This window comes from Castor canadensis, chromosome 9 (genome assembly GCF_047511655.1).
Source record: "Castor canadensis chromosome 9, mCasCan1.hap1v2, whole genome shotgun sequence".
Classification (NCBI taxonomy): Eukaryota; Metazoa; Chordata; class Mammalia; order Rodentia; family Castoridae; genus Castor; species Castor canadensis.
In genome coordinates, this window is record NC_133394.1 from 6413952 (window position 1) to 6558130 (window position 144179).

The following is a 144179-nucleotide window of genomic DNA, read 5'->3' on the forward strand; positions in this document are numbered from 1 at the left end:
GGGGTCAAAGTTATGCCTCTTCTCAGTGATTATGCCTGCAAAGTGTATCTCTGGCGTCTCTCCAAGATTTCACTATAGGAGGCTTGCTTTCTGCTTCCTCCCTCTAGCTGCCATCTTGGAATCCTCCTGTATTTAATTCTTTAGGACACTAAATTTCACCACACCCCCCCATACACAAACACCGCCCCACACATGCATAAACTTACAGCTCCATGTCAATGAACAAATTCATCTAATGCTTATTAACTGCTGTATTCATAACTATAAAGCAACATGACTAAAGGAATGTAATCACAGACTCTATTTCCACAAAAACCCCAACTATGTACTAAAGTAAATTCTTGAGGTATTCCTGGTATTCATAAATAGTATTTATAAATTGAAACATACTTCAATAGCAACAAAAAATTATTACATGCTCTGTTCTTTGCTCTCACAGAGGTAAGAGTGGTGAACATAGAGGTGCACAGCCATGATCCCCATTCAGCTTCTAATTAATGAGTGGAGCTGGACACCATGCAAGATAAATAATTGAAACATATGGTATGTTAGATGGAGATCAACGTCATGCAGAAAATAGATGTCGTGAATGGAAATTAATAAATGCTGATGTGGATGTCTTTGGCATTTAGGTAATGAGTAAAGAAGGGCTGAAAACACCTAAAGGAAGGGAAGAGAGAATTTGGAGTTATCAGGAGTAGGAATGACCTGTCAGAAGGAATAGCTGCATGAATTTCCCTGCAAGAGAGAGTAAAGGAAAAGCAGACTTGTAACAGAAGTCGGGGGCAGTGAATAGAGACAAAGAGTGGAAGGAATAAGAGGTGGTTGTGGGAAGAAGTTAAAAATTTTTCCTTGGTTCTCCCTTTGTAAAGGGTAAGACAACAAAATACTGGTAAAGTACAGTGTATTTTGTAGAACATACAATTCTAGGTGGTCATTTTGTAGCCACTCTCTGTTATGATGTGCATCATTTACCCATTTTAGTCTTGTCTTCTACTGTTGCTGTGCAGGTGTGTGTGATCCAGGTGTGTGTGATACATTGGTTTCCTGTTTACTAGTGAGGAAATCAGTCTTTACAGCTTCTGTGAGTGTGCACCACACAAAGTAGTCATATCTACAGGCTGGAAGTGAACCTGCAGCTATTTTGTGATGTATAAAGTTTGTCTTTTACTTGATATCTCATCTTATCAGTGTTAGGCAGTGGCCAGGCCAGCAACTACTCCACCTTTTCCTCAAAGCTCCTTCAGTTTCTCTGACTCTTGGCCAGGTGGTACATGTTTAGCTCTGTGACAAACAGCTCTGGTTCCAGTAGGGCATCCACACCACAAACAAGAGGCAGCAAGAAGTGTAGATTTTTCAGTATAGCAACAGGAAAGTTATGTTTGTGGATTCTAGTTTGCTTAAGCTCTATTCATTCCCACTCATCATGGACTCTTTAATGCTAGTCACGTAAACACCCCTGACCATTGTTTGTACCAGATGCACACAAAGTATTCTTATTAACAAACACTGTGGCTATGTTTAAATCCTGAAAGAAACTCTAAACAAGTAAAAAATTTATAAAATGATGAATATGGATAAATTAAGATATAATAAATTTACCTTGAAATGTAGGTAAATATTTAATATATTTTATCCAACATATGATGGTCAAACATTCAGTGAATAGAATAATTCTGTGCACAAATTTTCCCAATGCAAAAAAAAAGCATGTAAATAAACTCAACTCATTAACAAAAGCCTACTGTATTCTTTTTTTTTTTAATTTTCATTGTTTCATTATTCATATGTACATACAATGCTAGGGTCATTTCTCCCCCCTGCCCCTACCCCTTCACTTACCACCCACTCTGCACCCTCCCTCTCCCCCTAACCCACTCAATACCCGGCAGAAGCTATTTTGCCCTTATCTCTAATTTTGTTGAAGAGAGAGTATAAGCAATAATAGGAAGGAACAAGGGTTTTTGCTAGTTGAGATAAGGATAGCTATACAGGGAATTGACTCACATTAATTTCCTGTGTGTGTGTGTTACCTTCTAGGTTAATTCTTTTTGATATAACCTTTTCTGTAGTTCCTGGTCCAGTTCTTCTATTGGCCTCAATTGCTTTTAAGGTATCTGCTTTAGTTTTTCTGCATTAAGGGCAACAAATGCTAGGTAATTTTTTAGGTCTCTTACCTATCCTCACCCCTCCCTTGTGTGCTCTCATTTTTATCATGTGCTCAAAGTCCAATCCCATTGTTGTGTTTGAACTTGATATAATGTCCACATATGAGGGAGAACATACAAATTTTGGTCTTTTCTCACTCAGAATGATGTTCTCCAATTCCATCCATTTATCAGCGAATGATAACATTTCATTCTTCCTCATGGCTGCATAAAATTCCATTGTGTATAGATACCACATTTTCTTAATCCATTCATCAGTGGTGGGGCATCTTGACTGTTTCCATAACTCGGCTATTGTGAATAGTGCCTCAATAAACATGGGTGTGCAGGTGCCTCTGGAGGAACCTGTGTCACAGTCTTTTGGGTATATCCCCAAGAGTGGGATTGCTGGATCAAATGATAGATCAATGTTTAGATGTTTGAGTAGCCTCCAAATTTTTTTCCAGAGTGATTGTACTAGTTTACATTCCCACCAGCGTGTAAGAGGGTTCCTTTTTCCCCGCATCCTCACCAACACCTGTTGTTGGTGGTGTTGTTAATGATGGCTATTCTAACAACAGTGAGGTGGAATCTTAGTGTGGTTTTAATTTGCATTTCCTTTATAGCTAGAGATGGTGAGCATTTTTTCATGTGTTTTTTGGCCATTTGAATTTCTTCTTTTGAGAAAGCTCTGTTTAGTTCACTTGCCCATTTCTTTATTGGTTCATTAGTTTTGGGAAAATTTAGTTTTTTAAGTTCCCTATATATTCTGGTTATCAGTCCTTTGTCTGATGTGTAGCTGGCAAATATTTTCTCCCACTCTGTGGGTGTTCTCTTCAGTTTAGAGACCATTTCTTTTGATGAACAGAAGCTTTTTAGTTTTATGAGGTCCCATTTATCTATGTTATCTCTTAGTTGCTGTGCTGCTGGCGTTCCATTGAGAAAGTTCTTGCCTATATCTACTAACTTTTTTTTTTACTTACTTAAATGTTTGCTCAGTAAATACTGTATATATTATAGGTATGAATGTATAAATATGTAAATAAAATACCACAGGTAAATTTCCATGCATACTAAATTTACACCATGAATTTACATATTCATGAGTGTTATATATGTCTATATGTGTATGTCTCAAAGTCGTCAATACCCATTGTAAACATTAGAAAGGTATACATGCAAAACCAAAATTTTCATGCATATTTTTGCCCATCAAATAACACAAATACTTGAGAGGTGTGGACATCTAAAATATTTTTGCCTGTTTATGTGCATCCAGCCATCCATTCATCTATGAACCCATCCATCCTTCCAACATACACTTATTTACATGTTTTTGTCTATAATTTCTTAAAATTCTGAACAGCACTCATTGCTATGTCATTATTTTATTTAGAATTTTAACAATCTGTATTCTTTCAATTGCCAAGTATGGAGGAGAAAAATGGAAAAAAATGACACTATGAATAATAAGTAAACAGTTCTTCTTGTTCAATTTTGTGACAAATAACAAACTACCAGTTATTTAATGACTAGAAAGATGACCAATAACATTATATTTCTCAACACTTTTAGCAAAAGTTCTCTACACTATCTGATTAATTTGTAAGAGAATTCTCCTTCATGTCAGCCTTGAACCAAGTCCTAACGAGTAAACTTATCTTTTCATTGAACAAGAACTACAGCAATTATTACAAGCAATAATTCCCATGAACCAAATGTAGCAGAAATAAAAGTTTATATGAGATTTTGTCTTAGTTTATAATCTATAGAAATTGCTTTTAGCTCTTCTATATTATTTCTATGCGTTTGTCTCAAACGAGGCATATTTTACCATGCCATACACATCTTTGCAAAAAAAGGCATTTAATAAATCTTTGTTTTGTAATTATTATGTGTGGTAATATTGATAAACACAGCATTTAATAAAGACATGTAGCTCACCCTATCATAAACTGCAGTCATGGCATAAATATTACCTATTTGTTGGGTCAAGAGTCTTGCTGAATAAAGGATTAATAAGTACAAAAATTTAAAAAGGATATGCCTTTTATGGATAAGAAATAGCTAATCTAAGAGTCTAATTTCACTTGGTGCTTAGTATACATTAAAAATTTATCTCATTTCTCTCCAAACATATTTTAATATATGAATTTGAAAATAAAGTTTACATTCTCATTAATAAAGAAACTTGGAAAAAGGCTAGAAACTTATATATATGGTAAAGTGCATATATATCGAGCCTACAATCACGATGTAAAAATGTTGCTGCCTTTTATAAGAGAACAAAAGAATTCTGGGAAGTTAAAACATTCTAATCTAAACTTTATATTATCAATACAAATTAGCATAAAATGTTTTCTCAAGAATTCTGTAAGGTGGGTTGTGTGTGTTGGCTTATACCCATAGTCCCAGCTACTTGGGAGGTGGAGATCAAGAGGATCGTGATTGCAGAGGAGCCCAGGTGAAAATTAAACTGATCTTATTTCAACCAATAAGTGTTGTGGTGTGTTCCTGTGACCCCAACTATACAGGAGGCCAAGATCAGGAGGATTGTTTTCCCCAGGCAAAATGTATGAAACCAAACCCTATCTAAATAACAACTAATGCAAAAAAAAAAAAAAAAAAGTGGCCTGAGACATGGCATTCAAAAGTCTTGAGTACCTGCCTAGGAAGCTCAAGGCCCTGAGTTCAAACCTAAATAATATAAAAAAAAAACAACAAAAGAAAATTCTGTAAGGCAATGCCAAAGCTTCTTCAGTATAAAAAAATAGGAAAGGATGTGAAAAATCATTGTTTACATCAAAAACTCAATATAAAGAGGTGTGGCTGAGCAGAGGGATCAGCACTCACTGCTCCTTCACAAAGAACAAAAGTACCTGAAAAACTGGGAAATTTAGGAGCCAATCCTCTGAGAAATGGGGCATGCCCCATATTATGTGACTTCACAGGTGCTACAATTGATTTTCCTCCACCACTCAACCCAGGACCCACTCCCATGCCTATCCTAACAAAGAAAGAAGAGCTCTGTGGTTTCACTACTTCCCACCCACAGAGCTGTAGTAGGATGAACTTGAGCAATGTCGGGGATAGCTATCACATTACTTCCCTGATGTACAAACTAGAAGATTCCCAGAGAAACTATGCCCAGTGCTGGTCATGTTCTGAGAGGAATTCTGCCTGGCTCTAGTCATGTCCCACTCCCTGGTTCATACTGTAACTGAGAGAATCAGAAGAATAAAGCCCAAACCATTGCCCAGTACCCAGCTGTGCATGGATTGGGGTCCCTGAGGTCTTGTTCGTGATGGGCATAAGTACAGACACTGCAGAAGGAAATGTTACATAACACCTGCACCACTGCCCTAAGTGGGTCTCCACCATCTGTCATCCCTGCACCTCATCTGATCAATGCTCCACTGACAAAATGGGTGTGAGTGCTACAGAAAAGAGGTTAGTATTCCTCAAACCTTTCCCTGTGAAGCAGCTGAATGCTTTTCAGTGTCTAGTTACAGGACAAGTACCTCAGGCTTTTCATCATTATTGGGATAGCCAGTACCAGAGACCCTTACATGTAACAGAGCCAGTATCATCAGTGCTTTACAAAGTCCCTATCACTTAATAGAGGCCAGCATTCTTATTGCAGCAGTAATTACACAGGGTGTACCCCACTCTCTTCTGTCTATACCACACCAGCCAGAACTGCTAGTGTCCCCAGGCTTCTGTGACCCTCAGAGACAGTGGTTCTCTCCTATTCATGTGAAAAGCACTACGATCAAACTCACTAATCAGACCCAATCAAGCTGAAAGGAAATTATACTCTGGTGCTCTGCTGGAAATAAACTCAACATTGAACCATAGATTGACACATCAGGACACATCTTCAGGAGAAAATTGCTTACTAAGAAGGTCATTCCACTAAAATGTGTCTTTTATAAACACAAATCTGAACACAGGAACACAAGAAATATAAAAAATAATGTAATAATATACTTCCTAATGAGCATAACTCCTTTACTAACAGATTCCAAAGATGAGTTGGATGAAGTGCTTGATAAAGAATTCAGATAAATAGTCCAATGAGATCCAACAGAATACAGAAAAGCAAATAATGAAATTAGAAAGACAATTCAGTAGGAGAAATTTAGCAAAAATAGAGATTTTGAAAAAGAACCAAACAAATCTTGGGATAAACAATTCAATAAGCTGGATGCCAGTGGCTCAAGCCTGTAATCCTAGCTATTCAGGAGGCAGAGATCAGGAGGAATGCAGTTCCAAGCTAGCCCAAGCAAATAGTTGGTGAACCCCTATTGTGAAAAAAACCCATCACCAAAAATGAGCTGGTGGAGTGGCTCAAGGTGTAGGTCCTGAGTTCAAACCCCAGTACCATAAAAACACACAGAAAAAAGAGTTCAATGAGTCAAATTAAACAAACAAACAAATAAATCAGTTGAATGCTTCAAAGGCATACCAGATCAAAAGGAAGAAAGAATATTGGAGCTTGGAGACAGGTCTTTTGTGTATCATATTCAGTCAGGAAACACACATACATGAGAGAGAGAAAAGAAAGACTGAAGAGAGAATTCAAGATCTTTAAGACACCATAGAACAATCAAATATCCACATGATTGACAGACCTGTGGGGAAGAAATACAGGTTAAGAGCACAGAAAATCCATTCAGTGAAATGCTCGTAGTAAATTTCTAATCTTGGGAAAGACATGGGCATCTACATATGTGAATGGGAAAACACCTTCCAAACTACGACATATGATAGTCAAACTCTCAAAGGCAGAAGACAAAAAAAGAATTTTAACAATCACAAAAGAATAGTGTCAAATCACATTAAAAGGTAACCCCAGCAGCTTTCTTAGCAGAAACCTACAGAAGAGGAACACATAGAACAAAGTCTTATATTATAGCAAATCCTGAAAGAAAATAACAGTCAAACAAGAAAGGTCAAATGGACAAAATATTCCCTATAATGGCTGTAAAATATATACATTCTTTTTTCTTGGTTTTCTAATTAATTAACTAATTAATGTTGACACCAAGTGTCACTACTTACCCCAGGCTGGACTGGAACTCATTATGTAGACAAAATGGTCCTCAAATTTGCAATTCTACCTTCTCTGTCTCCAGAAAACTGGAATTACAGGAGGGTGTCACCATGCCCATCTCAAAACACACATTCATTTCAGTAGTACATGGAACTTTCTCTAGAAAAGACTAAATATTATTACACAAAACAAGTCTTAACCAATTGAAGACAACTGAATGAGTGTAAAAAAAGACAATCTAAAAGAAGATTACAAAGAATTGAAACAGACTTTTTTTAAAATTTTTAAACTTTTTTGGATTTTTTTTTATTTCCTTTATTCATATGTGCATACAATGATTGGGTCATTACTCCTCTCTTACCCTCACCCTCTTCCCTTTCCCCCAACCCTCTCCCTCTCCCCTCCACACCCTCACTTCCAGGCAGAAACTGTTTTGCTCTAATCTCAATTTTGTTGAAGAGAGAGTATAAACATTAATAAGGAGGACTGGGATTTTCCCTACTTGACGTAAGGATAGCTATATAGGGAGATTCCTAGTTTTGCTTTCATGTACATATGTGTTACTTTCTAAATTGATTCTTCTCGAACTAACCTTTTCTCTAGTTCCTAGTCCCCTTCTCCTATTGGCCTCTGTTGCTTTAAAGTTTCTGCATTAGTTCCTTTGCATTGAAGACATCAAATGCTATCTCTTTTTTTTTTTTTTTTGGGTTACCTACCTATCCTCATACCTCCCTTGTGTGCACTCGCTAAGTTATCATGTGATCAAAGTCCAGTCCCCTTGTTATGTTTGCCCTTGATCTAAAGTCTGCATGAGGAAGAACATATGATTTTTGGTCTTCTGGGCCTGGCTAACCTCACTCAGGATGATGATGTCCAAAAACTTAAACCTTTAATACAGAGATGGTGAATTGAAAAGGAAAATAAAGTTGGTAAACTTTTCACTCATCTAATGAGAAATAGAGAGATAATATCCAAATAAATAAAAGTAGATAATGAAACTGATACATTATAATTTATACTACAGTAACTCAATGGATCATTAAGGATTATTTTGAAAATCTGTATGCTTTCAAATTGAAAATTAAGAAGAAATGGAAAAATTTGGGGACACATGATCTTCCAAAATTGAAGCAAGACATACAAAATTTCAATAGACCAATAAAGAGTAATGAAATTGAATCAGAATTTTAAAAAATTTGAACAAAGAAAGGCTCAGAACTATATGGCTTGTCCCTGAATTTTACCAAACTTTTAAAGAAGAGTTAACACTAATGCTTCTCAAAATATTCCATATAAATGAAAGGGGTGGAACTCTCCCACTGTCATCCTATGAGGTCAAAGTACCCTGTTATCAAGGACACAACAAAAATGAAAATATATTAGTTTATATGATATGCCTGGTAAATATAGATCCAAAAATAAAAGTCCCATAACAAAAATACTAGCAAATCCAATTCAACAGAACATCAAAAAGTCATACACCATGATTAAGTTGGTTTCATTCCAGGGAGGCAAAGATGTTCAACACACATGAATTGAATAGCATAATACATCAACACAAGTAGAATCAAGGGGGAAATCATGAGGTCATCACAATAGATGCAAAAAGAGCCTTTGACAAAATTTAACATTTCTTTATGAGAAAGCTTGAAGAAAGTAAGAATCAAAGGATCATACCTCATAATAAAAGCTATATAAAATAAACCTATAGCTAACATTATACTGAGTGGGGAAAAATACAGAATTTCCTCTAAGATTAGGAAAACAGGTATCCACTGTGACAAATCTTATTCAATACAGCACTAAGAAGTGTAGCCAGAGTGTTAATTTAGGTAAGACAAAGAAAAATAATACTAATAGGTAGTCAAATCACCCCTCTTCATAGACGATATGTCTCTATACAAAGAAAAATGCACAAACTCTACCAGAAGACTATGAGAAGTCATAAAAGAATTCAGTAGAGCAACATAAACTGCTTAGTAAGAAGCCAGGAAAACAATCCCATCCACAATGGCCACACACACAAACACACACACACACATACCCACGAATAAACATAATTAAGGAAGTGAAAGACCTCTACAATGAAAATTAGAAAACACTGAAGAAAGAAATTGTAGAACACATGAAAGAAAGGAAAGACCTCACATGTTCATGATTTGGAAGAACTAATATTTTAAAATTAGTCAGATACTAGCCACAGTGATCTACCAATTAAATGAAATCTCCATCAAAATAGAAATGACATTCTTCAAAGAATTATAAACAAATGTCTATAAAACAAATGCAGTCAAATGGAACAGAATAGCTAACCAGAAATACACCCACTTAACTACAGTCAACAGAGTCTCAACAAAATGCTAAAAATATGAATTAGAAATGGACAGTCTCCTCAGCACGTGTTGAGAACACGTGATATACTCAGATCGAATATTGAAACTTGATCTCTACCCTTCACCCCCTACAAAAGAATCAACTCAAAATGGGTCAAAGAGGGCTGAAGATGCAGATCAGTGGCAAGGCATTTGCCTAAGATCAGCAAAGCCCTGGGTTTTATCCCTAGCACTGCAAAACAAGCAAACAAACCAAAATAAATCAATAAATAAAAACTGCAAATTTTACCGGGGTGTGGTGGTCCAGGTACATAATCCTAGCTACTCTGGAAGCTGAGGTAAAAAGTTCTCAAGTTCAATGCCAACACAGGCAAAATTAAGAACACTCTATTTCAAAAATAAAATAAAAACAAAAGGGCTAGAGTCAAGGCTGAGGTGCAAAAGTGCTTATGCAAGGCCCTGGTTTCAATCCCCAGGACTACAAAAAAAGAAAAAATTTAAAAAACTTAATGTAACACCTGAAACTGAAAATACTAGAACAAACACAGGGGAAATACTTCAAGTTATTGGTAGAGGCAATGAATTCTGGATAGGACTCCCAAAGCACAAGAAACAAAAACAAAACTTGACAAATAAGTTACAGCAAACCAAAATGGCTGTGCACAGAACAGGAAACAATCAACAGAGAGAAAAGACAGCCTGCAGAAAGGGAAGAAATATTTGATAACAATTCATTTGTTGGAGGGTTAAAAATCTAGACTATAAAAAGAACTCAAAAGCAATCTTCAACAACAAAGGACAAGTAATCCAGTTCAAAAGTGGACAACTGATTTGAATAGACACTTCTGTAAGGAAAAAATACAAATGTCCAACAAATACATAAAAATTGTATTTTATTGCCTAGTGTTATTAGCCTTTGGGAAAATGAAAATCAAAACTGCATTGAAGTACCTTTTCATCACAGTTGGAAAGTCCATTATTAAAAAGAATTAAAAAGTAAATGTTGGTGAGGATGTGGAGAAAAAGAAAACTCATATACTATTGGTAGATTTAAATGTACTACAGTCACTATGGAAGAGAGTGTAAAGGTTCTTTAAAAAACTGAAACTTGAGCTACAACATCATATGGCTAGTCCACTCTGGGGATATATCAAAAGGAAAGAAAGTTAGTGTATAACAGAGAAAATGCCCATATGTACTATGGCACTATTCACAACAGCTAAGATATGGCTTCAGTCCAGGTACTGATCAACAGAAGAATGTATTATTAAATTGTGATATATATATAATTATATAATATATAAATCATTATAAAATATAGACAAAATCTCTATATATGAATATCATTCATTCATGATATTTCATTCTTCATTTCATGAAGAGAATGAAAGCCTGTATTGGCAGCAGCGTTCATAGAACTGGAGGACATCTAGTTGTGTGAAATTAGTCAGACACAAAAAGAGATGTATTGAATGTTCTCTCTTATATGTAAAGACTTTAAAAAAAAGTCAACCTTAATCTAGAACTACAACGAGTGCAGCTGGAGAGGGTGGATGCTAAACAAGGTGGATGGATAGGATCAATGCACACTGTATTCATTTATGCAGATTCCACAATGAATCTCGTTTATTTTTACAATACATTTTAATAAATAAAACTACTAAAATGAAATATTAAGTAACAAAATGACCGTACATCTTGTCAGAATGATGTGGAAATTCATAACTGATTGATAGGCATCAGCCATAAAACAAATTTATTAAGCTCTTATTTATATAGTGGTTATATTGTGGCTTTTATGCTAGAACATTTAAAGATTATCTTATTTGAAGAATAAAACTACTAGCTAGCTAACAACCAATTGCACATTTTATGTGTTGCATTATATTTTCAAACAGAGATGTGATATTTAATGACATATACATGAGGTCCCTGTAGTTTTTCCCCGCATTCTGTTTATCAGTTCAAGGTCATGCATTAAAACAGTTATTTCCTTTTTGCTTAACAGAAAAATAGGCTTTCTTTTTTAGAGAGTAAGTTTACCATGCCATAGAAAAGTATTTAGAAAATATGTTATTTGAAATAGCAATATAGCTATTTAGAGAATAATGTACTTGTCATTGCAACAGTCCAATTTTTAAATTAATTTTTCAGTGCTACAAAAGGTATTATGTAGATATTTTCTTTGTAGCATTTCTTCTGTTTAGAACAGTTATTGGATTATTTTAAAGTGCTATTTGTTAATTCTAAAAAAAAACCGATATTTTGACTTGATATGTTGAAACTGGTTTTTAAAGACAAGTCATATAGTAATAATTTAATTTCATTATTGTTGTTAGTCTTGTGAGATGCTGCAAACTTACAAAAGCATACAAAACTATATAGATGTTTTCATAAAATTGTCATCTTTTCCTAATGATGTCCACTCTTTCCGTGTACATATATCTAGTATATACCAAATTCAACACAATATATTTACAGATTATATCGATCAGTAAATAGATGATACATAGGTAGAGGATAGAAAGCTGGATAGATGAGTCTAGACTCTCCATATATGTACACTAATTCAGAACTCGTGGACCACATCACATGTTCAGCCACTAAAACAAATTATTTTGAACTCCTGTTTTTTAGAAGTATATCATTATACTTTTGATAATGATGTCATTGAGTTGTGTATATATGAACATGTGTGCATTTATAACTAGGGGATTAACTATGTGAAAATGGAAAAAGATATTTTCTGTGATTTGTCATCAAAGAAATTATAGTTCAACAGTCATAGAGTTTACATTATTCCCAGTAAAAATCATATATAGTTAATTTTCATTATTTCAGATAGTTGTTTTTAAAGTCATTTTGAGAAATGAATTAGAAAACAATAGACCATAGCTACTAGGGAAAATACAGAGGTAAAATTCTGTAAGGTTCTGATCACAAATATGTTTATTATGATTAATATGCATTGCTTTAGGAGATATCTCATTTAATACAATGTCGGTTCATTAGCACTAAACAAATGACCAAGAACAGTATACTTTAAGTCAGAATATCCAACGTATATATTTTGTCCCATGTCACATGACAGTCACTTAGTGCTTATGTACTAATGAGTTTACCAATGAAAAAACTCCGATAATGCAAAAAACAAACTGAAATTAAACATAACATGAAAAAGAACACTTGTTTACACTGTGAGAGTTGGAAAAAAAAAGCAGAGTACTGCCTTTTCCTATGTCAGGCAGGAATGTGCATCTCAAGTAAGTCAATTTTATGTTCTGCAGTTCATGTCCCACAAATATTTTGGAAGTGCAAATGAATTTTAGTGAGTTAGTGAATTGGTAGATATGGAAACTACAATAATGAAAATTGACCACAAAGCATTAAAACATCATATGATGTGAAGCCACCATAATACACTAGAAAAAAATTTGTTTTAAACAGCAAAATAGAAGGAAGGAATTCATGAGTTCTATAAAAATGTGTGTTTCTTACTAAAGCAGAAACCTTAAAAGCAACTGAGGCCAATAGGAAAAGGGGACCAGGAACTAGAGAAAATGTTAGATCAAAAAGAATTAACCTAGAAGGCAACACACACGTACAGGAAATTAATGTGAGTCAACTCCCTGTATAGCTATCCTTATCTCAACTAGCAAAAACCCTTGTTCCTTCCTATTATTGTTTATACTCTCTCTTCAACAAAATTAGAGATAAGGGCAAAATAGTTTCTGCCGGGTATTGGGGTAGGGGGGAGAGGGAGGGGGCAGGGTGGGTGGTAAGGGAGGGGGTGGGGGCAGGGGGGAGAAATGACCCAAGCCTTGTATGCACATATGAATAATAAAACAATAAAAAATAAATAAATAAATAATGTGTGTTTCTTATTTTAAACAGATTAATTAAAGCATCCTTGAAAAATTGGAATTTGAGCACTTAAACAGGAAAGGAGGCAAATATTTGGTATCTGGATTGGAACATTCCAAGAAAATGAGCCAAAAATAGACAACATGTGAAGTTTGGATCATGACTGAAATATTATCATAAGAACAAGAAGGTTATACGGATGGAGGTTTTGAGGAAGGGAGAAAGAGACAGGGAGAGAGGGAAGAGAAAGGTAAGAGACAGATAGCTGCAGAGGAGGTAAGGGAAATGATGAAAATCAGTTCCAAAGGTCTTTTGAAGCCTTGTAAGAATTTCTGTGAGGGTCTTAGAGAGAGATGTTGTTTGAGTTGGATTTAAGAAAGAATGGAAAGTGAGAATTTAGAAAAAGTTAACAATAACATTTTGCAAGTTTTTCAATAGTCAAGAAATTTTTTTCTCAATTTTTAAGATATGATATTTTTACATTATTTTCATGTTGATAAAAATTGTCTACAGACAGAAAATTCATGCTGAGGAAGGAGTGAGACAAAAATATTCTAGAATCTATATATGGTAAATCAGCAAAAGGTGAAAGAATAAAAGGTATGTATAAAAACCAGAAATTACTGAATTTAAATTCATGAATAATTCATCTATTGTAACATTAAGAATACAGTCCCTGCAGACATGGAGATGAAGGAGAACATAATAGCAAATTGTATGGATTCTTTTTTTATTCTATTTTGGTAGTGAAGGAAGAGTAGGCTTATTACCTGAGAATACATGTGTACAGAAGTTTGATGATGAAAAAATAGGTATGAAATGGTCAGGTAGGTGATAAGTCACCAAACATGTTATAAATAGTATCTTTGTCACTGGTGGGTGAGGGTTCTGAGGAGGTGTTCTAGAAAGGAGGAAAGGGGAGTCTTCAAACTCATCGCGTTAGGTTGATATTCCTGAAAACAGTAAGAATTTCAGGCAGGGACAGGAGTAAAGAGATAAATTTGTTCAATTTAAGGCAAAAGAACAGACATGCCTCATAGAAGGACTCATGGAAGGGCCTTGCCCACGTGTGACAGGCTTCTGACATTGTTATCCTTGATCAGATTAAGACCAATTGGCACGTGCATGTGTCTCTTTCCAGTCACGTTAACCACATTTTTGAATGTGTGGAATGGGTAAATACGTGTTGATTCTAGGTTTTAATTTTGCCAATCAATAAGACAAAGAATTAAGGAACAAAGGATTGTGTAATGAAACTAAGATTGCAGAGCCAGGCATGGCAGTGAACATTTGTAATCCCAGCTACTTTGGAGGCAGAAGAAGGAAAATTTTGTTCCAAGTCTGGTCTGGGAAAAGATGTGAAAACCTATATGAAAAAAAAAATCTAAAAGCAAAGGACTGAGGCACAGCCTAAGTGTTAGAGCACTTGCCTAGCAAGCTCAAAGCCCCAAATTCAATCTTCAGTACCATCATAAATAACAGAAGATTGTGTAGTGATCTTATCCAAGATAAATTTGCTCTAAATTTGTCAAGCTATAAACCAAAATAAGAAGAAAACAGAAAACTTTTCTTCTCATCTGATTTCTGATTCCATATGGCAAATTTCAATATTACAAGACCCTTCCCCACTATAGTTTACCTTTGCTGCCTCAGGGTGCTGCTAGCTGATGACAATTTTTTCTGCACACTGCCAGCAGATTAGTCTTCAATAATGCACTGTTTTACAACCAATATATTTTCAATCTAAAATTCTAACCCTTAGTGACTTACTATTACTTTTTGTGTTCTATCTCCTTCAGTGGTTTCTACTCTTACTTCCCCTATGACACAGAAAAGCCATTGATTACAAATAGGTTTATGTTTCTAGTTGTAAGTCTTCTCTGAGCTCAAAATTCATAAACTGTACTTGGTTTTATTTCCTGCCTGATTTTTATAGGATATTTAACAGGAAATCCAAATATCTTGTTGCAACTCTATCATGCCTCAGCCTCAGCCTTTTCTCCCCTGAGTTTTGCACTACAGTAAATTGCATTGGGTTCTCATTTCAAATAAGACAATCTTTGATTTTACTCTCTACTTCTCCTGTGCATCATCAGTGTCTCTTCTGTCATCAAGATAAAGCCTGAGTTGCATGATCTCCCATTTCAGGCATGTCTGCTCAACTCCCTATCTGAAGTAGTCATTTTATCATATAAAATTTTCCAATAGTTTCTATTGGAACTTAGCAAGGTTTAAACTTCAATGCCCTGTGTGAACTGACTTCTTAATCTCTCCTCACTCCTCCTATTACACACTTACTTTAGATCCACTTGCTCTGAAGTTTCTCAAGCATGCTAAGCCATTTCTGCCTTACATGGAATGTTACTCTTGAGTTTTTCTTCACCAGAAACTGTTCCTTCCAAGGAAGATTCAAATGATATCTCTTGAGAGATGTCATTCCTGACTTTCCTACCTTCAATATTCAGAAGCCTCATCATCTTCTCATCCCAACCTGCTTTATCCTCTTCCTTTTGGTCTAGTTCATATTTTATGACATTCTCACAATCCCACAGATTTACTATCTTAACTTTAAATATCTATTTCTCTCCCCCTTTCCCTCCCTCCCTCTCTCTCTCTGATATAGTTAGACTTACTTCCTTTATGATTGGAAGAAGTTTGTTTTTCTTCTTCCATTCTTCTATCATTAATGTCTAAATATCATTTATCATATAGTAACTGTTTCCTAAATATTGGTTGAAAGAATGGAGAAGAAATAGCAAGCGGAGGGAAGAGAGCAGGAGAGAAAAAAGATATCCCTTGCAAAATCTTCATCTCATGGTTATGAAATTGTTTGTAAGGGTCAATTTGATTTCGATACCTTTTCTGACGAAGCATGAACAAGAAAAAAGAAAGTCTTTTCTTCTGAGTCATCATGATAGCATTATCCAAAAAGGACTATCACAATGAGGAAGGTACTATGCAACGAGGAGTTTAACACTTCTTGAGCACTCTGGTGTCTTCTGGGAATGTAAAATTAACGTCATTCGAGTACAGCTGTATTAGATATTTTGTACCATGCAAAAATAGTCTTTAGGAAAGCTTATATTTGGAATGATCTGATATATATTTATGTCAGATAACAATTTATTTATATCAACCTAAAACTAAACATTTTATGTAAATGAAAAAATTTTATATTTTGAGATATTTGAGAAGCACATTTTATACACATGCAAATTTCAAATAATGTGACCACTGTATAAATAGAAAAAAGAATCTCTGCTTTGAGAGAGTATGATGAGAAATTGTGCTAGCATTTCCAAAACTGACCTCCCCAACAGAGTTTGGCAGGGAACTCCCTCCACCAGCTGCAGTCGTCCATGTAATCTGATGCACGCGTTGTGTCTCCTGAAGTTCAGCTTATTGGTATCTTACTCAGCTTTGTATTTCCTTTTCTGTAATATCTATGGTCTTCTATTAATGTTTTGTATCTCTTCTTGAAGTTAGTTTGGTTTCTGTTGTTATCATTTGTCCAATGTGACATTCCTTACAACACACATGACAGTAAATCTGATAGGATTGAGGACAAATGGTCTCACATTTACTTATTAGAATAAATAATTGATTTATGTTTTCTCCCCATTAGGTACATCCAGTTCCCCCTACTATTTAGTAAAGTATATGTAACTTTAATAAATATTGTCTTTTTATGAGTGCTTTCTGTCAGCCACCTTGTCTTTCTTACATCACTGATCTCTTAACACCTCTGAGAAGTCCAAGTTGATCGAGGTGATAGATTCCTAAAGATTGTGAAACAGGACCAGATTTCTTGTCTATATCCTCTGCCCAAATATAAACGTTGCGTTTTTACGTTCCACAGCACATTCCAGAGTACATTATGCCTAGTTATTTGTAAAAAATCATTACTCAAGCTTTCTTTTCATGGAAAAATATAGTGACTTGGGTTGTTGGTGCTCACTCAGGGAGCAGCTCACACTGTGACAGGCAGGGCTGATTATGCTCCAGCTCTTGCAGCCATCCACCTGCACTGTGCCACCGTCACGCTCTCTTGGGGAGATCATAAGCACCTCTCCTCCAGGGCCCCCATCTTCTCTCACTGGATGGTGGCCCTGTGTCATGTGCCTCACAAAGGATGTGCCTACAGTGTATTTAGCAATTTTATGCCACAATCTTACCAAAAGTTTTTAAAAGTTAAGAAATACATTGTTTCATTAATGTGAAATAATTCCATTTGAGTACATAATTCAAAAAATTGTAAATGAAATTATTTTTGGAATTAAGTAGTCAGTCTGTTAAAATGGTTAGTCAATTCTATTAGAAGGAATTTTATAATTTCAATTATGTATATGATACACTGTCAAAACTATGGTTATTTTCTTTGAATGTAAAATTATGAACTCATCACAATGATTTTAGAGGTTGATTTTCAAAACTGATTCAAAATAATTGTCATTAGCTAATATATTTTTAAATAATTTCAAATATTACTTTTAAAAATCACTATGCATGTATAATATACATATAGAAATGTCACAAAAAAATTCCCTGTGTAGCTATCTTAAACAAACAAAAAAGTTATTTTTCTTTCTTTTACAAAATCAGAGAACAGGAAGGTGGAACATGTCTTGCCTGGGGAGGCTGGTACTGGTAGAAGGGAGAAGGAGTTGGGGAAAGGGTATGGGAGGGTGAACATGGTGCAAATACTGTGTACACATGAATGTAAATGGAAAAATGAGAACTGTTGAAACTGTTCCAGGAATGGGGGGAAAGGGGATAAAAAAGAATGGCAGAGAGGTTGAATTCACATATGACATATTTGATATATTGTAAGAACTTTTGTAAATGTCACAGCATATCCCCACCCAGCACAATAAAATAATAAAAAATAATAAAAGTCATTATATATGTATAAATGATAAACATAAAACTATTACTTACAAAACAGAAATATAAGGAATCCAATCTGTGCATTAATTAGACAAATGCTAATCTTACAGATACACAGCTACATTTCTTGTACTAAAACAAATAAAATCAATCCTTAATGATTTTTCAGTCTTTCACTTTGAAAATGTGCTAATAATTATAAATGATAATTGTAAATTATTTTTGACATTACTTCTCCATCTCCTGGCAACTATTTAAGCTTGTATTTGAATCACCAACACTTATCTGTGAGTTGAATTTCCTCTTTATTTGGAGAAATATATAAGTTGTTTTTAAAGGTAAGAAGTCCTAAGTACTTCTAGATTACTAGCAACATGAATAGAGTGTTTCTGACATGGTTTAAACCAGGTAAAGTTATCAGTTTCCACACTTTACACCTGTTTAGCTTTGGGAATAACACATAGCCACAATTTGTCTGAGAGATACTAACTAGGTAAGAGATTGTATCCGGCCTAAGATGTAACATTTTCGCATTAAAATTATGTCATTAGTACCTTAGTGTCTCAGATATTTACTGATATACTTTAACCCAGTTACTTATAATTATCCTAAAATGTAGGGAACGATAATTCAGAAAGAGTAATTTTTGAAATGTCTATTTTCTGCTTAAGGGATTCACAAGACCATATTTATTAGATGTATCTAAAGGAGTCGTGAGAGTAGGAGTAAGGTAACAAAACATGAGAGCTGCTGTAGTCATCCTGACCAGGTCTGGTTGCCAAGGACCTGTTGTCTTTCTCTAACTTCTCATTGTTCCCCAAGAGCTTGGGCAGATCAAACAAGAATTCTTCATTCTCTGCCATGCAGCACTAGAAATGAATTTTATCCCTTCTTGCACTGACCTACAAATAAAAGACAGTTACTAATCATGCAGCTCAAGCTGGAAAGGATGTTTTGCTTAATGACAGCCTGAGCATAAGATACATTGTAATTTTAAATCTAGGCAAATTCTAGGAGAGGAAACAGTTTCTGATATGGGATAATAGATATTTCTACAGTCTTCAAGAGTTTTTGTTTTCTGTTTTGTGTGGCGGAAAACAAGTGTGAGGGAACAGAGAGAAAGGAGTGGGTAATGGAGGGTGGGAGTGACTAGGATAGAAGTACATTAAGTGCATTTATGCAAATAGAATAATGGCAGCATTAAAATTGTTTTAAAAGGATGGGAGAGGATAAGAAACAGTAGTAGAGGGGATAATTATGGTCAAAGTATATAATATTATGTGTAGAAATATCATAATGAAACTACTTTGTACAATTAATGTATGCAAATAAAAGCTTTTAAAAAGAAATTTTAATTCAGACTTATTTTAAATGTGCTTTATCTCTTAGAATGTGACTTGTCTTACATTTATTTCACCTGTGATTCCTACAGTTATTTTAGCTTGCTTACATGGAATGTATTTTTAAATGTATTTAGAAATTTATGTTGCAAATATAATTTACAATGCTTGTCTGGAATGTATTGTACATTCTGTTACTTGCAAATCTTTTGTTTCTTTACATTTTATCAAAAGATAAGACTATGTATGGGTAATTATTTTACACTAGAATTTGGGCTGTTAATCTGTACCTCTTAATGTAATTGTTAATTGCATTTAAATCTGATAAGATTACAATGAAGTAGGACTTATATTTATCATGTCTTTATCTATATCTATTTTACTTATTTATTTTTCATTATTATTTATCTCCTTTGTTTTAGATTAATCAAGTATTTTCTTCATTTTCCACTTAAATTCCTTTAGTGACCATTGTACTATTTTTTTCATTTATTCATATGTGCATAGATTGTTAGGGCCATTTCTCCCCTCTATTTTATAGTTGCTGTTCGGATTACTTTAAGAATAACTTACCTCAGTATTGAGCTAAAATGTTAACACATTAACAATGTATAAATCTTTTAGTAACAGTATATAATTTACCACAAATTTCTTGTACTATTGTCACAAAGTTTGTATCTATAAATAACTATCTATATATGTATGGATGTTTCCATCTATCAATGTATATAATAAATGTAAGTAAACAATGCCATATGTTTACATTAAATTATAATCTGTATATTAAGGTAATTAACAGAAAAAAGTATTTTCTATTGATTCATTGTACTTATGTAATCTCCTAGGATCATTTGAGAAGTTCCATCTGCAGTCATATACCCCGTCTGAAAATTTCCCAAGTACTTTCCGTGGTGCTGGTCTATTTTTCACAAATTATTTTAACTTTTATTTTCTGAAGGTATTTTTAATTTGCATTCCTTTTTCAGACTATTTTGACTGGAAATAACAACTGTCTTTGGATTTTCATTTGTTTCCATCTTTTTAGTTATGTGTCAGTATTCATATTTGGGGTTGTTGAAAATTCTATTTTGGTATCCATTCCTCTTTTCTTCCAGTTGCCTTGAAGATTTATTTCTAATTTCAGAAATTTAATTATAATATGTCTAGATATGAGATTCTTTACATTTATCCTGCTTTAAGGTTCCTGAGTTTTAGAAACTGTGTTTGTGGTTTTCTTCCTGTTATGGATATCTTTGCTATATTTCCACAAGTACAATCACATGCACACGCACACACAATTAATTTGTATCCTGGTTAAACTCTTTTAGGTACAGTGTGGGGGGGTACTGGTGGGAGGGGAGGGTAAAGGGAGGAGATGAAGGTGAGGGAATTTGGTTGGTGAGCTTCATATACTTATATGAAATAGAACAATGAAACATCTTGCAATTACTTTGTGTGGGATGGGCAGGGGGTTGAAGGGGAGGATGATGGGCGTAATTTAACCAATGTACAATATAAACCTAATTAGAATTGTAACTATGGATCCCCCTGTATAGTGAGTATATATATATATCCAATTCTCTTTATTTGCTTATTTACTTTGCAATGCTGGGGATCAAGCTCAGGGTCTCACATTTGCTTATTAAGTTATCTACCACTTGAGTTGTGCCCCAACTCTTTTGATGTTAATTCTTTTTTTAGAGCTAAAATGAATAGGGGTTTTTTTGCACATAAGTAGTTATTTTTTTTATCTATTCATATCTGCATACAGTGTTTGGGCTATCTCTCTCCACCCTCCCCCAGCCTCCTCCCTCTTCTCCCCACCCCCCTCACTTGCAGGCAGAACCTGTTCTGCCCTCTGCTCCAATTTTGTTGAAGAGAAGGCATAAGCGATAATAAGAAAGACACTGCTAGTTTGAGATAAGAATAGCTATACAGAGAGATTCCTAGGCATTGCTTCCATGCACATGGGTATTACAATCCATATTGGTTCATCTCTACCAGACCTCTTTACTATTTCCCCATAACCTTCCCATAGTGACCTCTGTAAGTTTAAGATTACTTTATTCACTCCTCTACAGTGGGTACATCAAACACTTTCAAGTTTTGAGTTTCCTACCTTTCCCTATTCCTCCTGTACATGTTTTCCCCTTAGCATGGGACCCACATTCAATAATATTGCTGCATTTGTTTTAGATCCAAAGTTAGCGTATGAGGGAGAACATATGATTTTTGGCCTTTTGAGCCTGGCTAACTTCACTTAAGATGATGTTCTCCATTTCCATCCATTTACTTGCGAATGACAAATTTTCATTCCCCCTTGTAGCTGAATAAAATTCCATTAAGAATAAATACCACATTTGTAATTCATTCATCAGTACTGGGGCATCTTGGCTATTTCCATAGCTTGGCTATTGTGGATAACACTGCAATAAACACAGGTGTGAAGGTGCCTTTGGAATAACCTGAGTTGCATTCCTTCAGATATATCCCTAGGAGTTGGATTGCGGGATCATATGTTCAGTTTTTTAAGAAGACTCCATATGGTTTGCCAAAGTGATTGTACTAGCTTATATTCCTACCAGCAATGTATGAAGATTCCCTTTTCCCTGGCATCCTCACCAACAATTGTTGTTGGAAGTATTCTTGATGATGATTATTCTAACAGGAGTGAGGTGGAATCTTGGTGTGGTTTTGATTTGCATTTCTTTTATGGCCAGGGATGGTAAGCATTTTTTCATGTGTTGTTTGGCCATTTGGATTTCTTCCTTTGAAAAACTTTTGTTTAGTTCAGTTGCCCACTTCTTTATTGGTTCATTGGTCTTGGGAGAGTTTAGTTTTTTGAGCTCCATGCATATTCTGGTTATCAGTCCTTTGATGTATAGCCAGCGAATATTTTCTCCCACTCTGTGGGTGGTCTCTTCAGCTTAGAGACCATTTCTTTTGTTGGGCAGAAGCTTTTTAATTTCATGTAGTCCCATTTGCCCATCTTTTTTCTAAGTTGCTAGGCTGCTGGAGTTCTGAAGAGTAAGTCCTTGCCTAAACCTATTGCTTCCAGAATATTCCCCGCTCTTTCCTCTACTAACTTCAGAGTTTTGGGTCTGGTATTAAGGTCCTTAATCCACCTTGAGTTGATACTAATACAGGGTAGTAGACATGGAAATAGTTTCAGTTTTCTGCAGGCAGATAAGCTCTTTTCCCATTAACATTTGTTGAACAGCCTGTCTTTTTACCACTGTATGTTTTTGGCGCCTTTGTCAAAAATAAGGTGGGATAGCAGTGTGGATTCATATCTAGGTTCTCTATTCTGTTCCACTGGTCTTCCTATCTTTTTTTGTGCCAGTATCATGCTGTTTTTATTGCTATTGCTTTGTAATATAGTTTGAAGTTGGGTATTCTGATACCTACAGCATTGCTCTTTTTGCTGAATATTTGCTTTGGCTATTCGTGGTCTCTTGTGTTTCCAAATGAATTTTAGGGTAGATTTTTCAATCTCTGTGATGAATGACATTGGGATTTTGATGGGAATTGCATTAAACATGTAGACTGCTTTTGGTAGTATGGCCATTTTTACTATGTTGATTCTACTGATCCATGAGCACAGGAGATCTTTCCACCTTCTTTAGTCTTCCTCAATCTCTGTCTTTCAGGGGTTTAGAGTTCTCTTTGTGGAGGTCATTCACATCCTTTAAATTTACTCCTAGATATTTGATTTTTTTTAGGCTATTGTAAATGGTATTGTTTCCATATATTATTTCTCAGTTTGTTATTAGTGTATAGAAAAGCTGATTAATTTTATAAGTTGATTTTATATTCTGTGATCTTGCTGTAGCTGTTTATGGTGTCTAGGAGTTTTTGTGTAGAGCTTTTTGGGTCTTTATGGTATAGGATCATATCATCTGCAAACAGGAATTTTTTGACAGTTTCTTTACCTATTTGTATTCCTTTTATTCCTTCTTCTTGCCTAATTGCTCTGGCTAGGAATTCCAGTACTATGTTGAATAGGAGTGGAGATAGTGGGCACCCTTCATTCCTGATGTTAAGGGAAATGGTTTCAGTTTTTCTCCATTAAGTATGATATTGGCTGTAGGTTTGTCATATATAGCCTTTACAATGTTGAGGTACATTCCTTCTATTCCTAGTTTTCTTAGAGCTTTTATCATGAAGTGGTGTTGGATCTTATCAAAGGCTTTTTCTGAATCTATTAAGACTGTCAAGTGGTTTTCATCTTTGCTTCTATTAATGTGCTATAATACATTTAGAGATTTGCCTATGTTGAACCACCCCTGCGTCCCTGAGATGATGCCAACTTGGTCGTGGTGATTGATCTTTCTGATGTATTGTTGGATTTGGTTTGCCATTATTTTATTGAGGACTTTTGCATCAATGTTCAATAATGAGATTTGCCTATAGTTCTCCTTTTTGGAGGTGTCTTTATCTGGTTTTGGGAGGAGTATAATACTGGCTTCATAGAATGAGTTGGCAGTGCTCCTTCCCTTTGAATTACATGGAAAAGATTTAGGAGAGTGGCATTAGTTCTTCTTTAAAGGTCTTTAAAGGTCTATAGACCTTTAAAGGTCTAGACTTTTCTTTTTTTAGGAGACTTTACTGCTGCTTCATTTTCATTTTGTGTTATTGATCTATTCAGGTGATTAATGTCCACTTGGTTCAATTTTCGATGGTCATAAGTATCTAGAAATTTGTCCATTTCTTCAAGAGTTTCAAATTCATTGAAATATAGATTCTCAAAGTAGTCTCTAACGATTCCCTGAATTTCCATGGTATTTGTTTTTGTCTCCCTTTTACATTTCTGATTGAATTTCTGATTTTACTTACTTGTGTTTTTTCTCTCCTCATTTCAGTCAGGTTTGCCAGGGGTCTATCAATTTGGTTATTTTTTCAAAGAACTAGCTTTTTGTTTCATTGATTTTTTTGTATTTTTTTTCTTTCTATCTCATTAATTTTGGCCTTTATTTTTATTATTTCTCTCCTGCTTGTTTTGGGATTTGCTTGCTTTTCTTTTTCTAGGAGTTTGAGATGTAGCATTAGGTCATTGATTTGAGATCTTTCTGTTCTTTCATTATTTACACTCCTAGCTATAAACTTTCCTCTTAGGACTGCCTTTGCTGTGTACCATAGTTTCTGGTAGGTCATGTTTTCATTTTCATTAATTTACAAAACCTTTTTGATTTCCTCTTTTATTTCATCAATGATCCATTAATCATTGAGCAATGTGTTGTTCAGCTTTCAATTGTGTGAGTATTTTCTGCTATTGTTTTTGTTGTTGAGTTCTAGTTTTAATGCCTTATGATCAGATAGAATGCAGAGGATTATTTCTATTTTCTTATATTTGCTGAGGCTTGCTTTGTGCCCTAAGATATGATCAATTTTGGAAAAAGTTCCATGGCTGCTGAGAAGAATATATATTGTGTGAATGTTGGATGAACTATTCTGTAGATATCAGCTAGGTCCATTTGATCAATTGTGTGACTTAGTTCTAGAATTTCTTTATTGATTTTTTGTATGGATGACCTATACATTGGTGATAGGGTGGTATTAGAGACTCCCACTAACACTGTGTTGGAGTTAATATATGCTTTTAGGTCCTTCAGCGTATGTTTGATGAAATTGGGTTCACTGACTTTGGGTACATGTAGGTTGATAATTGTTATTTCCTTTTGGTATATTTCCCCTTTTATTAATGTGAAATGTCCTTCTTTATGTCATTTGATCAATGTAAGTTTGAAGTTTACTTTGTCAGAGATCAGTATTGCTACTTCTGCCTGTTTTGAGGAGTCACTGGCTTGGTAAATCTTCTTCCACCTTTTCACCCTAAGCCAGGGCTCCTTTTGTCAATGAACTGGGTCTCCTGTAAACAACAGATTGTTGGATCTTCCATTTTCATCCAGTTTGCCAAATGGTGTCTTTTGATGTGGGGAGTTAAATCCATTAAGATTCAGTATTAGTATTGATAAGTATGTGGTGATTCCTGTCATTTAGTTATTTCTGTTCTTTAAAGATTTGATTGTGTACAGCTGTATCTATGTTACTCTCTGATTCCCTGTCTTTTCTTCTCCTGTGTTTTGGTACTACCTGTCTTCTCATGGTTTTGTTTGCTTTCATTTTCTGTGTACAGAATTCCTTGGAGAATTGTTTGTAGTGGTGGCTTGGTGGTCATATATTGTTTTAGTTTCTGCTTATTGTGGAATACCTTTATTATTCCATCTATGTTGAATGATAGTTTTGCTAGGTAGAGTATCCTAGGATTAAAGTTATTTTCTTTCAGTGCCCAGAATACCTTCTTTCTTTTAAGGTTTCCATTGAGAAATCTGTTGTGATTTTGATGGGTTTACCTTTGTATGTTATTTGTTTTTTCTCTCTTAGAGGCTTCAATATTCTTTCTCTCTTCTCCATGCTTATTGTTTTAATGATAATATGTCATGAGGAAGTTATATTTTGGTTAAGTCTGTTTGCTGTTCTGAGGATTCATGTGCCTGAATGGCATAACTGTCTATAGATTTGGGAAATTTTCTGTTATTTTATTGAATATATTACAAATCCCTTTTGCTTGGACCCTTCTCTTTCTTCAATACCCATGATTCTCAGGTTTGGCCTTTTGATGGAGTTGGTGAGTTCTTGCACATTCCTTTCACAGGGCCTTGTATTGTTTGACTAATAGCTCTTCAGTTTTTCCTTTAACTTCCATTTTATGTTTAAGTTCTGAGATTCTGTCTTCTGCTTGTTCTACTCTGCTAGAGTGGCTTTCTACTGTGTTTTGTGTTTCTGCTTCATTCTTTTTTCTGAGGTTTTCCATATCATGGGTCACTTCTTTAACATTGTCTGTTTTCATCTTTAATTAATATGTCTCTCTATTTAAAGTGTTCTGTTTCACTTTGGGGTTTATTTAGGATTTGCATGAGTTCCTTTATTTGTTTCTGTGTATATTCATATTTTTTATTTTTGGTGTCTTGAAATTTCTTGAGTGCCTCTTGTACGTATTTGTTAACTGTATCTAGTATCATCTCCATGAACTTCTCAGTGATTACTTGCAGGTTTCTTCTTTGAAGGTGTTTTTGTGGACATCATTGGGTTCCTTGGTGTCATTTATCTTTGTTTTGTTGGAGACTGGAGCTGGGTATTCATTTTCTTCATTTCCCTCTGAATTTGTATTAAATTATTTTTGGGGGGAATGGTTTCCATCCTTTTTTTGTTCTTCCCATTGCTGCACTTGGTACTGTGCAGCTATGTTTTTGATAGGCTAGTTGGTGTTTCAGTCACCTATTTTCTTTCCCTTGATTTAATTTTTGTTTTGTGGCTCTCTTGGGTTTTTAGTTAAGTGTGTGTATGCAATTTCTGTCCCTGGTCTGGGTGCAATTTAGTATTAACTAAGTCAAAGGTTTAATAACTGAACAGTAGTTTATGTGTTATATAGAAGATCCCTTGACGATAATATTTATAAGCAGTGGGAGTTGAGGATTTACTGTTTATAATGCTAGCTATAGAAATTTGGGGAGTTGAATGGGGTGGCACTGAAGATGGAAATGAGAAGTGGGGTGGGTGAGTGGGGAAAGCAGTGTGGAGGCTGCTGTTTTTGTGGTCCTTGTGTGTTTTGGGGTATATTTCTGTTGTTGTAGAAGTCATGTTAAGGATACGGGGGTTTGCGGTTGTGTAGAGTTAGTATAGTAGGTTGTTCAGTGGGTGATGAGTGTGAAGGAGGAAGGAGTAGTCTGATGATAGGTTAGGGGAGAATGGGAGAGGAAGGTGAGGGCTGGGGGAAGAGAGTAGGTAAGAGGGGGCAGAATGAATTGCTGGATAGGGGAGCAATGGGTTTTAGCATAGGAGAAGAATGGAGAGTGAAGGGCATGAGAGCACGAATGAGAGGATGATGATGGTTGATACTATAGAAAGAGAAAAGAAAAAATGAAAAAAGTTATTAGGAGTAAAAGTAAAAATAGAAACACACAATAATAAAACTTACAGCAACAAAAAAAAAAAAACTACAAAGAAATCAATGGGGAGAGATGAACAAACAAACAAAAACTCCAGGTTCAGGCACAATAGAACTTCAGTCTTTGTTTAAGTTCTGGTGTTACTCCTCCAGCATTCAGTCCTGGTGTTGACTTTTAAGCAGAAGCTCTGGCATAGTCTCACCAGGTGGTTGGATTGTGGATAGTTTTTTTTCTTCTGTCTTTCAGCAACAGCTGCTTGGTCAGCTCCTCCCTCAGTGAGATGTGGCAGTTTAAATTTTATGCTGTCCTCAGGTTCAGAAGATCAGCTCTGTAGTCCACCAGCTGTCCTGCTTTGGAGGTGACTTTTCACTGTACTTGTTTACTGGGGGCTTCTTTGCCTCTCCAACTTTCACTGGGGCAAGGTCAGCTGCTCCCCTACTGTCAGCATTTTGTGATGGTTCGCTGTTTGTTTTTCAACTTTGCAGAGCTGTTTGACTTTGGGTGTTGTTCACTGGCTCAGGAAATGAGCTTTGTGGTCCACTACTTGCTTATCACCTGCCTGCTGTCAGCCTTCCTGCCTTTCCAGCTGTTTGCTTACTGATGGTTCTGTCTAAGATTAGCTCCTTGCCCCTCCTCCATTCTCCAGGGCACTTTCGGCAATCCTGCCCACTCTGCTGTGTGCCAGTTTTAAGTTCATTGTTTATTGTTCAGTTTTTTGTTTATTTGTGTGTGGGGGGTTGTCAGTCTTCCGAAGGGGCTATGCTGGTTTATCCCAGGGGTGGCTGGGGGAATACTGCATGATGCTTGGCACTCACCTATTGTTCTGTTGAATAGCTCCCAGGCAGGTTTGGAGTCGGTGGTGTTGGTGGCAGCGGCAGCAGACCACCTGTTTTCTCAGTATAATGTGCCATGGAGAAACTTTCTACAGGCTAGGGATTCAGGGTGTTAAAGTTTTGACTCTCCTTAGTGCTTTATTTCCACTAAGTGTGGCCCAACATCTCAACAAGGTTTTGGAGTCACGGAGCTCATGCTGTCTGCCTCTGAACCCTAGTCACCATCCAGGATCAATCAAATTGTTTTCATATATTCCTTCTCAATTTGTTCATTGTTGGTGTATAGGAAAGCCAACAATTTTTGTAAGTTGATTTTGTATTTTGCCACATTGCTGAAGCTGTTTATGGTGTCTAGGAATTTTGGGGTAGACTTTTTTGGGTCTTCGAGGTATAAGATCATGTCATTTGCCAATAGGGATACGTTGACAGTTTCTTTAACTATTTGTATTCCTTTTATATCTTCTCCTTGCTTCATTATTCTGGCTAGGAATTCCATAACTGTGTTGAACAGGAGTGGGGAAAGTGGGCACCCTTGTCTTGTTCCTGAGTTTAGGGGAAATGGTTTCAGTTTGTCCCCATCAAATATGACATTGGATACAGGTTTGTCGTATCTACTCTTAATAATGTTGAGGTACATTCCTTCTATTCATAATTTTCTTAGAGCTTTTATCATGAAGTGGTATAGAATATTATCAAAGGCTTTTTCTGCATCTATGGAGATTATCAAGTGGTTTTTGTCTTTTCTTCTATTAATGTGCTGTATTACATTTATAGATTTGTATACGTTGAGCCACTCCTGCATCACCTGGAAGAAACCAACTTGGTAGTGCTGAATGACCTTTCTGATATATCATTGGATTTGGATTGCCATTACTTTATGGAGGATTTTTACATTGATGTTCATTAAGGAGATTGACCAATAGTTCTCCTTTTTGGAGGTATCTTTGTCTTCTTTTTGGATGAGTGTAACGCTGACTTCTTAAAATGAGTTAGGCATTGTTCCTTCCATTTCTATTTCATGGAAAAGTTTAGGGAGAGTTGGTATTAAAGGTCTGATAGAATTCAGCAGAGAATCCATCAGGTCCTGGACTTTTCTTTTTTGGGAGACTCTTTATTGCTGCTTCAATTTCACTTCATGTTATAGATCTGTTTAGGTGGTTAATATCCTTTTGGTTCAGTTTTGGATAGTCAGAAATATCTAGAACTTTGCCCATTACTTCAATAGTTTCAAATTTATTGGAATGTAGCTTCTCAAAGTAGTTTCTTATGATTACTTGGATTTCCTTAATGCTTGTTGTTATCTTCCGTTTTGCATTTCTAATTTTACTGATTTGGGTCTTTTCCCTCCTCATTTTAGTCAGGTTTGCCAGGATTCTGTCAATCTTGTTTATATTTTCAGAGAACTAGCTTTTTGTTTCATTGATTCTTTGTATATTTTTTTCTTTCTATCTCATTAATTTTGGCCCCTATTTTTATTATTTCTTTCCTGCTTGTTTTGGGATTTGCTTGTTCTTGTTTTTCTATGAGTTTGAGATGTAGCATTAGGTCATTGATTTGAGATCTTTCTGTTCTTTCATTATTTACACTCCTAGCTATAAACTTTTCTCTAAGGACTGCCTTTGCTGTGTACCATAGTTTCTGGTAAGTCATGTTTTCATTTTCATTAATTTCCAGGAATCTTTTGATTTCCTCTTTTATTTCATCAATGATCCACTGATCATTGAGCAATGTGTTGTTCAGCTTTCAATTGTGTGAATATTTTCTGCTATTGTTTTTGTTGTTGAGTTCTAGTTTTAATGCCTTATGATCAGATAGAATGCAGAGGATTATTTCTATTTTCTTATATTTGCTGAGGCTTGCTTTGTGCCCTAAGATATGATCAATTTTGGAAAAAGTTCCATGGCTGCTGAGAAGAATATATATTGTGTGAATGTTGGATGAACTATTCTGTAGATATCAGCTAGGTCCATTTGATCTATGGTGTGATTTAGTTCTAAAATTTCTTTATTGATTTTTTGTATGGATGACCTATACATTGGTGATAGAGTGGTATTAGAGACTCCCACTAACACTGTGGTTGGAGTCTATATATGCTTTTAGGTCCTTCAGAGTATGTTTGATGAAATTGGGTACATTGACATTGGGTACATGTAGGTTGATAATTGTTATTTCCTTTTGGTATATTTCCCCTTTTATTAATGTGAAGTGTCCTTCTTTATGTCATTTGATCAATGTAAGTTTGAAGTCTACTTTGTCAGAGATAAGTATTGCTACTTCTGCCTGTTTTGAGGAGCCACTGGCTTGGTAAATCTTCTTCCACCCTTTCACCCTAAGCCAGGGCTCCTTTTGTCAATGAACTGGGTCTCCTGTAAACAACAGATTGTTGGATCTTCCATTTTCATCCATTTTGCCAAATGGTGTCTTTTGTTGGGAAAGTAGAGTCTGCTTACATGCATTGTTAATACTGAGAGGTACACGGTCACTCCTAATATTTATTTGTTTTTGTTTTTTAAAGGTTTTATTGTGCTGAGCTGAATCAATTTTACTCTCTGATTCCTCATCTTTTCTTTCTCTTTGGTTTGATACTGCACATTTTCTGGTGGTTTTGTTTGTTTTTATCTTCTGTGTGCAGAATTCTTTGGAGGATTATTTGTAGTGGTGGCTTGGTGGTCATACAGTGTTTTAGTTTTTGCTTATTGTGGAAGATTTTTATTTCCACATCTATGTTGAATGATTGTTTTGCTGGGTAGAGTATCTTAGGTTTTAATTTATTTTCAGTAAATGTACAGAATACCTCATTCCATGCCTTTCTTTCTTTTAAGGTTTCCATTGAGAAATCTGCTGTGATTTTAATGAGTTTACCTTTGTATATTATTCATTTTTTCTCTCTTACACCCTTCAATATTCTTTCTCTACTCTCTGTGTTTGTTGTTTTAATGATAATATGCCATGGGGAGGTTCTATTTTTGTTAAGTCTACTTGATGTCCTGGAGGCTTCCTATACCTGAATGGACAAAACTTTCTCAATTGTTGTGAAATTTTCTGTTATTATTTTGTTGAATATATTATGAATTCTTTTTGCTTGGACCTCTCCTTCAGTGTCCATGATTTTCAGGTTTGCTCTTTTGATAGAGTTGTTGAGTTCTTGCATATTCCTTTCACAGGCCTTGAGTTGTTTGACTAACAGTTATTCACCTTTTTTTTTTAAGTTCTATTTTATCTTAGTGTCCTGAGATTCTGTCTTCCACTTGTTCTAGTCTTCTGTAGTCTTCTTCCAGTGTGTTTTGTGTTTCTGTTCTTTTTTTCTGTAGTTTTCCATATCATGGGTCAATTCCTCTTTAATATTTTTTATTTTCAACTTTAATTCTTTTATCTCTTTGGTAATCATTTAAGTTTCCTCTGAGTTCATTTATTTTTTTCTGTGTCTTCTCATATTCTTCATTTTTTGCATATGAAATATGTTGAGTTCCTGTTTTACATTTTGGTTAACCACATCTAGTATCTTCTCCATGAAATTCTCAGGAGTTACTTGCAAGATTTCTTCTTTAAGATTCCTTAGTGTCATTTATCTTTGTTTTGTTGGAGTCACAAACTGGGTATCCATGTTATTCATTTCCCTCTGAATATTGTATTAAGTTATTTTGTTGAGGAAAGTAGTTTCCTTTCCTTTTTTTCCCATCACTCCACTTGGTACTGTGCAAGTATGTTCTTGATAGGCTTGTTGATGCTTTTAGTCACCTGTTCTCTTTCCCTTGATTTAATTTTTGTATTGGGCTGTCTTGGCTGTTAGCTAGCTTAGTGTGCTATTTCTGTCCCTGGTCTGGAGGTGTAATTTATTAATAACTAATTCACAGGTTCAATACCTGACAAGTAGATTATATATTATATAGAAGACCCTTTGGTGGTAACATCTATAAGCAGTGGGAGTTGAAGGGTAACATTTGTTAGGGTAGCTATAGAAATTTGGGTAGTTGGATAGGGTGTTACTAAAAGGGGAGGCATGAAGTGGGGAGGATTAGTGAGGGAAGCAGTACAGGGCCTTCTGGGTTTTGTGGTCCTTGTGTGTGTTTGGGTGTATTTCTTTTGTTGTAGTTGAGGGTCCTTGTGTCAGGGATTGTGGGGGTTTAGGGTTGTATAAATTGGTATAGTAGGCTAGTTAGCAGGTGGTAAGTGTGTAGGAGGGAGGAGTGGTCTAATGACAGGTTGGGGGAGAATGGGAGGGAAAGGTGTGGGAAGGGGGAGAGAGTGGATGAGAAAGAGTAGAAAGAGTTGTTGGGAAGAAGAACAATGGATATTATCACAGGAGAAGGAGGGAGAATGAAGGGGGTGAAAGTAGGGATGATAAGATGCCAATGGTAAAGTTGACAGTATAGAAAGAAATAAAAGAAAATAAGAATAAAAATAAAAATAAAAAACCCACAATAGTGAAACAAACAAACAAACCAAATAAATAAATAAATAACAACAGGAAAAAAATTAAAAAAAAAAAAACACCAGGTTCAGAAACAATAGAATTTCAGCCTTAGTTTAAGTTCTGAAGTTACTCCTCCAGCATCCATTCCTAGTATTGGTATATAAGCAGAAGCTCTGATGTGTTATCTCCAGGTGACTGGGTTGTGAGTAGTGTCTTGTTCTGTCTACCAGTTTAACTGAAATTGTGAGGTGAGGTAGCTTTGACAGATCACTCAAGGTTGTCAGAGATATTGACTTCTCCAGCTGATAGCTGTGTTACCTTTCAGCTGCAGCTACTTGGTCAGCTCCTCCCCCAGTGTCCTGGGGCAGTTGTTTTGAATGCTGCTCTCTGGTTCAGGAGATCAGCTCTATAGTCCACTACCTGCCTGGCTTTGGAGGTGGCTTGTAGCTGTGTTTGTTTACTGGGATTTCCATGCTGAGAGTTTATTTCTTTGCCCAGCCCCCTTTCTCTGGGGCAGGTTCAGTGTTCCACTCGCCCCCTCCACAGTCCATATTTTATTAGTTCACTGTTTTTCAGTTTTGCTGGGCAATCCAGTTTTGGATGCCACTGTCTGGCTCAAGAGATCATCTCTGTGATCCACTAACTTCCCTGCTTCAAGGAGTAGCTTATAGCCCAACTGATTTCCACCTTTCTGCCTTTTCTGTTTGTTTACTAATAGTTTGGCACTTAGATTAGCTTCTTACTCCTCCCCCTTTCTCTGGTGCACTTTTAGAGTTCCCCCCACTGTGTTAGATACAGTTTTTTCTTTATTATTTAGTTTTGTTGTGGGGGGATCAGTCTGCCTAGTGGTTGTGCTTGTTTATCCTCCTGGAGGTAGATAGGGGAGTTCTACATGGTGCTTACCTGTTTTTTCTGTCAATTGATGTGCAGGCAGTTTTGGAGACTGCAGCAGCAGCAGTGGCTAAAAATGGTGCCAAATTTTCTCAGTGTAACATGGTATGGGAAGGCTTTCCACAGAATAGAGGTTCAGGATGTCAAAAGTTTGGTTCAGCTTGGTCTTTTATTTCCACTTGATGGAGAAGGGAGAAAAGAAGGAAAGAAAAAAAGAAATGAAGAAAGAAAAAAATCACTGTGGGGGAGGACGATTTCGTTGGTGCTGGACCTTCCTTCCTGACTATGCAGTGGGTTGCAATTGCTAGGTGCTATTAAAGGCTGATTTGTGAGTCAGTCTTTGAAATTTTCCTGCACTTGGTGTGACAGCAGTTATTATTTTGGCTAGAAGCAGTCAGAATTACCCAAATGTAGATCCAATGTCTCGGGGAGGTTTTGGAGTCACAGAACTTAGGCTTTCTGCTTCTGTACCCTAGTGACCATCTTGGATATCCATCTTTAATTCATTTTTAAGATGGGGTTTCTGGATGCTTGCCTGTGCTGGCCTCAACTCATGATCTTCCTGCCTCTGACTCCTGAGTAGATGGGATTGCAAGTGTGCTAACTTCTATTTATATTTGAATTTACTTTTCTCTATTAGCTCATATAGTATTCTACCTTTTGATCTGTTTGTAATATCATTAAATCTTTCTTTTGTCATCTGATTTCTGTACTAGAGTTTTATGAAATTTTTTTCAGCTATACAAAGAAAATAAAATATACAGTTACCATAATTCTTAATATGCTATAATTTTGCCTTCAATTATCATCATGGTAAAAATACTTGAAGAAAATCTTTTGAAATACAATATCTTCTTTCATTTTTTTTTATAATTCATGTATTCATATATGCATACATTGTTTCTCTCCCCTGCCACCTACCCCTTCTCTTTTCTCCCCACCTCCCTCACTTCCAGGCAGAACTTGTTCTGCCCTTTTCCCAATTTTGTTGAAGAGTAGACATAAGCAATAAGAAGAATGACATAGAATTTTTCCTAGTTAAGATAAAGATGCTATAAAGAGAGATTCCTAGCATTGCTTCCATGCAAAAATCTATTACAACCCAAATTGATTCATCTCTAACTGACTTCTTCACTACTTCCTTGTCACATCCCATAGTGACCTCTGTCACTTTAAGGTTATTGTATTAGCTTCTCTGTAGTGAGGACCTAAAACACTTTCAAGTTTTGGGTTTCCTACCTTTCCCTATTTCTCCTGTATGTGCTCTCCCTTTAGCAAGTGACCCAAGTCCAACTACATTACTGCCTTTGTCATAGATCTAAAGTCTGCATGTGAGGAAGAACATACAATTTGTGGTATTCTGAGCCTGGCTAACCTTGCTCAGGATGATGTTCTCCATTTCCATCCATTTACTTGTAAATGATAAGATTTCACTCTTCTTCATGGCTGAGTAAATTTCATTGTGTATAAATACCACATATTCTTAATCTATTTGTCAGTAACTGGGCATCTGGGCTGTTTCCATAACTTACTTATTGTGAATAGTACTGCAATAAACATGGGTGTGCAGGTGCCTTTGGAGTAACCTGCTTCTAATTCCTTTGGGTATAACTCCAGGAGTTGAATTGCTGGATCATATGGCAGATCTATGTTTAGTTTTTTATGAAGGTTTCATATTAGTTTCCTGAGTGCTTGCAGTAGCTTGCATTCCCACCAGTAGTGTATGAGGGTTCCTTTTTCCCCACAGCCTTGCCAACATCTGTTGTTAGTGGTGTTTTTGATGATAGCTTTACTAATACGGGTGAGGTGGAATCTTAGTGTGGTTTTGATTTGCATTTCCTTTATGGCCAGAGATGGTAAGCATTTTTTCATGTGTTTTTTTGGCTATTTAAATTTCTTCTTTTGAAAAGTTCTGTGCAGTTCAGTTGCCCATTTCTTCATTGGTTCACTGATTAGAAGAGAGTTTAGCTTTTTGAGCTCCCTGTATATTGTGGTTATCAGTACTTTGATGTATAGCTGGCAAATATTTTCTCCCACTCCGTGGGTGGTCTCTTCAGTTTAGAGACCATTTCTTTTATTGTGCGGAAGATTTTTAATTTCATGTAACCCCATTTGTCCATCCTTTCTCTTAGTTACTGAGCTGTTGGGGTTCTATTGAGGAAGTCCAGGCCTATACCTGTTGCTTTCAGAGAATTCCTTGCTCTTTCCTGTACTAACTTCAGAGTTTTGGGTTTGATATTAAGGTCCATGATCTATTTTGAGTTGATACTAGAACAGGGAGATAAACATGGATCTAGTTTCAGTTTTTTGCAGGCAAAGAACCACTTTTCCCAGAAACATTTGTTGAAGAGGCTGTCTTTTCTCCATTACATGTCTTTGGTGCCTTTGTCAAAAATAAGGTGGGCATAGATGTGTGGATTCATATACAGGTCCTCCATTCTGTTCCACTGTTCTTCATATCTTTTTTGTGCCAGTACCATGCTGTTTTTATTGCTTTTAGTTTAGTTTTATTGCTTGTAGTATAGTTTGATGACAGATATTGTGATACCTCCAGCATTGCTCTTTTTGCTGAGTATTGCCTTGGCTATTCACAGTTTCTTGTGTATCTAAGGGAACTTTAGGGTAGATTTTTCAATCTTTGTGATGAATGTCATTGAGATTTTGATGGGAATTTTATTAAACATATAGATTGCTTTTGGGTATAGCCATTTTTACTATGTTGATTCTACCAATCCATGAGCACAGGAATTCTTTTTACTTTCTGTAGTCTCCCTTGATCTCTTTCTTCAGGGTTTTGTAGTTCTCCTTGTAGAGGTCATTTACATCTATTGTTTACTCCTAGGTATTTGACTTTTTATAAGGCTATTGTAAATGGAACTGTTTCTATATATTCTTCCTCAATTTGTTTGTTGTTTCTGTATAGAAATGCTAATAATTTTTGTAAGTAGATTTTGTATCCTGCCACCTTACTGGAGCTGTTTATGGTATCTAGGAGTTTTTGGGTAGACTTTTTTGGGTCTTTAAGAGATAGGATCATGTCATCTGCAAGTAGAGATATTATAACAGTTTCTTCACCTATTTTTGTTCTTTTTATTACATCTTCTTGCCTAATTGCTCTGTCTGAGATAAGTATTGCTACTTCTGCCTGTTTTGGGGCCATTGGCTTGGTAAATCTTCTTCCAGCCTTTCACCCTAAGATAGTGCTTTTTTACATCAATGAGTTGGGTCTCCTGTAAACAACACATTGTTGGATCTTTCTTTTTAATACAGTTTGCTAAATGGTGTCTTTTGATGTGAGAAGTTTAGTACATTTACATTCAGTGTTAATATTGATAGGTATGTGGTGAGTCTTATCATTCAGTTAGTTTTATTGTTTAAGGGTTTGACTGTGTGCAGCTGAATTAATGTTATTCTCTGATTCCTTATCTATTCTATTCCTGTGATTTAGGTTGTCCTCTTCTGGTTTTGCTTGCTTTCATTTTCGGTGTTTAGAATTCCTTGAAGAATCTTCTGTAGTGGTATCTTGGTGGTCATATATTCTTTTAGTTTCTGTTTATAGTGGAAGACTTTTATTGTTCCATCTATTTTGAGTGATAATTTTGCTGGGTAGAGTACCCTAGGGTTTAAGTTGTTTCCATTCAGTGCTCAGAATACCTCACTCCATACTCTTCATGCTTTTAAGGTTTCAGTAGTGAAATGTGCTGTGATTTTGATGGGTTTACCTTTGTATGTTTTTTTTTTTTTTTCTCTCTTACAGCCTTCAATATTCTTTCTCTATTCTCTGTGTTTGTTGTTTTAGTGATAATATGTCATGGGGTAGTTCTATTTTTGTCAAGTCTGTTTGGTGTCTTGGTGCCTTCTTGTACCTGAATGGGCATAGCTTTCTCTAGGCTTGGAAAAGTTTTTGTTATTATTTTGTTGAACATATTACACATCCCTTTTGCTTGCACCTCTTGTTCTTCTTCAATGCCCATGATTCTCACATTTGGTCTTTTGATGGAGTGGGTGAGTTCTTGCATATTCCTTTCACAGTACTTGAGTTGTTTAACTAATAGCTCTTTAGTTTTTCCTTTAATTTCCATTTTATGTCAAGTTCTGAGATTCTGTCTTCCACTTGTTCTAGTCTGCTGGAGTCACCTTACATTTTGTTTTGTATTTCTGCTTCATTCTTTTTCTGAGGTTTTCCATACCATGGGTCACTTCCTCTTTAATATTGTCTATTTTCTTTTTTTACTTTTTATTATTCATATGTGCATACAAGGCTTGGGTCATTTCTCCCCCCTGCTCCCACCACCTCCCTTACCACCCACTCCACCCCTCCCTCTCCCCCACCCCCTCAATACCCAGCAGAAACTATTTTGCCCTTATTTCTAATTTTGTTGTAGAGAGAGTATAATCTATAATAGGAAGGAACAAGGGTTTTTGCTGGTTGAGATAAGGATAGCTATACAGAGCATTGACTCACATTGATTTCCTGTGCATGTGTGTTACCTTCTAGGTTAATTCTTTTTGATCTAACCTTTTCTCTAGTTCCTGGTCCCCTTTTCCTATTGGCCTCAGTTGCTTTTAAGGTATCTGCTTTAGTTTCTCTGCGTTAAGGGCAACAAATGCTAGCTAGTTTTTTAGGTGTCTTACCTATCCTCATTTTTAATTCATTTATCTCTCTATTTATGGTGTTCTCTGTTTCACTTTGGTGTTTATTTATGGTTCCTATGATTTCATTTATTTTTTCTGTGTCTTCTCATATTCTTTATTTTTTGTGTCTTGAAATTTCTTGAGTGTCTCTTGTATGTTGTGGTTAACCATGTCTAGTAACATCTCCATGAAATTCTCAGTGATTACTTTCAGATTACTTCTTTGAGGGTGTTCTTCTGGGCTTCATTGGGTTCCTTGGTGTCATTTATCTTTGTTTTGTTTGAGTCTGAAACTGGTTATTCATATTCTTCATTTCCGTCTGAATCTTGTTTTAAATTATTTTTTTGGGGGAAAATGGTTTCTTTCCATTTTTCGTTTTCCCATTGCTCCACTTCATACTGTGCAACTATGTTGTTAGTAGGCTAGTTGGAAGTTTTAGTCACCTGTTTTCTTTCCCTTGGTTTAATTTTGTTTTGTGGCCTTATTGGGTGTGTAGGTAAGTGTGTGTGTGCTATTTCCATCCCTGATCTGGGTGAATTTAGTATTAGCTACTTCACAATAGTAAAACTAAAACCAAAAAATAAATAAATAAAATAAAAACCCAAATAAAACAATGGGGAGAGATTAACAAACACAAACAAAAAAGAAAGAAAATAAAGAAAGAAACAAACAAATAAACAAAAATTCCAGGTTCAGGGACAGCAAAATTTCAGTATTAGTTTAAGTTCTAGTGTTACTCCTCCAGCATCCAATCCTGGTGTTGATATTTAAGCAAAAGATCTGTCATAGTTTTGTCAGGTTTTTGGGTAGTGTTTTTTTTTTTTTTTTTTTTCTCTCTTTCAGAGGCAGATGTTTGGTCAGCTCCTCCCTCACTAGGGTGTGGCAGTATAAGTTTCTATGTTGTCCTCAGGTTCTGGAATCAGTTCTGTAGGCCACCAGATATCCTGCTTTGGAATTGATTTTTCACTGTGCTTGATTACTCAGGGCTTGTTTCTTTGCTTCATCTCCTTTGTCTGGTGCAAGGTCAGTGATCCATCAGCTGTCCCCCTGCTGTCAGTGTGTTGTGATGTTTTGCTGCTTGTTTTTCAATTTTGCATTGTCATTTGACTTTGGATGTTGCTCACCGGCTCAGGAGATGAGCTCTTTGGACTGCTACCTGCCCTATTTCCAGCAGTTGCTATTCACCCATCTGCTGTCATCCCTTCTGCCTTTCTAGCTTTTGTTTACTGAAAGTTTAGGTGGAGATCATCTCCTTGCCTCTCCCTCCTTCACCAGTATGCTTTCAGTAACTCTGCCCCTCTGCTGTGTGTTAGTTTTCAGTTCATTGTTTATTGTTCAGTTTTCTTTTTTTGTGGGGTCAGGGGTCATTCTGCTCAGGGGCTATGCTGGTTTATCCCAGGGGTGGCTGGGGGAATACCACATTACATTTGATGCTACCTAATATCTCCCAAACAGGTTTGAAGCTTGCATCTGGTGGCAGAGGGAGCCCTCCTTTTTTCTCAGTGTAAAGTGGTGTGGAGAAGCTTTCTATGGTCTAGGGCATCAGGGTGTTGATGTTTTGACTCTCCTTGGTGCTTTATTTCCACCAAGTATGGCTCCAGCATCTCAGCAAGGTCCCTGATTCACAGAGCACATGCTGTCTGCTTCTGTGCCGTACTCACCATCTTGGATCCTCTCCTCCAGTAGCAAGAGCTGGTGATTGTTCTTCCTTACCAGAGAACATCATGCAGAAGAGCTCTTAGCTGAGAAACATCAGACCTCATTCAAGTTCTATGCTCCTCTGCTTCAACTACAGAGTTGTTCCTCATCAACGAAAGTTATCTTCAACCATGTACATCACCTTGAACTTGCTTACCAACAACACTCTGCCTAAAATATAGCATCTAGTACTGACTTGATTATGTCATGGTTGGGCAGCCAGAGCACAGTGCAGTGGGGCTCATTTCTCTTCCAAATACTTCTGTCTGTAGAACTTCAGGTAGCATTTACTGTTTTATCAAGGTAAGTATTTTCTACAAGTTCTGGGCTCTATTTTCTCTTAAAATAAAAATTGTTACTAATAAATGAGGATATGAAAAAAATCACAAAAAGACAGAATTTACTTCTTGTCTATTTTTTTTTTGCTTTCCATTAATTCATTAAATAACTTAGTGTCCACAAAATATTTTTAAATTATATAAAATAAAAGATTTTGAGAATAATCTTTTTTTTAATTTTTAAGTTACTATTTTGATGTCCTATGACTGTTAACTGGCACCCTCTTATGGTTTAGTGGGAATAACAGAAATTGCCATTGGAGACCAGCATCCAGATGGCTGTACCCCAAATTGATTTCTTACTAGTTTCTTCATATAAATAAAATGCTTTGAAATTTATTCTTTATTTCAGTCATATATAGAATCTGGCATATGTCCTGCAAAGGGTCCATTCCTGCCTTTTAGCTACAAGTCCTTGGGCACATTGCATGTAATCCTGATCCCATGAGGCAGCACCCCCAAAATCAAGGGGGGTAGATTTAACACAAGGATAGAAAAGGTTACAGGCTTTTATTATTAATAAATCATATCAACTTTTTGCTTGCCCCAAACCCTCTTCCTTCACATTCCTGTAAATTATATCCCTTTCTCTTTTTTGCTGTGTTAATCTGTTTGTTCTTAGGAAAGTCAATCTCCCTTCTCATGAATTATGTATTTTCTTTCTCTCTATGAGATAACTATGAAATTCTGGTGAAGTTCTTTAAGATTTAAGAGATAAAGTAGTGCAAAACAAATCAATATAAATTCAGCAAGTACATATTTGCCATAGAAGTAATGGAATATGAGAAAACACCAAAGGACTGGGAGGGAAGTGGTTTGCTGTGGCCTCATTGCTCAGATACCCAATATGTGTATGGAACTCAAGTAATGATGCACACATGAAACCCAGAAAAATGGGATGAGGCAAATCCACTTGTAAGTATTAAGTTATTTTAAAATATCTATTTTTGTATGTTCTAACTTCAGATCTTGCAATAATTTTTAAAAATCCAACTATATTTTTGAAATACCTACAGAAGAAATATGCCACTTTCAAAATCCACAAAACCAAGATTTCGTAGGAAAAAAATTAATCTATGTAATGGAAACAAAATGTCAAAATTAAATAATAGTAATGAAAGATAATTACCAAACTGAGCTGATATAATCAAATGTGCTATAAAAAAATCTTTCACTCAAACTATAGGTGAACATGAAAATAAAATGCTGAAAACTCAGGCACATTACCAATTTCTAAAGCAGCTTTACAAGTTCATGAAATTACAACACACTAACCAACAAAATTCAATAAATAAATTTTATTAACATTTGTTTCAGGCACATGATTTTAATGCTTTTTACAAACTTGTGATGTATATTCAATCTTTCCTCACTCTACAGATACAGAACAACTCCTACAACTCTAATTCTTACATTCAGACATTATTTCTAGTTGTATTTGCTTACATTTATAGACTCTCAGTTGAGAAGTCTGTAAGGCATGAATATTTATTTCTTTTATTATCTTATCTTTTAAGAAAATCTTTATGGTATTAAACTCTTCATATGTTATGATAAATAAGCCAAAGATAAATGCAAGATTATTTAAACTATGTTTAGCATGACTTTATTTTTCAGTGTGGTTATTTGAAACATAAAAAAATTAAAATATGTCTTAGATTTACTTTTTTAATGAAGATGGACATGTTTGTTTTCTGTTTCTCCAGAGAGTTCTATGCATCATAGTAAGTGATGGATAACCTGAAATACAGACACAGAAGGATTTCCCAAAGTACTGAATAAATTCCTTTTCAATATTCACGTGAAAGGTGCTATACACTTTTGGAATCTGGCCACTACTCTTCACACTCATTTCTAGGAGAACCTCACATATGCCTTTCTTTCTTTATGCTTAAATAAGAACGCAGTTAATAGAAAGCACATTCAGATTTTTTTGTTTATTGTTATGCTGGATGGGAGTACATTGTGGAATGTACAAAAGTTCCTGCAATATATCAAATATATCACTCCCTTACTACTCTATCTTGTCCCTCCTCTCCCAATTCCTGGAATAGCTTCAACAGGTATCATTTTTGCATTTACATTCATGTGCACCCATTTTTCGCACTGTATTCACCCTCTTACCCCCTTTCTCCACCACCTCCTGCCTCCCATTGGTACCAACCCCCACCCTTCTAGGTAGAATCTGTTCTGCCCTCCTGTTCAGAGGATGATTGATGTAAAAATCAGTCTTTCTGTGGCATACTCCATTTAACAACAGATAAATGACTCATTTTCTGGTGAGTTAAAACATTTTTAAAAAGTTAACATCTAAACTTTAATTTGTTATAATATTACTTCCCTGGATCATTAAATGCCACAAATAAATGCACTGTAATCAAACTAGAGTCAATATTAACATACATAATAGCTACTCCATAGACTTTATCTTTAGTTTAAATAGTATAAAGCATATACAGTAACAAGATAACTTGTGAATATTCAATCAAATCATTATTTTTCCCAAATCAGCAGTTCCAACCATGGCTTAGAGGATTTTAAAATTCATTACCTATAAATATGTAATAAGATAATTTTTTTACCTCAAATGTCCTGTGAAATTTCCAAGATATTGAAATCTCCACTATAAACATCAATATTTAGCCAATATTTAATAGTACATATAACTAACCTAACTCTTTACTATGTCTTACCATGAAGTCTTCCATATTTTTAAATTGTGAGATGATGGTTTTATTCCTATAATTTTATTACATAGAAACTTTTATAACTATTTTCTTAAAACTTATCATTTCAAATGGGTTTCTTTGTAAGCTGACAAAGAAAATATTTAAAATTCAATTTTTTTCTTCAAATTATGATTTTAGGACTCGTTACTAAAAGTGAAAGAATGGGATTAATGAAATGACTGCGATTATTTAAAAATAGTCATTTGAAAGTTTCACTCAACTTTAAAAATATAAAATTAGAAAATGAAGTTGAGTATTCTGACGATATACTTAGAATAGTCATTTAATGATTATGTTTTAATTTATTCATTTATATATTAAAAATAAAATACAAAAATTGGTTGGTTGAAAGTAGTTTCACAAAATGCTTTGATATATATAAATTGTGTATATTGAAACTTATTGTTTCATTCAGAATTAATAAAAATTCAACAGAAATCAAATTAACAACCACACTTAAAATATTATGCAAAGGTCTCTTCTTAATTTGCAATTCCATTTTGCCATATCTGTCACTCTTGTATGTAATACATTTCTTTCCATCAAATAAAATTCATCTAGAAATATCCATTGATGGGGAACTAGGATGCTAGATTTAAATAAATAGAAGTATACTAAACTTTGTCACCAGAAAAGGAATTTCACAGAAACTAAATTTTAACCACATTTTGTTTCTTTAAAACAAGGCTATTTGTAGACTTTCATCATTATTTTATTGGAATTTTGCAGTTTGACTTTCTTAAGTTATTCATGATTATTCTTATTCTTTGTGCAGTAAATACTTGGTCACTGTGTAGTCAGTAGAGTTTTACTGTTATCCATTATGTAAGGCAAAAACTCATCATCTTTTGAAAAATGTTCATGGTTTCCAAAAGTTGAGAGTTTTATAAATTGCATTAAAAGTCTAGAGTCTAAAATCTTTTTCTTTGTTGGTAATCTGAACTAAGGTGTCTGTAATTAATATAGTATCAACCAATGCAAAATATGTAATGAGCATTTTTTCTTGGGCTTTGACTTATGTATTTGTGAATTCTAGAATTTAGTTACAGGCAAGGTTGACTGTGTCTCTCTTAAATCAAACTGCTAACATGTACAGCTACCGCCACAGGATACTAACTACAACCATCGCTAACGGGAACATTTGCGAGAATGGCCTTATCTAAGAACATTATTACTGTGGTGCTCTGCAGGACATTGTTCAGAAGTCCTGTTATTGTGTATTGTGTGAGGACCATCACAAATATACACCGCATTGTACACAGTTTGTGTTACTTACATGGAATCTATCTATGTAAGTCCCTAGTGTGTGTAACCAGGAAATAATAATAAGAAATAATAATAAGAAGCACGACGCAGAAGGTTTCAAGCATTTCATCCCAGCCCAGAGGTATCCAGCCTTGATTGTTATCTATTGTACACTTTCTCCCTTTGAATTCATTTGCTGTCATTATAATTAAGCCCTAAATAAAAGCAGATCTCTGAACTGTTCCTTAGACACTGTTACATATTTGCATAATTTCTCCAAATTAATTTTAAACTCAGAAAATTATTCTTACCAAATTGGTGTTAGCCTCCACATATTGCAGCAACTTCAAGCTTTCAATATAGCGCTTGCTTTCATGACCTTCTACATATGCTTTCCAACCTTGCCAGTCCCATTCTTGATTCAGGAACTGACCTTCCTGGGTCATGTCACAGCACTCCTGGGCCCTATGGCTTCTAGTTGACCTCCACCAAGGATGAGCCCCATAGGGAATCTGAAGGGCGAAGGAGAGCTCAGTCGGGAAAATTATCCTCAGACTGCCTCCCAGTAAGTTCACACAGGTCGGCTACACTCCTTGATTGAAGATGATAGTCCCCAAAGCTATTTCTTTCCTGCTCCCATAACCTCAACCTCCCTTCATTTTTTGTTCTGCTGATATAGGAATCTGCACTAATACCTGAGTTTCCACAACACCTTAGTTATTCCTTCAGAACTATTTCTTGTGTAACTGAAACATCTTCAAATTTTCTTAATTTGAGCATGTCATCAGTCTCCAGGCTGGATGCTGACTGATACATTTCTAGTCATATAATACGTACTTTGTATTGTACGTTGATGAGGACACATCAACATGCTGAAAATCTAGGACAATATTAATAGTCACCTAATGACTTCGTCAAAGCAAGCAGCTGATAATGTGTTAACAAATACAGATGTACTTACTTCTCTGGACACTGCATCAAAAATGGTAAAAATGATTTCAATTCATCACTATTAGGAAAATTATTTTTCAGGGTTAACCCGAACTTGATAAGATTTACACAACATGGATAACTTATGGAATGCTAGATGATCTTTATCTATGGCCAAGTGTTTTAACCAAACCCATATAAACATTTCTAAATTTTTTAAAATCAAATATTTTTCATTATTTGCTATCTTCAGGAAGGTTGCACTATTTCAGAATTTCTGTGTAATAAATAATAAGATTAGATTTACCTGTTGTTAGAAAAATAATACAACATGAAAGTAAGAAAAAAAAAAGTAGTGTTTAAGAAACAATTTATAGATGATTAGGGTGGTACGAACCTGTTGTTACAGCTACAAGGAAGATCCCCTGAGTCCAAAAGTATGAGTTCAGCCTGGGCAGCATAATGAATTGAGTTTAAGGGAAACAAAAAATAAAGGAAAGAAGGAAGGAAGGAAAGGAGGAAGGAAGGGAGAAAGGGAGGAAGAGAGGGAGGAAGGGAGGGAGGGGGAGGGAGGGAGGAAAGAAAATAGATTTCATCTATATGAAATATGTCCTAGTCACTATGACATGAAGTTCATTTCATGATGAATGTCATAGTTACCATGAATTTGAATTAAGTTTTGAATTATCAAAATTCGGGTGGAAAATTCAATACAAAATAATATTAGTTACTTCATTTGAAATGTGTGTATAATATTTACTTTCATTTTCAATTGGTTATGCTTTCCAAATTGGGATTTAAGTACTAATTGGTGGGTACATTGTTCTGATGAGCCAAGGATCTTTGCCCGGTCCCAACAGGAACCACTTAGCTTCTTCATAGGAACCATAACTACATAAAGCATCTTGAATTTCAACACTCATAAGAAAAAAACCCAATTTAACTCATATACAAATTCACTTACATCTTTGTACTTGAGTAACTAGTTTCTATTTCATTAACAAAGAGAATAATAATATTGATGATACCACTAAAAAATCACCATGGCTCACCATTTTCCTGAATCCAGCACTGTATGTTGAGTTCACAAACATAAGTTGTTCATTTTCTACACCTCACTAAATTCAGGAAAGCATTCAGGTAACTTCCTTTATCCTTGCTGCTATGATGCTATTTTCAAATATTAAACTGATGCAAAAATATGAACAAGAAAACCCTTGTAAGTTTTCTTCATATTCTATCTATTTTACCAAACACAAATACACACATGCATGAATACACACATACAGGGACACACGAATGTGCACATTTCATGGTAAATTTTAAGTTGATTCTTTACTTAAGACTGATTGTGCATGTAACTATGTGCACTTTTTAAAGGGACACTTTAAAAATAAAACCATAATTCACAGACAGATATCATGAAATCAACTTGGAAGAGATACTATGTATATAATAACAGATTTTTTTCAAATTTACCACTTATCCATTAATACTCCTTTCATCTGGTCCAGGATCCAATCCAGAGTCATATGGGGCTGTTATTTGTTTCTTTTCTTTAGACTTCCTTGAGAAGATATAATTTATTTCAATATCCTCACTTGAAAAAAAAACCACCCATTTCATATTAATCAAATGTTTTATAATGCCTTTTTTCTATCATGCCAGCAGGCAAAATTATAACCCAGCAGGTTTATTATCTTCAAGACAATTAAGTGATTAATGCTTCCAGTCAATCACTTCTATTTCTTCCCCTAAGGATATAGTAATCAGCCCTACAGGAAACCAAACATGAAACACAATAACCAAAAACCTATCTTCCCTTCTTCTGCACATCACCCCTGTTTTTAAATGATTACCGTTTGTTTACCACTGATAAACTTCACCTTGCTTTCAGATCCCTGCTTCCTGGATGAAGATTACTGAGGCACTCATGCACTGTACTTAAAACCACTTCAAATTCAGAAATGACTACTTTTTCTTAAACATTCCTTAATATCATAAAGGCCCTGCCAACTTCCCCTTAGTAAAATGTTCCTGGTTTTCCTCTGAGGTATGCTTCACCTTGCTATATAAAACTAAACAAACCAAGTATTGTTTGAGTATAAATGTGCTACACATTGGTTTTCATTTGGGAGGGGATTTAACACCATCGTTTAAACTATTTTTTAAACCTTTACTTATAAAATATTCTCTTATTGCACAAATATAAATATTTAGATAAAAATTGTCCTGGCTGTATAATGGAGAATGGCTTTCAAGGGAATTGGATTTGATATTTAAAACAAAAAACAAAATCAAAAAAACTTTATGTTTTCAGGCAGGAGAAACAATTGTCTGGAGTGTGGGAACTAAGAGATGGAGTTTCCCAGACGTGGACAGAATCTAGGAAAACTGAGGTACAAACACGAGACTGAAACCAAAGAAAGGATAAATATTTGAAGAGAGAGAGATATTTAAGCATGACACAACATATACATTTGTCAAATCATCACATAAAACTCCTTATATATGTCCAATTCTTATGTTTTATCTATCAGTTGAAAAAAATTAAATTTTAAAAGTAACATACTTATAAACAAATCCAATTACAAACAGATCCCTGACTTGCAATGGGTTTTACATCGTAGTAAATCCTTTGTAAGCTGAATGTGCATTTCAATATTCCTAACCTACCAAAAGTCATGGTTTGGCATAGCTTACCTTTAATACGCTCAGAAAACTTACATTAATGTATAGTTGAACAAAATCATCAAAGCCTATTTTATTATATGTCACTTGTCTCATATGGATATGTGTCTTGAAGACATGATTCTATGTGAAATATGACACACAATATTAAAAAAATATTGGCACCGTAGTACACTGTACACTATTGGTTCTTTACCTAAGGATCTCATGGCTGAGTAGGCATTCTGGCTTCTGCTGCTCCCCGATATCCTGAGAGAGTATGTTAACACATAACACTCATCTGGGAAAAGACCAAAATCAAAATTCAAGTTATGATTTACACTGAATGCATATCACTTTTGTGCTATGGTGAAGTTTAAAAAATGCTAAGTTGAACTAGCATAGTAAAGAGCCATCTGTAATGCACACCTCACATTCACTGAAGTCTGAAAAGTCCCAGGTTTGACAGAGCTTTGCGGAAAGATTAAAGTGAGCAGGACTCACTGTAATAGTACTGGTCTGGACAGTTTGTTGACTGAGTAGAGATTTTTCCTTTTGGTTGAAAGTAATGGTACCAAACACAAAAATTTCAAGATCTGCCAAGGAGTTCTGTATAAATTTGAAAAGAAATAATCTATAGAGAAGCATATAGAAGAGACTAAAATAAAAATGTGAAGGTGCTTTTCTTTTTTCTTTTTTAAGCCTGGGAATGGGGGTCAAGAAGTAAAGCTATTACCTCACATTTGTGAGGCCCTGAGTTCAAACTATAGTACTGCTTCCAAAAAAAGCTGGAGTTTTTGTTTGCTTGTAGTTGCCTGAGTTGCACTATAGTGACATTCACTGTGTTACTTCTGAGTATTATTTTAATGTTTCCTGATTTTTCCATTTTAGATATTATGTTACCCAACATTTTTCCTACAGGGATCACCAAGTAGTATTGTATTATTCCTTATTCCTTTCCCTACACTTATTTAGACTATTAAAGTAGCTACACTTATACAAAGATTTTCTCCAAGAATTTCTAACTGTAACTGAAAAAAATGTATGTGGAAACTCGTTGAACTCTTAGACCATGAATAAATCCACCAAAGTGAATAGATGTTTATATATTTCAGGCAAGGTCAACTTTTAGTCTAGAGTCATTTTAAATAAATACATGGATTGGTTTCATTTTGCTTGTTTCACTTTTAGCATAACAAGATAATATGAATTTGAACTGCAAATTCACAAAAGCATGTGTTTTGATAATTGAAGTGAATGGATAATTATTTTAGCTCCTTTTCTGCATTGTACTACTTGCTCTGTGTCCACCTAAGGTTGGGAGTTTAGACTTCCTTGCTTCCATAGTAGTTATGGGTGTATGTGTTCACACATATACACATTTATATATTTATAGTATTTGTCTCCTATTTAATTATTCCTTGGTTTTTCGTTTTATGCCTCATCTTTTATTCCCAGCTGTGTGAAAAACAAGCCAAATCCCCAAACAGGTTATGTACACCATCTCAAAGCAAATGTGGCTCTTGTGCTCTACTGATCTCCATGGGTTCTCAATTTTTTTATATTTACCTAAAAAAATACTATTGCATCAATATTTACTGTTTTTGCTAAGAAATATGTGTATTTCTTCTTAAAATAAGTTAATTTGTTTTTATGACTATGATGATGAACTGTATTTCTTCAAAATACTTATACAGATTGTTCTTGAATTATGATGCATTGACTGATGAGTTTTGGTCTAGACAATGGTACAAAAGTAATTTGCATTCAATAGAAATTACACTTCATATTTTACTTTTTCATTTTTCTTGGTTTATCAATATTTACTATTATAAATTCTGACAATCCTAAGCTGTGGAAAGGAGCCATGCTCCCAGTCAACCATGTAAGCAAAAGGATAAACAACCTATACTCTGCAGTGTACTGCATTGCCAGAATCCTTTGGATACAAGTCAATAAATTACATGAGCTACTCAACACTTTATTATGAAATAGGATTTTGTTAAGTGGCTTTGCTCAACTGAATTCTAATGTGAGTGTTCTGGGAAGGTTAATGGTATGTTTGACAGAGTTCTGGTGATTAATAAAGTTAGTTGGAATAATGAATTTTTGAGTTATTATATGTTCAGTTTATGATGGGCTCATCAGGACATAACCCCATTGTAAGTGGAATCATATATATGGACTTACAGCCATGCATTAGAAAGAATGAACTCAACACTGATACTATGAAGTGATAAATAAGATTTAGCCTAAAATACAGTTTCAAAATCAACTTTCCAGAGGTATAATTAAAAAATTATGTAAAAGTTTCCTTTATATGTATGCATGTATATGTGCATGTGTAATATATGAATTCTTGTAAGTATTTTCTAAAGTAGATATCTATAGCAGGGATAATTTTAAAATGTCTGTAGCTAGTTATAAACTAAATAGAATAAACTGCTAAAATAACTAGTTTGAATACTTGTTATATATGATAATCATAAAATAAAGACTTAAAAATGTTAATCCCAGATTATGAGCAAGTCTTTTCGGTCATAGTTCTTTATATACTATGTCTCACACAACATTCTTTAAATTAAAATTTAGGAAGTTTGTTTTTAACAATTTCATTTTTTTCTTTTCAATGCTGGAAGATGAGAGATTTTTATTATCACAGCATACTTATAAAAACAAATCACAATATCTTCACAGGAATGTCATTTAAAAATTCCCTACCTCAAGTTTTAGGGACTTGTTTTATAATTCAATAAAAGACCATCTTTAGAATATAATAATCCATGAAAACAGTCCTTTCCCTAAAATGACTCAAGAAACCACAATAAATTTGATTCTGGAAATGACTGGAAACCTGACTCTTACAGATGCTTATAACAAGCATTCAGGATCACTCCTGATGGGTGAGGCTCAAAGGCACTACACAAGAATAAAATAAGTCACTTTGTTTGCAGCACTAGTTACAAAACCACTTATTTATTTCATCTCAAACCACATTGCACATTTCTTTCCTTTATAAATTATGACATATTTCAAACTCTTTTCCTCAATAAAAATTATCAGTCAGTAAGTAAAATCTACCTTCTATACTTCTGTGTTATAAAGTGTAGTGTAGAAATTATTGAGAAATTCCATTCCTTTAATTGACAGAAACTTTTTTTTTCTTTTATTATTCATAGGTGCATACAAGGCTTGGTTTATTTCTCCCCCCTGCCCCCACCCCCTCTCTTACCACCCACTCCACCCCCTCCTGCTCCCCCCCTCAATACCCAGCAGAAACTATTTTGCCCTTATCTCTAATTTTGTTGTAGAGAGAGTATAAGCAATAATAGGAAGGAACAAGGGGTTTTGCTGGTTGAGATAAAGATAGCTATACAGGGAGTTGACTCACATTAATTTCCTGTGCGTGTGTGTTACCTTCTAGGTTAATTCTTTTTGATCTAACCTTTTCTCTAGTTCCTGGACCCCTTTTCCTATTGGCCTCAGTTGCTTTAAGGTATCTGCTTTAGTTTCTCTGCATTAAGGGCAACAAATGCTAGCTAGTTTTTTAGGTGTCTTACCTATCCTCACCCCTCCCTTGTGTGCTCTCGCTTTTATCATGTGCTCATAGTCCAATCCCCTTGTTGTGTTTGCTCTTGATCTAATGTCCACATATGAGGGAGAACATACGATTTTTGGTTTTTTGAGCCAGGCTAACCTCACTCAGAATGATGTTCTCCAATTCCATCCATTTACCAGCGAATGATAACATTTCGTTCTTCTTCATGGCTGCATAAAATTCCATTGTGTATAGATACCACATTTTCTTAATCCATTCGTCGGTGGTGGGGCATCTTGGCTGTTTCCATAACTTGGCTATTGTGAATAGTGCCGCAATAAACATGGGTGTGTAGGTGCCTCTGGAGGAACCTGTGTCACAGTCTTTTGGGTATATCCCCAAGAGTGGGATTGCTGGATCAAATGGTAGATCAATGTCTAGCTTTTTAAGTAGCCTCCAAATTTTTTTCCAGAGTGGTTGTACTAGTCTACATTCCCACCAACAGTGTAAGAGGGTTCCTTTTTCCCCGCATCCTCGCCAACACCTGTTGTTGGTGGTGTTGCTGATGATGGCTATTCTAACAGGGGTGAGGTGGAATCTTAGTGTGGTTTTAATTTGCATTTCCTTTATTGCTAGAGATGGTGAGCATTTTTTCATGTGTTTTCTGGCCATTTGAATTTCTTCTTTTGAGAAAGTTCTGTTTAGTTCACATGCCCATTTCTTTATTGGTTCATTAGTTTTGGGAGAATTTAGTTTTTTTGAGTTCCCTGTATATTCTGGTTATCAGTCCTTTGTCTGATGTATAATTGGCAAATATTTTCTCCCACTCTGTGGGTGTTCTCTTCAGTTTAGAGACCATTTCTTTTGATGAACAGAAGCTTTTTAGTTTTATGAGGTCCCATTTATCTATGCTATCTCTTAGTTGCTGTGCTGCTGGGGTTTCATTGAGAAAGTTCTTACCTATACCTACTAACTCCAGAGTATTTCCTACTCTTTCTTGTATCAACTTAAGAGTTTGGGGTCTGATATTAAGATCCTTGATCCATTTTGAGTTAATCTTGGTGTAGGGTGATATGCATGGATCTAGTTTCAGTTTTTTGCAGACTGCTAACCAGTTTTCCCAGCAGTTTTTGTTGAAGAGGCTGCTATTTCTCCATCGTATATTTTTAGCTCCTTTGTCAAAGATAAGTTGCTCATAGTTGTGTGGCTTCATATCTGGATCCTCTATTCTGTTCCACTGGTCTTCATGTCTGTTTTTGTGCCAGTACCATGCTGTTTTTATTGTTATTGCTTTGTAATATAGTTTGAAGTCAGGTATTGTGATACCTCCAGCATCGTTCTTTTGACTGAGTATTGCCTTGGCTATTCATGGCCTCTTGAGTTTCTATGTGAATTTCACAGTAGGTTTTTCAATCTCTTTAATGAATGTCATTGGAATTTTGATGGGAATTGCATTAAACATGTAGATTACTTTTGGGAGTATAGACATTTTTACTATGTTGATTCTACCAATCCATGAGCATGGGAGATCTCTCCACTTTCTATAGTCTTCCTCAATCTCTTTCTTCAGAAGTGTATAGTTTTCCTTGTAGAGGTCTTTCACATCTTTTGTTAGGTTTACACCTAGGTATTTGATTTTTTTTGAGGCTATTGTAAATGGAATTGTTTTCATACATTCTTTTTCCGTTTGCTCATTGTTAGTGTATAGAAATGCTAATGATTTTTCTATGTTGATTTTATATCCTGCTACTTTGCTATAGCTATTGATGATGTCTAGAAGCTTCTGAGTAGAGTTTTTTGGGTCTTTAAGGTATAGGATCATGTCATCTGCAAATAGGGATATTTTGACAGTTTCTATACCTATTTGTATTCCTTTTATTCCTTCTTCTTGCCTAATTGCTCTGGCTAGGAATTCCAGTACTATGTTGAATAGGAGTGGAGATAGTGGGCATCCTTGTCTGGTTCCTGATTTTAGAGGGAATGGTTTTAATTTTTCTCCGTTAAGTATAATGCTGGCTGTAGGTTTGTCATATATAGCTTTTATAATGTTGAGGAACTTTCCTTCTATTCCTAGTTTTCTTAGAACTTTTATCATGACATGGTGTTGGATCTTATCAAAGGCTTTTTCTGCATCTATTGAGATGATCAAGTGGTTTTTGTCTTTGCTTCTGTTAATGTGGTTTATTACGTTTATTGATTTTCATATGTTGAACCACCCCTGCATCCCTGGGATGAAGCCTACCTGGTCGTGGTGAATAATCTTTTTGATGTGTTGCTGAATTCGATTTGCCATTATTTTGTTGAGGATTTTTGCATCAATGTGTTTGGCAGTTTTCCTTCCCTTTCTATTTCATGGAACAGTTTAAGGAGGGTTGGTATCAGTTCTTCTTTAAAGGTCTGATAGAATTCAGCAGAGAATCCATCAGGTCCTGGACTTTTCTTTTTGGGGAGACTCTTGATTGCTGCTTCAATTTCATTTTGTGTTATAGTTCTATTCAGGTGATTAATTTCCTCTTGGTTCAGTTTTGGATGATCATATGTATCTAGAAATCTGTCCATTTCTTTTAGATTTTCAAATTTATTTGAATATAGGTTCTCAAAGTAGTCTCTGATGATTTCCTGGACTTCCATGGTGTTTGTTGTTATCTCCCCTTTTGCATTCCTGATTCTACTAATTTGGGTTTTTTCTCTCCTCATTTTAGTTAGGTTTGCCAGGGGTCTATCGATCTTGTTTATTTTTTCAAAGAACCAACTTTTTGTTTCATTAATTCTTTGTATGTTTTTTTTGGTTTCTATTTCATTGATTTCAGCTCTTATTTTTATTATTTCTCTCCTTCTATTTGTTTTGGGATTTGCTTGTTCTTGTTTTTCTAGGAGTTTGAGATGTATCATTAGGTCATTGATTTGGGATCTTTCAATCTTTTTAATATATGCACTCATGGCTATAAACTTTCCTCTCAAGCCTGCCTTAGCTGTGTCCCATAGGTTCCGGTAGCTTGTGTTTTCATTTTCATTGACTTCCAGGAACTTTTTAATTTCCTCTTTTATTGCATCGATGATCCATTCTTCTTTAAGTAATGAGTTATTTAGTTTCCAGCTGTTTGCATGTTTTTTGTCTTTACTTTTGTTGTTGAGTTCTACTTTTACTGCATTGTGGTCAGATAGTATGCATGGTATTATTTCTATTTTCTTATATTTGCTGAGACTTGCTTTGTGCCCTAGGATATGATCTATTTTGGAGAAGATTCCATGGGCTGCTGAGAAGAATGTATATTGTGTAGAGGTTGGATGAAATGTTCTGTAGACATCTACTAGGTCCACTTGATCTATTGCATATTTTAGATCTTGGATTTCTTTATTGAGTTTTTGTTTGGATGACCTATCTATTGATGATAATGGAGTGTTAAAGTCTCCCACAACCACTGTGTTGGCGTTTATATATGCTTTTAGGTCTTTCAGGGTATGTTTGATGAAATTGGGTGCGTTGACATTGGGTGCGTACAGATTGATGATTATTATTTCCTTTTGGTCTATTTCCCCTTTTATTAGTATGGAATGTCCTTCTTTATCTCATTTGATCAATGTAGGTTTGAAGTCTACTTTGTCAGAGATAAGTATTGCTACTCCTGCTTGTTTTCGGGGGCCATTGGCTTGGTAAATCTTCTTCCAGCCTTTCATCCTAAGCATATGCTTATTTCTGTTGGTGAGATGAGTCTCCTGTAAGCAACAAATTGTTGGATCTTCTTTTTTAATCCATTTTGTCAAACGGTGTCTTTTGATGGGTGAATTAAGTCCATTAACATTAAGTGTTAGTACTGATAGGTATGTGGTGATTCCTGCCATTTAATTATCTTAGTTGTTTGAAGGTTTGATTGTGTGTACCTAACTTGATGTTACTCTCTACTGTCTTGCTTTTTCTTATCCTGTGGTTTGGTGCTGCCTGCCTTTTCATGGTTAATTGGGTGTCACTTTCTGTGTGCAGAATCCCTTGCAGAATCTTTTGTAATGGTGGCTTTGTGGTCACATATTGTTTTAGTTTCTGCTTATCATGTAAGACTTTTATTGCTCCATCTATTTTGAATGATAGCTTTGCTGGGTAGAGTATCCTGGGGTTGAAGTTATTTTCATTCAGTGCCCGGAAGATCTCACCCCACGCTCTTCTTGCTTTTAATGTTTCTGTTGAGAAGTCTGCTGTGATTTTGATGGGTTTACCTTTGTATGTTACTTGTTTTTTCTCTCTTGCAGCCTTCAATATTCTTTCCTTAGTTTCTGAACTTGTTGTTTTAATGATGATATGTCGTGGAGTAGTTCTATTTTGATCTGGTCTGTTTGGTGTCCTGGAGGCCTCTTGCATTTGTATGGGAATATCTTTCTCTAGATTTGGGAAATTTTCCGTTATTATTTTGTTGAATATATTACGCATTCCCTTCGCTTGCACCTCTTCTCCTTCTTCGATGCCCATGATTCTCAAGTTTGGTCTTTTGATGGAGTCAGTGAGTTCTTGCATTTTCTTTTCACAGGTCTTGAGTTGTTTAATTAATAGTTCTTCAGTTTTTCCTTTAATTACCATTTCATCTTCAAGTTCTGAGATTCTGTCTTCTGTTTGTTCTATTCTGCTGCATTGGCCTTCCGTTTTGTTTTGCAGTTCTGTTTCGTTCTTTTTTCTGAGGTTTTCCATATCCTGGCTGTTTTCTTCTTTATTGTTGTCTATTTTTGTCCTGAGTTCATTTATCCATTTATTCATTGTGTTCTCTCTTTCACTTTGGTGTTTATACAGTGCTTCTATGGTTTCCTTTATTTCTTCTTTTGCTTTTTCAAATTCTCTATTTTTATTGTCTTGGAATTTCTTGAGTGTCTCCTGTACATTTTGGTTGACCCTATCCAGTATCATCTCTATAAAATTCTCATTGAGTACTTGTAGTATGTCTTCTTTTAAATTATTCTTGTAGGCTTCATTGGGTCCTTTGGCATAGTTTATCTTCATTTTGTTGGAGTCTGGCTCTGAGTTTCTGTTCTCTTCATTCCCCTCTGGTTCCTGTACTAATTTTTTGCTGTGGGGAAACTGGTTTCCTTGTTTTTTCTGTCTTCCTGTCATTGTCCTTGGTGTTGTTACTGTCCCTGTACTGTGTGTAATTAAGTATTTTCTAGCTTGTAATAATAACAATGGTAATATTGAGAATGGAAGAGTGAGCTGAGATGGAAAGCAAGAAGTTAAAGAAAAGGGGAAAACAAATATACAGACAAGAGGGAGAAAGCAGAACAAGGTATCAGACAAGAGAGTTTCAAAGGTATAAACAGGGAGTGTTAGTGTACTAATCGACAGTAAACTGAACAGACAATAGAGTGACAGAGAGAGGATTGAAAATCAAAGATAAAAAAAATTAAAAATAAGTATATGAAAGTAATATCTATTTATAAAAATGAATTAAAATAAAATGGAAAATAGAAAATTAAAAAAAACAAAAAACTTCCAAGTTTATATGCAATGCAATTTCAGTCTTAATAATTTGGATGTCCGTCTCAATCTCCAGTCCTGGAGTTGGTGCCTCAGATGTTGTTCTGTAGTTGTCTCATCAAAGGGGATGCATAAAGTAGAACAAAACTACACTCACACACACACAGAAGATAAAAAAAAAAAAAAAAGTCCCACCAAGTGTCCCCAGTTCAAATGCAATACAGTTTCAGTAAGTTTTTCGGCTTGCAGGTGTAATTCGGTTGTTCTCTCATCAAAGGTAGGGAGAAAAAGAAAAAAAAGCGTCTGGAGACAGTTCTGATGGTGGTATCTGCAACTGTGGCCTGCCTGCCTGCTGTTCTCAGCCTGTAGCTGGCGGCGTTATTTATGCAGATCTCTGGGGTGAGCTAGCACTCACCTGGTCCCACAGGCTTTGTTTGCTCAGAGTTCTCCTGTGCGGCGGCCTCTGCTACAGGCTTTTCCTTTTGCAAGCACTGGGAAAGGTGCCACTGCCCCGCGTTGTCAGGCCTGCGTGTTTATTTACAGTTCACCTGGGAAGTGGGTCTTCCCTCCTCTCACAAGCGTCCCCGCTCCTGGTTGCTGGGCGCGCGCCCCGCTCCCGCCAGAGCCTCTCCGGCCCGCCCGGCTCATTTATTTACAGTCCCGGGAAGGGTTCCCTTCCCCCAATCTTCAGCGCTCAGGGCGCCCCACCCTCTTTCCAGTGTGTCTTAACTGTTCTTATTGCTTAGTACTCAGTTTCTCTTTTTTTCCCGGGTGGAGGTCAGTCTGTCCAGGGGGCTATGCTGCTCTGGCCCAGGCTTGTCTGTGGGGGAACCGCGGTACCGCGAAGCTCACCTGGTCCGCGTCTTCCCAAGCCATATGGGCGCTGGCCCCTGGCGGCCCCGGGGGCCTCCTCGGTTCTCCGTTTAACGTGAAGTGGAGATTCTCTGCGCCGGCTGGAGGTGTGGAGGGGTCAAAGTTATGCCTTTTCTCGGTGATTATGTCTGCAAAGTGTGTCTCCAGCATCTCTCCAAGATTTCACTATAGGAGGCTTGCTTTCTGCTTCCTCCCTCTAGCCGCCATCTTGGAATCTCCCTGACAGAAACTTAAATTTCTGTCAATACTGAAATTTATCCTAAAGATTTATTTTTCTTAGTAGGAGCAAATGTTGTATTGATTTAAGTTATATAATTTCAGTGATAAAAATAGACTAGCTTCAGTGTTTATTTTACATGTAATGCTTTTAAAGTTACCGATAGATAAATCCAATTCTTTATCAATACATGTCGGGCTCATATCTTCTACTCAAAAATAACAAATTAAACATAAAGAGGGAAGGAAGGGAGCAGTGAAAAGGAAGGAAGAGAGAGAAGAAGACAGAGGAAAGACTCAAGAACTTTAACTCTGAGGCAATGAATTCATAATTTCATCAAAAGTTATTTATAAAATATGATGAACACACGTGGTATTTTTGTATAACATTTTAAGATTTGGGAACTGTATTAAGAATTTAAAATTTGCAACAATTAGTTGAATATTTGAATTCATTTCTTATCTACTGTGTACTCACAGATTCTGTAGTAACTGAAAGGCAAAAAGACACATTTTAAATCCTTTCTCACTTTAAAAAGTATAGCATAGGTTATTTTTGCATGTAGCCAGCAACAAATAAAAAGTGAGCTGCTATACAAAGCCCCTAGAAAATATCTTTCCGGATCTATCCCTTGCTACTTGCAAAATCCTTCATAAATAACCAGATGTACTCCATTCAGAACTCATTTTTCGTGTTGCTTTGAAATATACTTTAATCATGCCTGGGTGTATTATTGTAAACTATTTTCTTTGTGGTTTTATGAGGGGGAATGCTCAAATATGTTGTATTTGACATAGCAGAAAAAATAAATATTTTCTGAATAAATGAACAAGTGATAAGTTTTCTAGATAAGATTTTCTTATCTTGAAGGATGAGTTGTTAAGCAAGTAGGAAAAGGTTGCAATAAAAATATCCAGATTAGAAAAATTATATACAGGCAGAACCATGTTTCCTTCTCTTATTTAAACAAATCAGGCAGTGCCCTATTTCTGATATTTGGGTTTGCTGTACTCAGCTGAAATGGCAGGGAATTTCAATTTCTCTTAAGCAACTCATTCAAGTCTTCTAAATAATACCAAGTGAGCCCAACCTATCTAAAAGTATAACCTTCTTGTGAAACATCTTGAAATGCTTTTCATGCTTGTGGATCTCAAGAACAAGAGATTTCGCAAGGAAACTGGGAAGCCATGGGAACCCCTTCATCCTTTATCTTCAACAGAATTCGCTCCTTCACCTGTGAAATGGTGGGAATGGGATCAGAGCTGAGAAGGACTGAAGTTTACATCACAGTGAGAGGAGAAGTTCACTAACAGAGGGAGATAGTTAGGACTAAGAACCATGATCCACCTACATGTTGCCATGACCTAAGTAAGGCTCTTGAAATATAACAGTAATATGGCAGAAAAGGAGCACATTTCTAAAATTATTTCAGAAGGAGTTTCTATGGAGAATCAAAAACAACAGGGGAGGCAAAAACAAGGATACAGAGGAAAATTTAGCCTCTGACACCAATAGCAACACCAAGCAGTAAATAGACCTTCAGCCAAACAGACACAAAACCTTACTAAAGACCCTCAAACCTCTGTTCCTTTTGCCCTTTTCGTCATATGCAGCTTTCAACAAAAAATTACGTGAAGTATAAAAGATAACACATGCATACTGAAGAGACCAAAACAAGCATCAGAATCAATATTGATGCATGGCAGACCTAGAATTATCAGGCCTGGAACTTAATATACCTATCATTAAACTGCTAAAGGCTACAATGGAAAAACAGTTGAAACCATGAAAAAACAGATGTGTAATGTAAGCAGATGTTAGAAATAAAGTCAGTGGTTGTCCATTTTCAAGGCAAAGTATTTACCCTGGCAGGTCGCTTGCATATCAGCTTGCTGATGTTGGGAGAGGACCAACTGATAAGAGAACTTAAACTGGGAGGGGTAAATCATGACAGAATGAGGAAATGGGTAAAAACTGTATACTTGCCGGAAACCACATATCACTGGGAGACTCTCTCCACAAAGGGAGGTGGATACCACTTAAAGCCTGCTTCTAAAACTGACCGATCCTAAGAGAGTCTTATTTAAAAATAACCCAATAAGAAAGTTAGGTGACTTACAGGAAAGACTGTACATCCCATAGTACTCAGCCAATGAGGAACCAGGGAAGGGACTTGCACACTAGATAATACAATGCTTGTTGTAACAGCTTTGGGTATGTCTGCTCCCCAAAAAGTCCCGTGAAAGTCTCACTTCTGTGTACTCCACGTCTCTACGTGTCTAATCTTTGAGTTTGGACAGGTGAGCATATTTCTCCCAGCAGAGACATGAGTACTCTAAGAAGGAATGCTATATGTTGAAAAATGATATAGCAGAAATGAACAAGTCAAATAATTACTTCAGTTACAAAGCTAACAGGATTTGTTTAAAACATTTTGTGTGGCTATTGGAGTAGCTCAGGTGGTAGAGCGCCTGACATTTGTTGCAAATGTTTTTATATAAAGTCAAAGTTAAGATTTACAAGGATTTCAACATTCTTTTATTTTGTTTGTAAGTCTTACAATTACTAGTTAACAGTATTTCTCTTCACCTATATGTATATATATATATATATATATATATATATATATATGTATGTATGTAAACACATTTTTTTCTGGGCGAAGTGTTAATAATTTGCTTTGGCTCTAATTTTGAATCAAAGCTTTAATCTGGCACTATGAATATATGAAAAAGGCCTGCATGTCAAAGTTGTGATTAACTTTACAGATTCAGGGGAATTATGGAAATGTATCATGCAAAATGCCTACTTGCCAGAATTATTCCATGACCTTGCTCTTAGGAAGAGTTTTAAATAATTCAGTGATGTATTGAATGAATAAATTTGTATTGCTTGTTACTCTAAACAGTCATGCATTCACTTTTCCTTGCCATTTTTAATAAAGCCTCGTTTTCTAATATTCATGAAATATTGCATTTCAATTAAATTACATAGGTTTTGAGAAAATAGCTTGCCCTAAGCTGTTTAGTGTTGACACCAACTGTCATTTGCTCTTTCTTTGTTATAATGCCCAAGGAAGCTTTGCATACAACTAATTCAAAGCACTGTCATTCTTTAATGAGATACGTTTTGATCATGTATAACACAACGCTGTCTGAGGAATGGAATAATAAACCCAGATAACATTTTGTTTATGGGGGGGATGCAATGTATAAAAATTTATACTGTTTCAAAATAAACTTTACCTAATTTAGAGAAAATTATAAGTGCATACTTGCCTTAATTCCAAGCATGTGTCTGTGAAATACTGCCTCAAACTTTTCATCTGATTCTCACTCATATTGCCTATCTTCATGGAACACAAATAAATAGAGACCAACAAATGATGGGAGTAATGCACTAATTTTACTTTTAAAAACCATGCATTCTCATGCAGCTTTTACATTTTACTAACCTGTTGAATTCATTCTTTATTTGATGACATTCATGCCTCAAACAGTTTTGATGTTCTGAGGTTACTTCTTTCAGAATCAGGACATTAATTGTGAAAAGAAAAAAAATGAGACTTGACTAGAAATAGCAACAATCATAATTTTGGTTACTCAGTCTGGTGTCTTTTAGCATTTCCTCTAACTATTTTGAAAATACTTAATGAAGTGGAATTACTTGAAGATAGTAGCACATTTTTAGTTAATTTTAGTTATAGTAAAACTACAATTGTCATATTTTTAATAAGAGCAAGGTACAATTGAAATGCATGATGCTTTATTCTTCAAATACCATGAACTCCTACTATCTACATATTAATAAGCACTTTTCCAGTTTAAAATTGTCCATATGACACCATTGATTTCCATAGCTTTGGATCTTTCACATTAAAATTATTGGCATTTTCATAACAAAGCAACCCTTTTCAAGGTATTCTCAGAATTTACCTAACCTCCCTTCTTCCAGAAAGGCAGGTGTTTTCAGTCTGCTGGGATTTGATTTCACAAAAGAATTTTAAATCTGCTCCATTACAGAGGGCAGAGAAAAAGACACAGTCTGAATGTGCCATGAGAATTTTGGAAAGCCTTTTCCTTTACACAATGAGCAAGGCAAAGCAACCCCATTCGTTTAATTTCTCTAATCACTGCATGTGCCCTGCAGTGGCCTCTCAGGATCTAGTAACTTCCATGAGCCCCCGCCCCCTACAATGCTGGCACTCATTTTCGTTTGTGGAGATCACTAATAGACTAAGATATAATCATATAACCAAACATAGTATAAAATAGTATCTATAAAAGGGCTACTAATTTTTCTTTCAGGGAGATTTTTAAAGAGATTATCTCATTAACATGGAAAGGAATTCTCCTCTGCTCTTCTTATCTTCAGCCATTCAAAAGGCAGCCTTCTGAGGTGACCCCCAGGGTCCTTCCCTGTGGTGTATGTACCCTGCATAATTTCCTCTTTCTGAGTATAGGGGAAACCTGTGAATGTGATGAAATGGCAGCTCCCTTGATTACCTTCTATGGCCAAATAATGATATAGTCACCCTCCACGAATATGTTACAAAGACTTCTGTTGGTCAGACCAGACAGGGAACTACTGTCTGTTTGGATTTGAAGAAGTGAACTGCTAAATATAGGATAGTAGCTAGCTAGCATGTGAAGGTAACTTCTAGGAGCTGCAGGAAATCCCACGCACACAGAATAAAATGAAGACTTCATTCCTACAACAGGAGTATCTGGGTTCTGCCAGTAACCTGAACAAGTGAAGAACTCAAACCTTAAATGAGATGCAACTCCAGCAGGCACCTTGGTATTGCTCTGGTATCAGTTGAACAAATGTTCCAGCTAATCCATACCCAGCTTCCTTGCCATCAGAACATTGAGATAAGTTTGTGTTGCTTTTTTAATTAGCCTGATATTTTTACTATATAGACCCATGAAGAGAGATGATTTTAAACTGCTGTCTTTATAATAAGTAACTTGAAGACACATTTGTCAATAGATCCAGTTGTAAAAGAATTGAATGTAAATTATACTTATTACAAAATGAAACAGATTTAGGTTACTGTCTGTGAGGAACTGCCAAACAAAGACCATGCCACTTGTAGAAAAGAAAGATTTATTGAAGCACGGACTGCTGGGCTGCCTCTCTCGGGTTCAGAGTGCAGCAGCTCGGCTGGAATGGGTAGGGGGCTTTACAGGAAGGACCATACATGAGAGAGGGAGAGTGCTCCTCCCAGAGAACAGCCTGCCACTGGCCTCTGTTTATCTGTGATCACCAGATGGAATGGGTCGGCATGCATAGCTAGTTGAGAAATGGGAAGTTCCTGTGATTTTGCAAGCAGAGAAACAAGCAGGAGAGTTTTGTAAGTGGTCATAAATCAGGGGTTCTGGTTTCAGTGCTAGCCTTGGGACCCTCCATCTGCCCCAAGAATGCCAGGGACCTAACACTGTCCATATAGTCCTTTCCTTTAGTCCTAAGGCAAAAGATAATTTTTGGATGCCTACATTTAGTTAGACCTGATTAAAATAGGAACTTTGAAAAACTGGTTTTCTCTAAAGTGGCAGCAAAAGGTGGGGAAGAGAGAAGAGAACTGAATCAGCAATTTTTACATTAATTTTATAATAAGAATTATCCTAATGATGTTTACATACAAATATGCACAAATGCAAAAAGTTCTAAATTAGGCATACCTTAAATGTCAATTTATGTGTGTATAGTTTCAAGAGCTCAAGAATATGCAAAAATAAATTTAGTGGCCACAAATACGTTGGTCAGTTATTTCTCAAAATTGCAGGGGCAGATTGAAATGTGCCCTGTGTTGTTCTTTTAGGAGTCATTTTTAGGAGGCTTAATAGCTGAAGCAAGAGTCAATATGAGTATTGACTCATATTTTGAGTCACTCTAAGTTTTCAATAAGACTATTGCCATAGCTATCATATTTTAGTCTCTAATAAGCTAATTGTCATAGATGTACAATAATAGACACACAAAATGCACACAATGACACACAAAACAATTACATTCATTCCAAGTGTACTTTTAGAAACTGTCTTTTTCTTTCTTAGTAGACCAGTCAGCTAGAATTCTTCCTATAGGGTAAGATGGACTTAGCTTTTTTCATTCTAAACTGGTATAGACTCAGTATTTTCCATGGTTACATAAATTGCAAGAGAGGTCTTCTATACCACCTGGTCCTCATACCTTGTATGGCTCGTTTACTTCTTGGTCCTTCAACTTTCTCTAACTAAAAACACAAATGGCCCAAGACTCAAATAGCCCAAAAGTGCTCAAACGACAGAGGAGCAAGACAAAGCTCACAAAAGTTCAGATTTCTTGTCAAAACAAATGACCTGTACAAGTGACAAGAAAAGAAAGCTCCAATCCACACTACTGAACAGGTCACCAGGGGTTCCGCTAAAAGGCATTACACTCACTTCTCCACTTCACTGAATGTGGTAAAAAGCAGTTGATGCTGGCTGAAGTGGAAGAATGAGAAAGGGTCCCTGGAATAAAAGTAATTCCAGCAGCTGTGGAGAACCAATCCCATTCCTTTTTTCCATGCAAGGTCAACTAGCTACAGGTACCTAGTGCCTGAGTCAGCTTCCCCTGTCCGGCTTGCCAAAGCTGAAACCTGAGTTCTGGACACAGGACCCAAACTCATGAGATTCTATATGTCAGGTCCAGCCACCTGCCCCTAAATGCCAAATAAACAGGCATGGCGAAGGCAGAGAAAGCAGGTTTATTACACAGTTTGGGACATGCCATGGCATATCCCTAAATAAAACAGGGAAAAATACAGTGTTAAATGAAATAAAAGCTTAATGCTATTCAGTGTTAACATATCTGATAAGAATTAGGGAATAGTGAATGTAAAAGAAATCAGAAAGCATCTTCTAATGCAAAAATGTCAAGGTTTCTGATGATAAACCTTTCAATTTCCACCGTACTAAAATAAAAATATGAGAAGTTTAATTGAATGAAATAGTCATGTTTCCATCAGTATAATTTGGAATTAAAATCTTTAAGTTATTTAAAAATAATTTTATGCCAAGAAAAGCTAATTAAATATAAGATTATAAAAAAGATTATGTAGAATAAGTGAAGCATTATTTAAGGTAAGCCTAAGTTAAAACTTACTAATTCTAAATTCTGATTCCTGAAACTATCATAGTTACTAAATATAAACCACAATTCAACACTCAACCTCACATTATTCTGACATTAAGTACTTCATCTTTAAAGAATTGAATTTTAAAGAGAACAGGATCATTTCCATAGATTAATGTATTTATGTTGCTTGCACTTGACTTACAGGATGACTTTTTAGTTTTTTATCTACTTAGCATCTTTTTTTATGGCATTTTTGGAGAGCAGTTTTTGTGTCAGGTAGTATTCTGTGTTATAGACTTATTAAATACCTCTTTATCAATGCACTTTGAAATCATGGTTGGAGCTTTGAATAAACTCTTGATACTTCTTACTTATTTGATAATTGTTTTTTCTTGGTAAGCATCATTTGCTTAACTTCTTTTAAAAAGTCCAAAATTCTTATACTTTAAAAAAGATCTATGTCCTCACACACTTGCTGGCAGCCTGCAGTTAATAGATGAGAAAAATTCAATTCCCTGAATTCTATGGTCATAAGGAAATAAATTCTGCAAATACATTGAATGAACTAAAAGCTATTAAATATCTGATTTTTACTGATGGTAGGTATCAACAATGATACTAGTGTAGGTTAACTACCTCAATAGTTGAGTAAAAAACAGTAATTAAATATTTTCTTTTTTCAATGATAGATGCCTTTTGTATTTGCATACACATAACATTAATTGTGAAATGTTAAAAAAGTAAAACACACTCATCTGTTAAAAATATCTTGTTTTTTCCACAAATGGAAAAATAGCATTTTAGTATTATTTATAAAATAATTATTAAATAATAGTTCTAGAACACAATGTCATAAAATGGCAAATTCTGTATTAGACATTCATAGATACATAATAACTTTTTCAACTTGGTGTCTTTTGCCTATACTCGTGTTTCTATTTTGCTTTGTGTTTATGTTAATATAGTTAAGTCTGGACCAACTACAGTAATGTCAATGGTGATAGCTGAAGTTGAAAGAGCATAGTAACAGAAAACCACAGTACAGCACCAATAAAGACAACAGAAAAACTATGGATTCAATAGCAGGTTTTTAGTTTATTTCTCTCTCCAAAAGATGTGATTCTCTTCTTTGACTCATTGCAATTTAAATTTAGGTATCACTAAATTGAATAAAAACAACTTTACCTTTAGACAATGTTAAAAGAAAAGTATGATTTTTCTAATCAAATGTATCTATGTTTAGTGTTCTTTCTTGTTTATATACTGAATGATTTGTAAATATTATTTTAATAAGTTTTAGTATTTCCTTTAGTACTTCTAATACTAGAACTAACTAGAATTGATTCAATTGATTTACTGCTTACATATAACCATGCTGTAGTTTGGATCTTAAGAGTCGCCAAGGATCTACATAGTAAAAGGATGGTCCCCAGGGTAGAGCTACTGGAGGTGGTGGAGTTTTTATGAGTCATGACCTGGTGGGAGGCACCGAGGTCATCAGGAGTGTGTCCTTGAAGGGGATAAGGTGGCCCCAGCCCCTCCTCCCTTCTGGGTTTGGTTTACCAGCCATGAGGTGAGTGTATTTGTCCTACCACACTGTCTTTGCCACTCTGGTACCCTCATCAGAAGACAATAAGCAATGGGTCACTCCAAACCTGTGAGCCAAAGCAAACCTTTTCTCTTGGCATTTTGATTACTTCAGGTATCTATTCTACTGAAAGAAAGTTGACCACACAACTCACGGTTTTATATGTGGAAACATTCAAGAAATGTACCAATGACAGTGATAATCCTTGATGAAACATATTGTAATGTATTATTTTTCAGTTTTTTTATAGTCTTTTTCAAAAGGAGCTTTAAATTCAAGGAAATCTTGATGTCAAATATTCCTTGTTAATTTAATTAAATTGTATTATGAATTAGGAATCCCTCTTTAAGAAGTAATAAGGTAGCCCCCACACTTAACTATTTCACTGTTTTAGGTAGAGCTGAATATGTTGATATGAGCATATGATTAGTTGGCGGAGAAACCTTCTTTTTATGTTCCCTAGAAAGGGCTATTGATGCTTATTTGTTTGGAAAAGTTTATTAAAAAGTCTGTGAATCCAGAAACACACGCAAATATACATATACAACTCATCCTAAAAAGCATATAATTACCCATGCTATGCAAATTTAGTAAACACACAATCGCAGAACGTAATTAATATGCTGGTGGCTTATTCCTGCTTATGCTCTTCCACCAAGGGAAAAATCTAGCAAATGTAACGATTTGTGTTGTTTATAAATTTTATGTCAAATACTCTGGTTTGCTTGAAACTTGGCTTTCTTCACATTTTGCAAAGATTAGTAGTGATCAAATGAAATAAAGAATATGAAATATAGCTAATCCTCAAACTGACATTCCCATTATATCTCAGAAATGACGATGGTGTAGGCAAAAATTATTACAGACTAAGAAAAGGTGCTTTATGTAGAAGCAGGCTATGAAAACAAAGTATTTTTGAGCACATAATGTCCTGTTTTGACAATAGTGTTCAAGTTCATGCCTAAGACATTTGTATATTAAACTTTTGCTATCTTCTAATATGTACAAATGTTCAAAGTATAATTTGTATTTATCTATCATGTTAAAATTGATATTATATACAAAATACTAAATAATGATGAAGTAGCATTGGTTGATGAAACAATTTCACAAGGGCATAAGATTTTGTAGATATCCTGGCTCTGCATATTTTACCATCAACAGTGAATTACCCTTTGTACTTTTCTTCAATTTACCTGCATTTGACTTTTAAATTCTTAGATCTAAAAGTAAATGCTACTTACTTTTAATATCTAAGAAATAATTGTGCTGGAAAGTAATTTATATTACATACTAGCTTCATTTCTTTAAATATTATTAGACGACACAGGGCTGAACTAGAAAAAGCAAAATGATAAACCACTTAATTTATAAATAAAATATTCAGCATGAAATAACAAACAGAATATAATCTAAAAAATGGCTGTAGTGAGTGTTGAATACCTAAAAAACATTTCTTACAATGTAAAGACCAAATAATTTGAGCTCAATTATCTTCCCATTACATAAATGTTCTATCCTGCCTTTATCTGAGATAGCTCAGTGAGGTTTTCTCCTGTTAAAAGTTTCAATCATTACTTATTTTTCTATAATTTTGAAATTGCCTAACCAAGCTTATACTCTTTCTGAGAGAAACAAAATTTATGGAGTTAATGTTGGGAAAATAATCCACAAAATTAAATCTGTTGAATCTTGGTCTTAGAAAACAATTCTGAAATTTAAGTACAGAGACTGGAAGTTGGAGAACAGAAGAGTCAGAATTATTTACCATACAAACATTTTTCATGACATTAGTATAGTTTGCACTGACAGCTTTCAAAGCACCTTACATTATGAGACACTAACTTCACAGCTTAAAACAGTAAAAATGACAAAGAGAAAAAGACACAAAATGCAGCTTATATGCAAAATTAAATTCTACCTATAAAATAACTATTATCTCCCCATTTAAAAATTAATGTTTAATGCCGAAGTCAGTTGTAATGTTTACCTTGATGGGAAAAACATCAATGTGAACTTTAGTAACAAACTTTATGTGATGTTTCCATTGTAAAAGTGAATTAATAATAAATTAAGCATTCCATATAAAATAAATACAATTTTTCTTTGTAAAGATCAATTTTTTTGACTCTGCAGAAAATCTTAGCCTTCCTACATCTATTAAGTGACACCAACTGCATAGAGCCATCTTAAACATACAAAAATACCTTTTTTTTTCCCCCAAAACAACAGAGATCAGGAAGAGAAAATGGGTTCTGTCTGGGGGTTGGTACCAGAGGGAAGGGGGGAGTACACGAGAAAAGAGTGAAGAAGGGTGAATGTAGTAGAAATATTATACACTCATGTATGTAAATGGAAAAATGAGACCTGTTGAAACTACTCCAAGAATAGGGGGAGGGGAGATAAGGAGGATAGTGGAAGGCATGAATTTGACAATGATATATTATAATAACTTTTAGAAATGTCACAATGTATCCCCAGTACAACAACAATATAATAAAAAAGAAAAAAATCAATAAAAATGAGAATTATGAGAAGGAATGTGTTCTAGGTTCATTTCTGATCACTAGGAGAACAATTTCAGGTAATCTTGATAAGCTAAGCAATATGGAGTAATTTAGGATGACAAGACACATGAACCTTGCTGAGGAGATATTATTTCTGACCAGGTTTTGTGATTCCTTATGATCTTCCTAAAGAACACATCCAGGTGGATGTTCTAATAGGTTCACACCATCATTTACCTGAGTGCTTTCACATGAATGTTATGCTATCATTGGACTCCACACCACATCTCTCTTTCCTCATGACTAAAGACTAAACCAAGGACCCTCCTAGCTGAAAATGCCCCTGTGCATCCATTCCCACTTTCCCTGGATTACCTGTGTCCTTCCCTTACATACTCTCTGTGCATTGTGTGCTGTTCATCCTTGTTAGCACTTGATGGTATATATTTTATAAGTTTGTATAAATAGCATTCGATTTCTGTTGTTTCTCCACAAAAATTCAAGGTTCGTGGCATTAGAGAGTTCTTTCATCTTTCCCTGCTCTGTATCTGTTGCTTGAATATAATTCTGGTGTTGATGGATTATGAATATTGCTGTCTCAATATTAATAAGCTAATGGCCGTGTATATTCAGAAAAATAGGGAACGACCACTTCAACTACTTTTCCCTGAGCTGAACAGATTTCACTGACAAACAAAATCCAAGGTCTCTTAAAAATTTCTGGACTTACTGGTTTAAAATTTGACTTCTCTTAGCTTGATATGTCATCAGGATTCATAATCTCAAAAATATGATGTAAGTACACTGTATGCTTTTATGGAAATGTCAAGATTAACCCTTTTCTATGTATAATTTAATATATGCCAATAAAAGTGAAAATAGATAGTTCTTATGAATCAGTACCAATACTGATGGAAGCAAAGTATTAGCTCCTTACATATACATTCTTAACTTCAAGATACTCTTCCCAAACTGTTAAGATGTTTATCTTCAAAACTTCCTCTGAATGCCTCTTCTAGACAATTCTTTGCCTGGACACTACTGTGTAATGTGTTTCCTAGAGCTGATGTTGCTCACTACAGTTTTCCTTGTGCCTAGTTTTGTTATCTGGCAAAAAGAGTATTGCACAGGGTTGCAATTTTTTACGCATATATGCTTCCACCGCTACATATTCTTCTCTTATGAGCACAGATATTGTTTTGTATAATTCTATATTCCTGGCTAATCTAGTAAAACTTCATTACTAGGTATTTTAAGGGACTAAAAAAGATAATTATAGACAGCAATTTATGAGGCAAAGGATGAATATTATTAAAAGTTTACCTATTAGCACAGTTTCAAGTTTTGTAATTTACTGATTTATTGTTGATGGTGGTAACTCATCTTACAGTTTAGTTGTAGAAAGTGAAATGCAGGATCTTTTCCTTGCTTATTATTCCTCTGCCTTGTAAGACAATAATGTTCACCTCATCCAAAAAAGTTGATTCAATGTTTTACTATCTCTTAGTAGTTATAGTAGAAAGCAAATATTAAATGGAATATCCCATAGATAATCCATAAATTTTGAATAAATTTTATTGTAAAATATTGTTACAATTGCTGTACATAATTATTAGTTATGTTTATTAATCTTCCATGCCTAAGTCATAAATTAAACTTAGGATAGGAAAAATTGTGTGCACAGGTTCAGGGCTATCTGGGGGATCGGTCCTCCTCAGAACACTTTAGAACATGTCTGTCACAAACAAGGGAAGATAACCATATGGCAGCCAAAAAGTGGCCCTGAATTGTGCCACTGGGAGACTGGACCCACTCTACTTATTTCATTTTGCAGTCAACTTCTTCCATCAGAGACTAAAAGGGTCAGCCCCTACTTCTTTCCACCTGAGTACTCTTGCCTGTCTCTGTGCCTTGCTCCCTGTGGCTTCCTTTCAGGTCTCTGTTAGGTGCTTTTGTATTGTCTTTTAAATTCTATGTTAAATGTCTTTTAAATAGCAGTGCTCCACAGAATCCCTGTTCTATGTTAAATTAAAAAGAATAAAACATTTTTGCGTAGCTTTTCTGATAACATTTATTAGTACATTTTCACTTGTGTAATTAAATTTTTGAAAATGTTCTTAATCTTATTTCTACTAATGACATATTTTCACTTATAAAAGTGAATTAATTTTATAACTTCCAGTTATGATTTAAGTATTTGTTATATTAACCCCATTTAAAAGGAATTTCGACATGTTCTTTCATTTACATCACCACTAAAATTAATAACAGTTTGTTTTCTATTAATATTTTAAATTTCTGGTAGTAAGTTATACTCAATAATGTAACAATGTATATTCATTTGGAACCAGAGCTTACTTTTATGTATGGGTTTGAGAAAATTAATTAGTTTAATTTTATATTTTTTCACCAAAGATTGTTTTTTAAGCAATGCAATGGGATAATTTTCTAATGCTGTTGCATTCAGAGTTTGTTTGAGTGACTCTGAAAATAAATAGCAGAAATTCTTCATCAACTTTTTATTCATGACAGTAACTAGTATGTTGACTGTCATTCACTGATAATGTCACAAGTCACTCTGCTCCCTGCCCCTTGCTTCCACTCAGCATGCTAGTACTTCCTCTCAGTCTGCAGACCACTCATATAATTCAGTGCAGGGCAACCAACACTTTGGAAAGCCCCCTTCACACTTCCCACTGACTGACAGAATTCTCCATTTTTGCTAGGAGTGGGCTCATTTGTATGTAAAATACTCTGTAACATCCAATTGCTTGCAAGAAAATTTAAAACAAACAAAAGTCAATGCAATGTTGTTCAGGTTTCAGTTGACAAGTACTGGATTTTGCACACATTGAAGAAATCCTCTGAGAGATTTTTGTGTGTATGACTGTTTTTTAAGGATTTAAAATATGTATCCTCAACAACAAAAGAAACATTTTAAAAGAGGAAATTTAAATAGTAGCGGCTTCCTGGATTATTTGGTTTTGAGACTTGAAGGTAGACATAATTCAAGTGACAGATATGCGAATTTATGTCTCCAGGTATATTTCTACATTGAACTGCATGGTTTTTAACATGGAAGTCAAAGGTTGGAAGCCAACTGGTTTTGCAGTTAAGAAACACAATCTATAGTCATAGTTCACAGATAGGACAACTGGATCATAGCCACCATTCTCTTTCTAGTATTTTGTGTTGGATATTTTGTGATCTTATATTGTGCTACAATTTAGGGAATATGCTTTGTTTTTCATGCTGGCAAAGAAGTGACTGGTAATAATGAGACATAGGTTATATTGCTAAAACAACTGAAGGAAAAATCTTACATACCAAAATAATTCAAAGTTTTTTTGTGGTGTTAAAAATAACTAGACTTTCTCAACGGTCTTGTTAATAATTAAGCTATAGAAAAGTGTTAGAATTGGACTCTCAATAGTGGTCTGATTATATTCTCATTAAAGCTGGGGAATGTAATGACCAAATATGAAAATAAACTGAAAAATTCTGTCATTTGGGGAAATACAGTTATAAAGTATTATACATTTAACCTTTTGAATAGCCTTCAAAAATCTGGTGATACATTAAGGAAATAGCAAAGACAGATTTTTAATAGTGAAATAATTTGATTGCTGACACTGAGTAATGCTTTACTTCTAAAACAACCCTCAAGTGGGGCATGAAGTAGCACGTGGAATGAGTGGATTTGCTTTAGAACTAGAGAAAATAAATTCAGAAAGCTTTAAGCATTTCAACTGGCATTCTCCAAAACGTAACTTGTCTGATTTCAGGTTATTGAACAGATTGCTTACCATTTTATTTTTTGTTGGTGCTAGCTTTGGTTCCGCACTAAGAGCCTTGTACTTAGTAGATAAGAACTTTACCACTTGAGCCACACCTCAGCCCTTTTTACTTTAGCTTATTTTTCAGATAAGGCCCCATGCTTTTTGACCAGACTGACCTTGGACAGAGATGCAGAGTCCTCCTCCCACAAAGCTGGGATTACAGGCATGTACCACCACCCCCATCGTGTTTGCTGCTACCACTTTCGCCTGGACTGGTCTCAAACCACAATCCTCCCATCTCTACCTCCTGCGTAACTAGAATTACAGACATGCGCCATACAACAACACCAGAAACACATTATTTTCATGTGATCCAAACCACAACACTCTCTGTTCATCTGGTACTGTACCTGTGTGTATGTAAAACACTGACAAATGATTGTAATGATGTCATTAGAGACACTACCTAGAAATGCGTAATCAACTATCACTGAAGAACCAACACTACCTTGGTACCTATGAAGTTTCCGATGCTTATATTACACAGAAATATTTGTGAATTTTCTTTAAAATAGTATTTTCTAGCCCTATAACTACAATGATTATAATGAAAAAGAGTTCAAGATTTAGAGTTCTCTCAATTCCACAGAATAGGTAGGGCTAAATTGTCAAATATTAATTCCTTCACGCTTGTGTATCAAACCATAATTAGCAAGCAGTTTCTTTTATTTTCAAACATTGAAATCTTAATTAGTTCAAAAGATTTAAATGTGAAAAGGTGAAACAATAGAATTAAGAGTTCCTAGTTTCATTTGTCTGTTCTTTGTATTGACAGGCTGTCCTCCCTACCATTGAGTTATGTCAGCCACTAGAAGATTAAATGGAAAATGCTTTTGCCATTTGCAAAACACGAACTCCTTTTAAGTAATTCAAGGTATAAAATATGCAAATATGGAGCTCAAGCAAAGTGCTAATTGTTAAGAAAGGTCACCAAATACACAAAATAAAGCTTAGAAGAAAGAAACTGAAATATCAAGGTGTAACATCTCAATAATAGACTGGAGGAATATGTACACAGAGACATCTCCAGTAGAACTAGTCAGGAAATATTTTGTGGCTGTTTGCACTAGATGGACAATTAATTTGAATAGAAGTAATTGATCCACTGAGCAGATTGCATAGAAATTAATGCAAGTATTATTACTATAATAATAAGTTAGGAAAAATAGCAAAAATGAGGCAGGAATTTCTTCCTCCAAAGTCTCCACAATAACCACATCCATTTTCCAATCCCAACTGCAGGCTGTGTTATGGCAGACAGGCCACATCTTTCCACAATTGGTTGGTTAGTTCTGAGGATTTTGTTGTGAATCGCATATTGTATAGTTCATGCATTATATATTATTACATACCATTCATAGTCCTCTCCCTTTGATCAAATTATGATTGATTCAAAATTTGATACTAGAAATTATTCAAAGTGACACACTCCTAAAATGTGTTGAACAAATTGATTCTGAATCATATGGAATCAGTGGTATGATTTAATTTGATTTAAAATTATATTAAATTTTGGTCTTAATAGACCATTGATAACTTTATTTCCAGGCTAAAATGTGTGCTGGAAAATCCATTACTTTGTTACCTGTAAGTACTGATTTTTTTTTTTTTTTGTCAGCTTTCCACTCTTGTGACAAATACCTAGAAAAATCAATGCAAAGGAAAGAATAGATTATTTTTTGCTCATAGTTTAAGAGTTTTCAATTTATTGCTAGGCTTGTTGGTTCTGGCTTTTGGGGGCCTGTGATTATGGCAGGGGGGTGTGTTCATCAACTTGTGCACCCCATGACAACCAGAGAAGCAAAAGGAGACTGAATTTGATGGATAGACCTGGGTCCCAATGTCTCTTGAAGGGTGTGCTCTCAATAATCTTTGTTCCTCCACACCTTCCCTCCTCAAGTTCCCACCACCTCAATAGTGTCACAGGCCAGTACCAAGCTTTTACTATATGGGCTACTAGGGGGAAAATCATAATAGCAATTACATTACTATTGAGAGGAAGCTTTGGATAAAACAACGGTCACTTCTTTTGAACATTCTAGTTATATTCTGCATTAGGCAAGTGGTTGAGGTTTCTAAATACCCTAGAGAACATGGGAGAAAGAAATTCCTAAACTCAGAGCTTTGGTCTTTAAGATTAAAGACATGAGTAAGGATGAATGAAGCTTTGAACAAAACAATCCTCACTTTTTAAAGCTTTGGGGCTGATGTGTCTGGTGGCTAAGTTACAACACAAGCTGAATTTACTGTTGGGACTTTATATATTATTATAGCATTAATATGTTGATTAGGAAGAAATGGACCCTAAAAATTGGAATGAGATCATATGTGCAGATTCTCATGAAGTTGGAGATGATGAATCCTCAAATTCCTTCTGCATTTTCTTGCCCTCACACCAGTCTTTCCTTCCTTCCTTCCTTCTTTCATGAAGAATTTGATCCATCATTGTCTAAATAATCTTTGATCATCTTTCTTGAAGATGTACTCATTCTATAGACTCAAGTCCTACAAACAAAAATGTAGAATGTGTGACATGATTTGACCTATTTGATCTCTCTCCAAGAGAGATCTTGGAGAACAAGCATGGATTACAGATATAGTAACTGGTCATACTAATCATAGATCTATTCCAAAGGTCATTTCCATGCTCAGCTGGATTGTCACATCTTCTAACACCTGGTACATGAATATTGTTCCCCCAATTGCTCTTTTGCTATACCTGGGAATAAAGATCATCAGAGGGACTGTTTTTTTTTTTTTTTTAGTATCTACAAAAATAAATCTTCACTGTACTATTTAGGTCACCTTAATTCTGTAGTGCTGTGCTATAGGAATCTTAACTGTCTCTCTACTGCACACAACCCACCGATCCCTGAAATTAAAGACATTAATTGATTGAATGCAACTACTGTTATGCAAGGTGGATATGGTTAAAAGAAATAAATTGTATCCTGGGTTGGTAGACCACCAAAACTCACTGCTTCTTAGAAAAAAGGCATTAATTACACCTCCAGGAAGAGAATGCTGACCAGTTTGAATATCAATTAAATTTGGGGGAACATGAGCTATTTATTTAAATTTAAGATAATCTAATTGTAGAATAAAAAATACAGATATAATTTCTCCTTATACTTTTCTTGGATTGTAATGTATAAAGCTCTATGTGTTTAACACATTGTTTTTTTGCCCTCCTACACTTTTTCTTATCTATCACCAAAAAATGTATATACCATGAATAACTCAGTTTAAAAATATTAAATATTGATTGTAATGAGATAAATGAGAGGTTTATATTCAAATAAGCTAATCCTCAATCAGGGATTAAAATATCTAGTATAACTGGGATTTTTATCATTCAGAGGAGAAATATAGATATTTCAGTTTGTTTCTGGAATATTTTTCTTTTGTTGACATTTTAGAAATTATGAGTGAGTACGATAGTTAGTCAAGAGACTTTATTATACTGGAAATTTTCTTATTGCCTTGGCTTATCTTACATTTATCCCCCTTTTTTAAATCTTATATGAAATTATGTCATTCTTACTAAGTACAATTTGGTGGGCTACATTAAGTTATCATCTTTCTGAAAGACAACAGACAGACGTTTTACTCAAGTTTGTTTATCTGAAGAATTCCCCTCTGGAATATAAATCACAACATGGTGATAAGAAAGTGTGGAAAGTTTGAAAGTGTGCTTGGCTTTATGAGCCACACTCTTATGTTTCTTGCTTTTTTTCTGTCTGTGAACTGTTTGGTTTCTAACAAACTTCTAAGCTGGGTTTTTACATTTCCATAGGTGTGAGCTCTCCATCCAATTTTCCTTCAGATGATTCAAGTGGAAATCTGTTGCTTGCAACCAAAAGAATCCCAGTTTACAAACATTCTAATAGATGGCACGCTTTTTAAAAATATGATCCCTTGTCAGCAGGCATCCTCAGGTGAAAAAAATCAATTATAACACCTTGTCTATGTGTGAGTACATACCCTACTCACTACAATGCAATGCAATGCATTGTTTCATTTCTGAGATTTACTCTTCACCCTTGGGATAGGCCTGCTTTTTATAGAGACAGACATACTCAGACAAACAAATGTGCCATTTTGATTTTGGTTCTCTGAAAAGACACTAGAATGTGATAGAGAGGGTGAAGGAGCATTTCATTATCACAAAATGACAGAGAACTCTGCAGAGAGAACACAAACTATGCCAAATGTTTGTGTGGACTGTGGAAAACACCTCCCTACTATCCCCAAGGTGAAACTCTTCTGTGTATACTTTAGTGTGGCTTAAAACATTTGGTTCATAGTTGTTAAGAGTTAAATGAAGGAAAATAGGTTAAAAATCTGTGTCTCCTTCGAGAGAAGGGAAGAAATAAGGAAAGAACAGAGAGCATCTTGGCAAAGTGTAATGAGGAAATAGGAGCCAGGGGGAAAACCCAGCTTCCCCAAACGAGACAGCAGGAAAACCTTCCAGAGACACACAAGGGAAATATGCCAAAGATAACATATTTTCTCTGAGGGAAACAGAGTCTGTGAGGAAAATCAAATTGAAATTGGGAAAAGACTGAAAATAAAATCTGAAGCAGTAAAACAAAAGGTAATGAGCAAAAGACAAGAGAGGAAGAAATGAGACTGTTTATTTACAAATGTTTGCTTCTATCTGAATATATGTGATGATGATTTAACTTCTAAAATATAATTGTTAGCAAGAAGCTTTATTCATGTGCCATACTTTCTTAGCTTCTTATTATACACTGAATTATTAGTGGCGAAGGAAGCAGCACATTTGTGACTAATCATAAAGCTAATTTAGAATTAAGATTTAGATGGTTCTATCCTAAGTTCGCAGTCATGACTAGGATATGCAAATGTACTTCTGTTGTATGGACATGGTCACAAAGCTACAAGGTCAGTTGTTCTGTCTTGTTTGTTTGACAAGGCCATCTCCTTGCTTTAAGGACAGAGTATAGAAACAAGAGAATAATTAAAATGAAAGAAATGTCCTAACATTAGAAGAACAGGGAAAAATATAAATAGAATAACTTCATTACACAGAATCAAAATAGTAAAGTATAGAGTATAATTCAAAATAGCCAATTTAAGTTCCTGCAAAATATTGGAATTTTTTCTTAAAATATCTGAGAACAACCATCCCCACAGCAGAGACAACAGTCATTCTTAAAAAAGAATAATTACTCTTATGAATACTTTATAACTGAGTAGATAATTTCACAAAAAATATTTTATGAAGAAAAGACAGCAGCAATTTTTCACTATATTTTTATTTGAATTGGCAAAGTAATATAAAGTCCATTAAAATGTTTGCAGAAATAGGTTTTTTTTAATAATGACACTATGGTTTTCTGTGGAACCTAATGATTAATGCTGCATTTAAAAAATCATAACCCAATAAACATGTAGGAGGACAGAGAAAAGTGATTTTTCTAATATTTAAGTTACAAAGTAATAAATACTTGATAAAAGCTACCAATTCTACATTTTTCTATCTAATTTAAAATACTATCTATTTAAAAATATTAAGTGGCTACATCTCATTTTCATAAAAACTAGAAAATGAGCAACATTTTGGCTGAAAAAAAATGTTTCAATTCTTTTACAGCTATGAATAATCCTAACATTGTGAGAGTATGAAGCATTCAAGTTTGAACCCATTTTAATAACCTATTGATTAGATAAATATAGGATTACTGTTGAAACACATCAAAAGTCATCCAACCTTTAAAAATTAAACTTCTTTTCTAATGTATTATCTGAGATGACAAATGTGCATTTGGTACGCTAACATTCTTACACATTATAATCTAGGTTAGGTTAAGCTGTATAACAGGCAACAAATGTATCTCTGTAATGCCATAATGAAAAATGTGTAAAAAGAAATATGATAAAAGTTATTCTGCAACTTCTCTTTTTGCTGTTTCTGGGTCATTTGTTCTTTAAAAATGTCAGGAGTAAGACAAATATTCATCATTCTTTTGTTTGTTTAGAACATATAACGTTGAAATTCTTTCTTCTTTAACAGTTTAATTTATATGACAAGGTGCAGTGGAAAATTCCAAAGCTTTATCATTTTCCACGGCCTTTACATTTTTGCCACTGAGCTGAATATAATTGATGATATATCAGTATTTTTAGGGTAGCAATTTTAGAAAATGGGTCAATGCTATAAGATTTTATTTTCTGTACTACGCTTCTTTCATGCATACCTGCTCTGACTTTTAACACAAAGAATATAAAGTAAGATTAATATAGATTAAAAATAAACTAATTTAGTTTAAAATTTGTCTTTACTGTAGAAGATATATATTTTTCTTATACAAATTACAATGAACAGTCTTACTTTCCAAGACTGAGTTGAGTTCACCAAAATTCAGGTGCAAAAGTTCAAAACCCCAAATCTTAGAATGAGACTGTGATGCAAAGTAAGGAGAGAGGCCTCAGGAAAACTAATACTTGCGACCTTTATCACTAACCTATTTTATTTTCTGATTGCACCGTGAACATTTCTAATTTCACATGGATTAATTGTCTTTGTCTGATAAATTGTTTATAAAGAAATTACAATTGAACAGAATAGTATCCATGAAGCACAATTGGACACTGTATTTCAATTGCATAGTTTTTGTTCCTATGCCGCTTTGGAGACATATTACTCTGTCATAAAGAAATTAAAAGTTGCAAGATTTAAGATAATTGAATATGAAACAAAGTATCTCCATTACACCTATAATTCTCTAAAGACTGCCAGGTTGGACAGTGATTCAGTAAGACTGTACTGGTGACAGAGGAACCTTATCAGAAAGAATTAAGAAAAATTTGCCTGCCCATGTTGAAACCTTTCCTATCTGAGACTATTATTTTTGGAAGTATACTGCAATATCACAGCCTTGAGTTTCACATGCTAAAAAAAATAAGACTCACTGTAACGAATATAGTATATCCACTTTAAGGAGCTTGAAAATATCTGATTAGATAAAGGAAAAACTTTCTTTGCATGGCACAGGAAAGCAAATTAAAAAAGTACAATAAAAAATCTATAGAGCTTTAAAATTTTACAATAGTTAGACATAGAATGTTCGGGTGGATGGATCACTTTTATGTATAAATCTGTAATTCCATAAATTCTAATGACATTTGGAGTCAAGTGTTTTAGTTTGCATATTTTGAATTTTAAAATATATTGACTGGTTTCACTGATGAATTTTCTCTTTCATAGACCACATTTGACAAAGGGAATGTGTGAAGACTCTGATCAGCAAGCACCACCTTCCAGCGCCAGAGGAGCCCTGTGGGGACTCAGGAGATGTGTTCATGCTCTCAAGATAAGAGAGCAATCAGAGGACGGTGCCGCTTAATACCTTCCTTAGGATGCCTGCCAAGCAAAATCATCTCTGTGCTGTCATTGCTATACCTATTACTGCTTAAATCGAGAAGCTTATTTATTGTACCTTGTTAGGCACCTGTCTACTCAATGGAATGCTTTCTATTAGATATTTCACATACAGAAATCAGATTTTTTACATTGAAAATAGTGAGTTCAACTTGGTAGTACATGTGTCTGTGTGTGCATATGTGTAATGATATTTGGTAGAGAAATTTTATTTATTTATTTATTTTTTGTTTATTTTTTTTTCTTTTATTTATATGTGCATACAATATTTGGGTCATTTTTCCCTATTATCCCCATTCCCTCCCTCTCCCCCCCACCCCCTCACTACCAGGCAAAAACTATTTTGTCTTTATCTGGTAGAGAAATTTTAGATTTATAGCAAAATTAAGTGGAAAGTATAGGCATTTTTCATATGTCTCTTCTCTACCCTCCCACAACCTCTCTCTCTATCAACATCCCATGGAAAAATGGTACTTTTGTTACAATTGTTGAACCTACATTGGAGCATCATTGTCTCTCAAAACCCATAGTTTATATTGGGGGTTCACAAATATAATACATGAATCCAACATTATAATATCAAACACGGTATTTTTACTACCCTAATAATCCTCTGTACATTATTAAGACACCCTTCCCTTCCCTTTTGTCCCTAACAACCTCTGGTATTTTTTTTCTGACTTAATAAAATAAAACAACAAATCTACCATATAGACAGGAAAGCCAACAATTATAGTCTGATTCTATGACTCCAGCTTTAGGACTGTATTACTGAAGATGTAAGCAATGCATTGTAAGCTATTGACTAATAGGGGAGCTAGGCAGCAAAATAAGCATTGGGGGAAGATTAATCTGATTAAAGCATGTTATATACATGTTTGAAATACCAAGTCAAAACCCCCTTGAACTATCTTCATTACAATAATGAAAAACAGGGAAGTAAAGCAGGTCTTGTTCAGTGAGAAGTGTGGGCATAAGGAAAGGGCAAATGAGGGTGAACATGGTGGATGTATTCTATATTCATATATGAAAACAGAACAATGAAACATGTTGAAATTGTTCTAAGAAGGGGAGGGGGTGATGGAGACCAATGGAGGGGAAGAATCTAATTAAGATACATTATAAGCATACATGTAAATGTCACAGTGTATCCCCTTGTACAAGTACGCTAATTAAAAAAGATATACAATTTTTACACATTAAAAGAGCTATTACATTCCTCATGCACATGCCAAAATAAAGCAACCATATACTCATAAAAATAAAGTGCTATCAGAGCTGATTTAATGTGCAGCTGTCCTCTCAACTGTGGACAAAGTTATTGTCTCAAAACCTCCCAAGATACTGAAACCACTATAAACAGCTAGAACCTGATAGTGATCACTGCTACTTGCAAAGTGTTTGCTCTATGTCAACCATTCCAGCCTCCTAAAGAAAATACTTCTTGAGATTGATTGATCCTATAATCTGCTACTTTCAAGTTACATATGACCACATCCCTTCTGCCAAAGCTGGGTATTGCAGGGATCAGAGTCAAGGGGGGAAATGAGAACTTGAGAAGGAACAGCAGGGTCTCCTCAGTTTTCAATGCAATATACTTATTTTAAGAGTAGTGACCTCTCACAATGGAATAGCAGTAGATGGTGTGCTTGGTGTTGACCTCAGGAGCTGGAGGGAGAGCTCAGTATGGTCCAGAATGAGGGTATCTGGTAGACATTAGTTTGGACCTGGACTTTGTGTCAGGCCTGTTCTTTTTCCGCAGAGGTAGAATGTGATGTAAATATGGTGACTCCTGGGTCGCTGTGATATAAATCATTCCAGAAAGAATGACAAACATTTTGGATCTCTAAAAGGAACTGACATTTTTAAATTGATTATTGCTGGGAGGTGAAAAATTATCATTTTTTGCACATATGAGCAAAGAACCTTAAATAGTTCTCTTTAACCATTGTTTGTAATATTTCATGGTGTGAATTCTTAGCAAGTTTCAGTCTTTAATTTCCCATCTGACCCAGTGATATAAGATATCATTGGTGCCTCAAACAAGTGGACTGACATTAATCAGAATAACCTATATCTTATGAACCCTCTAGGGCCAGGGAAGACATGACAGTTGAGTATGGAGAGCCCTGGGCTCTCATTTGTCTTTCTGTTTTGGTAGCATAGTCTAGTAGTGAGCTGGGGCAGAAGGAAAGAGGGGTGAGAGAACCAAGGAAAAGTTTCACACTTGAAACACAACCAAAAGAGTTTAAGATGGCAAAATTCTAGTTAATGAAGGCAAAGTTTCTATCAACTATGGATAAAACTGATCGTTACTGCTCTGCCATTGGCTATCACTTAGTTGTATGCAGTGTCATTATTCATCGAAACTCTCGTAATGTGAAGACATTTATTCACAAGCCTCAGTCAGCAGTTGAGGGTGATCATTACAGCATCATGTGCTAACAGAAACAGTATATAGGTATACTGTATATAGGTATGAGGACAGCTTTCTCCTAAGATGATCTGAAAACATTTTATTTTGAGGTACTACACAAAATAGTGTTTAGCATCTTTCTTTAATATTGCTGTGATTAAACTGCCAACCTGGCACCAAAGCCTGGATTTCTCTCTCTCTCTCTCTCTTGCTCTCTCTCTCCTTCCTTCCATCCTCCATTCTTTCCTTCTTTTTTCTTTTTCTTAGGAGTACTTCAGATTTAACTCAGTGCCTTCTGCTTGCAGTCATTCACTTGAGCAATGGCCCCAGTCATGCTTTTAGTTTGACTTTTAGATAGTGTCTCCTACTTTTGCCTGAGCAAGCCTCAGACCACAGACCTTCTACCTCTAACACTTGAGTGGCATTGATTTTAGGTGTGTGCCACCATGCTCAGTCCAATGCCTGGGTTTCTTTACAGCTCAACTGAAGCTGCTACAAAATCATTGTTTTTCCTCTGTATAGATTTTCATAAGAAATACAGTGAAACATTAGAGAAATGAAATTCCCAAAAACTATATGCTTAGCCTGAATATAATAGCAGTAACAATTATCATCATCATCATACCTTTTGAAACAATTGTATTTTCATAAACGCACAAAATTTAATAAATATTGAAATCAATGTACATGATAGTTCTAAAAATATATTTTGCATGCAATTCTTCATAATTTTTAATAAAAACATGCTGAAAAATACTCAGAAATATCAATATATTATTTTTTAACTTTTTAAACATAATACATTGTGTTTTTATTGTATGCCAACAAAAGCACTTCTACAGAATAATAAAATGTCACTCCAATGAAAAAAGATACATTGTATCACAAACACGTATGCTAAAATATTCATAGGCAAAAATTTACACTTATATATTGTGATTATTTTTAAGAATCACTTTTATAAATGATACTATAAAATCTAAGGCACTCGCTGGGCATATTGCTGTCTATTTCTGAGGTCAGAGGTTGTGCAAGTTTTGTGTCTTTTGATACAGATTTTGCAATTGCCCTCTAGGTTTTGTAATGTTCTAATTTACTAGAATAATCAGGTTCAGCATATGGCTTGGTGCTCACAGATGTACAATAAATGGCATTTGTAAATTCTATTATATCTGAGAAGTTTTAAAGCATATGCTAGTTGTCATTCTAAACTTAGTATTTTCTGCATTTTTATCTAACAACTATTTTATATAAATAAAAAATGCCTTGTTCCACCAAAAAAACCTTTATATAAGAATTTACAAATTGGCATTGTATCTACATTTAATATTTGTGTTCAAGATTGTGAAATGGCACAGGATTTTAAAACTTTCATCTCAGCTTTATAGCTGTAATCTGCTTAGAAAGCCAGATGCTCTTTCTTTTCAGTAAGAATATAATTGACAGTTAACTTGAAATCTTGCACTTGTCCTAGATTGTTTTCAATTCTGCAGTGATAATGAGGGCAAACACAAAAATGCCAATTACCTGGTATTTGCAATATCACTATGAGAGAAAATATAGCAAGCATTAGAAAACTTGAAAAACATATGGATTTATTGGCAAAAACCCACACTAACTAGCCTTCACTTAAAAAGATCAATGAGCATCCTAAGTGTGAATTTGTGAAGAAAAGATCCTTGAACCATATCTTTAGGTCAGAATTAACATTATTCTTCTCTGTGCTGACACAGATAATTGGAAAAAAATATTCTAACCAACAGACCCCTGAAATCATGTCATTTTCATTTTCTTTAGAAGACACTTACAAGACAGGTGCATGCACTGAAAACATCTATCTACACATACTAGAAGCGAGAAATAATTTACTAAAATGATAGCTGTCTGTCATTATGACAGAACTTTGTTATTAAGAAAACTTCAGTTGAACGTCTAAGATTTTCTTTTAATCCTTAATCCTTAGATTAAAAGGAAATAATATCCTACAAATATCTTTTCAAGCCACAATTGCCTCAACTCTAATTTTCTTTCCAATCTTTCTGAAACCTCATATTATTCATTTATATACATATATAGCAATCAACTAAAAAATATTGCTTTAAATTTTTTTCCAAGTGAAAAATGAAACAGTGCAGATTAGTTTTATCAGGAAAACTACTCACAGCATTAGGAGTCTGTTATTCTTAATATTGAAAATTAGTTAGGAGTAATCAGCAAATAATCCCTAAAGTTAAATTTATATTACTGACTAAATGAATGTATTTTTGAAGATAAATCATGAAGATATAGAAAATGTCCAGTCATTTTATTAATGGTGGCTTCACCTTTCTGAGTAGACAAAAATCATGAACAGAATGTCAAGTCTCTTTCCTTGTATCACAACCTGACATCCCTTTAGTCTTAGAAATCTTTCAGTAGACTGTTTTACCACAAAACATAACATATACGCTATTGTTAGGTCACACATTTTCTTCTGAGACTTTTAACCTTCAATGACTAGAAGACTTTTTGTCAAGTGTACCCAGGAGAATGTATGAAATTATTCTGATTGCATAGGTCATGCCCAAACCCAAATGAGCCCAAATTTCTAACCACATGTCATTGACCCTTCATGGGCTGGTTAAATCATCACACATTTTTATGTTGTGTTCCAGGATAAAAGTGTGTAAGTTCTTTTTTTTTTTTTTTTTTTTTTTTGCCTGCTTTCCTTATCTTTAATTCATTAATTCTTTTTTTTTTTTTTTTTTTTTTTTTTTTTTTTTTTTCATTTTTCTTTTATTATTCATATGTGCATACAAGGCTTGGTTCATTTCTCCCCCCTGCCCCCACCCCCTCCCTTACCACCCACTCCACCCCCTCCCGCTCCCCCCCTCAATACCCAGCAGAAACTATTTTGCCCTTATCTCTAATTTTGTTGTAGAGAGAGTATAAGCAATAATAGGAAGGAACAAGGGGTTTTGCTGGTTGAGATAAGGATAGCTATACAGGGCATTGACTCACATTGATTTCCTGTGTGTGGGTGTTACCTTCTAGGTTAATTCTTTTTGATCTAACCTTTTCTCTAGTTCCTGGTCCCCTTTTCCTATTGGCCTCAGTTGCTTTAAGGTATCTGCTTTAGTTTCTCTGCGTTAAGGGCAACAAATGCTAGCTAGTTTTTTAGGTGTCTTACCTATCCTCACCCCTCCCTTGTGTGCTCTCGCTTTTATCATGTGCTCATGTGTAAGTTCTTTGGGTTGGACTCTGGCTAATTGTCACACTCAAACTTCAGAATCACAATATTAAAGTTTTATTAACATAATTCAACTTACTAAAATTATTATTGCATACATCTCTCATTAAAAATAAGTGATATAAAACTGGATTATTTACAAAGATATAATATAAAATACTATTAAGATAACAAATCAAGGCAGGTTATCTAAAAATTAGTATAATGAAGATGTTCATCTAAAAAAGACAATTATAACCCATAATAAATTCCATTAATTGAAAATTGACATCTTGTGTCAGAAAATATTTGAGATTTTATTAACATTCAAGCAAGTAAAATTTAATCATTTTAAAAGTTATTTTTAGTAGGCTATCTAAACTATGCTTTGTTTCTAAGTAATTTGGACAATAGAGACTAAAAATAATTATTAATAAAAACAAGATTTTCATGTAATAAGAAAGGTAATTATTTGTAATATTAAAACGAGTTTCTATAGGTGTTTACCAGGGACAGGTACCAGTAGGAGTGGGGTGGGCATAAAGAAAGGGCGAATTAGGGTGAATATGGTGGATGTATTTTGCATTTATATATGAAAATAGAAGAATGACACTTGTTGAAATTGTTCTAAGGAGGCGGTGGAGAGTGAATGATGGAGGGGGTACTTTGATCACTCACATTAAGCCCCTTCATTACACATGAACCCAGTCTAGTTCAAAGTAAATCAGAATAGTTACTAATGTCAGAATTAAAAACACTGAGTTTCTTGACCAAAAACTGGTGAAAACAAGACATGGTTTCTATTTACATTTGTTAGGCTTTACTTTGGTAAAAATACATTTATCAAAGATTTTTGCTAGGGCTAACACAGATGAAGTTCTAACCTCATTTTATTTCATTGCCAAAAAAAAAAATGAAGAAAATTGCAAACCAACTTACTCAGTAGAGACCATTTTATTACTTTATTTACCTCTTCCATCATTCTCCTTTATCTTCCCTCCCTCCATTCTTGGAATAGTTTCAACAAGTCTCCTTTTTCCATTTAAATACATGTGTACACAGTATTTGCTCCATGTTCACTCTCCCACACTCTTTCATCACCTCCTCCCCCTTCCCACTGGTACCAACTCCCTGAGGCAGGACCTTTTCTGCCCTCCCATTCTCTGATTTTGTAAAAGAAAAAAAAGGGCATTTTTGTTTGTTTAAGATAGCTACACAGGGAGTTTCCTTGTGACATTTCCATGTATTATAACCTGACTTATCAAGAAAATGTTGTATTTATACACAATGGAATTCTACTCAGCCATGAAGAAAAATGAAATCTTATCATTTGCAGGTAAATGGATGGAACTGCAGAACATCATTCTGAGCAAGGTTAGCCAGACTCAGAAGACTAAAAATCCTATGTTCTCCCTCATATGTGGTCTTTAGATCTAGGGCAAATACAGCAATCTTGTAGGACTTGGGTCATATGACAAGGGGAGAACACATACGGGAGATATAGGCTTAGATAGAAAACCAAAAACATGAAAGCATTTGATGTCCCCACTCCAGAGGAATTAATACAGAAACCTTAAAGCAACAGAAGTCAACATGAGAAAGGGATCAGGAACTAGTGTAAAGATCAGTTAGAGATGAATCAACTTGAGTTGTAGCACATTTGTACATGAAAGCAATGCTAGGAATCTCTGTATAGCTGTCCTTATCGCAACTAGGAAAAATGCTGAGTCTTTCTTATTATTGCTTATTTCTACTCTTCAATGGAACTGGATAAAAGCACAGGACAGGTTCTGCCTGGAAGGGAGGTGGGGGGGGAAGCGTGGGGGTGAGGGGGCAGGGGGGCAAAATGACCCAAACAGTGTGTGCACATGTGAATAAATGAATAATAATAATAACAAAAAAAACCTGAATTGGTTCATCTCCTCTAGTTTTCTCCTTTACTGGAGACTATTTTAGTCCATCTAAAAAATAAATTTGCTTTAAATATTACAATATAAGGTTTAAAAATATGTTTATATGAGTCCTGTTTATATTTTTGAACTTAAAATATAAACAGTGATTTGACAAGTTTAAAATTCTTTAGGTAACTGGAATACATGCTAACTCTATTAGGGAAGCTACATTATATATTATATAATATATATGTATACATTATGTATATATGTATTTACATTATATATATTATATAATATATGATATATATGTGTATAAGTAAGAATTAAGAGGTTTAGAAACTACTAAAACCTTCGTGGCAGTTTTTATGTATGCTTCAGAGCTTATAGTTTTTCAATTGTGCCTATGCTGTCTTTCCATATGCAAACTTCCTTTTCTTTGTAAAGCCAGGGTTTATGGTTTCAGATATTCATCAGGCATCGACACTATGGCAGTGATGAGCCATAGGTTGTTCTATAGTCTAAAGAGGCATATTTACAAATATAAGTGTATATCTGGCTGAAAAGCCTCAAAGTAAACATGCATTTCATGACTTTGATCTTACTTATCTAGTGGGTTTTAGAATAAGTGAACTTGAGAAGTTTCAATGTAGTCATTCCACTTATACATACATGTTGGGAATGAGGTAGGTGACCATATCTCCAATGTTTACCAATGAAAATCTCCTTTTGGAATGAGCTATCAGCTTCAAGATTATACAAAGAAAGTGTTGGTTGATCAAAGTCATTCCCATCTAGTTGAAAAGTTAGTCAAGTCAACCCAGTCAATACAAATTGGGCCACAGAATGTGACAGTCTATGCTTTCATTTTGTGTTTACCCATTAAATAAAAGGGTCAGTGCCACAAAAGCCACCTCAGAGAAGTTGAGAGCAATTAATTAGTTGGTACATTTTTTAAGTTCCTAAACGACTCAACAGGATCCCTAGGTAATGCTCAAGGAAGCTAATATTTTGTTACATATTACACAGTATCAGTAGTGAGAAACATAAAATAAAGAATAGCATATAGCAAAATAAAATTGAAATTAAAGTGTAGAGCTTGACGCTGTTGGCTCATGGCTATAATCATAGTTACTTGGGAGGCTGAGCTGTGATGGATCTTCATTCAAGGCCAGCAGGGAAAAAGTTCTAAGTGGAAAAAAGCTGGGTATGGTTCTGGGAGCCTTTCATCATAGCTATAATGCCAAGCACAAGAAGATTTGTCAGGCCAGTCTGGTCAAAAGGTCAGACCCCGTCTCCAAAATAATCAGAGCAAAATGAGCTGGAGGTGTGGCTCAAGTGGTAGAGCACCTGACTAGAAAGTGTGAAGCCCTGAGTTCAAACCCCAGTACCACAAAGAAAAAGATTAAAGCATGGAAATTTTTTTTTTAAAAAATCAGGGCAAAAATAGTCCCAGTCTGAAATTAATTTTCATTAGTAACAAAAATATACAAATGAGCCGGTGGCAGTGACTCATGCCTGTAACCCTACTTATTCGGAAGATCAGGAGAATCGTGGTTCGGAGCCAGCCCAGGGAAATAGTTCGCAAGAAACTATCTCAAAAAACCCATTACAAAAAAGGGCTGGTGGATTGGCTTAAGGTTAGCCTCTGAGTTCAAATACCAGTACCACAAAAACAAAAAAAGGATATATATATATATAGAGAGAGAGAACAGTATTTTGTTCAGTATATGAACAGTATTTTGAAAGTTATTTTTAGTGTTGGTAATCTAAATATTTGTAGAGAATTACAATAATCATACATATGAAACTTGCTAAATTGTCACAAATTGAATGTCCTTGCATAACCAAAACAAATCAAGAAACAAAACGTAGGCACCCCTCGTGCTCGTCCTGCCCACTCTAGTCACCATCTCCCTGAGGGTAACCTCTATTGCAAGACACACTACCTAAGTATGTTTTATCATGAAATAATTTATTTTTAAATCGTTTCAAATTTTAGAGTACTCACAAATATATTAAAAAGGACTGTCCTAGATTCTTTCTGTGGTCCCCATTTAGCCACATTTGCCCTTTGCCCTTGTACCTTCCCCTTTCCCTTCCCCATCCTCCTCCCACCCCCAGCAGAACAAGCCACACGTATGCATATGTGATTTCAATGCAGTGATTCGCAATGCCAATGTATATTTTCCCTGAATGAAGACTATGAGACAACCAAGTAATTCCCCCAAATCAGACATTAAGCTTGATATTACACGGGCTTTCTTCCAAAACCTCATTTAACTATCCAGTGATCTCTGAATTTATGTTGCAAGTCCTCATACACAATCAATATATGAGCATGCCACAGCTTCTGATTTTAAATTTTGTGGTGATTTTCAGCTTCTTCTTTTCCTTGGGGATCCTGCTTGATTTTAGTGGAGGGAATTTTCTTTAGAAAGGATGTGTGTTGATTTCATTTTTTTTCCTTAAATACTACCAACTAAAACTTCTTTTATATTAATTCATCTGTTTGTGGATTCCTATGCTCTGTGAGAACAGGACCTTTGCTATAAATTTTCAGGGAGATGTCTCTCCACCTGAATCTAAGTTTGAAACAGAAAAGTTTCTTCCTTATCTCCCTTGTGAGGGAAGTGAATTTTTTCCTACTGAGGTGACCCCTCAGGATGTTTTGTGTTGGAGCCCTGACTTCATACAGAAATCTCATTGCTAATTCTCCATCTTGGGCAGCCCAGGTCTTACCTTCTGTATTCCCCTGGCTGTGAAAACCCTAAACTAAGTCCCACTGCACACTCTGGCTTTCAATTCTTCTACAAAGGTGGCTCCTGCAGTTTTCTTCAACTGGTCGTGTATATGATAGGATGTGTTTGATCTTAACTACCATTTAACATGTTCTGCAGTAGGACATGTTTGATATTGTGCATTAATATATTCTTGTAAAATGTAGAGTTCTCTTTTAAAAAAAATAAGAAAAACCAAGACTCTCTAAAGCATTTGCAACAAAGATAACTGACTACTGTGCACTGAACAAGTTTCTAGCCATACTTTTTACAAAATTTTTTTAAGTTTATAGTAACCCAAGACTAAAGTTGAGCTTAGGCAAGTCTTCCTATTAAAAACATTTCACAAGTAACTCAAGTCTTTTTTTATATGTTTCAAACTTCATATTTTGGAACAGGAAACACATAATCAAAATAAAACAAATATTAATGTTACAGGAATTACCTGCTAGGCAGAACATAGTCATTTACACACACTAATATAGGAAGAATTTTCTTGGGTAATTTATATTTCATTAATCAACCTAGTCAGAAAGGTACTGCAGAAATAATTATGTATATCAATTCTTTCTGTCTCACCGGAAAGTTGCCTGAAGGATTTTCTCGAATTAATTTCCATATTTGATATTGTATAAGTGTAAGATGAACTGCTATAAAGCATACGGGTGAGTCTTTATATAAATATATCAGTGATAGATTAAGCAAATCTAATGGGAAAATAAGACAACTCCTCCAGGCTTAGAATATGCTGAATTGTGTTATCTAGGAAACTGCTAGAAAATTAGGAAGTGTATCTCAAAGGAAAGAAATTGAAAGGCATTTTGAAAATTTCTGAATATTGCAAATAAATTCATTATAAAGAATTATTACACAAGTTAAAAATATTATCAATATACTGATGTTTCAAGAATGAGCTTCAAGGAGAAATGAAAAACTAAGCAATACCCAGACTTCTTTCACTTTTCTTCATAACTCAAAATGATAAGGATACACATTATTTCCCAATAGTTGTTACATAAATATGCACATATACACATTTTATATTTATATATATATATAATATATACACACAGATGTATACCATTTATATTTCTATTGGCCTAAAATTTATAATGTCATAAGTACAGCAACTTTCCTAAGTGCATGAGTGAGTGTAATAATTAACATTTCTCAAGTCTAAAAATAGAATAGGTTTAAATAGCAATGTAATATCTCCTTTACCAGTTAGAATGGTGGTTGTAAAGGTTATGTTTGGTGAAAACTTTTAGCTTTCAAAGACAAAATAGATTCAAAAAAGAAGAAGAAGCACAGAGAAGTTCTGGACGCAATTTGGCTTCTCTCAGTGGAGCCTTTTCTCTTCCAAAATTCATGTCATTTAGTGTCTGTGCCTCACATCACTCAAAAGTTGACATTGTTCTTTGTAATATTCTCTCCCTCCAGTTCCACATGTTGCAAATTTTACTGAAACTTGGCTTCTGACATTAGATTTGGATCCCTCTTCCCTTGTTCTTCCTGTTGTTTTATCTCACTTAGTGGGAGTCGAATGCAATGGTAGCATCTGCTAAGGTATGCCTTGTCTTCTGTTTGTGTGATGAGCTGGTCCTGCCTGGTTTGCAAGCCATGATTAATCACCCTTTGCAAAGATCCCTGGGCCCAGCAAAACCTCTGCTGTGAGATACACAGGCAGTTCTCTTCTCATTGCAATGCTAGGCCTTTCCCTCTTCAGTAACACTCTCAGTGTTTGTAAAAACAGAACATGCTGGGGTCATGGACATTAAGCTGCTTATCTTATACTTATCTGAATGCTGTAAGACTGCCCTCATCTCACCACATTGGCTCTTCTATACCTGTTTTAGTGTACTACCTGTGTATAGGTTAATGTCCTGCTCTGCTGTCACAGAGCTTGTCCCAGATAGTCCAAACACCTCCAGTTAAACCGTGGTTGAGGGCATTTAGACTCCGTGCTCAATCTTCCCCAGACTATGTGGTAGTCTTTCCCTCTGTCCCTCCGCCTGCCCGTGATTTTCAGTAACAAGCAACTGTGCGGGTGGGTGAGGGACATCACGGGAAGTTATTCAGATGTCACTAGTGAATGAGCCTAAAGTTCTTCCTGTTTAAAAGTACAATGTGCTTTGTATTCCTGATCTCTTAAAAACTTTCATGGCTTTCCCTTCCATAAAATGTTTCACCTCCTAAAAAATGCAATTCTGTATTGTTTCATTTATTTATTGTAAATATTTATTATGTGATTTGCAACAGGTGACCAGAGAATCTATGTGTGGTAGTGTGGAGGTGACAGAAAAGTGGCTATCACTCAGTCGTCTGTCAATGACAGATAAGATAGCCTTATTTGTTGAGTGACCAGATAAGAATTACTTACCAAATTGAGTCCTGTTCTGTTGTCTTGTAGAATCATTTGGTCTTCCCTTAAAGAATCTTTTTATTTCCTTCCTATATCATAAAGTTCTCTCTTTACGTATTTGCTTCCTCCTTAATTTATTCTTACATTTTATTCTCTGTGATTGGAGTATACCAGAAAATTATTATTAATATGAAGCAAAAATTTTAAGAATACAAAAAGCATCCATTATCAAATAAATGGCTTTAGAAAACCACAGTTGCTTTGATGTGAGTATGCCCAGCCAAAAGCAAGATAAGAAATGCATCAGCGAGTGCCAATCCTTCACCAGGTAGGGCAAATCTGTGACCTTCAATGAGGCCTGATGGCCAAGGGCCAGGAAACAGAGCTGCAGTGACAGCACTAATGCTGTGAAGGTAAATATGACTGGAGTAAAGTGGATAAAGGGTTTTTCACTTCATGCACCTCCTTTAATCTCCTCACATCCTAATTTTCTACCATCATTTTTCAAGAAGGCAGGATCTCTACAGAGATCTCTTTTCAGGATGTTCTTCTAGCTATGCCAGGGTTGACTAGATAAGGTTGGAAATTAGGTTGGCTTTTCAACATCCTCAAATGGGATTTATAAATATTTCCCCCAGATCTACTTTTGACATTGGTGGACAGATTCTCACTCTTGTGTGTGTGTGTGTGTGTGTGTGTGTGTGTGTGTGAGATATAGAGTTGTGTCCATAGAAGGCTTCCTGTCTCCACTACTATATTATGTGGTATCAGCAAAATAACCAAGAGAAAGAAGGAATAAGTTTCAACAAATTCCTTTTCCTTTAACCCAGACCAATGGATCTGAAAATTTTCTACATAAGAATCATGAAATTTCAGTCACTAGTAAGTCACAGGTCATAGGGTATTTGTACTGCTTGGCCAGGTACAACACTTTGGGAACCATGGTAGGTGATTTAATCTAACAGCAAGATTAAAAACAAGCAAGCAAACAAACAAAAACCAACTCAATTCCGTGAGGTATATGATACAGCTGAATTGTACCACACAGCACTAAACATTACTCATACAAGGCAAGAGCAGATTTTTCCCATGCTGAAATAGTTCAGCTTCTCCTGCTGCTTGATCTTTTATCAATTTATAATTTTTCACTAAGGTACTGAACTTACCTTAAGACTGTCACTTCTTGATCTATAATGAACTCTTAATTCTATATTCTTAATTCACTCTTTCTGATTATGAAAAGGTATTCAATATTTTTAGTAGCACTGGGTACAGTAATAATAAATGCATTTTGAGTACAGTGTATAAAATGTAAGCAATATCATTAGGAATAACAGTGTCTACTGTGTTTCTATTATAGCTATTAAGAAATTTTTGTGTTTTCCCTCCTTATTTCAAAAATAAGCTTGCTATAAAAGTAATCCTTAGAGATAATAGCTGACATTTATAATATGTAATGTCATAAGCATTTCTTTATATATAGAATTTCTTTTGTTAATGAGGTACTATATAAAAAGTATATTATTTTACCTATTTATGTATAGGGTCATTTATGAAATCAACATTGCATTAATGTATATAATTATGTTTTCATATTTCTATTAAATGTTTATTGATGAGTAAATAAAATATATAAAGGTATATATAAGCCAACTTGTTAAATAATGTCTAGTAGCAGTAAATGTTTGGGTCATTAAAAATCCGTTTTTCCTTAAGTCTGCCGCTCCTCAAATTACTTATGTTAATTTTTATTTACTTGAATGAGATGATTGAATACATGCTTAAAAGGAATTAAAAAATATTGTAGTTGTTTTGTACTCAGTAAATGAGAATGAATTTTGATAGTCACATTTGAAATATACTTTTTAAGAAACTCAGCTGGGTGCTGCTGGCTCATGCTGTAAGCCTAGCTACTTGGGAGGCCAAGATCAGGAGGATTGCAGTTTGAGACCAGACTGAGAAAATAGTTCACAAGACCCCATCTCCAAAATAATCAGAGCAAAATGGACTGGAGGTGTGGCTTAAGTGATGGAGTGTCTGCTTTGCAAGTACAAAGCCCTGAGTTCAAACCTCAGTCCCACCAAAACAAAAAAAAGAAAGAAAAGAAATATACTTTATAAGAAAGTCAAATCCACGTGTCACACTGGTCTGGTTTCTTTCCAGCTTTGTACTAGCTGTTCAATTGTCTTATTATATATAGAATTATATCTATTAGTGGATAAGCCTAAATCCAATACAGAACATTTTAGTTTATGAAAGATTTCAGATTTATACCTGATCCTGGATATAAGCATCTCTTTTTTTTTTCTTTTTTGTGACAGGCTTTCACCATGTAGCCCCAAGTTGGCCTTGAACTCATCATGCAGCAGAGGCTAGCATAGAATTGCTGGCCCTCCTGCCGCAGTCACCCAAGTGCTCAGATTACAGACATGCTCCACCAGGCCCAGCATGCATCCATGAATATTTCTTTCTCTATCCTTGATTTTGTGACATTTACAGTATTTTAAGTTTTCTGAATGTACATTAATATTGCCTGGAAATGAATGCTGGATTTTAAGAATTTGCCTTTGTATGAGTTAATTTTTATTGCTTTAACTTTAGTTATTGCTTTCTACTTGTACGCTAGGGTCCCTGTTCTACTATTTTAATTTCACACACAGGAATATCCATTACCTGACTATGAAGACTGTTATCCATACTTGATTTCTATATTCATAGCTCTCTTTCTAACTTTCATCCTTTCTCAGGGCCTCCATTTGAAATTCTAAAACCTATTCTCTGAATATTAAACTTAACTTCTTCAGTATTGACTCCAATTTTAAACTTGTACTGTATTGATAATCATTGGTGTTAATCTCCACCACAGACTTTGCATCTCTCTTTTATTTTCTTCCCAACCTGAACACTTGATCCTCTATTTCTAGGGAGAATGCTCACATGCTAATCCCTCACAGAGGAGCAAGCAGGTTACTCAGATTTCAATGGTTTCTTTGGGGATAGGAAAACACAGGAGATGGTTCCTCAGTTCCCTTCTGTTAGTAGGCACAAGGGGAGATTGTTATCTTAAGTTAGCGGTACTGCTTTCTCTCTACAATATTGTTTTGGATGCTGTAGTTGATTTTCTTAAAGTTTTAGGGTGTGAGGTACACATTTATGACATCATACAGAGATGTTTTCCAAATACAAAAAATGCACAAGAAAAACTGAAATGCTTACTTATAATTATATATAGTGTTCCTTGTGTCTTCATACAATTTGTGATTTTGCATATAATGAAGAAAAAATTAATAGTTTAAAATAAGTTCCTAGAGATAGAGTATGGCCAGTTGATTTATGTTTGGTCATACAAGCTAATATCACAGGCTTCTGTTCTTCAATCTGGAATCTAAAACACTGCATGGTGTGAACAGAGAGGAGTAAATAAAGTTTAACAGACTTGGCAGATTTTTACTAACTTCACAAAAACTGAAGCAAGAGGGAATTTGACTTATTTATAAGGTATGGGTTACAAACAACATAGCTTCATGCTGGCTATATTTTGTTACAGCCTGGAATGATTTTTCTAGTTTTTTAAATTTTACTCTTTACTTGTATGACTGGGAGGAATAACCCTCTAATTTTTAAAACTCAGCGTTAAATGCAAATATTTCTATGAGAACTTTTCTTGTTCTTTGGGAGCACTTCAAATAGCTTGTTTTTGGGGGAGAAAGAAAGTTTGTCTAGGCTGATCATATTCAAGAATATGCACTGAAATTTCCAGTTTATAAGTTTCTCCAAGAAAATCAGAATAGTCATAGTGAATATATGGAAATATATTTTAAAAGAACATTAGAAATGAAGTAACATAGCTTCTATAATTCAATGTGTCAAAGAATTTTATTTGGCAATGAAGCATTTTCAGGAGCATACTCCAATAATTTCATTTATATGGGAGTATTTTATACTTTAGCTATTGACTTTTTATTTAAGACTGTCTCCCAGATAGGAGGAGAATGACGGGAGGCAGCTCCTCAGAGATTCCCTATGTCAGCCTTTCCCAAGCCCAGACAGCAGTGCCGAAACAGGTGCTATCCACTTGGGAGAAAGAGAGGAAAGCAGCATGTCTTTCATTTCGACCCCAACGTGGGACCAGTCACAGGAAAACCCTTTACCATAGACCCTTGGCCTTTTGGGGTATATGGTTGCAAGTGGACTGCCATGAGGAAAACCCACACTGTTCAGGATACATACAGTTTAGTACCAAACTGTATATACTCAACTCATTTTTAAAATAAGGCCATCCTATTTCCAGTAAAGACATGCCGACTTTCAACAAATTTCAAATATTCACTTTATCGTGACAATTAAGCACATTCATGTTTACCTTGCTTTCTGGGTATCATTTGATTTTTGGGAAGCCGAATATCAAAAATCAAAAGGCAGGGAAACACTCAGAAGATCACACAATGGCTTTAACCCAATTAATGGTAATGCAGAGACTGAGAGCATAAACTGTGCTGCAAAATGTGTGTGCAGCAATTAAAATTTTTTGTTTTAGAAATGTTTATTTATTTCTTTACTTTTGAATATGCTTTGTCAAAACTGCAAGTGATAAATCCTCAAATAAGGCAGTCCTACTCTACAAGGCAGAACTCTGTGACCCATAATTCTGGACTAATACTCATGATTGACTTCTAGACTGCTCCTGGCCCTAGGTAGGAACATATAGCCCCAGGTTTTAGGTTGGTGTGGTAGACCTAATTTTCAGACTTTGCTCTTTCTGGACTGACTTCAAGACCTCTGGACTCCAAACGACCAACATCTGGTGGGCTTTAGCAGCCTTAAGCTTCTAGCATGCCCACATTGCTCCCTCTGCATCTTCCCTGGGTCTCTGGTAGAAAGACAAAGCCAATGGGTGAAGAGTGGAATAAACCCTAGATCTGCAAATGCACTGATATCCGTGCAGGACCCGAAGGCTAAAGGACAATCAAACAAACGACACACTACCAAGGGTAAAAAATAAACGCTATACCAACCTTAAATAAATAGAGATGTGTAAACTGTCTGACAAAGAATTCACAATAACAGATTTACAACTCTTAACCTTACCTCCTATGAATGACTATTAAACATTTTTTTTACTTTCATAAAATACAAGGTCAATCAATTTAACTCTTAAATAAATATATGTATATGTTACTCTTAATATATTATTAATTAATACATGTAATTATATAGACATAAATATGTGTAATTAATATAAAATCACTTTTAGAAACAGTGATAGATGTTGCTTTGACAGTACTGTGAACTAATGGTTATATAGGTAAAATTGGTTTAGTTAGTCATATATATGTATCTATTTTTTCTTCAGTATCATATACTCATGAATCATTTCTGAAAATAGCATAAATAGTGAGGAATCTGGTTGAATTCCAATGTACATTTGTTACTTTGGTTTCATGTTTAAGAACTGAGGAGCATTTTACGTGATCTTTTTTGAGTACACGATAGTTATCAAGATCAAAATAGTTTTCTTCTCTCCCTTGATATCCACTGTTAGCCATCTATCTATGAAGCACTCCTCAAATTGCTCCAAATCTTTTTATGCATCTAGAATCCTTCTCATGAGTTATATGTACCAGTTTCCATATTAGATATAATCATTAAAATTTCTTATTGAGCCACTCTAATTGACAATCTCAATCTCCATTTTCAGCCCCCTGTCCTGTCTTTCTCTCGACCATGAAATGAATCACCTTTCTCTTGTTCTGGAACTTAATATTTTTTTCCTGTTCAGAATATAAAAGATAAAGCTCCTACCCAAGTGTACTCTGACTTTTGTGTATCGCCAGAATGCTTTCAGCATGTATTTCCAATCTTTTAATGTACCTCTAATTCCAAAAGAATAGTTGACTATGAGGTTAAAATGAAAAGAAATAGTCTCACATTTTCCTGATTAAGACAATATTTGTGTAAGAAGAATTAATCAGTGTACTAAGAAGCTTCCATGTGTTTTTTTAAAAAATATTTCTATAGCTGACTTTGGGAAAATTAAGTACAGTATTTTAAATAACTGTTGGTAATTTTTACACTTAAAGAGTACTAAATGAAATGTTGGAAGCTAATCAACAACTATAAATAACTAATTATCAGGAATGGTCATTTAGAATGGTAATGTATTCTTCATTATTTATTCGATGGTAAAAAGTTAAATTTTTACATAAAAATATTCCTTTTCTTTGGCACATATTCTATATTGACAGTTTTCCTAACATATTACTGTAATTATCCACTGTATTTCAACACACTCTCATCCCCTTAACATCTGCTTAACTAAGTAGTACACATTGAGAGTCATGGGATTTTAAAAGTGCAAAAAGTCAGTTTATCTGGTGAAGTACATTTCAGTTTTAGCCACTTAAATCTTTCTTGAGAAGGAAGAATCAAAAAAGAAGTTGCATGTTTTGAAGAGGAAGATTAGAAACCTTAAATTTCTTCTCATTACCCCACATCTAAATCTTTTTGAAAGCCTCAAGTTTTGTGGATGGGGGCCAATTCGATCTTACAGGGTAAAAAAATATACTCAGGCAACCCAATCGATTTGCATGTCATCTCAGCCAGCTAGGTTTGAATAGTAAGTGAGGTTTAAAGTAAGATTTTAACATGGGGTTTCAATAACATTTTTTATTGTTGTGCTGGGTGAGTTCTTACAATGTATCAAATATACTTGAATTCGGAAATAGCAAATTTCCTTTAACCCATTCATTTCTCCTTTACAGTAAACTCTCATATCCTCCAAGGGCACCTCCCTTTGCCTACTCCTATATTATAAATTAACTTACAAACTGTTTTTTTATGATCAACATAGTTTGAGAATTTGCAGTTTGTTTAAAACTTATGAAACTTAAATACTGTCTTCATTCTTCAGTAATGAACAGATGAAATTTCATTTGTAATACATTGCTTAGAATGAGTTGATAATACAAAGCTTCATTTATTTTCTCAGAAATCATGACATTCAAATTATTGCTTAATAATGTTTAATAAGTAAATGTGAAAAATAACTTTCTTTGATCACATTCCACATTTGAAGATATATCATTTTATAACTAAAACATATAAAAGTGTTCTCTGTGAAGAAGAGACAGTGCCAATATAGTGTAGAAAAAATTTTAAGTGTATGTAAGAGGTTGAGATAGACATAACTCAGCCAAGTATGATTGTGTTTGTCTGTATTTCCAGCATTCTAGAAGTAGATGCAAGAGGATGGCAAGTTTGAAGACAACCTAGGCTACACGGGAAGACCTTGTCTCAAAAAAAAAAAAAATTCAGAGATAAACATATTTCTAGCTTTCTGCTTTTACTTGAGTCTATACAATAGAATTGATTCTTGAGCTATTTTAGAAGGGAAATATTGCATATTAGGTTCATAAGTTTTATTTTATAATCAATGCAATATAATCAAAACAATCAAGTTTTAGCTGTCTAGATAACATCTCTAATTATTTTCTTCAAAGCAGTGAAGATTTCTACTTGTAGCAATGGAATGATATTCAAAATAAGCATAACTTTCTGCATGGCTTAACATCTTTTAGTAAAAACAGGGGCATAAGTATAGTAATATATACTATAATTCTGACTTTATTTCTTGTCTTTCTTATGCAAGCTTATATTGTTTCCAATGTAAACATTTTACTTAGGAAAGTCAAAGTCACACTTAGACTGTTCTAGATTCCCTGACAAGTATAACATAACGGCACTCATTGAAATTAAATTTACTTTAGAGATGCCCAAATTGTGTTTCATCAACTTAAACCTGTAAAGAAATCTTGTTACTTTCTGACATTGGAATGTTCTAATATAAACTTCAAAACTTTTTTTTAAAGTGTAGTACATTAAAACATCATTAAGATTATATTTATCATGAATTAAAAATAAAACAAAAACATAAATAGATTTACTGCATTGCTGCATTAAATTAAAACCAGAATAATGTAACTTTTTAAAATACTTTTTAAGATGTCGCATATCCAATGCTACTCTTTTCTGAGTAATATCAGATAATGGTGCATTCCTCACCCTCATGCTCTAAGGAGTGCCTATCTCAATGTGTGATATCTCAGTATCTCCTTCTTTCTGCTTGTGAGTGTGCACTCCCTAATGGGCCCTACTTCTGTGCACATGGAAATTCACCGTTCTTTTGATAACTACCCAGCAACTGATAGAACAGAAAGAACTCAACGGCTATCTAGCTTGTGACTTCTACAGAATGTCTGTCTGTAGTCATTAATGGATTCTTGATGGAACCATGAATACATTTATTTCACCCAAGGAAATTAACCAAGGAACAACTCTATGTGCCTTATAGATATTGGATGAACTCCGTTATTTTACTACAGGGCATAAAAGTTTTAAATGAGTAGACTTCTATTATTAATGCTATACTACTGAACTATCCCCAAATCAAATATATTAATTACTACTCACTCAAAATAATTTCAAAAACAATGTAATTCCTAAAAAAATTACTTTTTAATGATTTTGTAAGGTTTTGTAAGGGTTTTAAGGATTTTGTAAGGTTAATGTCTCAACCCAACATAGAAAACCTGTGCTTTTGCATTAAAAAGTTACCACTGCCTCAGAAAACAAAAGTGATTAAAGAGAATAAATATCCACAGCATCATAGAGCTTTTACATACTCATCCTCACATAACCAGACTTTACTTAAACTTTTATTTTTCTTGTGCAGGCTGGTTTATTCTATAAAACTTTTTGTTTATTGCTTCTCTTTCTCTAACTTTATTATTATTTTTGAGACAGGTTCTTACTATGTAGCCTAGGCTGGTCTTGAACTCATGATCCTTTGTCATAGCTTCCAGAGTATGTAGGGACTGCAGACAAGTACCACAATGCCTGACTCAATTTGTTGCATCTTTACAGTAGGATAGGAAACAAGTTGTGGCTTAAAGTTCAAAGAAAGTTTATCAAATCTGTTTCTGATTGCATAAAGAATATCTCAGTGCTTATATAAAAATAAAATTTTGAGAAAAAATGGAATTGGCACACTAATGTCTTTAGAGAGAAATTTGGAAGAATTTCAGCAACAAAATACAAGTAAATAAACTTTCAACTGGTTAGTTTTTGGAACATACATCAAAACAACTGATTACGAGCCAGGCATGGTGGTAAATGTCAGCGATCTTAGTACTGTAGGAAGCATAAGTAGGATGAATGACAGCTGTCTCTGATCCCAGGCCAAAAGAACTAAAGTCTACTGGAAAAATAACTAAAGCAAAAAGGGTTAGGGTGTGGCTCAAGCACAAGAACTTGAGTTCAAAGCCCAGTACCACCAGAAAAGAAAATAAAAGCTATTGTGATAACTGGAAGGTATATAAAGATACATACATGCATATATATGTATGTGTGTATGCATATATTCATGTACATATACACATATATAATTATCCCTTATATCATTAATATATATTATGAATATATACACATATATTTTATACAAATATATACATTTTATACATTTATGAATTTATATATACATTCACAAGCTTCTGAATTTTCCTAATCCTTACATTTTCCCTTACCAACTTAAGATACCCATCAGTGTCAATAATGTAGGATATAAATATTCATCTACCAAATGTTGCACAAATAAGACAATACCACAAAGTTTCATTCAATAACTATTGACATTTTTTATGGCTTCTTTGATGACCATAATTTATGGATGTGTTTTCAAAGTCCTGGAAATGATATCAGTTTAAATTGAATTTGAAGGTTTTAATAATAATGAACAAATAACAAAATTATGATAGTTTATAGTACTGAAGAAACTAGAAAAGCTCATAAAAAGATGTTTGTACTATTTTCTGCTCACATATTATATCTAAAAATCATATGAATATACAATTTAGTAAAGAATATGTTTGATCTATATATATTGTATATGTGATGCCCATTAATTTTATTAACTAGTGAATCTCAAAGATGCTATTCATATAAAGGCGGTTTTACTTAAGTGTGTTACAACAAAAAACACCTTTTTTATTTGACTGACAAGTAGTATGTGGATTACTTTCCATTACTGATATAGAAAATATTCAGTGACATTACATTAAATATGTCACCAGGAAATACACTGCAAACATAACTGTACATTATATCTTGTGGAATTGGGAAATAAGTATGTTGCAAAAATCTCATTATAAAATATAATATAAAAAACAGAATGAAAGGTGTTAGCTTTCCATGAGGAATTTTAGCAGCAAAAGAACTGATGGATTTCTGGACCAAGCAAGTACATGTAAATAAGTTAAAAAAATCCCAGTAAGCCTGATTGACAAGAAGATGCTAATGACTTGTGCACTCGTGGAGTTTTCATTATAAATTACAGCCTCAATTTGGGTGCTTTTCAACCACAAATGCTGACACGCTCTGGTGTAAGAGTACATGTTCTTGTAAGAAGTCTTGCCGGCTCTTACATATCTTTCACATATTAAATGTGTGCATATGGCAAGTTATTACATTTTCTGTGTCTTAAGAAAATAAACAAATGAAATTTGTCCTAATACACTAATTTAAAATTCAATTCCAAAACAAATTAAGGACAATTATTTAAATAATGTTTTCTTGCTAATTTACCACATAATATGTTTTTGGTAATAGAAGAGGATGATACGTTTTTACTGATAAATTTAGTAGGATTAGAGAAAACAGAAGGAAGGAAAACTAATCAGAGATTTTTGAACTATATATTTAATTTGCCCTTTCAAAATCCTATTAGATAGCAATAATAATTCAAATATTAATACATCCTAACCACTGTTTATGGAATGCTTTTCATGTGCGACATTTCTAAATTTTTACACATTACTATGTGAAATCTTTACATCAAACCAGTTATGCAGGAATAAGTATTTTCATTTTAAAGACAGAAAACTTTGTTTCAGACAGGTTGTACTATTTGTCACGGCTGCTTCAAAGATCCCAAACTCTTCCTGTTTGTCAAGGCTCCTCACACTACACACCCTGTGCTTTTCAAGAAAACCTTGCAACTGTAAATTTCAACACTGGACAGTTAGTCAGTTACAGAGTCAGTGCTAATATTCCTGGTGCATATATATGGTGATTAAGCACAGTTCAATAGAATAACAACAGCAATTCTTTCATGTAACTACGAATTAAAACTAAATGATAAAAGATACCATGTGTATATCATTTGAATTAGAGAAAATAAGTTTTGATTCATCTCTTTCTGTTATATCCACAATTATTTTTTAAAAAATAACCAATGTTCCATTACAAGCCTTTGAGAGTAGCGTCAAGCTATAAAGTCAGAACTACCATAATATTATAAGGTAGAATAATCATTTTTGCATGATTGAAAAATACTTCATTTTATTGTGATTCCATAAATCTTTAGGTTCTAGTCCCAATTTTGTTTAAGGTAATTTTTTTTTTCTCACAAAGATGATCAAAGGAACAGAGAGGTAGGCTGAATGTGGGATTCAAGTGTAGAACATTTACCTGGCGAGCACAAAGCACTGTGTTCAAACCCCAATACCTCCAAAGACAAATAAAAAAGTATTTTCTGGCCAGATATGATGGCTCATGGCTGTCATCCTAGCTATGTGGACAAGGTCATCCCAGGCAAGCCGTGAACAAGATCTGATCTCAAGAAATCAGCCAGGCTTGGTGGTTCCCATGTGTAATTACACAAGGGGTATAGGTGGGATGAAATAGACAACTTATTTTATTAGAGAAGAAATTATCTTTCAACCAGTCTCTAGTTTTCTGGGATTAGTAGCATTTCCATCAGTTCTAAATTTTACTTTACTTTTATGCATTTCCCTCATTTTTTATAAGACATTAGAATTGTTTTCCTTTGCAAATTATTATTTTCATCTAAAAAGTTTTCTGTAGTGACATTCTATCTCGTTTTATGCTATATTCATCTATATATCATATTATACTTTTAATAATCTTAAAATATTAAATATTCTAAGTACTGTGTACTTAGAATAGTATAATGTACAGAATATGTGACCTCCCAAAAAACTCCTCTTTTAAACCCATAATCTCAGTGTGATGGTGTTTTGAGGTGGGATCTTTGGGAGAAAATCAGTCATGAGTACAGTGTCTTCATGAATGGGATTACTGTGTGTGCTTATAAGAAGTGTCTAGAGGACTTTCATTACACTTTTCATGTGAAAACACAGGATTGGGCCCTCTGTGAAGCAGAAAGCACTCTCCCCAGAACCCAAACCTGCTGATGTCCTGAGCTTGGACTTCTCAGCTTCCAGAATCTGAAACAAGCCACTCAGTCTTTGGTAATTTAGTATGGAGACTGAATGGGTTATGACAGATATGAATTCTGCTTGCTCTTCCAGTTTCTCCAAGGGCTTGTATGAAAAGTCTATTTTCTTTAATGTGCCTCCCCAAAAATTTACAACAACTTATGACACTTGTTTTTCACAGCTGGAAAAGGTCTTCTTCCCTCATTCAACTAGTCATGGCAATGGTTTAAAATGAAGTCCAATCTTTTGTTAAATCCCTGTCCTTGCAAAGTTCTTATTATCTGCCTGGGTTAAGAAAGGCTGTGTGATATAAGGTATATCACAATTCAGCATCAAGTGTACTTAGCTTTGAGGGTGCTCAGTGTAAGACAAGCAGGAAGCAATCCCTGGTCTTAAACCATTCAATATTCCGAGAGTAGGACAGACTTGCCACTCAAGTTCTCAGGCTCCAGTTTCCCCAAACCTGAACCAACATGGTCAACACCAAGTAGCATGAGAATATTTAAAAATTTGTTTACTTTTAAAAATAAATTGGCCTTCATTGCATTGGCTGAAAAAAGAAACAACACAATCTTCACTAGAGTTATCCAAATATCAACACAAAAGCTTGGCTTTCCCTGGAATCCTGGTTTCTTTTTCTCCTGCAAGGTCTAAGGCACACTTTCCGTTACACAGCCTGCTTGAAAGACAAATGACTGGAGGATCTGTGTGCATTATGTCAAGAACCTGTGGACAAACTTGTGAAAGCAGCAGAGTAAAACGTTCAGCCATTTACTAAGTCGCTGTGCTTTCTTAATCAATACACAGATGGCCTTGATAAACTGTGGCTAGCAGAGCATGATGAAACAAAGTTAAAATCGTTCCACTCCCGAGGGATCACTTATGGAAGTTATAACAAAAAAAATGAACAAATCGTGAAATCTTCTCAGGTCTTAAATCTCACATTTTGTCTTGAGAAATTTCTTCAGGTCATCTATTTCATATTATCCTGTTAAGATCAAGGAGGAAGGCCTTCTATTTCTTGTACAGCAAGAGCTAGGAGACTTATAACAAGCTTCTCTTTGACCACAGCTAAAATTTTGAATGAAATGTATATAATGTTTTGCCAGCCCAGGCAAAACATTAGCAAGACCCCATCTCAACCAAGAAGCTGCAGTGTACTGGCGCTCCGCTGTGCTGCGAATTAAGTTGGAAGCATTGATAGGAGACTCAGTTCAAGACCAAATCCAGATTCTATTTAAAAAATGACTAAAGCTAAAAATGGATGATGGTGTAAATGAATTAGTAGAGTGCCTGCCTAGCAAGTATTTTAAATTAGAAACTTTCAGACTCAGTAAGTGAAATAAGCAAACAGTACACTTAAGAAAGCTAATCAGCTGATTTTGTCTGAGGATATTTGCAAAATCACTGAAATTGAAATTTGGTGTTCAAACTGTGCAATACATATAGAAATAAAGACTGAACTCAGGATCTGGGAGGCAAGTTTAATGTGAATTTTACCTCTAATAAATGTGCAGCCCTAAGTAATCCTTCTGTTGATGTATGAAAAAAACAGACTATACACACAAGGAAAACCAAAGATCATACAATTAGGTACTGAGTGGGCAATTAAGGACTTTGTTGAGATTTCAACACTAGAAACATATGCAAACCACAAGTACAAGGTGGTCTATAGAACTTCAAGCTGAGAATTTAATTCAGAAAATCAAAACCACAAATCTCTTTGAAGCAAATCCAGTATCTCTTTAAAAAATGCATTATAGAAACAGCCATTAACCATGCAAAGGCCAAGTGGATGGTTCTAAACTTCCTGGGAGAGACAGTCAGCTGTGCACCTGAGCATCCATGGCTCCATGCCCATTACAGTGTGCAGAAAGTACAGTTGTATATTCTGCTACCCTGAGCAGTTTTTGTGTTTATAGGCACCTAAGAAGCAGGCCAAGGCAACCATAGTATGACTGTCACATAGCTGCTTATCTGTTCCAGGTGGGAAGGAAAGCCCTGACCATTATTTGCTGTTTATGAGATAGGATGTATGCTTCCATGCTCCCAAAGTACAATTCTATGACCCAAAGTGTATTTGAAATAAACCATCACACTTATGATGATATCATATTTATAAATATCACATATTAATTTAAAAAATTACATTTTTAAAAAGTGCTAGCTTGACCATTTTTCGGGGTCCAGGTCAGTCATGCAAAACACCTCATGCATAGGAGTTTATTCCAAGATGCTTCTGCCAAGGGGACTGTGTGCTGGGCTGTGTGGAACGGAACCAAGGTGTGCAGCCTCAGCGACAGCCCAGACAACGTGCACTGCCTTGTCAGCAGGGCAGCCAGCACCTCTGGCCTCTGCTCAGCTCAACTGGTTCCCAATTCACCAATGCCAACCCACACACTTGCAGCACGACGCTTGTACCTTCTACACCGCAAAATTTAAGCACATGAACTATTGTTGCGCTAAGGTTCTAAGTTTTAGGAATTTTTGCTTTATTTTAGTAAATTTTACTTTGAGAAGATTTTATAGACACTTAGAATTTAATGAGAACAGGACAAAAATCCCATATGTCCTTACCTTTACTTCCTTTAGTGGTATATAACTGCTCCACCCATTCTAGAGTGAAGCGAGAGAAGTTTCCATCACTGCTGCATCCTTTGTGCGGTTCACTTTGCTGACTTCTGACAGTCACGAATATGTTTGCCGTTTCTATAATTTTGTTATTTTGAGAATGTTATAAAAATAAAATCATGCAATATTCAATCTGTTAGAATTGACTTTGCCCGCTTAGTAAAATAATCTCCATTCTCATCCCAGGTTTTCTGGGTATCAATAGTTACCAGATGCTGCTTATTAGTATTTCTTGCCATAGGCTCACCACAATTTTATTTTTGCTTCTGTTTGTGTGTTTTTTTTTTTTAACAGTCAGTTGAATACTTGTGTTATCTCCAATTTGGGACTATTATACCCAAAATTGTTATGCATATATTTTTGAGGTTTCAAGGCAAATGAAAGTTTTTACTTCTTTGGGATGAATACCTAAGAGTACAATTTATGGGTGTTGAATTTTTACTTTTAAAAGAATGATGGAACGGGTGAATTCAACTATGATATATTTGATTTATTATAAGAACTTTTGTAAATGCCACAATGTACCCCCACCCAGAACAACAATTAAAAAAAAAAAGAAAGAATTACCTCAAGTTTTCCAAAGTCACTATATCATTTCCTATTCCAATCGGAAAAGTGAATGTCCCATTTCTCCACATCCTCATGAGCTGCCATTTGGTATCATTGTTCATCATGGATACCTCATTGATTGTCTTTTTTTTTTAAATTATAGGCATTCTCATAGGTGTACAGTGATATTTCATTGTGTTTGTAATTTGTGTTTCCTTAATGCTGGTGACAATGAGCGTCTTTTAGTGTGGTAAGTCCACCTGTATGTCCACTTTGGTGCTACGTCTTCTCGTGTGTTTTGTTCCTTATCTACTGTGATTGACTTTTTACTGCCAAGTTTGAGTATCTATTATCTAGTCTCTTAGATACAACACTAACGGGTATATGGTTTGCAAATATTTTCTCTCATTTAATATCTTCTCTTTTCATCCTCTTAGATGATTTTCATGAATCAAAATTCATTTCATTAACTTTAAATTCATCCATTTTCCTTTTATGGTTTGTATTTTGGGTATTAAATTTGAGAACTCTTTATCCAGTACTATATCCTAATCATTTTCTCTAATACTTTCATAAGACTTTTATAGTCACGTCATATAATTTTTATGTTATTGACTTTGGTATAAGATGATGTGGGGTAGGAGTTTTTCTGTCTGTTTCGTTGTCACTAGTTTTCTATTATGTTTTCCTATGTTTACATGTCATTGACTTAGAGATGTCTTAATGCTCCAGCATCATTTGAATTGTTTTTGCATGTTTGTGAAAAACCATCTGGGCACACCTATGTGCATTTACTTTTGCATTCTCTGTTCTCTGCCTTTCATTCACCTCTGACACTACTATACCTTCTGGAGTGATGGATCTGTGCCATAAATCCTGAAATAATGTAGATTGATTTTGACTTTATTTTTCCTTTCAAAGATAGTTTTACATATTTTAATTTGTTTGTTTGCCTACTGCTTATTCAGAATATTTTTACTTAGAGCTCAAAAGTCCTAGTGAAGTTTTGATAAGATTTAAATAATCCCTAATTATAGGGATTTTCCAGATAATTTCAAGTGTGTGTTTTAATTGCTGTTGTTGCTTTTTTTTTTTTTTTTTGGCAGTACTAGGGATTGAACTCATGACCTAATGTTAGTTAGGCCAACGTGTGTGTTATGATAATCATGTCTGTGATTCATTGGATATATGATCTAAATCATTTAAGTCCATTCATCTGTTCCTTTTTTCCTATTTCTGGAGTACATAATATTCATACAGTGAGTCTTGTGAATACATCCAGCAAGCTTTATTTACCTTCACTTATAATTTCCAATTTTTCACAAATTCTGTTCTGTGTATAATAAGTAATTTACCTTATTTTCTATATATCTTGCATATTTTTTAGGGTTTTTCCATTAAATTTTTATATATAAATTCTACAAAAATTTTACTTTCAAGTACTTATATCAAAGTATGTAAACTAACTAAATGTAGAAAAACTAAAGTGTGGAGAAATTAAAAAATTACAATATGGTTGCAAGAATTTACTATTCCTTCCTAAGAATTGAACATATCTTAGAGACAAAGGAATAAAATTAGAAGAGGTTAAAATCGTAAATATGCAAATGTATCTTTTCAAATAACTGCAGGATATATAAAAATTATTTATATACTTAGAGTACAAAAGAAATCTTAACACTGTTTCCAAATAGTCAATTTTATAAAACTAAATTCAGATCTAACTTTTATGCAAATAAAATAATATAATTTTAAATTGACCAAAACCATTTCACTTCATTGAAAAGTAAGACATACTCTAAAATACTTTTGGTGGAAGAGACAATTAAAGCGGACAGGATAATATTTCTAGAAACAATGACTAAGAGTACCTACAAACACTGGGATATCATAAAATATCATCCCTAAAAGAAATTCATGATATCTTATTTAAGAAGAAACAAAAATTGATACATTTATTAGTTCTTAAAAATTAAAAAAGTCAGTAATTTAACTGAAGAATCTTGTAAGAGAATAAAAGATAAAAACAAAGCAATATAAAATGAATAAAATTGACAATAATAAAAATGCAAAATGCATACACTAGAGGGAATGTTACATAAAATTATAAGTGAAGTTCTTTGAAAATAATGAAAAAACAAGACATTCATGGCACTAGTTAAAATGAGGGAAAGTGTAAGAGAAACCAAATACACTGAATATTGCACAATAAAATAAGTCATAAGGACAGTTCAAACAAGAAAGTATGGCAGTTATTTTAGAGAGGATATTGAAAAACAGTTGTCTACTTTGAAAAATCTACTTGGATAAACTTAGTCAAAAAGTGATTTTTAAATCAGCTTAATTAATAATTCCAATGTCATTCACACCAATGTAAATGATATACTCATCAATATTTTATGAAACTGAGCTAAATTTTATTCCACTCTCCAAGAAATACTGCTTGTAAAACCTTCATTACACCTAATCTCACTTCTGAAAACACATGCAGAAAATGTGTGAAACATACAGATGCAAAATTTCAGCAAAGTCAAAAATTTATACAAATACATTTGGCCAAATGCATTTCATGGTAAATATATAGCACTAGAAATATTCTCAAAAAAATTTTACCTCAGCAGGGTAAAAGACATTTTTTGATACTAGAAATAGTTGTAACTCCAGGAAAAATAAGAAAAATAAGAATGCATGACCATTAATTTAATGATGCCCCAGTACTAATAAATTACAGATAACATTCTAAATATTGAAGAAATAAAGTCTTCTCCAGTATATCAGAAACTAGACAGGGTTGCCCAGTACTTAATTTTCATTTGAAATTGGGGATTTCTTTTTTTTTTTCCCTTTATTGTTGTGCTGGGTGGGGATACATTGTGGTATTTACACAGCTCTTAACAATGTATCACATATACCTACATGAATTCACCCCTTCTACCATTCTCCTTTATCCCCCCCACCCCCAATTCCTGGAATACTTTCAACAGGTTTCAATTTTGCATATACAAACATGTGTATACAGTTTCTGCACCATATTCACCCTTTTACTCCCTTTCCCTGTCACATTCCTCCTCCCACTGGTGCCAGCCCTCTCCCCCTTGTTCTGCCCCCTGTCCTCCAATTTTGTAGAAGAAAAAAGATAAAATGAAAAACATGACATTTTAGCTTGTTTGAGAAGGTAGTTACATGAGATTTTCCTTACAATATTTCCATGTATGCATGTATTACAACCCCAATTGGCTTATCTCCTCTAATTTTCTTCATTCTACCTTAGTCCCTTTCTTATGGTAGGCTTAAGATTTTAATATTCATTCTTGTATAGACAGTATATCACCCATATTCAAGTTCTTAGTTTCCCTACCCCTCCCCTTAGTGTGACCAGTGTGTCATAATATCGCTGCATTTGTGTTAGGTCTGTATTCCACATATGAGAGAGAACATGCAGATTTTTGCCTTCTGAGTCTGGCTAAATTCTCTTAAGATGTTGTTCTCCCATGTACAGGAAATCAATGCATGTCAATTCCCTGTATAGCTGTCCTAATCTCAACTAGCAAAAACCCTTGGTCCTTCCTGTTATTGCCTATACTCTCTCTTCAACAAAATTAGAGATAAGGGCAAAATAGTTTCTGCCTGGTAGTGAGGGGTAAGGGGGGGAAAGGGAGGGGGCAGGGGTAAGGAGGGAGAAATGACCCAAACATTGTATGCACATATGAATAAAATAAAAGTTAAAAATAAATAAATAAATAATAAATAAAATATTAAAAAAGAACCTTAAAAAAAAGATGCTGTTCTCCATTTCTATCCATTTACCTGTGAATGAGAAAATTTCATTCTCCTTTGTGGTTGAGTAAAATTCCATTGTGTGTAAACAGCACATTTTCTTAATCCAGTCATCAGTAGTGGGGCATCTTGGCTGTTTCCATAGCATGGTTATTGTGAATAGTGCTGCAATAAACATGGGTGTGCAGGTGCCTTTGTTGTAAGCTGACTCTACATCCTTTGAGTATATCCTTAAGAGTGGTGTTGCTGGATCATATGGCAGATCTGTGTTTAGTTTTTTGAGGAGCCTCCATACTGTTTTCCTAAGTGGTTGTACTAGCTTACATTCTTACCATGTATTAAGGTTCTTTTTTCCCTGCATTCTCACCAACATTTTTTGTTGTTTGTCTTCTTGCTGGTAGCCATTCTAACAGGAGTGAGGTGGAATCTTAGTGTGGTTTTGATTTGTATTTCTTTTATGGCCAGGGACAGTGAACATTTTTTCATGTGTTTTTTTAGCCATTTGGACTTCTTCCTTTAAGAAAGCTCTGTTTAGTTTATTTACCCATTTTCTTCATTAGGTCATTGATTTTTGGGAGTTTAGTTTTTTGAGCTCCCTGCATATTCTGGTTAGTAGTTCTTTGTCTGATGTATAGCTGGCAAGGATTTTCTCCCATTTTGTGGATGTTGTCTTCAATTTAGAGAACATTTCTTTTGCTGTACAGAAGCTCTTTAATGTGATGTAATTTCTCGTGAAATTCTTAATATACAAAGGAACTAGTAAGCTCTTGCTGAAATGTCCATCTCTATGATGACAAGTATTACATATTCTCAAATTTAAGTCTGAATAAATCTATCCCTTTAGAAAAATCTCATAAATACCATAGAAGGAAAGATATAGACATGTCATGAACAGTGATGTGAGTAATCAACTTGTCCATATTTTATGCACAAATCTTTAATATGGTCATTTAAATGTATAGTGACATGTTGGATTTCTTTATGGTCATTGCTGTTTGCCCTCCTTGCAAACAGTAATGAAGTGACTGAAAGTGTCATTTAGCATCTACGCATTGGCAACTAATGGCTTAAGTGAGACATGCCATCAAAGTCAAGGAACATGCTGCTATGGGGATGGCATGAGTCATTACAGAAACGGATGCTTCCTCCTTAAACATGCTACCAACTTCAATATTTGTTTTCAACAGGAAAGTTTTTCATTATCCAAGAATTTTGATATATAATAGAACAGGTGATAAATGGATTTTGATGTATTTTCTTTCTTTTTTCATTGCTGTATGGTATTTTATTTTATTTATTTATTTTTTATCTTATCACTTTTACTCACATGCGTATCCATTGTTTGGGCCACTTCACCACCCTTCCCCACCTACTCCGTCTTCCAGGCAAAACCTGTTCCACCCTCTTGTTCTCTGATTTTGTTGAAGAGAAATCATAAGAGATAATAAGAAAGACATAGTGTTTTGGTTAATTTGAGATAAAGATAGCTGTACAGAAAGAGTCCTCGTGTTGCAATCTTTAAGTTTAAATTATAGATTCAGATGTTTTCCTGCACAAGCAGGATGTCTCCCAACCCTTTTACCAACAAATTTCTCATTCCAATCCATATAGCCCAAACCATGGATCAACTCCTGTTCAGTGTCACATGAGGAAAATGTGAAAGTTTCTTTCTTGTGCTTTTCCTTCATGGAGTTCCATTCCTTGAGTATCCAGGATAATAGCTGTCCTTGCTCTCAGATCAGATTTTTACAAATAGTACTACCCAAATCACCAATTTGTAAAAGAAGTCCTTCTAAGAAAGAAAAAAAAATTAGGGGCTGAAATACTTTTTAATTTTTTTAACTGGCAATTCTTCACAAAACCCACAAATCCACCCATTCCCTAAATGAAATATGTTAAGATGTGTATGTTTCAATAGCATTGCACTTTAACATTACACAGCATAGTAGAAAGTGTACATTTAGGTTGAACACATAAATTATATCACAATAGCCATTTATTTAGACCTTATTTTTGAAGCAGTTTTAAAATTATAGAAAAATATTCAGAAAATACTGACTTCCTATATAAATCTTCTTCATCTCACAGTTTATATTGGCATTAACACCTTGCATTAGTGTGACAAATTTCTAGCAATTGATGAATCAATATTAATATATCATTATTATCTAAATTCCATAGCCTACATTGTGGTTTATTCTTTGTTGTACAGTTATATTAATTGTGTCATGTGTAGACCATTACACTATCATACAGAACACTTTCAGTTCTCCGAATCCCTTCTGTTCCACCTAACAATCCCTCTCTCCTCCACTCGAAACCCTGAAAATCATGATTTTTGCTATGTTTTTTGTTTTTCCTTTCCTGGAATGTCATCCATTTTGAATCATAAACTATGGAGCTTTTTCAGATTGGCTCCTTTCACTTAGCAATATGCTTAATATTTGCTTATCATCAAACAATTCTGTACTATGTATACTCTTATCTATTCCTGCATCTGAAAGTGCATCTTGGCTGCTTCCAAGTTTTGAAAATTGCAAATATGACTGCCATAAATATTATTGTGTAGACACAATACAATTGTGTAGACACTCAGTTGTGTACATAACCTGATGTGTGAATATGGATTATATGTGTTTAGATTTGTAAGAAACTATTAAGCAAACTTCCAAAGAGGCTTTTCTAGTTTGCATCCCAACAAAAATGAATGAGATCTTCTGTTGTTTCTCACCCCCAATCTGCACAGTCATCTCAGACAGGCATAGTAAAAGTGAGCAACTTTAAGTCCAAGCCCATATTTAATAAGGAAAATGAGCACAAGGGAATGGTTAAATAACACACAACTCAGGACCAAGTCCTACCTTAGGGCAGTGGCTGTAATTACAAAGAAGAGCATTGCATTTTGGAAATATATAATACCTACTTTAGGAGCAGAGTTTTGGAAATAAGACAAATTGAATAAGCCCTGCTCTAACAAAGTCTCAAACATTCATGTAAAACTATGCTGTAATCATCCTTAGGAATCACTAAGATTCAATCAAGCACTTACAGATTTAAAAAAAAATTAGTCCTAATAGGTATAGTTAAAGACTTCCTCAATAGAACCCCAGCAAGTCAGCAACTAAGAGAAAGGATGGACAAATGGAACTTTATAAAATTATAAAGCTTCTGCTCAATAAAAGAAATGGTCTCTAAATTGGAGACCACCCACAGAATGGGAGAATATATTTGTCAGCTGTACCTCAGACGAAGGACTCATAATCAGAATATACAGGGAACTTAAGAAACTAAACTCTTCTAAAATCAATGAACCAATTAAGAAAATGGACAACTGAACTAAATAGAACTTTTCAAAAAGAAGAAATTGTAATGGCAAAAAAGCACATGAAAAAATGCTCACCATCTCTAGCCATAAAGGAAATGCAAATCAAAACCACACTAAGATTCCACCTCACCCCTGTTAGAATAGCCATCATCAAAACACCACCAACAACAGGTGTTGGTGAGGATGTGGGGTAAAAGGAACTCTAGCCCACTGCTGGTGGGAATGCAAGCTAGTACAACCACTCTGGAAAAAAATCTGGAGGATTCTTAAAAATCTAAACATCTGCCATATGATCCAGCAATCCCACTCCTGGGGATATACCCAAAGGAATGTGACACAGGTTACTCCAGAGGCACCTGCACACCCATGTTTTTTGCAGCACTATTCACAATAGCCAAGTTATGGAAGCAGCCAAGATGCCCCACTTCTGATGAATGGATCAAGAAAATGTAGTACTTGTACACAATGGAATTCTACTCAGCCATGAAGAAAAATGAAATCTTATCATTTGCAGGTAAATGGATGGAACTGGAGAACATCATTCTGAGCGAGGGCAGACAGGCTAAGAAGACCAAAAATCGTATATTCTCTCTCATATATGGACTTTAGATCTAGGGCAAATGTAGCAATGTGGATGGACTTGGATCACATGACAAGGAGAGAGCACATACGGGAGATATAGGAATAGGTAGAAAACCAAAAACATGAAAGCGTTTGGTGTCCCCATTCCAGAGGAACTAATACAGAAACCTTAAAGAGACAGAGGTTATCATGAGAAGGGGATCAGTAACCAGTGCAAAGATCAGTTAGAAATGAATCAATATGACGAAATGTTATCATTCGCTAGTAAATGGATGGAATTGGAGAACATCATTCTGAGTGAGGTTAGCCTGGCCCAAAAGACCAAAAATCGTATGTTCTCCCTCATATGTGGACATTAGATCAAGGGCAAACACAACAATGGGATTAGACTATGAGCACATGATAAAAGCAAGAGCACACAAGGGAGGGGTGAGGATAGGTAAGACACCTAAAAAATTACCTAGCATTTGTTGCCCTTAATGCAGAAAAACTAAAGCAGATACCTTAAAAGCAACTGAGGCCAATAGGAAAAGGGGAACAGGAACTAGAGAAAAGGTTAGATCAAAAAGAATTAACCTAGAAGGTAACACCCACGCACAGGAAATCAATGTGAGTCAATGCCCTGTATAGCTATCCTTATCTCAACCAGCAAAAACCCTTGTTCCTTCCTATTATTGCTTATACTCTCTCTACAACAAAATTAGAGATAAGGGCAAAATAGTTTCTGCTGGGTATTGAGGGGGGAGGAGAGGGAGGGGACGGAGTGGGTGGTAAGGGAGGGGGTGGGGGCAGGGAGGAGAAATAAACCAAGCCTTGTATGCACATATGAATAATAAAAGAAAAATGAAAAAAAAAAGAAATGAATCAATATGAGTCGTAACACATTTGTACATGGAAGCAATGCTAGGAATATTTCTGTATAGCTATCCTTAGCTCAGCTAGCAAAAACATTTTGTCTTCCTTATTATGCTTATGTCTGTTCTTTAACAAAATTAGTGATAAGGGCAGAGAAGGACCTGCCTGGAACTGAGCGGGGGTGGGGGAGTGAGGGGGGTGACACGGGGGAGAAATGACCCAAACAATGTACGCACATGTGAATAAATGAATAATTATAAAAAATTAGTCCTTACACCCCAGATAACTTTTCATAAAACTTTTTATAACTAGTTTTTATTAAAAAAATCTAGTTTTCTTAAAACTACCAAGAGTCAGTGAATTAATAGTCTTTATGAAATATATGCTATATAAAATGTAATTCATATATTATAAACTGCTTGAAATATTTTAATAAAAGTTGAATATGGATACAATTATTGAATATTAATGAATGCACATAAATCATCTGTCTGTAAAATGAACTGTTAATTAGTTTAACATTAATTGCTAACTATATGAATTGGTTGTTTACTTGGAAAAGATGATAGAAATATCTGTTCATAAAAAATAAATAATTTAAGGTAATACACATTTTTTGCTTTTTCATGTATTAGATTTTATGTACTTTCAAAGTTGTTAAAATCAATAAACAATGACATTCTTGGGTTTGTAATTACAATATAAAATCAAGCAGAGTAAACAGATTTGTTTCATTTGTACTCATTTTGGCAGTTTCACCAGTATATTGATGCTAACAGATAGTAATTTAATACTACTTATAATGAAATGCCAACATTAAGTAGAATGTAGAAAATTAAGTCAGAAGAGTTTAAATTTACAATTGGAAGGTAAATGAGTAAAAGTTTGCAAATCATTGAAGTTTTAATTTTCTTTAAATTTGTCTGTTTTAACCTTTTAAATTTCAGTGAGTTCCAATTTACTGTGATATATACTGAAATAATAAGATTTATAGAAGAAATGCATTATCATTTTTAATAGTTTCACTGAAATATATTCCAGTATGAAAAAGAATCCAGGTAAACATTAACAAGATGAACCAAATGAACTATTTGGTTCTCAGAATAAATGACAGTTCATAGATCATTCATTTCAATTTCAGAGCAGCAAACAGAAATTAACATGCTTTCAAACTAAGCAATAATTTGAAAGGCTTGGATCTAGTTATTAACACTGTATATTGGAAGAGAGCAGGAAAAGTAGCACATTCAGTAAAATCTTGCAAGTATAATTTTCATAAGTTAGTGCATTAGAGTTTTATATGAAAGAATCATTCATAGATTTGCCTCCCTATTATACAAAGTATAATATATAATATTGCATCATGAATTTAAGTGAGCCCCCAAAATTATTTCAAATGGTATATTTTCTTCCATTTTCAAATGTTGGTACATTTCTTTTTTTGTTTATAACTATAAAGCACTAGTATTTTGGACAGCCCATAAATCATCTAATGATGATTATGTAGAATTTGGAGACTTCTTTTCATTCATATATTCTGAACAGTGTTTTTCTCTTTTCTCTTGCCCCCTGGACCTACCTTTCAGAAGTCATTCTCCTGTTCAAAACCATCACTTCATGCCTGTCTAATAACTGCCAATAGTGCTAAATAATCAAAAATACGAATTTGTGTTTTAAGCTCTGCCGATATATTGATAGAGGATAACTAATGTAGGAACCAAAATGTAAACATATCTAATTAAAATGGTTTATACTAAGTAAGACTGGAGATCTCCAACTATTCCTTCTGTACAACTCCCTGGCTTCTAGGGCCTGTCAAGTCTTTCTCATTGGGAAGATAAAAACCCTATCACAACAATCACACACTGCCTGGCATGAAAAGGAGTCTCCTTATTGGTAGGTCTTTTTATGACCTACCCTGTATCCCTGCCTCCAGAAACCTAAATTTTGTTTGTTGTTCAAGACAGAGCTTATTTTTATTAATTTACATTCCCCATTAGATTGGAATAGATGACTTCTCTTGTTTCATCCAAATTGCTGTCTAGATTTTTCCCATTGCCTTTACAATACTTTCTAATGCTCTACCCACAGTGGTTTATCCTCCTCAACTGAATGAAGTTCTTGACTACTGGGTACAATGTGATTTTTATGGGTCTTTTGATGAGTCTGCTACTTTGGATGCTTTAAACAAAGTACATTGAATGAAATAATCTATGTAAATGTATTGTCTGTGTAACAAGGAAAATCAGCCACTTTCTCTGTTGTACTAGGAGTGTATGAAAGTCTGGTCTCACCCTAAAGGCAAGATTCTGGCTCTGCAACTTTTAATGTCCTAGTCCCTTGGGATGCTCTAACATACGGTGTTTTCTTCATTATCCTCATTTTAAGAGGACAATTATTCTAACAGTGAAATTTCTGAAAGGATGGGCAATAACAGAAGTAAATGCCTGTTGCACTGACATAAAACTTACAAGTATTATCAACTAGTCCATACAATAATACCAACTATAATTCTGTTTCCTACATGTTGCCTTAGAAAGTTTAAAGACAGTTTAAACGTTACCAAATGGACAGAAGTTTGAAAGCAAGTTTAGCTCAATGAATCCAAAATTCCAAATGTTAACACTAACCTTCTCAATTGTTAATTATTTTGATAGTAATGACCATGTCATATTGTGTACATTGCATATGTGTTCATTTATGTATAGATGTAACAAAACCTTACAGTGCACACCACAGATATATACATTTTAAATTTATAAATTTTACCTCAAAAAGTTGGAGGAAAACTTTTATATATTTAGAGCCAATTCAATATGAAATAATATAAATAGGATATAGACTCATGGGAGTACATGGTTTACAGTAGAGGGATGGAAACAATGTAAGAATGATAGAAACTGGGTTTTTATTCATCCGTATATGTTAAATGTACCATCTTAACAGAACCTGAGCTACGTACTAGAGAATGAAATGAGGGACGGTTAGAAATATTCACTGAGCTCATTTTGGTGACAATGCCATGGAAAAGAGGGCCATGTAACACTTCAAAGATTGTTTTTCATATAATTACGTTTAATTATGTAATGGAGGAGCGCACAACTTTATAATAAATGAAGAAAAGAAGTCAGAGGAATCCTTCCTTGTAGAACTTCAGCTGAGCTTGAAGACTGATGAGAACTGGCTATGTGAGAGAAGATAATGAACTCCATCCAGGTAGTGGACACAGGGCAAGGACGCCCCACGCTCTTTAGAGAGACAACCACTCCACCTACAGAGCACCTTTCTGAAAACCGTCTGAAATCTGGAGACTGCTGAAGGACAGCAGGGTATCCCTGGTGATGATGAATGTGAACCTTGGTGAGGGCTTCCTTCTCAGGATTTCTCTGGCACCTCACTGGTCATGGTCACTCAGGTGTCAAAAGGAACTCAGTGTCTTCTTCCCATAGAAGACTCAGTACCCTGTGATTTCCAGGTTCCAGGAAAGCAGCCGTGTGAGCAAATTACTGTTTTGACCTATACAAAGTATCCTTAAATGGATTGAGCAGTAATGACTCCAGCTGATTTTCAATGGCTCAAATTATTTAAAAACACAAGAGTCACATAAAAATATTTTCCTGGTCCCAGCACAACCTAAGAACAGACCTAATGGCTGGAAGAGGCAGGTGAAAACATCAAAAGTGTATAAAAGAACTAGAGGTTGAAAAATATTTAAGCCATTTCTGTTACTTTTTTTCCAGTAGAAAATTAAGTTTTATTAAATATCTTAAAATGATGTAAAACTGGAGTGATTCTCACAAATTGTTTAAATATGAAATTTTGCATCTGTGAGTTCTAAAATACAGGCAAACATACTCACATTTGTTCTTTAACAGTGTAAAAAAATCCTTTATAATCTTGTAATTTTTTATGAAAAATGTGCTGTGATCATTTTTAAATAAATGAAGAATGTTAATTTTAGAATGATGTAATAGTTTGGTGTGAACAAGAAGCCATCAATGGTCCTTTACCTTGACTAAATATAAAACATCCTTCTCCCTGACTCTATGCATGAGACTGTCTGACTTCTCTATTCTCTTTTTTTTACAGTAATTCTCAGCTTTTTCAAACATGAAGCATTTTTAATTCTTAAATTCTTGATATTACAGAACTAAACTGAAATTTATTAACATTCCACTCATATTTTTATAAACAGGAAAAAGACTTTAAAAGTAAGTATGGATCCCAGCATTAAGAGTTGAACAGAGACTGTGTTTTAAATTCTTAGCAGATGATAAAGTGTAAAAACTGAACACATACAAATTACTTAAAACCTGGAATTGCTGACCAGAAATTAAGTTGTGGAATCATGGGACTACAGCAGAAGAGGGGTTATTCGTGCGATGCACGACCGGCCAAGATGAAAATTGCCAACCCAGTGGAAGACTCTGGTAAGCAGGTAACTATGACTTCCCTGTACAGAAAGCATTTACTTTAGAAAACATGTAATTTCTTTCTTGGTCCCTTAGGGATGTAAATCTAATCCAGCTTCTTTCTACTTTTATATCCCAAGAATGTGTTTTTCAAGTGCCTGACAGTTACCATCTTGAAATATAATTATAAGAACAGATAGAGTGCTAGGGATGTAGCTCAGTGGTAGAACATTTGCCTAGCACGTACAAGGCCCTGAGTTCAGTTCTCAGCACTGAAAAAAATATTAAGGCCCTATCTCCTGGTAGATAGCATAGTTGAAAGGGTGGAAGCTTAATATTGCAAGCACCTTTCTGTAAATTATAAAACTACTTCATCTCAATTATAGAGGAGAAAGTTTTCTTTGGAAAATAAGTCACTGGATTAACAAACCCAGTGACTTATATCTGTCTCTAACCCTAGCTTTTAAAATCACTACTGCCTTTTGTTTTAGTCAAGTTTAAGTATACACAGTTCTGCTTCTCTGGCTTGTTGAAGGAGCTTTAAACAACGTCTTCATTTCCCATTTAACTGAGACCCAGGTAATGTTTGCTTTGACATTGAACATTTTTTTCCAGAGTGTTCTAATATTGAAAGATCAAATTGACTAATTTCAGACTTAAATGAACGTGTGATAGAGCTTCTTTAATATCATTTTCATGAGTCTAACATATTTTACTTCCTAATTTTGTATCCTTTTCTCATATCTGAGTTCCAAAGTGGTAGATGATAAATGAGTAGTCAATGCATCCTCTCATTTCTATGGAGGTGTAGTATCAAAGTGTTTATGAAATAGTGTCCTTTCTGGTATTGACTAAAAAACAATATTTTCCTCAATCAAAAATTGATAAAAAACAAGGATCCTACAGTCTTTATTCTTTTAAGTGTTGATAACAGTTTCTTCTTCAAACAACATTGTGCTCTTGTGAATTCATGCTGTGCTATCTACTGCTTCTAATTTTAAATTTCGACAGAAATTGTTGTGAGTTGAATATGCATCTATTTAGAATCAGAGTGTGAACAGTGAGTTGCCAGCTATAAGTTGACCTTAATTTAGAAGGCACATTATTTTAACTTTAAATTTTTCATAGGGTATGGTATATCATTTGCATGGACGATTCTATTTTTATGGTTAGACACTATGCATACTTTTTCTAGGATAGCATGTGGTAAAAGATAGGAGAGTTTGGTGGATTTATTCTTTTTTATTTTCAGCTTTTTTTTAATCTTATAGTTGAGAATTTGTTCCAGGATAAAAATCTTAGACAAAATACAATGTTCTACTTTTACATTATTCTCTTACAGTGTAAAATAAATGTCATTCTACAAGTCTATTATCAAACTTCTTCACGGTGAGTTAGAAGAGAGAGAGAGGAAACTCTGAAGACTCCTCAGTAAATAAATAATACACTTAATTTTCTAATGCAGATTTATTTGCACACTAAATAGGATAGTATGAATAGAATTAGGAACATATGCTTAATTTACTGAAAACATTGATTTGCTCTTTAAATGTGCGTTCATGAGAGTAATTAACTTGGTCCCTTACATATTTGTTATTTTAAATTTTAATTTCTAAAATGACTATTGATTTATTATAAAATGTGTAATTTGGAACACAAATTTACAAATCTCTAATTTTTAAATATGTAGGAAGAGTTATTTTTTAGCAAAGATTAAAGGGTGAAATGCAAGTTATAGTTTAATTGAGTATCTTTTGGAGCGTGGAACATTTCTGTAGCACCAGAGTGAAGGTTGGATGAACTGACTGCTTGGTACAATCTCTGCTTTCCCAGGAAGAGGCTGCCAGTCATGCTGCCTGAGCCAGGATGGTACTGCTGTGGCCAGCTGTTCTCAAAGAGAAATCCATCCAAGGGTGCAAGTTACACATTCCTAAGGAAGTAGTAGGAATATTTTTATTGGGCTCTAGAGTAAACTCAATTGTGCAGAACTAAGAACATCCAGATGATTGGGGTGTCTGCCTGCAGGTAGACGGGTCTCTCTTGATTCCTCCTCTCCAACTGCCATAGTTCACACCAGGGCACTCTTGGCTGTCCTCCCTTTAGACTATTTCCAACTTGAAGAAAGCACCTGAACCATCGTTTGTAAAAGTAAAGGAAATGAATATTATTTTTTGTATTTAAGAGTAAATAGTAAAAGAGGTATGGAGAATTGGATTAACATAAAACAAAAATATCAAGTATATATGACATACTGTATTAAATAAGCTACATATATTCCCCTGGTTTATGGTCATGCTATATTCACTATCTGACTATGTTTTCATTTGTAAAATAATTTTATGTACTTGTATGCATTAGAAATGTTAAAATACATTCTTAATTATTAATTTTAACCTGATAAATTGTATAAGAAGTTAACCAACAAAGCTACAGATGGAGTTTCCTTGGATTTTAAAGAAAAGGCATGTAATGTTAGTAATCAAGCAACATCATGAATAGAAGGGGAAGCAAAATAATTCATTGTCATGACCTCTAATATAAGACCACAAGAAGATGCAAAAGTAGTTGGGAATGACAACTGGACAGACAGAGGGAGGCACTTGCTTCCTATACACCTACATCACAAAAATCAAAACTTTTGTGTAAGTTCTTACCTACTTCTTTAAAGTAACACAGTAGTCACGTGTAACTTAGGTACACCCTCCACATATTTTAAATTATCTCTAAATTACTGGTAGCACCAATCCAATGCTGTGTAAACAGTTGTTACAACAAAATGTTCAAGGAATTATAATATAGGTTGCTTTAAATAGTTTAAAATGCATATTGTGACATTCACACATATAGTTTAGGGGAATTTACATAGCTTAGGCCAATGTTTTCTAATACTAAAATGTATATTTTGTGTGCATTATTTTGTACCAAGAAATTACACTGAGATGTCCAATCCTGAAAAGCTCATGAGGAAACATCAGGAGTGATGTGTAACTGAGGCGAAGTCCTACAAGTGATGACAGCGGAATGAAGACCCTGGGAAGAGCGTCTAAGACAGTGTTGGCAATGTTGCTTCAGCTGCCAGATTTAAGGAGTGAGTAGAAGAGGGTCCCTCTCAGCTGATTAATCAGAAAACTCAGGAGAAGAAAGCTAAGACAGGAGAACACAGTACCACTTGTTACTCAAGTGATTTCTATTTATTAACTGTAAAAAAAAGTTTGAAAAAGAGGGAATTCTGATGTTTAAATTTGAATCAAATATGACTTGCAACAAAATTACCACTAAGAAAATAATATTTTTTGTATTTGTACAAAATAATATTTTGTATTAGAAAAAATATTTGTATTTTTTTACTGCAAGATTACAAACTAAATGCTAAGCTAGGAAAGATGGGAATGTCTGAGATAAAAATATTTAATTTACAAAATGATTGTCTTAAAATCTATAATTTGTTTGAGATCCCAAATTTGAGTTAAAATCATACCAATTTTAGGGAAGTTGAAGTAATTACTTTTGAAGTACCAATGTTCTACTATTTTCAGTTTAGAAATAAACATAGTAAATAGGAAAAAGTGATTTTTATTAAACACATTGAAATAGTATTATTATGGTACCAAATATTTTAAGTTAGTTTTCTATTTCCAAGAAGAAAATTGGTAAAGATCATAAATAATGATTGTATTTTTTTGCTAACACTCTCCTAAAATAATGCATTTTCTGAACCAAATACTGTTTAAAGTTTACACAAAGAAAGAATTATACAAAAGACAATTCATAGGTTGATGTGGAGAATTCTAACAGGCACTTGGAGAAGCAAAAGTTTTTATTGCTGGCATGATAAAAATTTTTATATCTATCAACATTTAAAAATAATAAAAACGTTTTCTCTCATTTCTGAGATGGCAGAGAAAAATCAGTAAAAATATATAAAATACACAATTTAAACTTACTTTTCTTGGGTGTGATGGTGCATGGGTCCCAAATACTCAGGAGGAAGAAACCACGATGACTGTGGTTCAAGGCCAGCCTGAGAGTTATTAAGATCCCATGTGAGTAACAACACAGGTATGGTGCATCTGCAATCCCAACACTGTGGGAGACACAGGGTGGATTGCATTCTAGGCAATCATTTTTCTTCTTTTAAAACAAATTTAAATGATATTGTTAGATTTCATACAAAAGCATCCTTTAGTTTCTATAAGACTCCATAGTGTAAGTTTTTTCTATGTCATCTATTTCTGAACTTATATAGATGCATTCATTTGTTACATCATTTACATTTCATAACGTCTTAGTTAAATCTATATCTTAGTAATTCCCGGCTTTTCTTCTTCATAGGAATTTAACATAATTTCTTTATAATCTCTAGTTCACGGTACCTTATCACTTTTATATATGCTCTTACAAATCAACTTCTACAAATTTAATTTCCATGATTATTTCTTTAACTCATGAATTTTGAAATGTCTTTCTAAAGTGATTTTAAAAAAGCATTTTTTTCTATTTCAGGACATTGGCAATTGCATTCTTATTAGCCATGCCAGAGGGCTAATGGATGCATGTAACAGAGATGGAGTGCACATAATTCTGATTTATTTCTTTAAAAATAAAAATGGGCCATTTCAGAAGATCATGTGTAGGTGTTAAAAAGAATGTGAAGTATACTAGATGCTATTTAGAAATTAATGGATGGATTTAACAAAATATTAGAAATGGAAAATCAGGAAGCAGGAGATTAGAACATATGCAAACTCAAGTCCACAGAGAAATAATGGGAAACAGAGCGATTTGGGAGCCCAAATGTTCTCATGTTTGTATTAGTGGAATTGTGCAGGAAGAGGTGAAAGGCAACGGAACCTGACCAGTTCTTGAAGAAAATGATCAAGAACTTTCAACAGCAGGTGAGCAAAAGTCAAGTTATATATTTAACTTGCTAAGCGAACTCTGAAAGAATAGATACAAACTATTATAGGAAAATACCTGAGGGAAAGATGAGGCACATTGCCTTTTAAAGTACAGTAAGACTTATAACTAGATTTCAAAATAAATATTGAAGTAGACGTCAATGCAATCTTAAAGACTTGGAAGAAATTTATATACAAGCAAAAATATCATTAAAAAAGAAAGCAAAATCTATTTTGAATATCAAGAAAGAAGAGTGTATGGTCATCACATTTATATTAGAAACATACTAACTGAGAAAGTTGGAGATAATAAACAAAATCTGAGAAGTACAGAATGAAAAAAACCCCAGAAAACATAATGTAGTTTTATTGGTCAATTTTCCAATTGTTTAAGGAATTAACTGTTAAATAAATATTTCTAGAAAACAAAAAACAAAAAGGATAATTTCTGGACATGCTTTTACAATATCAGCATTATTTTAAAACCAAACTGTGAGATTAACATTGCAAAGAAGAAAAAGAAATTATAGACTAAATTTCTCATGAATCAAAAATCTGTAAATGGTGTTAGAAATGTAAAAGAATATTATCAGGATACTTATACACCAGAAATTCAGGGACTATTAAACATTCAAAAGTGAACTTTCAGCAGTCAATCAATATAATTTACCATACTAAAAATCAAACAAAATGTTCTTTTCTATGACTTAATGATCTTGTAAAATATATGATTCCTAGTAAACTGAAAATCATCTATTACCTTAATCTGATAGATTGTCTACAAAAATTCCTGTGAGAACTTTATCCTTGGTAGCATTTATTAATGAATTTGTGACAGTGAACCAAATATTCTTAGTAAAATGGAACTTGAATTGATATTTCTCTATTTCACCTATACATTCTTCTTTCTTAAACTTAAGTTCTGGACAATTCAATAAAGAAAGGAAAAAAGCAAAACATGCAAGATTTAATAAAAATGACTATTGTTTTATAGATTGCATGCATAACTTGTATGCAAACATTTCGATGTATCTACAGAAAACTTATTCAAATAGTCAAGTGATTTTAGAAGACCAATGGATTCAAGATTATCAATAAATTTCTTGCATTTAATATACTATCACTAAGCTAATACAAAATGTTGCTAATGTCAATATATTTTAAATGCCACCAAAACAGCAAATAGCTAAGCATGAATTAAATGAATGAAAATGTGCAAGTTCCATACAGTGAAAACTACAAAATACAATGTAAAAAATTAAGAAAATCAAAAGCAAATGAAAGAATATACCATATACATGAATTTAAATCAGTGAAAAATCTTTAAAGTCACTATGGGAAGCTCAGCTATGAATATAATACCATCCCACACCAAATATGGGAAAAATGTCATGGTGTAAGAGAACCACTGATGGACTGACGAGTGTATAATGTCAGTTGTTACCAGGTGATTAGTGATGGAAATCAGAATGCAATGTCATTGCATTCGCTTGAGAATGACTGAACTGAAAAGTGGTCAATATGTTTGCTTATGAGATGGGTAATGTTTAAAAACCTGCATTTCTTGATGGTCAGCATCTGGCTGGTCCACTAGTGACTTACTTCTGGTATTCTTCTTCTACTTCTTCTGAGCATTGGTTATGTTCATGTATTCATTTTCCAAAAACCCACTGAAATCTCTATTTATGATTTTTTACTCCATTATACTTGAGTGAAATTTTTGAAAGGAGAATGTTACTAGGTGAAATAGAGAAATATCAGTTCAATTCCAGTTTACTAAGAATATTTACCTATATTTCTCCAGCAATTCAAACTAAAAGGAACATTTTCACTTAAGAAATAGGACAAGGAGCATATGTTTTCATAAAATCTTTAAATGTATCTTTTTAGAATAAATACATAGGTCATCTCTCAACAAACCCAAACCAAAACAAGATACAGAGGTATTGGAACGACAGTAAGACCACTGATCTAAACAATTTGATAACAGTAGGTTGTGCATTTTTCCTATTTCCGTAACTGTTATTAATTTGCTATAGTATGATAATAGCAAAGTCATCTAGGAGAATTTATGAGAAAAACAATGTCAACCTAATATATTGACAAATTACACACAATTAGTGTCTGGCATGGCTAATAAGAATTGCCAATGTCCTGAAATAGAAAAAAATGCTTTTTTAAAATCACTTTAGAAAGACATTTCAAAATTCATGAGTTAAAGAAATAATCATGGAAATTAAATTTGTAGAAGTTGATTTGTAAGAGCATATATAAAAGTGATAAGGTACCGTGAACTAGGGATTATAAAGAAATTACGTTAAATTCCTATGAAGAAGAAAAGCCGGGAATTAATAAGATATAGATTTAACTAAGACATTATGAAATGTAAATGATGTAACAAATGAATGCATCTATATAAGTTCAGAAATAGATGACATAGAAAAAATTACACTGTGGAGTCTTATAGAAACTAAAGGATGCTTTTGTATGAAGTCTAACAATATCATTTAAATTTGTTTTAAAGGAAGAAAAATGAAAAGATCACAGATTATTATGAAAATATATAGAAATTCATGCAAATCAGGAATATCAAATTTGGATTAAAATCTATTGGGGAAACTTGAAGTGGAAAAACATACAGAACTTTAGTGTGATAGAAATAATGACCCGGAAGATAGATCTGAGGCCCTTAATCAAAGTACAGAAAAATGAAAGTGGTAAAATAGGGGAACATCTTTCAAAAAATGTAGATTAAGTTGTGAAAATCCAATACATACTTACTAATATTCCACAAGCTAAGGAAGACTTCCTTAGCTCCTAGGTTAAGGAAGAAAGTATGAGTAAGAAAATACAGCCAAAAAAAAAAAATCCCACAATGACTATAAGGTAAGTAACTTTAAAAGATATAAAATGAACAACAGATCTGGGTGAGGTGGTGCATTTCTGTAGTCCCAGCACTCAGGTGACTGAGGCAGGTAGATCTCAAGTTTGAGATAGCCTAAGCCTGGGCTAATAATGAACTCCAGGCCTGCATGGGCAACACAGCAGGATCCTGTCTCCATATATAAATTAATTTTTAAAAACCCAAAGAAAAATGACAATATAAGCAATGCTACAGCTAAGTTAGCAGTAAAAAATTAGCAAATATATTGTTTTCTGTCATAGCTGGGTTTAAATATTCCAAATCATTACTGCAAAATTTCCTCTGTAGCAAGAATTTCATTGTACAAAAGCTAATGAGAAATGAAAGTACAATGCAGAACAAGGGAAGTAAAAATAAATGTACAGATAAATCAACTTAAGAATCACTATTTTAAGTCAGACACCCATGTCTCATGCTTGCAATCATAGCTATTTAGAAGGTTCAGATCAGGAGGATAGTTATTCCAGACCAGTCTGGGTGAAAAAGTTTGTGAAATCCCATCTCAGCTTAAAAATGCTGGATGTGGTGACATCTGCCTGTCACTCCAGTGATGGAGGCCTAAAACAGAAGGGACATGGTCTAGACCAGCCAGGGATAAAACCAAAAAGCCAGAGAAAAAAGGTTCAGAGGCATGTCTCAAGTAACAGAGCGCCTGCCTACCAAGCACAGTGGCAGTCCAAATCACAGTATTGCCTCTCCCCGCAAAAAAAGAATGATGGTTTTAAAAGAGCACTAAATATATACTTGTAAGAGTATCATCATAAAAGTAAATCGTTAATACGTCAGAAATAATGAAATGGTAGGTTGAAAGGTGATATCGAAATTATAAATTAGAGTAGAATTCCTGTGTACTGTTTTAGAGGAAGATAAATTGATTAGCTTTAGAATATTTTAGTCAAGTATGCACATGAAAAATATGATGGAAATAAAATAACACATTAAATTATTTAACTTTCTAACAGATAAAACACAGGCAATATTTTCTAACATAGAAAAACCAAACTTTAAAACAATGGCAATCAAGCAAGAAAGAAGAGAATTTAACACCAACATGCATAGGAAATGACAAGATGAATACAAAATGCAACAAAAGTAGCAACAAGTCCAATTACTAGTAATCATGAGAAATAAAGACAGATTTACCTTGTTTGTTAAAACATGGATTTTCAGTTTGTAAATTTGATATTTCTTGATTTAAAGAAGACACAAGTTTAATAGATGAGTTGAAAACTGATTTAAAATGATTAACAAAGAAATATTAACCCAAAGAAAAAAAAGCTTTAGTAGAAAGCCTTTAATAATAATTAGAGAGAAAACTTTGATGTAAATGTGCTTCTGAGATAAATGGCATTGTCATGTTAAAAGGCAGATAGAATGTGAAGCACAAATTCTCAGTTAGCAAATGTGAAATCCTACACTGTAGTAGAAAGCATTTTTCTCAGAAATTTATGCATGAAATAGCATAAATCAATGAATATGTGGACTACTTAAAAAAAATAATGAAATGTGGCCAAGTACAGAAGAGCCCTGACCCCTAATTTAGTTGCAAATTCTTATAAATATATGTCAAATTTATTTCAAATGTAGGTTATATTGTATAATGATGTTCCAATTCAGAAAATTGTATTGTGGTCTTAATTAGGTATAGAAAAGAGAGGATTCAATTTTATTGGAAATTATTATTGATTAGAGGAAAAAGATGAAAAAAATACACAATGTTTTAGAGTAAATGTTGGTAAGGTAGAACTAAAACATCCCAAGGAGAGAACAAGCATGTAGCCATGTGGTATAGGTGACATTAGGTGACAATGCACTTATTCCCATAAGAGTATTTGAAGAACTCTTACTACGTAACAAGCACTCATCCAACTTTTACTTATTATATCACACAGCCCTACAACTTCATGGGTAGGTTTTATCCATTTACCATGAGGAATCCAAGAGGCAGAGTGAAAAGTAAGTGTCCTGAGGTGAGGGAGCTAGTATGGAGCAGACTGGAATTTGCATATTTACCTTGTGGAGTATTAACTAGATTCAGAAAGTGGTTTAAGGGTCAAATGCGAACTCTTTTCAAGCGGGTGATTCAGGAAAAAGATGAGGATACATCTTATTGTGAGTGAATCATGATGCTTATAAAATGAATTAGCTTTTCTGGCATTTTTTTGTTTATAATCTTGATTTTGTATGCTGATCTAAAGAAGAATATATAAGAATAGGAACTGACCAAGTACAATACAGGATAGCTAGATTTCTGACAATTAATAGAAGTTAAAATAACATTTTTAACTTCAAGTCAAAATATGTATGCTTACACTGAAAGATGTAGCTTTTTAGCAGACACAACTTAAAAATACTACATATCTGAAGCGTATTTTTTTAATCAAATATGCTGGAGTTACAGTGCTTTTATGAATATTAAACTCCATGACTAAGCAGAACACATATTTTTAAGCAGAAGCAAGTGAAAAAAAAAAAACAAAACACCTTAGGATATGTTGAAATAAGCCTACAAAGGTGAGACCAATGATATATTTGTCCCCCTGATGACTACCATATTTCTTATGAGAAAAAAACCTAAACTGAAGCTTAATGTTGACTATTAATGAAGACACTAAGAGTGCCAACTCACTCACTCTATTTTTGAAACATGAAAAAACAGTTGGGCTGTAAAAAAAAGAAAATAGAGAGAGAGGAATAGAACGGTGATGAGATAATATCATAGTTTGCATGTAAAAGGGCCCCAAAGGCTCATGCATTGAAGGCTTGGTTCCCAGTTGGTAGAACTATTGAGAGGTAATTTGATCATGAATGGATTCATAGTCCATTCATAGTTTAATGGACTATTTGGAACATAGACCTGATTGGAGGAAGTAGGTCCTTAATGGCATGTTTGAAGGGTATGTCTTGTGATCGGACCCTTCCCATCTGACTCTGACTCCCTGTAGGCTGGTAGAAGTGAGCTATTTTGTTCTACCACACCCTATCCACCATGTTTTTCTACCTCATCTTTCATGGTTCCAGAAGCAACAGGGTCAAGTAACTATGGAAGAAGCCTGTCAAACCCCTAGACAAAATGAGCTATTCCTCTTCCCTTAAAATGTTTTAAAACAAGGTATTTTTTCATAGTGATGAAAAATTGACTAAACAGAAAATTGGTACCAGTCAGTGGGGTCATTGCTATGACTCTTCCTGATTATTTAGTTCAGAAGACTTTGAAAATGACTTATAAAGGGAAGGTTAGAAAAAGCTTAGAATGCTGTAAGTGGAGTTTAATGGTACATTCTGTTGGGAGCTCAAGAGAGTAGAAAGTTGATAAGAATGCAAATACTAAAATCTGTGCTCATCAAGTTTCAGAAGAAGGAAAATTCAACTCTGCTGGGAATTGGAACCAAGACCATTCACACTACATTCCGGCAAAGAATTTGTCTACATTTTGACCATGCACTGAGACTGTGGGAAGCTGAGTTTAAAGGTGACAGACTAATTCATCTAATGGAGGAAATTTCAAGGTAGCTCAACATTCAGAGTGCAGCATGTGTATTGTTGACTGCTGTTGGCCAGATTTATAGGGAGAATCAGCAAGAAAAGGCAGAGTGAAAAGGTTTGAAAAACTTGAGGTTTTACCAGAAAAGGAAGACTTTAAAGCTGGTGCTAAGGAAGGTGTGGTTACTGAAGAGATTAGCATTAAAAAACAGTGAATTGGAGCACCCCATATTGGAGACCCCCCAACTCTGGGAGCTCTACTCTCATACTTTTCTCTTTTCTATCTCAATAAACTCTCCCAGTTTACACTTAAAACACAAGTAAAGTATTTCATGTAGAAACAATGGGAAGATCTGTTGAGGGTATCCCAGAAGCTGGTGAGATCACACCCATCAGGGTGTAAATGTATAATTTTCTTTGAAAGATTTTGCTTTGAGCAGAGATCTTAGGCATGCTGCGTCTGCACATGATTTTCCTGTATTCAGCCATCCAGGCACTCAGAGACTGTTGCAACTGTGGTTCAAAGAGGTCTGGCCACTGGTTGAATTAACACCAGACCTTGGCATCACCACATAGGGCTGATTTCGCAGGCATGCAGAATGCAAGAGTGTGGGGTCTCAGAAGCATTCACTCACATTTCAAAGAAAAGATTGGAGGCCATGACTACGAGGGGTGGATAGAATCCCTGCAGCCAGTCTCTGAGAGGACACGTGAAACTTTGGGGATGAAGCCAAAGCTGTAATGGTGACCCAGGAAGTTAAAATGCAACAACATGGAATGTCTGCTCAGAAAACCATAGGTCACAATCATAGGAACCCACGAAAACAGGCCATGCAGGCTTCAGGTGCCAAATCCATAGGATCCCAGCTTTCCACACTCTTTGGAGCTCACATTACACCACAATATAGACATGGACCTATAGAATTCAATATTTGCCCTTCTGGCTTTTGATCTTGCCCTGGCACTATCTTTTCTTGGTGCTCTCAAGTCTTCCCTTTTAAATATTTACCCTCTACCAATGTATCTTGGAAGTGTATAACTTTTATTTTGGAATTTTACAAAGGCTCATAGATCAGAATTATCATTAAAGCTCAAAAGGAACTTTGGACCTGTATTTTACAAACATGCTGGTGCTGTTGAGACTTTGAGAACTCCTAGACATGGACGTTGAAGATTTGGTCCCCAAATGGTGGCACTATTGAAAGGTGATTGGATCATGAAGATGTTAACCTCATCAATGGACAAATTCATTGAACATTTCATAGTTGATTGAGCTATTATGAGGTGAGGTCTGGTAGGAGAAAGTAGGTCACTGGGGGCACGTCTTTGAAGGGTAAATTTTGGCACTGGCTCTTTCCTGCCTGGTTCCCACTTCTACTTCCTCCCATCTGCCATGAACCCAGCTACTTCGTACCCCCACATATCCTCCATCATGCCTTAACGAGAATGGGCCTAGAAACAATAAAATCAAGTGACCATGGACTGAAACCTCCAAATCCATGAGTGAAAATAAAATGTACCACTCTAATTGTTGTTTTTCTCAGGTATTTTTCATGGTCAACACAAAAGTGTTGACCAACACAGAAGACCATCATGTTTTAAGTTTCAATGAAATAAGAAACTCTCAAACTCTCATTTTTAAAATATAGCTTTCCAAAAACCCAGTACAAGTATTCTGATTTCATATAATCTCAAACTTCCAATACAATCTTCTTGTTGAGCAATGATTGCTGTATTTATTCCTTGGCTAGCAAAGCCTTTAGAAGTTGTTTACAGAATATAAGCAAATTTTCCTTGATTTTTCTTTTGCCCATCTATTATCTGAGTACATATTTTATGTCACACTGTTGTCTGAGCCCTAAGTGTAATCAAGTGTACAAGGATAGGAAATAAAAATGTTCCCTGCAGGAGTGTGCATTATAAAGCATGTGTTTTATCCTTCAGGGTCAGTAGTTTCTCTTACTCTGTAATTAATGTTTTGTACGGCTGCCCTACTCAATTACTTAGTATGTGAATCTTTGGTTGCTTCCAATGTTATAGTTCTGCTTTATGAAAAACTAAAGAATTCAGTAAAATTAAAACAGTAATTTGGCCATCATAATTACTATGTTGATTTAGTTCTATTAAGAATACTTTTATTATTGTCTCTTGATTTAACGATACACATCAGAGAGTTTCTCTTCTTAATCCAGCTTTCCTGATAATGGAAATGTATGTCTCTATCACCAGAATTTATTTTTAGGGAAAAAAACCACTTTAACTATTTGAAACACAAGTGAATTTAAGATTTTACAAAATCATTGGAATGCATGAAACATTGCTGTGTCTCAACAACTGCTCCCATGATAGCAATCTAAACTGGCCTTCCAGGAAAGCCAGATGGAGACAGTGGGAATCCAGAATATCCACTGACTGTTGACTCTACAGGCATATTACAGCAGTTGTGATCCCAAGAGGTAGGAGCTGCTGTTTCCTGAACAACCCCTCAAATGTAACAGAAGTAATGACATGGACATTTAAATGCTGCTAGAACCCCCAATGTCTCCAGAACCTTTCTTGGCCATGGAAAAGCCAAAACCAGTGAAGGATGCCTAGCTTTATTTCTGCCTCCAAATCCTTTGCAAGTGCCTCAACATGGAAGAAACAAAACAAATTTGTACACATAAGCTATGAATGTCTAGTGTCTACGTGAATGGAATATTCACCATGCCAAATCTGAATTGGATGCTGGCTTCCAATTTATTATGCTCTTTTTAATCCCATTGTCAAAAGCAACTTGTAGATTATCTTTCTGAAAAGAACCTGTTCAATAAAAATAGCAAAAGGAAAGATTCCTGGAGATTAACTGCTGTCTCCTATCTCAACATTACTTACAACTTTTATAGGTAGTGTATACATTTTCAAAGTTCATACTTAAATGGATCCACATTATTATTTCAATGCTTTATCCACCTAGTCTTCTCCCACTGCATTCAACTGTTTTACAGCATCTTACTGGCATAAATTAGGTTTTAATTACAAGAATTTTGTGTGGAAGGTCATATATAATATATATGATATGTGTAATATACCATATATAGTTTGGATAGTACGTTTATTTCTATACTTTCTTGTCAGAAACAGAGTAAGAAATTTGGCAACATATGTCACATATATGCTAACTTCATTTTAAGTAAACAGGAGCTCTACATCATGGTTTCTGAATAACAAGATTCCTGAATAAAGACAATTTGAATGATATTCTGCCAAACATAATTTATCAAAGTCTAACTATGTTCTTTCATAAAGTCAAGCTAATTATGGCACATCAAAATTAAAGGATAATTTACTTTCCCAACATAGTATGAATTGTATGTTCTGTTCAAAATAACAGTGTTGATTAGACTATCACCATAAATGCAAGCTCTGCTATGTCTTATTATTTTTTTTTAGCTCTTTAGATTTTTGTGAATCTTAATTTTTATACATGTTAGTGGTCTATTCCACTTTGACATTGTGTGCCATTGGAAAAATTAAACTGCAAGATGCTTTTTAAATAAATGCTTCCAAGTTAAGTAATTTTAAGCTTATATATAGGCTCAATATTCAGTGATTATTCTTACTCAAAATATTTTCACTTAAATTTAATTTTAAAATGTTACATTGAATGAATGGATAACATTTTACATAGGTATTTGTTATTATTTTTAGGTTTTCTGTACAATGTTTTATTTGGGCTTTGGCATTCTTATGAAAACAGCTGAAACCAAAATTACAGTAAAAGTTAAAACATGCAAACTTGGATAAAATGAGCTTATGTAGAAAAGCACATTTATTTATTAAAATTCCACCCATGAAGTAAAAGAACAAAGTCCAGAAAGAGATAGTTTAGTTTGCATTTTCCCACATTTCACATTTGGCTCATTAACTTGTATTTAAAAATAGCATGCAGCATTTGAGCAAAAATGAATTCCATATTAAAGCAAAAGCCACCTTTGTGATAATACTATTTTTCTTTTGAAATTAAATACTGTTGAAAGGAAAAGAATTTGAAAAAAATCAATACATAAGCTGTACCAAAATTTTCATTTCATGTATCACTAAAGTTTCCATAAGTTTTACAATTATGAAAACACTGTTTAGTAAAGAAATATGAGAATGTAAACAAAGTTGGGTAAACAGATAATGGTACATAGAAAACATAGTATAAAAATGATGCAATTAAACTTAATGCAAATTAGAGTAGACAACACATAGATAAATAGCCACAATTTTAAATGGTGAAAAAGTAAAACCCAACTCAGGCAAAATAAATTTTAAGCCATAAAACAAGTTCCAATAACTACAAAAATTGAAGGTTTTCTGGTATTTTATCAGATTATAACACAATAAAACTAGAAATTAACTCTGAGACAATGCCTAAAGTCAGGAATGAGATAAAGGTTTGCACTATTGCCACTTTTGTTTAATTAGTTGCTTTTAGCTAGAGCAATAAGTCAAGAGAAAGAAAAGGCATACAAATAGGAAAAAGAAAAGTCAAAATATCCCTGTTTATTCATGATATCATCCTAAAATAGGTACTACAGATTTCACCAGAAGATTCTTGGATCTGATAAACCATTTCAATACAGTAGTAGATACAAAATCAACATGCAAAAGTAATAGGTTTTCTATATACCAACAATAAACTGAATGAAAAAGAAGTCAGGAATTCAAACCCATTCATAATAGCCAAGAAAATGCCTAGGTATAAACTTAACCACAGATTTTAAATTCCTCTACAATGAAATCTTAAAACACTGAAGAAAAAATAGAGGACAGTAGACCATGGAAAGATCTTCCATGTTCCTGGACTTGAAGAATTAGTGTTGTTGAACTGGCCTTATCACAAAAAGTGATCAATGGATTCAATGAATTTCTCAACCATACTCCAATCCTATTATTCATATGGTAACACAAAAGATCCCGGGTAGCCTAAGTAATTGTGGGCAGTTGGAGATATCAAAATACTTGTTATCAAATTATACCTCAGAGCCATGCTACCAAAAACAGCATGGCACTGCCACAAAAGTAGATAACTGGACCAATGGACTAAAATCAAAAGCCAGAATAAAGTCACAGTCATTGGGTTCATGACAAAGGTGCCAAAAACATACATTGGAAAAATGGCAGCTTGTTTAACAAGTGGTGTGGGTAAAACTAAGAATTTGCAAATAAAAGAGTGAAACTAGTTTTTTTTCTCTCTCTTGGTACAAAATTCAAATCAAAGTGGATCAGAAATTTTAATGCATTACCTGGATCTTAGAAAATGCTGGAAAAATCATGTATAGACAATGAGTTTCTGAGCAAGAATCCAATATCTCAAGAAATAAGAGCCTAAATTGACAAGTGGGGACTGAATTAGGTAAAGAAGCTTCTGCCAGCAGTGTAATAATCAGCAGAGTGAAGACAGCCTGAAGAATGGAGAAAATCTTTGCCAGCTATTTCCCTGACAGGACATTTGAACTTCTCAAAGTAAGAAGTACAAATGATCAATGAATACATAAAAAAATGTTCAATACTTTTAGCCATCAGGAAAAGGCATATCAGAACTATATTGAGATTCCAACTCACCTTAGTCAGAATGGTTATCATCAAGAAAACAAGCAATAAACATTGGTTAGGATGCAGAGAAAATGAATCTTTGTACCATGTTAGTGTTAATATAAATTAGTCCAGCCATTATAGATGTGGGGAAAGAGGGAGGGGAGAAACAGAGTAAGAGGAGGCAATAAGGGGAGATTGTGATCAAAGAACATTATATGAAAGCATGGAAGAATCATAGTAAAGCCTTTTATTTTGTGCCATTAATATATGCTAATAAAATGCTTAAAAAACCAGGAATATTTAATGCATGATTGTTCATTGTGTTATGCACATTTAAAACAAATAAATAGTAACACCTTAAAAAATAAGAATAGAGATAGTTCAAGCTAACACTAGGAGTCCAAGAGAAAATATGGTAAAGGATACAAATGGGATATAAAATGCAGATTTGGGAGGTGTCTGTGTACATAATAATCAGATAAGATTTGCTAAAACAATTATTGCTGTCACTAATATTTAAATAGAATACATTGGATAAAGCCTAGATTAAATGAGCATCCTAATTTTTTCCATTATTTTTGTGGCTAATCATTTAATGCAATTTAAATTTAATACAATTTAAATTTAGTATAACTTTCAGTTTTACTAGTCTACATTAGGAACTGATATATTGCAACCTTCTGATAGTATTTAATCTTTATATTTACAAGGTAATGGTAATTATTTCAAAACTTTCTGATGGACTACTAACTCTTGGATTTGATATGAAGCAAAGAAAGATCAGGAACATTTGTTTTCTAAATAATACAGGTTACATTATGCTCCTTGCCCTCCCTCCCCTCCCCCATACCCACATCACTGTAGCATTTAACTCTATTAATAATTCAGAGTTTTTCACAAAAGCCAGACACTTGGGAGCCCTCATTCACCACATTCAGACACCAATTCATAGTGGTCACATCTTCTAAGAATCTTTGGTATTTTATTCGTATACTAAGACATTCCCGTTAACTCATTCTATGTAACAAGTCCTCAAGCATTTGATGTTACAAATTTGTCGTTCTTAGCACATCGCAGGGGATTTGTGTTCTGAGAAACCTACTCTGGGCACTTTTGGTCCACAAGTTGGTAGCTTCACTAAATCTGAGTTGTACACCAATTCACACACTACCTCCACTCTACCTTTAGTCCCTTGGCCACTTGGTAAGCTAGGCTGAAGTGTCACAGGACACCCTTTTCTGGAAAGAGCGAAACAGAGCTCTGGCTGTTCTGGTCACTGAGTGAGAAAGGGAAGAAGAACTGGATCATCAAGACCACCTGGAGGCTTATACTGCACTTATAACGTTCCTGTATGGTAATGCTAGGTTGTCAAGAATTGTGAGGCATTTAAATTGAAAAGGAAAGTAAAAAATAAGACTATAAGTATTTTAAAACATGTATTTTGTAATTTACTTGGACAAAGGCCTAATAGCTTCCTACCTATCAGAAAACACAAAAAATGGATATTAGACACTAATATAATTGAATTAAATTAATCTATAGTATTTAACTAAGTTCACATGCATAAACATGCACTTATAATACATCCATAAATTCATTCATTAAGATGTATAATATGTAAATATGCAGCAAAAGATTTTAATTTTTATAAATTTACATTTAACTTATTAGACACACATAAATCTGAGTTCCCTCATCATCTTTATTTTTCAAAGACTGATTGACAGGTGGGAGAAAATCTTTGCCAGCTATACATCTGACAAGGGATTAGTAACCAGAATATTAAGGGAGCTCAAAAAAATAACCTCTCAGAGAATCAATAACCCACTGAATAAATGGGAAATGAACAGAACCGACAATTCTCAAAAGAAGAAGTACAAAAGGACAATAAATACATGAAGAAATGCTCAACATCCTCGCCCATAAATGAACTGCAAATCAAAATGTATTGAGTTTCCACCTCAACCCAATCACAATGGCTAGCATCAATAACACAAGTCACAACAAATGCTGGTGAGACTACGGGGTAAAGGAACACTTTCACATTGTTGATGAGAATGTAAATTAGTCCAACTGCTGAGGAAAGCAGTATGGAGGTCCATAAAAAGCTAAAAATAGAACTACCATAAGATCCAGCAATACCACTCCTGTGCATATAGTAGAAGGAACGTGCTCCAGGATACAATAGAGGCACTTGTACACCATGTTTATTGCAGCACCATTCACAGTAGCCAAACTCAGGAAACAAGCTCAGATGCACCATGAATAATAAATAAAGATATGTGAAAAAATATATATATATATACAAAATCGTGTTTTATTCAACTGCAAAGAAGAATGAAATCATGTTGTTTGCAGGTAAATGAGTGGAACAGGAGAACATCATGTTAAGTGAAGTGAGCCAGGCTCAAATTGACAAAGATTGCATGTTTCCCCTCATATGTGGAAGCTAGACCCATAAGTTAGGTGTATATAAATCTATACACATATGATCACATATACACACACATATATGTAGTGACAGAAAGAACAAGATTGTATTAGTTGGTCTGTCTGAGGGGACTACAGGAAGCAAGAGAGTAGAAAATGTTAGGAATGAAAAATACTGAAACACCATCGTCCATATATGAATCTTATATAACTGACTGCAGCATAAGCTATTGAGTATTAAGGGAGCATGGTGATGGAGAGAGTAATTGGGGGTTAATTTGATTAAACATGATATATGCAGGCCCGAATTACCAAGGTGAAACCCCTTTTGACTGTCAATATACACCTAAAAAAATGAAGGGCAGGATGTTAAAAAAGGTCTTTTCCAGGGGTGGGTTCCAGTGTGTTGGGGAGGCATAACGAAATGGTGAATTAGTGTGAATGTAGTGGATGTATTTTGCATTCATATTTGAAAATAGAAGAACAAAACCTGTTGAAATTGTGCTAAGAAGGAAGAAGAGGGGAAAAGATGGAGCTGATAACTCTCATTATTATGACATATAATATTATATGTCATAATATATTAATATTATATTATTATGTATCATAATGCATTGTGATATGTCCTCTGTATCCCCCATAACACAATGTATCCCTCTGTAAACAACTGTTTGCCAAAAACATAAAATGAAAAAGAATATGACTGATACATTAAACAAAAATAATCTCCAGAAATAATTCTTTATAATGCAATTAAATAGCATTAATTTTTAAAGGTTATAAATCTAATTGTATTTATTCCTGTTATATTGTTGAAAATTATATTGGGGTTTTGGAAAAATAACATGCCATTTTGTTTCTAAAGGATAAACTATTATACATTCTCATTAAACACAAACAATGCTGCTTTTCTACGTCATTAGGCTGAAAACTTAGAGAAGCATTGAGGAGACATTAAAAATAGATCTACATAGAATAAATACCACCTGAGGACAATCTCTGTTGGATTATAAAATAGATAACACAAATTTTTTCAACCTGCAAAACAATAAAAACAAGAAACTTGTATTTTCACCACCACATTAATGAATCCCTTCCTGAACACCTGGTATTCTCATGTTTCATTTCATATTAACACTTCTAGATATTCAGAATATTTTTCAGAGCCATGGGACTCAATGAAAAGGAGGTGCTATTGCTAGCAGTCATGTTCTGTGTTTTTTGGATGAACTCCGAGTGGGAAGAAATATTCAACATTTAAATGTTTATGGACAGAGTGTATGCTGCTGATTATTTCATCATCATAGTGTAAAGTTTTACAAGTATTGCTTGAATAATTTCTGAAATACTTGAAGTGAATAATATTTTAATTAGTGAAAATCTCTCCTCAATATTTTTCTGGTTCATAAGCCTGATGATTGGATGTTCAGGCCATTTCTTGGAATGTATCTTATGCCAAAACCTTGTTTATTTTCAGAATATCTGCCCTGTACCAGTCTTATGTGACAAAAAAACAACCTCTCTTCACAAAGTTGATGGTTATATTTCAGAGAAATGGAACCATGAGTCGGCAGAGCAATTAAACACTATATATGTATGCAGTGTAATTCTTTAAAAACAGCAATGAATCAAAAACATCCCATGCCATTAAGTTGAAAATTGCTCATGAAAATTATAAGTCAGGTGACTTATAGTTTCCATAAAGTACTATATAGTCTTAAGTATTAAGTTTAGTAAGAGATTAGACCTCCTTTTTAAACCTAAAATTTTAAATTATAACTTTTGCTGCAAATACATTATTCATCTCTACAGGAGATGTTTCAAGAATGTATAGGAAAAAATCTTCAAAATATATTACAGGTGAAATTATTTATTAAACATAAAATAGCACTTTCCAAGTATAAATTTTAAAAGCTCAATTTTTATTTGGAAGAGAAAAATACTTATAATTTTTCATTTCCAGTGTATGTTTTTTATTTAAAAACTTTTTTTATTGTTGTGCTGTAGGGGTATATTGTGGCATTTACAAAATTCTTATATCAAATGCATCATATTTGAATCTAATCTGTACATCATTCTGCTTTATCCCTTCCTCTCCCCATTCCCAGGACAGTTTCAACAGGTCTCACTGTTCCACTTACACACATGTGTGTTTACTATTTGCACTATATTCACCCTCCCACATCTTTCCCCACTTCCTCCCCCTCCCACTGGAACCAACTCCCAGATAGGGGCTGTTCCACCTTCCTGTTTTCCGATTTTGTAAAAGAAAAGAGTTACATTTTTGTTGGCTTAAGATACCTATACACTATTTGTTTTTAAATGCTACTTTTCAGTTTGTAAAAGTCATGTACGTATAGTACACACACATTTTTTTCCAATGGAGAATTTCATACATGATATTAAAATAACATAAGACACAAAGGGGTATAAATATAAATACTCTATATAATTTAGTATTCTAAAATTAGCACATAAATGTTTTAAGAATACTAAAATCACTTACCTGACTGTGTTCACTATATCATCTATTATAGAAAAATCTATACTTCACTAATTTTGTTTGTCATATTTCAAGAAGCTTCTTATTTTTTCATTATATACACATACTATTGCATATATAATGAGTTAATTTACACATGCATGAATTTATTTAGTATAGCTCAATATCTTTGGCACATACCTGTTCTAACCCTGTGAAAATTTTATTGTTGTAAATGAATGAGATTAAAATTAAGTTTTTACCTTAAATTTTGTAAGAATTTAAAAAAATCACTAGTACTTCTTACAAAATTTTGACAAATATTAATATGTATACATTTATGTACTAAATTATGATATTTGCTGAAAATCAAGTAATAGATGCTACTCCTATTATAATGTATTAGCTAGTTAGGTTGCTCTCTAAGTATTTCAGACAAAAGAGCTTGTGTCTCTAATATTGAATACCCAATGTATATTAAAATTCCTAAAATAAAATAGAGAAGTGAGCTATTTGTTGGTAATAAGTTTAGTCTTTCACAATATCAAAGATTAGCTCATTATTTTTTATTAGGTGCATTTACTATGTTATTTGCTGCATAAAGTATTCAAGTACCATTTATAATTTTGATAAAATGAGTTATGGTAGTAATTGCTTTTCTATTTTATTAGGAAAATTATTTTTGATTTAATACTGATATGGTACTAACTTACAAGAGATTTTATGTCAATTTTCCATGAGATATTATTTCAAATTTTAAGGATACATTATTGAACCGATTACCCACTTGAGTAAAAGACAGAATCCTCTAGACTCTACAGGATGCAC